General features: G+C 43.9%; 5 protein-coding genes across 7 annotated transcripts in view; 4 read left to right on the forward strand and 1 right to left on the reverse strand.

The window, feature by feature from the left end:
• Positions 1-19619: 19619 nt before the first annotated feature.
• Positions 19620-48457, forward strand: emilin1a (elastin microfibril interfacer 1a). The gene is made up of 12 exons (XM_026142315.2): positions 19620-19964; positions 36785-36901; positions 38735-38901; positions 39227-39326; positions 39553-39661; positions 39745-39915; positions 41993-43267; positions 43779-44193; positions 44440-44556; positions 45327-45344; positions 45444-45578; positions 45677-48457. Exons 1-12 carry the CDS (start codon positions 19852-19854, stop codon positions 45994-45996), a joined length of 3057 nt encoding a protein of 1018 aa, XP_025998100.1. The 5' UTR covers positions 19620-19851; the 3' UTR covers positions 45997-48457.
• A 141-nt stretch (positions 48458-48598) lies between these two features.
• Positions 48599-62627, forward strand: ankef1a (ankyrin repeat and EF-hand domain containing 1a). The gene is made up of 11 exons (XM_026142316.2): positions 48599-50352; positions 50638-50844; positions 51575-51736; positions 53591-53790; positions 53878-54027; positions 54219-54342; positions 56356-57172; positions 57409-57635; positions 57899-58038; positions 61046-61201; positions 61375-62627. Exons 2-11 carry the CDS (start codon positions 50655-50657, stop codon positions 61501-61503), a joined length of 2295 nt encoding a protein of 764 aa, XP_025998101.2. The 5' UTR covers positions 48599-50352; positions 50638-50654; the 3' UTR covers positions 61504-62627.
• Positions 62628-84760: 22133 nt separating this feature from the next.
• Positions 84761-117750, forward strand: snap25a (synaptosome associated protein 25a). The gene is made up of 8 exons (XM_026194318.2): positions 84761-84944; positions 99476-99619; positions 102269-102310; positions 105953-106001; positions 109452-109569; positions 113193-113312; positions 115655-115799; positions 116535-117750. Exons 2-8 carry the CDS (start codon positions 99548-99550, stop codon positions 116601-116603), a joined length of 615 nt encoding a protein of 204 aa, XP_026050103.1. The 5' UTR covers positions 84761-84944; positions 99476-99547; the 3' UTR covers positions 116604-117750.
• A 2799-nt stretch (positions 117751-120549) lies between these two features.
• LOC113037343 (high choriolytic enzyme 1-like) lies at positions 120550-121587 on the forward strand. The gene has a single exon (XM_026194320.2). It carries the CDS (start codon positions 120662-120664, stop codon positions 121457-121459), a length of 798 nt encoding a protein of 265 aa, XP_026050105.2. The 5' UTR covers positions 120550-120661; the 3' UTR covers positions 121460-121587.
• Positions 121588-143659: 22072 nt separating this feature from the next.
• cnstb (consortin, connexin sorting protein b) overlaps positions 143660-144179 on the reverse strand; it is a 19412-nt gene continuing 18892 nt past the window's right edge. For all 3 annotated transcript variants that reach the window (XM_026142592.2, XM_026142590.2, XM_026142593.2), the window contains exon 11: positions 143660-144179. This exon is cut by the window's right edge and continues 1699 nt beyond it. The gene's annotated coding sequence lies outside the window, so the exon portion shown is untranslated.

A 144179-nucleotide genomic window follows, 5' to 3' on the forward strand; every position in this document is an offset into this window, starting at 1 on the left:
GCTGCAGTCTACCGGTAGCGTCTCCTTTCAGGCCAGGATAGACGAATGTCACCGAGCAGTGTCTAAGTTTGTGGTCAAAGGCTTGCACCCATTTGCCACAGCAGATGCCCCCGATTTCACTTTGGTAAGTGAATGTGTTTAATTGTAGGCAGGGACATTACTGGATATTCTTGTGTAATTGCTACAGAATAATTTATGTTTTACTTTGTTATTGCTACAGAAGAATATTTATTTTATTATTTTACATTTACAATTTTTTTCCTGGGGACCCTGTGACACCCCATTGAAGAGCCGTAGGCTGGATCTCTTAAGATCTCACTGTTGGGTTTGTAAGGCCATGTTACTCCTAAATTTCTATCTTGTTCAAAGAGAAGATATAAAACAAAGTTCTAAGCTAATCGAACTTAGTGTTCTCCTTTTTAAAAAAAAAAGAATCGATAAGAGAATCGATAAGGAATCGAATCGTTAAACAGAATCGAAAATGGAATCGGAATCATTAAAATCTTATCAATACCCATCCCTAATGCTAACCAATTAAAATAAAGATGGATTTGTGAAAAAAGAGGTTAACAGGAGTCAGTGAGGTTTCTACATTATTATTCAAGTATTTTCCAGTATGTGATCCAGTCAGGTCATGATTCAGCTCATTTTCAAGTAGTGCCAAAGCCACAAGCATCACAAACAGTACAATACAACTTTATTTATACAGCACATTTAAAAACCAACGTTATACCAAAGTGCTTCGCAATAAAACAGCAGGTTAAAACATGAATAATATAAGACCATTAACAAAGTACTGAATATGCTAACAGGTCAATGGCACTAATTACACAAGAATGAAAGTATCAAATCAGACTTGCTAAGAACACACAGGTTTTAAGTAGAAGGAGATATACAGAAAGAGAAAATTAGAATTGAGTATAAAATACAGGTGTTAACTAACCGGGAAAGAAAGATTAAATAAGTGAGTTTTTAATCGTGATTTAAGTGATTGGATGGAGTCAGACACGCGAATAGCAATGGGAAGGTTGTTCCACAGGTTAGGTGCAACCAGTGCAAACGCACTGGTCACCTCTGGTCTTAAGCCGAGATCTAGGCTGTACCAAGAGTAATTGGTCAGATGATCTGAGGGCTCTCCCAGGGGTGTATGGTCTAAGAAGTTCGGCGAGATAGCTAGGTGCTGTATTATTTATAATTTTGAAGGTAAGCAGCAGTATTTTAAATTAGATGCTGTATTTGATGGGAAGCCAGTGCAAATCAGCAAGGACAGGGTTGATAGAGGTAAACCTTCAGGTACCAGTCAAAAGGCGTGCCCCGGCATTTTGGACAAGCTGTAATCTATGGAGAAGAGCAGCGTGGAGACCAAAGTAAAGGGAATTACAGTAATGTAATCTGGAGGTCACAAAGGCATGAATAAGCTTTTCAAGATCCTTATGTGGTACGTAATGCTTAGCCTTCAAAATAAGACGAAGTTGGTAGAAGCTATATTTGACTACAGAGGACACAAACAGGCACAAAGCTGACTTCTTAGCATTAAATGATGCAACATTTGTAAAAGCACAGTCAGACAACAGATCAGCACAACACGCTTTTTCATTAAGACCTCAGAAGTTTAACTCACAGGCAGATTTTTCCAGGTGATTAATCGATGTGGACTCATCACAACTGCTTGAGTGGGTCTGTGTGTGTCTAATATAACCACAGGTAGTGTGTCAAGACATAGATGCCAACCTTGTGTATCTGTGATGCCAGCAGTATCTGAATGACCTCACTGCCACATTTACACTGTTATTATGATTATTATGATAGCGTCCCTGTATTTCACTTCAGAGCTCATCAGGACAGGTACTGATCTAGAAAGTGTTGCAACCCAATGAGCAGGGCTGTTGTGATTGTAGCATATCCACTTTAACCTCTTAGTGATGTGTATGTAACAGTACCGTGTTAGGCAAAACAAACACATTTCATTCAGGTTTTATTTCGCAAGACTGAATCACATCTGGCACAAAGCTCCTTTTGTTAGACGCTGAAAAAAACAGACTATTGGAGATTCGAGTTTTTCACCTGACACCCACCGTAACTATCAAGTGACCACTGCCCCCCCAGACATTAATACAGCAGCTTTTCAAACTGTCACTGTGGCAGCTCGAAGGAATGATTATACTGCACTACAGGGAGTGTGCTCCAGCACTGGGTTTTTATTGGGCAGAGGCTTAGGAGGGCAGAGTGTGAAATGTGTGTATGAGTATTTGAAGTCTGTTACGGTGTCTGTCGGGTCTATTACTCAGGGAAGCTGTGCTTTGTGAGGTTACTGTTGGTGTGTGTGTGTGTTAAATTAACTTCTGTCTACTTCCATTTAGTCTCGGGGCCTAAATGTAATGGACAGCTTACAGTGTTGCTGCCGACCTCCACACTCAGCGTCCTCCGACTACTGATCTGAGCTCAGCAGGACTCTGCATGGACCCTGCTGAGGCTGAATCCTGACCATCCATGCACCCATCAATCCATCCATCTACCCATGCACCCATCAAGTCAAGTCAAGTCAACTTTATTTGTCAATTCTGCCACATGTACAGGACATACAGAGAATAGAAATTTCGTTACTCTCAAACCCTAGTGATTAAAAAATGCAAATAAAATAATTAAAAAGAAAAAATTTAAATAAATACAATACAATTTTACGTATAACAAAAAAAAAAAGCTATGCAATATACAATATACAATATTCAACCCATCCATCCATCGGTCCATGCATCCATCCATCCATGCATCCATCAACCCATGCACCCATCCACGCATCCATGCATGCATGCATGCATCCATCCACCGGAAGCTAATTTCTGCTGCTTGTATCTTAACTAGTGTCTCATTCTCTTGGTCACTACCCCCAGCTCATGGCCATGATGAGGGGTAGGAATAAGGATCAACCTGTAAACTGATTGCGTTGCATTCACATTTATGTAGATCTTTTAACCAGAATATACGTGCAGAGTGACCACATCACTGCAGACGTTGCAACAATCTCCCACTCTGTTCTACTCCTAACTGAGAATTTTCATCACTGTATTATTATTTGCACTTCAGTATAATATTAAGTCCACCAAAGGGATTGATTGACTGATTAACTGAAGCCATTCTGCTGCAACGGCTGGTCATGAGGTGTTAATTCCTTTTCCATGGGTGACTCTTCAGATCTCAAATTTCCTTAACCTCTTCCTGGTAATTTGTGATATATCTTTAGTTAAGAGTAGGAATCTTCTTATATGCATTTTGCCTACTTCGATTACCAAAGTGTAAAAACTTTAAAGAGAGAGAGGAAAATGAAAGAAACGTAATAGGAAAAGTTATTGGAAAGGTAACATCATGCAGTTTTTTATAGTCTTCCTATTTATCTAACATAAAGCCAACAATAACCCTAAACAGGACCTCCTGTGACCTGGTGGATGTTAAGTGGTTAATTATGTTTAAGTCTATTTGTGGTATCCCTGATTTGGCTGATACGGCTCTTATCTCTGTCTGAGCTGTTTTGGTATCACCTGAAACAACAGTCGTCGACAGCTGTGCTCCTCCACGGCTTCCTGGCTGTGATCATGATGTGACTCGGTGGAACTCACGTAGATAAATATTGAGCTGGAATCCACACGTCTGTGAGCAAACCCACAAAGACAACACAACGACGGGCCATCTGACAGCGGCAGCAGCAGCGACGGGTGTTTAACACGAGCCTTTTGTAATGAGCCCCTGCAGTGTCATAACGTCCCACTCTGGAGACCACGTATGATCAGAGACGCTGCACAGGAGTAGCACTGCCCACCGCTGTAACATCATCAGACTTTTTATGAAGACATAATGTAGACATAACACATACAGTGACAAAAACAAAGCTGGGTGAGGTGACTGGGTTGGCGTCTGCATGTACATGCAGCTTAAACACATCAGCTTCTGACACAAGCGGGTTATGATCCTGAGTTCATTTCAGTTTTATTTATATAGCATCAAGTCACAACAGCAGGCACCTCGAGACAGTAAGAACACAGTCAGAGTGCAGCAGGTGACCAAGAAGTGAAAAAGATCCACATAATATCTTAAAGCTCTTTAGTGCCTTCAGCTCACTGGGGTAGCTTTTTATCCTCTGGCTTCACATTTATCCTAGTTGGGAACTGTGAGGACTGATTCTGTTTTCAGTAGCTTTTGAAGAAGAAGTTGAGGGTCTAATCGCCAGTGTTTATAATGCCACCTGATTCCAGTAAAACTAGTGAAATAGACACTGGGCTATGATCTGATATAAGGATATTATGATATTTACTACTCTGGACTCCATGTAACAGTTTACTATCTAATAGAAAGTAGTCTATACGGGGGCACGTATTATGAACCCCAGAGTGAAAGGAATATTCCCTTCCGGTTGCATTCAAGGTTCTCCAAACATCCACAAGACCGAAATGATCAATAAACGATTTCAGAAACCTAGAAGCATTTGATGGCGCAATTCTCTGAGCTGACGACCTGTCCAGATAGGTATCTAAGACGAAATTAAAGTCTCCCCCAAGTATCAAGTTTGTAGTTGAAATATCCGGGATCAAGCTAAACCTTTTTCTAAAGAACTCCGGGTCATCCCTATTCGGGCCATAGACATTCAGCAATGTGATTGCTATAGACTGAATTTCTCCTACCACCATGATATATCTCCCCTCTTTATCTGCCACAGTAGATTTATGTATGAATGGCACATTTTTATGAATACTTATTGCTGTACCCCTTGCCTTTGCGGAAAACCTTGAGTGATAAACCTGCCCTATCCACTTAGCTGTAGTCCTGCAATGTGCATCATTTTTAAGATGTGTCTCCTGTAAGAAAATTACATCTGATCTCAATGATTTTAGGTATGCCAACACTTTACCACGCTTTATCGGTTGTTATGGCTTTGTCATTCTCAGCTTTCAAGCTGGCTATCTCCCCTCTTAATACTGCTGTGACTTCTGAGATCTTATTTTCAATTTTGTCACAAATTTCAGCCTTAACACCGGCCAGTTCGGAGCGGAGTGCCGCACTAGCCCCCAACACTGTATTGTCTGTGCTCGTGACGCTTCCGCTGGCGTCTTTACTGTGGCCGGAGGCTTCCCTCGGGCCTTCCCCGTCCAGCGTGTCCAACTTTGGCTAAACCTTTTTGGGCATTTTCAGCTGGCCTGCAGACACCCAGCCACTTCATCAGATAGTAGTTTAAGTTACCTTCAGTTACAGCGTATAATTACGGTCTATTTGGAGTTTTAAGATCAAAATTAAGCGGAGCTACTGCTGCGTCTTCCTCACTCACTCATCGCCAAACCGGAAGTCCACGTTAGAACCCGCTCAACCTGAACAGCCCCTCTGATGTACTCATTCCTAATCCTGTCCATCCTGGTAATTCCCACATCTTTAACTCTGCCACCTTGATTTTTTGCTTTTATAGAGGCATGCGGACATCTCGGCCTCCCATCTGTTTGTCAGTGCTGCCGACTACAGACCATTTTAGCAGGTCTCATTGCCATTGTCACTCGTTCTGCTCTCTTTCGGTGACATGTGTCCCTCCCTGTCCTTCACATGTTCTGTCTCACTCGAGCAAACAGTCACATCGAAGACAAATTAATCTTGTTTCACTAAAATCTGACGGATACGTAAGAGATGCAGAGATTCTTGTGAGGGGACAGACATATGGAAGTTTGAGAAGCAAAATAACACGAAAACCGAAACACTTTTAGCCACATGCATCAAAATGACATCACACAAGCCTACGGCGTTCTTACGTGCTAAGTGACAGATAAGAGAACAGCCATGAAAGTTTACACTCTTCTTCAGATATGTAAATTGTGACTATTCAATAAGTAACAACTAAAAGAAACTCGGGTGAGTTGAAGCGAGCAGCCATATACATCCCTAAATGGTCCGAGGCTGACTGTTATTCCAGCTCCAGCCCAAGTATCCAGAAAAAAGTGGAATGCCGTTCACTAAGCTGCTGCCAATTTAAAACCACTTTTAGTATCAACACTGGTGGCAGAAGTTAATATGCTATGGTGTAGGTTAAATTAATAATAATAATAATGGATGTCATTTATATAGCGCATTTCGGGGCCCTCAAAGCGCTGTACAATTCCACTATTCATTCACTCTCACATTCATACACTGGTGTCAATTCCTCTGTAAACAACCCTCCTGAACACAGTGACAAATTAATAGCAGGCCGTTAGCGACCTGGTGCTAGGCCGCGTGTCCAGTGTGCCGGGCCCGTTGGACAACAGTAACAGTGTTAATGCTAATGTAACTGATACCACACTCAGTGCACACGTCCCTGCTGCACAGACTGGGTTTAGTTATTTGATGACTTTTAATGGGAAATAATTTACAACAAGATGCTTTTAGAAAGCTTCGCACACTTGGACATATAGCATCATGTCCCATCTCCCACACATTCATGCTTTCGTACACCTACAGCCACACCGAAAGACCCCACAACCTCGGCAGACATGCATCAGCTGCCCCCCGTGAAAGGGAGATTCCCAAAGTGCAGCTCTAAATTAAAACAGAAGAAATAAAGCAATGGCAAAGGAATGCTTCGCCATAACAGCGGGTGCTGACTCACTGTGGATGTTTCCCACAATCCAGTGAAGCATGAAGATAACAGAGGTGCTTTAAAATGACTGACAAACTAGAGCATGAAGGCACGGAGGTGAAAGATTTACAGTGTTTTCAAACTGTTAGCTATAGGTTTTTAGACTTTCATTTTAACCCCATCGGAGAAATGTATCTGTAGTGCCTGGTATTTAATGCTTCGGAGGCAGTGATGTCATGGCGTGGCATGAGAACAGTCTTAACTCAAACCTCTCTGTCTGCCAGGTCTCAGAGATAAGCTGAACACAGATCAGTGAGCCCTGCCTTCCCACACCCACGGCCAAAGTTCTTGATGCTCATTAAAGGAAGAAGCTGCTATTTTTTCAGCTGAGGCCTTACAGACAAGTTTTCTGTGAAACCTGCTTCTAGTATTAAACATGATGCCAGTGTGCAAAGAGATTGCTAGCATCCTAGTAAATACTATTATTAACTGTTAAACAATTATACCATGCCCAACTATCCTGGTTAACTAAAGTCTATCTGAATGTCTTAGGATGGATTTCCTGTTATATTGGATAAAGTTCAATTCATGGATCTTCTTTGTTGTTGTTGTATGGCCACCAGGCAACGATACTTTTAGCTGCAAAAACAAGATCCTGTAGAGGTTTATACCAAAAACAGCCCTTTCCCCCTAACTGCAGTACACTCTCCTAATGAGTTTATGGTCTCAGTCAAAAAATTCAGTTTTGTGATTTGTGGTCATTCTAAGAGTCAGAGAGTACGGTTATCAGGGTGTGGTCATTGGCTAACAGTTTCACTGGGAATTAAAACCCAGGCAACAGGATGCTGCTGCAGTTTAAAGGCCACTGGTAAAATTAAAAGCAACAGTTTTGTGAATGTTAGGCTTTAAAATTGGGAAAAGTTCCTGAAAAAAAGTTTATACCAGAGGATTCAATGTAACTGAATCAAACAGGTGAAGTTCAGTCCAAGCCACGACAGCTGAAGGAAAGGCCAAGAAGAATAAAAGCCTCAGAGTTTAGCTTCACGTTCCACCTCACACTATTTCAGGCGTCGAGTGCACGACACGCCACAGAACAGAAAATTAAATCTTATAAAAGACCAAAACACTGATCAAGAGACACGGTGACAGCAAGAACTTCAAACTCCTCTGCTGTTCGGTCTGCCAGTGACTTCAAGTACTAAGTCAGATCCATCCACAAGCTTCACAGAGATCGTTTCAAATTCTTGTGAAGGTTAAATACGTACGTATGGACTAACACGTCTGTAAACCAAGCTAGCCGTTTGATCGGTTCCCTTTACAGCCACATGGAGGTTTAAAAGCAGACTGTGCCTTCAAACTGTACGAGTGGATAAATATCTGCCCCAACCCCTCAGACAGTATTTCTTTCTATGGTATGAACAACCTTTTTCTTCCAGTGCTACTGTGCAGTTCCACCTTTGCTTTTCTCAATAATTAAAAGTGGTCAGCTTTGAAACACTGCTCCTTCTGAATTCAATGCTAAAAACATTCATTCAGCAGACTCTGTTTTTCCTTTCCATGAAATATCTGCTCTACGTTTCTCTCCATCCCGTTGGCCGCTGCCTTTTCTATGCTGTCAGAGCTGTGGGCGTCAAGGACGGCGGACGTATGAATGTCTGGCTTTGTATGCCGACATGCGTGGGCTGGGATCACCTCTGGGCTTGCCGTTTAGGTGGAGAAGGAAAAAACACTGAGCTTGTCTTAGTATAGTGTATAAAAACCTATTTTTAGCACCAAATTCCAGACAACCTTTTATTGTTTTCAAACTGAAATGGGCTCTGTGTGCTCATCTGTATGGGCTGCGAATAAAGCGAGAAGTTGTTGCAACTGCGAGGTACACGCTGCAGCTGTCTGGCTAAAAGCTCTGCTTCAAGGTAAATTTTGCAGGAGTGGAGGTGTGGGGTGCTGGAAAAAGGTCTGCGAGGGCTAATAACCAATTTGCTCCCAACTGTCAGCGTAATATATTCACGTGGTTGTATCTGCTGCAGCCAAACAGGCCTCCTTTAAGTAAGGGGCACTCCCACGCGCCTCGCCAGATAAAACACGTCAGCGGGGACAAAGAGCACCTTTTAGAAAACAAAAACTCCAAGTAGTGGAAATCTAGAGTGAAACAGAGGCAGTGTGCTGTTTGCTTTGGATGGAGTTTCACTGTTAAACTCTGCGTCTGCCGCTGGAGGCGACGGGTGGTGTAGGTGGAGGTGCACAAACACAAGCAGGCGAACACAGAAAGAGCTAAACGTGTGTTTTTCTCCTCTCTCTGCCACAAAAGAGCGCTTTCTTCACTTAAGCCTTTAGCTTTTTTTAAGCTCTCATTAAAGGTCCAGCTGCTGCTGCCAGTCCGCCGTTCTCGAGGCAATCGCTGAGCGGTCGGGTTGGACCGAGTGCAGTCAAGCACACGTTTGGCCCCATAAGACCCCAAACTCTCACAGCTGGACTTTCCCTTGTACGGGCTTGAGTGTGGGCTGCTTCGGTGTCTAGTTTGGGTTAATGTGTGACGCCTCTGTAAGGTGATCGTCTCTGTGGAGGTGCGAGGCATGAATCTTGAATATTGCATGACATTATCTTGTTTACCTTCTCCTTTTTTATTTTCTTTGACTTGTCTTTTTTCAGCTACCGTAGCCATAATAACCATCAATACCCTGACGTATTCTTTTAATTACACCATGCGGATCACCGTTGTTGCTTCTGGAAACAAAACACATGACCTCCGTGGGGTTTTTTTCTTTTTTCCTGGGAAAGACCTACCTGACTCTGATTTAGGATGTAAATATTTTTAGGAGTTGGATATAGCGGAGGACTGCAGATGGTCTGAGAATGGAATAATAGCAGGAACGCTCACGTCTCTTCTGACCTTCTGATTTGGTCCCACAGGGGTCACTTCTGCTTCTCCTCCAGTTTAGGAGGAAGCACTTTTTCTTAACATGTTAAGACAAGAGGTCCTATAGTGTTTTTCTAATTCAAAGGTCCAAGCTTTCATTGCCAGTACAAAGCACAGTCTGTGGAGCACTGTGTAAATGTCAGAACAAGCTGTTATTGTACCAGAATCGAGCAGTTGGGAGCTGAGGCGAATGCTTTCCCCGGAGGAGCAGCCTCAGAGAGAAAGTTCAAATCGGGCTGCACCCAAACGGACGAGCAGATAATAAAGACTACTTAGTTTCCAACAGGAGTGAGGCTTAGGTGGTTTTCCCACGGGAGGGATGTTGCGCACCGCGGCAGGGATGTGTGCGATTCCTGCAAACACATGGTAGCCATTAGGCAGCAAGTGAGGCACACATAAATCGAGGAATTGTTTTTATTTACAGCTGCGCTCGAGTACGTTGACCCTGTGCGGGTGATTAACGCTGGACTCGGTTCAGGTGTAGGATCAAGGTTAGCTTTTGGCGGATGGACACTGAATTGATGGACTCTTCCTCTCTCGCTTCCTGTCTGTCTGCCCTTTCCTCCCCGCCTGGCCTCCCCTGCTCACACTGTGGGAAAGGCACGTTTTACAGCGCAGCCACCGAGCACAACAAAATGAAACAGCACTTGTTAAGATATTTTACTGAACATAAAAGTGGTGTCGGTGGAGTTTAGCTAGGCGGCGGTTTTTGGCTTCACTAGATTATGGGGATCTTTGCAGAATGCAGAGGGACATGCATGTGTTTATATGTGGGACTGAGCGTGAATACGTGTGGATGCACAGTAGCGTCTGTGGTGCGTAAACCCCTGCGGTTCCTAAATCATTCTACCTCACATCCCCATAAACATCCTGCTGCAACTCCCTCGACGATTTGATTATGAGCGCGACCTCTTCAAACAAAGCCCACACAGGAGGCCGGCTTCATCTTGTAGGGCACACTTAAAGAGCCCCCCGTCGTTCGCGTGCTGCGCCATCATTGGTCGCTTAGGTAGCGTACAAAGGATCGTAAAGTAAAACTCCCGTAGACGCGTAAAAGTCGAGAACACAAAAGTTCCTTTGTAGAATATGCCTGATTATTGCTTCTGTAGCGCTATGTGGCACTTTGGAGCAAAGTGATAGCTTAAAACCTGCCTCAGTTTTCCATCTCCTGCTTTCTTTTAAGCTGGGACAATAAGAGAGTGCGACGCACTGCCATCGAGGGAGGAAATAAATAAAACCAATGAACACAGAGTTCAGCTAACTGAACTTCTCTGACTGAGCCAATGGGAAGCATCCTCACCCTCGTGAAGGATAATACTATCCCATCTTCACAAGGCCTGTGTTAATGCAGACTTCTTAGACTAACATCCGTGATGATAACGGCCGGGGTAATGACTATAATGACAGAGAAATTGTTTCCCCCTGCGCCCCACCCGGCATCACTGGAACACCAGCTAAAAACACAGCAGAATAGATATCACAGCCAGCTCGGGCTGTTTATTTCCACACAGACATCACGTTTAAAAAAAACAAACGGAGGCGTGCCCGTGTTTCTGTACAAGCGATCAGGTTTTACATGTTTTTAAAGTCCAAACATGAATCTGCACTGCAGTAGAGTCCGTTATAAAGCTGCTGTAGTCAGTATTTGTATGTTAAGAAAACTGCGTGTAATGTGGAAGGCGTGGGCTGCAGTGACAAACTCACAGTAAACTCATACATATGCAATAATACTAAGTGCAATAATCCTTTCTGTCATCGTTGTATTTTTACTCAGTTGTATATAGTATTTGTATTTGTATTCTATTTTTATCTTATTGTATATTTATCTTATTTTATTCTATTCTGTACAGTTGTGTACTGTATTTATTCTTATTGTATTCTAATTTTTGCCTCATAACTTTTGCACTGTCCACTTCCTGCTGTGACAAAACAAATTTCCCACGTGTGGGACTAATAAAGGTTATCTTATCTTATCTTATCTTATCTTAAGCTGTCTCTGGAGATTAAACAGACTTATCAACAGTCTTTGGTATTCAGTGTTGTTGTTCTGGGCTGCAGCTTTGTTCACTCTCATCGGACTTTTCTCAGCCATCATTAAATAAAGTTGTGCTCATCAAATGCTATCTCAGTGCAGACCTTTATCCAGCCGGTCTGCTTATCTTCTATCTGAAGCAAGTAAGGAAATATACATCTGCTGCATCTGTTAGAAGATGACAGTGGTGGCTCGAGGTGCTTCATATTATAAGGTAAAGATGCAACCACATTAGAGAGAAACTGCCCCAATAATCAGACAAAAGCTTGCATGTCATTACTTATAAGGAGAGTAAAAATTGGCAGCCTGAGCCTAAGGCAGACCTTCCCAAAGTGTGTGTGTGTGTGTGTGGGGGGGGGGGGGGGGGGGCGCAGAGCTATTGTGGTTATTTATTGCAGTTTACTTGTATTTACTTAATTGTTTACTAAATGTTTGAGGTGTGAAATAAACCGCAACGGAGCAAAATATGGGCGTGTGTGGTTGGAGGGTGTGTTTGTGGGGGGCGCGAACATTTTTCTTGTAAAACAAGGGGGGCCAGCAAAAAAAGTTTGGGAACCACTGGCCTAAGGGAAGGTTGAGGGTCACCCAATTCAGACTTAACTATGAGCTTTATCAGGAAAGTATCTCCCAAATCCAAACTGAATTCTTACTCTTTACTGGGAATGGATGTTGTAATACCATTCCCAACTTGTTCAGCCAAACTACTTACTTTGACTGCACCCTGCTGTCCCTGGAGGTCGCCACAAATCTAATGCCGCCACAGCGGATGAATCTGCCTGTTTGATCTGGCACTTCTACACCGGATGCCCTTCCTGAGAAAACCCTCCCATTTTTTTCCGGGCTTGGGACTGGCACAACGAGGGCACTAGCTTTGGCCTCCTAAGGCTGTGTTTGTGTCTCCTCCTCAACTCAAGCCAATTAAATCTTAATGATGAAAAAGACTAAGACTACGGAGCCCCGCAAGGGACATGGGAGAAAAAAATTACGATGAACTTTTGCGAGATCTCGCAAAAGTCCGTCTTAATGTTTTTTCCTCCCATGTCCCTTGCGGGGCTCCGTATAAAACTAACGCTGACACTACGAAAAACTAAAATTAAACATTTTCAAACAGCTAAACTGAAACGAGCAAACTCACGAGAAATGATTAAAGATTAAACTACAACTCTGGGAGCAGCTGACCGTACGAGTAAATCAACTTGTGTAGAAAAGAAACATTAATTTGGAGCAGTCTGAAACCTTAGCAGTGCTTTGTATAACAATCTACCCCATAAACATCCAACATGGCTGAAAATAAGGAAAAAAGCTTTGATGGAGCAGAGTTGACATGATCGCGCTGTGTCCGGGTACTTGAGTTTCAGGCAATAGTACAAAGACATGCTCTTAGTGGGGTTAGCTGCTGATTCAATGGAGTGGCGCCCACACCCTCCCTGGGATAAGCCCCGCCCCCCTGAGTTGAATGGATGGGTTCCATTAAATGCTCGATTAGCCATCATAGCGAAACATCAGGTGGATGACAGCGATTGATTGCACGTCTTTTGAAAATCAGAACTTTTTGGGGGGGAAACGATGTTTGACTGAGATTTTTATTTCAAGCAGAATCCTTTCATGTATCTTTAAAATACCTTGAACGGGTTTTGTGTTGAGTCTTTTCTTTGAAAAGTAGCAAATGGCCAATAACTCCTGATTTTTGTGAATACTGGTAAGAGGGTTGGCAGGGTGTGCTTTATTTTATTGCTGTGTTAGCAGAAACTCAGCAGGATTAAAGAAATGAAACAACATTCATCATCCTTACGATGCTTTCATTCTTTGATCACGATCCTGAAATCCTGGGAGGATGTGAGCCATCGTTAACACGACAGCACTGAAATTTCAACATTATCGAGCTTTTGTTGCAGTAAGTGAGGGACGGCCACAACAAGCAGGAATGGATATTCACATGAACTTTATTTGGACTGTGAACACACCGCTGCCTGTTTTCCTCTAAATTGAGCTTTTGACATTGTGGCTCTGGGTGACAGCGTTCCTAATGATGGAAGCCGGGAGCTCCCGCTCGATCCAAACAGGCTCATGTTCATTTCTATCCTTCGTGTCTCTGCTCGAGGTGAACTTCAGAGATTGGAGACTTTTTGTTGGAGGTTAGATAAGTTTCGGAAACAGTGGCTCCTGCTGTTTGTGTAAAGTCTGGACAACATGAAGAACACTTTGTGTGTGAGTTTGCTTAGTACTACTGTATGTTTGCTGTACACACAAAGCAGTGTGACATATTAATCCAGTCTGTATTGTGAGTACAAACGGCCTGGGGGGGTATAAACCCTTCAAAGAAACAACCTCAGTCAGCGAGTCCAGAGTTTCATAGAAATGCACTCCAGAGCCGCCTCCCCCGAGGCTCCTTTTGGTGCAGCAGAGCATACCACACTAGAAGAGGCATTTAAAGGTTCCTCCAAAGTGCGAAATAACAACTGGGGGTCTCCCATAATAGTTAAGGCAAACAAAATCCTCTGACCTGCACAAATGTGAAATGCAGGCCAAGCCACCAAGAATGTCAACATGGCAGCTGCAAAGCATCAGAAACATGCACCGGTCAAAACCACACACACACAAAGTCTCGATAAAGACTTGAGGGAAGCGGTGGGAGTTGATAAAAACTGAAACGGGCACAATGGGAGCGACAGAAAAGCACCGAATGCACTTTTCTCTAAACACACACCAGCTTGTATACTAGCTGTTTATAGGAACAATGCCTTCATCCACACATATTGTGTGTTTCTACCACAGTGAGGCTTGTTGTTCGTTTTGTTGTGTATGGCCTAATCTTGCCTATTTATAATGGCAGTGATGCAGTGGTCCCCCCTCCCCACAGGAATGTTAATCTCCCCAAAGAGCTTTGGTCAAGAGTCCAACGGCCCATGCAGCGAACGCCGCACAGCTCCACAGTCTATCCAAGAACATCCCTGTGCAAACTTCTTCTGTAAGAAAGATGCAATTAATCTAAAACCACAGGAAAGGAAAAGATGCGTCGTCCAGTCACATTTTTCAAAGGCAGCCTCACAGTGCAACCACACAAACCAATGAAAGCGCCAGAGATTCCTGTGAAACGAAGCAAAATGTGAGGAAGGAAAGAAGAAGAGGCTCATCAGCAACTTTCAGCGTGTCAGCGCACAGAACGGCTGCCACAGCAGCAGATGGCGGAGAGCGTCCTGGCTCTAGGTCTATATGAACGATAGAAACAGTGTTAGGGTCAGAGAAAGGTCAAGCTTCGTGACCCCGGAGGGAAAAAAGTAGCATCAAGATGCTATCTCTATCAGTATGGCTCCACAATAACAGATATGGAAATATTCTCTTTGGATTGACATGTGTGGAGACGCTCGACGTTCTTACAGCCCCGTCCACTAGTTCCTGCTCAGTCAGCTCGGCTTGATTTGACTTGGTTTTTGGGTTTTCTGTTACATGTTTAGAAAAAGGAAAAGTACGAGTTGTCATCGAGCAGAAACGGGAGCTGGAAGCATGTAAATATAATAATAACCACTGCAGCCAAACAGAGAGCCTGACGAGCCCAGCTGTAAGTAAGCTGTTAAGACTCGACTGTACGGCGTGTTCGTGTTTTCCTCCGAAACAATAAGCAGCCTTTCAACGCCTCTCTCTGTCTCTGCTAGCAAAGTTGACCCAGACAACAAAGTAAAGCTAGTTTTCGGCTACGAGCCCGACACAAAGTCAGAGGTCCTTTACTACGGTTCAGAGCCACAGACCTGTTTTCTACACAAGATCGCTGCAAAAAGTGCAGCCTTACCTAATGTCCACCTACTGTTACTCATTTATATTAAGGTTTAAACATCTAGCTGGTGTTGGTGTGGAGAGTAACCTTCAGTAATAGTAATAAATCACACAGCAGTAGGACATTCATGTGGTTGTAAAAAGCATGGTACTATATTAAGTAATCCAAAGTACTCAGAATAGTTACTCTCATTGAGTAATGTAAGGTCAGCTAGTGCACATTTTGAAGATAGAAATGACTGAAGCTTTCAGGTAAATTAAGACCAATTAAGCCAAGTGGCTTAATAGTGGATTGCATTCATACAGCGCTTTACAATTCACACACTGGGCAGCTAAAGTCGTAGCCACAGCTGCCCTGACAGAAGCGAGGCTGACATATCGCGCCATCGGCCCCTCTGGCCATCACCAGTAGGCGGTAGGTAAAGTGTTTTGCCCAAGGACACAATGACCAGGACAGAGAGCCCGGGGATCGAACCGGCGACCTTACAGATGCACTTCCCAACCCCCTGAGCCACGGCTTAAACCTGGTTTCTTTTTTAAAGGCTACCAGGAGCAATCGCTGTGGTAATAAAAAAGACTTTGATTCCTACAATACTCAACCGTGACCTGTTACTTCATTTCCAGTTGTGAATTTTATTTATTTTCTCATTTGATGTTTCTGGAAATCTTTTTCTCTAAAAGTTTAAAGCTTTTCAGTGCATACCACACACACACACACACACACACACACACACACACACACACACACACACACACACACACACACACACACACACACACACACACACACACACACCTTCACCTAGACTAAATCAAAGATTTTTGGCCAGTCTACTTAACAAAATGTTATTATTTGATCGCTAACTCCATACAAATCAAGTCTCAGCCAGCTGTAGCTGCAGCCTCTGTGTTAGGCCTAACCTCTGTTAGAACTGGACCTCTTCACCATGTGTGTGCTGTTGGGGCCTTTCTACGTCAGCACACGTACGGGTGATGGAGCCTGGCTTGTTTTTGGAGTCATCGTCTAGTAGTCATTAGAGAAACCGCAGTTTTTGGCACTTCTGAGCCGACTTAACATTTCAGCCCCGGAGATTTCTCCTTTGTTAGCATATTCTTGTTAGCATTTAGCTCAGAGCACTAAAAGAGCACATATTCTGTATATTCTTAGATGTATAAGATAAAATAACCAGCACATTAATTATGGCGATGAAAATAAATGCAGTAAGAGGTTTCTGTGTTACTGTCTCGTTTAGTTTTCTCTGTGAAGGGTAGAGTCCACTCCACAGCAAACACTCCACAGTGAGCTTAAGTGTTAAAAATGTGCAGTAGATAAGCTGGCAACACCTGTCTCCAGTTGACTCGTGGACTTGTTGCACTTTTAAATTCCAACTGGTACTAATTTCATCATCTTAGTACTTGCAATTCGGAAATTGCTACCAATTAATCTTGGGAAAGTTTGGCTTCAGAAAAGGAGGCAAGTTAAGGGTTTTGTCTGAAAATAACAGGGCGTCACCACGTCCGTGTCTGCTGTCCAGAAAAATCCCTTTCTTTAAGATTCACTGTAAACAAAGGGAGGGATGTATTTTGCACGTTCCAACATGATGAACGTCTTTTTCACAGCGCTCCCCGTCATTTAGTTCGAGTTCAGATTCTTCTTATATCTGGCTTGTGTCACACACCACGTGGTTTGTGAGGCCGCTCATTCATTCTCACTCTTATCACCTCGACTGCAGGCTGGCCTGCATCTCACACCAGCAACAGGTCATTTGAAAGGTACAGTAGCAATGTTACAGCCTGCAGCAGCAGTTAATGAGCCATGAGCCTGTGGAATAAAGTACAGTGGCTCTACCATTGCTAAACACAGGCCACTACTTCCCAATCTGATAAATATGTTCCAGCGTTTCTTTGGAAGGAATTTAGTTTGGTATGGATCTGCGTAGGTCAGGGGTCACTGCGCTGGAAATCCAGTTCACAAAGCTAGAACTGGGCAATGGCCAATTTTACAAGCCCAGCAGATGCTTTGCTAACTGTCACTCTGACTTATGAGGATGCTGAGCTGCTTGGTAGAAAACATCAAAAAGGGCAAGCATGGCAGTCATGCATCAGCTTGTACCACACCTGGCTTCCTAACACTGTTGGGTGTATTTCAATGATATATCTGAGTCATGGCCTAGCAGAGTTTATCTTTAATTTGCCAACTATCCGTTTATCATCATGCATACAGCTGCAGGTACAGCTGCATGTTCCTGTTATGGTCTATGCTCCTCAGCATGCCTGGCTCTGCTCTCAGTGGGGAGTCGGCAACAGCGCAGCTGGGAGAGCTGATCTCATTTGTGGGTTGATGGGAGGGCTGCTGAGCTGGGCATTCTTCTGTGGCAGCAGTGGAGGAGATGCACAGCTTTCAGTGAGTGAAAGAAATAAACCAACAGACCAAGAGAACTCCAGGGAAAGAAAACAGCCTCCTACAACCAGTCTCACAAAAGTTGCTCATCAGGACACAGAAACTGTTCGAGGCTCTCTGAACATGAATAACCAAACGCGAAAAACAAACCCAGTGTCATGAACCGAAAGGTTTGCGAGGAAAGTGGAGCCAAAAACGCAGACAAACACGGGCGAGGAATGCTTTACAGCGATATTTATTTGGAACAGTGACCTAAAGTGACGAGGGAGGCCCAATAAGGCTAGTTGCAGGAATGGGGAAGAGGTCGGAGAGAATTTTCTGTAACAGAGGGAGAGGGAGCTATAGTCTGAAGAGAAAACTGGAGCTTGATAACTAGAAACTGGAGAATTGTTTGCCTTACTGTGCCAGTCCGGGTTAGTATCACTGAGGGGAGGGGAGAGAGGTCCGTGGAAAGTGTCTGGAGGGTCTCAAGCTCAAGCGTGGAGTTCGGAGGGCAGGCGGGTGAGCAGGCAGGGAGACAGAGACTGTCCAAGTAAGGTGAAGCCAGGGTTGGAACTCCACGGAATGAAGGGAAGACAGAAATTACTCCAAGAGATAAATCACACGAGGAAAACCACGAAGGGCAAACGTCATTTACCACCGAGAAGAGTAGAACAAACTGGCGAGGAGAAGCAGTCGAGTCAGCTTAAGTAGGTCTCCCGCTGATTGCTCGCAGAAGAGGCTCAGGTGAAGCACTGCAGTCTCCGCCCCAAAGGGATGGCTCAGCAGCCACAGAAGGAAAACCCCTCCGGGTACTCCCACGGACCATGACAGCCAGTGTGTCCTTTCCCCCCTCTTTCGTCTGAATCACAGAGTGTGGACAATTAGAGTTCAGCAAATGTTTCCAAATACATTTGAAAGCACGGTACAAATAAAAACGACTGTTTTTAAACCGACTTTGGACACCGTGTCACTCACAGGAGAGCTGCTGAGATCGCAGCCGTCTATATTTAACTGTTGGGCATGTTGGCCCACTTTGGATACGTATAATAGCAGGAAGAGAACTGAAGCAGGAAATGAAGAGCAGCGTAAATCATGGCATGAATAAAAGCTCTCTCTTGGCTCAGAGAGCACAAGAATATCCACAATGCTTCGACTACTTGCTGTCTGTGTGCGTTTGATTGGAGTCGCTCGATGTCATCTGCTTCTCAGACTGAAATCTGACATCAGCCTACGATATAAAATCCTTACTTTGAGTTAATCGATTTTCTATTCCAGGCTGGCTTAAAAGATGAGACTAAAAGTTTTACAGTTACAGCGTGTAAAACAAAGTAAAATAAGTAACTGGGACAATATCAGAAATAAATAAGCATGTTTCATGCCTCAGAGCCTTGACTTTAGCTCAGTGTGATTTATTTTAACGTGAGCACATATTAAAATAAATATACTTTGAAATGTGTCCAAACTGACACATTTTAAAGTATATTTTTGGGCGGTTTTAATAGTTCAGAGACAGGTTGTTGTTCTAACTCATCCATCTAGATAAGTTATGGCCATCTTTTCTATACAGTTTATCCACAGTTATATTTACACTGTGATTTTGGCGCAGGGCCTGAGAGCAGAGGAGTCTACTTCGTATTCTGACGATTTAGGTTATAACGTTTATTAAGTAAAGTTTAAAAATAACTTTACTCTGTGCGTGTGACTGTCTGTCTATGAAAAGCGTTTAATAAATCAACTTTACTACTTACTAAAAAGATAACAACACACTGAAAAGCGTCACGCACGTCGACATGAGTACACTTGGGAAGCAGAGTAGAAAGCGAAGTGCACTTCCAGTAAACTGAGTATCAAAGCGAAACAGACAAACGGGGGAGGGTAGGGGGCATGCAGGGAGGGAGGGAGCTGGCATGGGGCTCACTGAGCTCAGCAAACTTGCTTCTTGTTCCTTCGCTCTTCAGCGGAAGTCTGCCTCCAGCACGCTCGCAGTTTAGCGTCTGAAATGCACTTGACTGGACTCTGCGGGTCTTCATCATCCTGTGAAGTCATGGCTCTGCGTCTGCATTTACCGACTGTGCGTCACTGAACGGATCCAGCGGGCTTTTTTCTTGGAGAGACTTTGGACCTAAATGACTTTCATTTGTCTTTGACTTACATTGGACTTAATGATGGAGCATTTATTTTACCTGCTTACCTTCTTACTAGCCCGTGTGTGTTCGGGTCTGGGATACGCGGAGTCTACAGTTCCAGCGGGTCAGAGAGCGGCGAGCAGGCACAGGTAAGGTCCACCGCGCGCAGAGATCACCAACCTGTGACTCGTTCAGTTTAAAACGTTTGTTTACCTAAAAATAGTTTCAAATTAAACTCTTTGGTTAAAAAAGTTTGCTTTGTTATTTTTTCTTCTCCAAAGAAAGGTTCGAGACCTGTGAATTTCCCCACTGGTCCGTTCATGGATGAACTCATGGATGCAACAATCTATTAGTCAACAACTGTTTAAAGTTTGCTTGTATCTGTTTAAACCATTCAAGCATCAGATGAATGGGCCGTTTATAAGCAGCTCACACGTGGTCTGAATTCTCATTTTCACATGAAATGTGTTATTGGTGATAAAGTCTCTTACGCAGCAGAGAATCGGGAATAAAGCGTGAGTAAGTGAGTGAGTGGGTGGGTGGAGTGTGATGATTCAGGGGCCCCGGAGCTGGACAGAGCTTATAGGAATTACAGACATTTACTGTTCCAGATCCCCAAGTGAAAATTTTTCAGGAGGCCCTGAATCTCTCACAGGCTTCAAGTGTCAGAGGAGGATTTATCATTCTGCTTTGGAGCTTGTTAAGTTTCCAACAATGGCGGCAGCTAGTTAGTTTTAATGTTACTCTTATTATTCTTTCTGGGTCACAAAATACACGTTTAACATATTTTCAGGCGAGAATGTAGCTGTGTAAACCTCAAATATCTGCTCAGTTTATCAGGACACCGCATATTTTCAAAAGCGCTCCGACGTTTTCGGAGACGTCTGTTACCCGTCTGTTCTATCCTGTAAACATGCTTTGTAATTCTGTTAGTTTTTTTTTAACCTTTCATGTTGGCTTCATTTTTCAGAACTGCTGGTTCAGCTGGATTTGCACCATTCCCGTTTTGATCCTAAGACAGCTGCTTAGTAGTCACTGATGGCGTCCCAGCTCAGACCCGGCCAATGATATTGGTAGTGGGCGTATAATTTTTATTATCCTGTATCCACCCCGTAGGTTGTTATTAGCATGTAATTGATCGCCTCCTTCAGGGGCCCGTGTGTGGACGACCCCCTCAGACAATGCGAGTGACTTGTACGGCTGTAAATGGATGAATAAAGAACTGATCTGATGATGTAGGTAGTCGCACATGTGTGTGAATAAAAAGGTTCACTGCACTCACATGTGGTGTGGGTCTGCCTCGAGGCCTGCATGTGTTTGTAGTTAGTGTGTATGTGTCGGCAGGATAGGCCAAGCTTCTGGGAGCTGAGCTCCTGCGACAGAGGTTTCTATCAGGTTTCTGTGCTGCTGATGCTGTCTGTGACGAAAAGCAGCTGTTCACGTGTGCATTCAAGTTGAGCTGTAACCACAGACAGGAGGACACAAGATGGAGATGGAGAACGAGTTGATTGGTCGAGTGGAAGCAAGAGATAGGAAGCTAAAAGAAAAAAAATCAGACGGAGACAAGTAGGCATAAAACGTTCTCTGTCTCTGCAGGAGTAGAAAAAGTGGTATAAAAGGCTATCTGGAGTGAGACCAAGCAAGCGGGCATGGCAAAAGAGAGTGAAAGAGTGACAACAAGGCAGGGAGGGGAGACAAGACAAGAAAAAAGACAGACTGACAGGGGCAGAGGGGGGGCTTTGCTTCTTAAAAGGCTTCCTTTTGCTGCAACCAGCAGGCTATGAAGGAGTCACCATGGTTGGCCTGTGATGGACACACACATACGCACACACAAAGTGACGTATCAGGAAGAAGAATGTATTGGCCCATGACGGTGCAGTTTGCCCCTCTGACATCTGTTTGAACTCAAGTGATCTGTTTTGACAGATGTGTGAAGTATTCCAAAAGCGGCAAAGGCTTTGGTATGAACTGGAGACATCCAGCAGAGGTTTGATTGCGGGATCAGGAGGACCCAGAGCTTTCTGACACATCTCCTGCCAAAATCTCCAAGCTGCAGATATTGACTGAGGAAGAGCGGAGGAGATGTTGGAGATGGATGCAGGTGGACTGCAGACCTGTTTTGGCTCGTTGGTAGTTTGATGGACGAGGCATTATCACCACTGGAGGGTAGCAAGGAGCAGAACATGCTTACTGTCACCGTCTGTTAGTTATCACACTTAGGTTCCCTTATACATGGGTCACAAAGGGAGACAAATGCACTGTACACTTATTCAGACACTGGAGTAATCTGGAGCAAAATGAAATGAATGTGTAACTTTGTTGTACCTCCCTGTGCAGCAAATGGCTTTGGAATAAGTCGGTCGCCTCTCTCCGTACTCAAAAGTCTAAACTTTTTATTTTGGTGTCCTCAAACATGACACTGAGAACAAAAGTCTTGAATGCGGAGCCCTGATGGTTTTTGGTACTTACTCCTGTGGCTGAACTGAAACGTCAGTCGTAAACACCGAGATTTGCTGTCAGTCCTTCATAACTGAATGACAAAGGCTTCTTTGTTCTGGGCCTAAGGTTTAAGGATCCACTGAAAAATGAATCAAATGTGAAATTTCCAAAAGCTTCTTGACCAAAAGTTACCGGCAGAACCACAAGACTCTGTTTCACTTTCTAACCTTCTCATTGTGGTTTTCTGTTTAGAACGCTCTTCTTCTGTTTAAGGAATTATTAAGGAAACAGGAGCAGATTCGGATTGTTCAGCAATGTGGGAGCTGCTGTCCACAACTTAGCTTGTCTTAATTGCGTCTGAGCAAGCATCCGTTCATTAAGCATCGCAGAAGTTTAAAGGCAGCGTTCGGTGGTTCTAGTCCTCTTTATTTAACATCAATGCATGCAAAACCTAACTGACCACATCTGCATAAATCTACAGGGAACTAATCCTTAGATTCAACTAAGCATTAGCCCAAAATATCATGTTCACAACTGTTGTTCACCCACATGTGATCCAACACTTTGTGCTCTTCGTTTATAAATTATAAACACCTCATAAAGTGCTCCCTCAGCCGATCTTAATGCACGGTGAGACTAAACAATGAGGGGGTTGAATTTCTCACACACTCAAGTGCTTAAGTTTGGCTGTGTGGATGGTAATGCCTGCCAGCTGATACAGGCTGAATGATCTCAGCATTCGTGGTAGCTTTTTTTTCTTTTAGGACCACCGTGGAGTTCAAATTTGTGGTTTTGAGTGAAATGTCTCAACAACTTTTGGATGACTTGCGATGAAATTCCAAGCAGAAATTGATGTCGCTCTCAGGGTAAAAAGTAAACAGTGTTGTTAAAGAGATGTTTGCATATGAATGTGCAGAATCAGGGGGCATGGGTGCAGGAAGCTTTCACGTTTCTGTCGTAGTCCAAGAATTGTCGACCTGTAACATTTGAGTGAGTTTGTCTGTATGCGGGCAAACGGTCTGTGTGGCTGAAATCCAATCTCAAAATCACCAACTGTAGGCCTACTCAGATATTATTGCTTTGTATCACTTTATCAAAGCTGATAAGCATCCATAGTGTGAATGGACAATGATCTGTACACAGACTAAGAACCGGGCTGATGTGTTGGTTATCTTTATTTAAACCTGGTGGCTGACACCCACAACACAAGACAACACTGACTGTTGTCAGATACTGAACCCCAAATTGCTCTGAAGTGTTGTGAATGTGCATAAATCTCGGTGGTTACGTGAACGTAACATGTTGTTTGAATGCTCAAGTAGATTTTTAGGCCGTTTACCAATATGAAGCACTTTGGGGCAACCGTTGACAGTTTAAATTGAAGACTGTGTTAAATATCATCTCATGTAAGCAGCAGCTAAGAAGCTCCAATGAGCTTTCTAGTTTTAGCATGTTACTATGGTAACATCTGCTAATTTGCACTAAGCATGGCTATTACTTTAACTCTTGTTGCAACAGAATTGAAGAACATAATTATTTGATTTGTCTGACTGGCACAGAAGTGATTAGCATGTCCTCTATTTGTCTTTTTGGCACGTGTTTGATCAGCTCCAGCTCATCTCTGTCAGTGTAATATTTCCCTAACAATCACCCATCTATATGACACATCTACCCACAAAATTACTCAGAAGTGAGGGGCGTAAACTTCATTGTAAATTTAATAGGACTGCACAGTTAGAACATGTTTAACGCTGCACTATGCAGCCGGTGGATCAGGCTGTTTGTCTCCTATTGAACCAAAACTTGGAACGCGCTCAAATTCACTTTATCCGTATTTTCTGCTTCCTGTTAATTAGGTCAGTATAAAAAACATCTCCTTAAATATGCTAATGCCATGTGGGAACAGGGATGCTCTCCAGGCACAGCCTTTGTAACCTAATTACCATAGTTTCAGCGCGCATCACATATGAGGAAGCCGTCCTTTGTTTACATAAACCTACAGAAAGTTATAAAGACTGGGATTTCTTCCCATCACATCCCCCCACACAGCTCAACAGCTGAGACTATGAGCCTCGACTCGGGTCACGGATGCCATGACAGGACATTTGTACTACAAACAGCTTGGAGAGCTTTACCTTGCTATTCTGGGCAACTGTGATTTTAAGGCTTTGAGCACTTATGCTCTAAATGCGCACGCTTCCATAAATGGCTAAAATTCAAGTGGGTCACCAAAAATCCCCCGCAGACCTCCGAATGCTGATGTGTCTTAGCAATAATATTAAAGCAAATGGCAGAATCCTAGACATTCTCAGTATATCTTGGTGACCGTCAGGCTAAACAATCAGAGAGAAGTTTACATAGTCACGCACGTCCTGGTGTGCGTGCCAGTAAAACGTGTGCAGAGCCTGGAAATATGCGTGCGCCTGCCTTTTCTGTACGTTAGCCTCTCCAAATGGGATCGCTCAAGCATGAGTGAGTGCACTCGAGTCATCCGTGGCGATCCGTGTGCCTTTCACTGTGTGTACAAGGACTTCATAGGGACGCTCGACCTCCGGTTCACAGTTCAAATGCTAGCCTACCCCTTTCAACCCACTCATTCAGGTTGCTGTCGAGGCCTCTCCTTGAAGATAAGTGAAAGATTCCTCAACAATAGACGCCGCCAAAGGATTTCTTTGTTTAAGCATTAAACCTCAGCCCACTCCTTTCTTTCTTTCACTCCCTCTTCCGCCCACTCATTCGATGCGAATATTCTACTTTACCCGCACGTTCTCTGTGCAGGTCCCATGCAGTGATGCTGCTGAATATAATGAACCTGGAATGCGTGGGTAGAGATGTCAGATCACAACTTCCTGCTTGGCTGTGAAGTTTCTGTCTGCTGTTTTACAGGGAGCTGAAATTTATTGGGCATTAAAGCAAGGTTCAGGCAGGTGTAAGACTTTCACTCACGCTGAGTTATAGCTCTGTATATAAAGACAAGACGCATACGTTCAAAGATTCCCTGCTCTGTGTCTGCCAGAGAGCTAATGAAGGCATAGTTTGCATGTTTGTGACTGTGGGAGACTGACGACGTGGATGTGAGGATGTGAAGCCAGCATTCAAGGCCAATCGTTTGGTTACTTTCTTGCATTGCAAAGGCGCGGCTTTCCCGTTTCGTTGACTTAAAGCTGCTATAATCATTAACCTTCTGGTAACAATGACTCACATTACTGTTTACAAGAGAACACTTGTTCATAGCTACAAACTCTAAGCAATTTCCTGGTTCATCCTTAGAAATCAGCAACATCTTAAGGCGGCAAGGCAGCAGGTATGTCTTATCATGTTAAAGTAACTTTATACTCACCTTCACTTTACTCACCTTTACTCTACTTTTTAGCCCCTTTCAGTATTTTGTTTTGGTTTTGTGGTCTGTAGCTTTAGTGTTTTAAGTGAAATTGAATTCAGCTTTCCACAAAAGTCAAAGTTAATTTGTGATTTAACAGCTGGTAGCTTTGAACCCAGGCCCGACTTTACTGTGCCACCACATGAGTTATGAGCTAATCCCCGATAAATGGGTGTTTAAAAAAAGTTGCTAGAGAAAATCTTGGACATTTTTTTTAGTTTTTGAAATGAAGTAAAAAACCTGTCCCGCCTTTCTCATGCAGATGCTGATTTTCTGCAGTACGTCCGGCAGGTCGACAGGTGATGGAAATTACTGTAGATGCTGTGAGTTTCTCAATCCCAGAACATTTCCAGTGTGCCATCGCTAATCTCTTTATTACAACTGTCAATAAAAACTAATCGGCTCATCACATGACCTCCTGCCTCGAAAAAGAAAAAGCCAGACAATACTGTTTGTGCAATGAACACCTCCAAAGAGCTGCATTTGTACGTCCTCTTATCTGACAGAAGTCTCTGTTACTGCTGATGGTTCAAAGCTGTGAGAACAAAGTTACACTTGTAAATGTGACAGTGTCTGAGGGAAGGAGCGGCTCAGGAAATACTGATACAAATGTGTGGATTTAAAGGGTTTTTAGCGCTATGATAAAAAAAAGGTTACATAATGCAATTTAATAAATGGATGTGGATTTTTGAAATGCCTTCTCTGTGTGTCCATTTGGATTACTTCCACATGACCCCAGCCTCAGTCACACCTTCTTCTGTAATTACCTGAACCAGTTTGTCCACTTCCACTTGAACTCTTTCCACTTGCACTGGCACAAGGAAAGCGTCTACAGACTCAGCCTACATAGTGAGTTTCAACTACAGTTCAGCAGGTTTAACAATGTTTGGTTGCACAGCACAATAGATGTTTGAATATGGATTGAATATCATTGTACTTTAGCTTTACATTTCTGGCTCTATCTACTACTGTCAGACAAGCATCCTGAAAATACACAATGTAGCCATAAACATCCTGAAGCATGTGCAGGAACTGCTCTGCACATGTGCAGTATTATACTGTGGAGCTGATATAGTAAAGGAAATGTTGCTGAATGGCCCCTGATGGGAGGCAATAGTACAGACCCATACATGGAGACCTGTGCATTTCAAACACGAGCGCTTTAATTCTCAGTTGCCTGTAATAACTCAGATTTTTAGCTTTTTAGCTTTACAAACTTCTCCAAAGTCCAAATGTCTTAATGTCATTTACTCTTAGACATGTTTAGAGTTTCAGTCGGTGAGTTATCTAACGGGATGTGAGTATTCGGAAACAATCCAAGTTTTTTTAATGCTTTATTAGTTTATCGAAGCAAAGAAAGGAAAGCTTTCTCATCATTAAAATGCATTAACAGCAGTAAAGCGTAAATCATGTTTATTGTAAGCAAACTGTAGAAAAAGGATTCAATACTGGCAACAGCTGTGCACTTTAATTTGGGAGTACAGCAGCGTACTGGGATTCATGTGAATACAATCCAACTGGTACAATTTTGGCAAGTGACACACTTTTTTTGTAGCTCTGCCTCTGTATGCCATCACGCTGGATCAATCGGTCAGCTTCAGTAAGTGTAGACTAGGGCTGTGCGATATGACCATATCCCGATATCAGACATCTGTCTTCCCGATAACGATATAAATCACAAAAATGTAACATTTTCTGTAAATTCTGTGAATCTCGGGCAGCTCGACTTGAAGTGTTTCCAGCTGGGCGTCGTGTAGCTGGAGTCGAGTGTTTTAACCGATGCATGCAACGACACATTTTTAGACACAAGTTGTAACGGCCGCCGTTTCCTTTCAAGGTCTGAGTCTAAGGTTTATTTTTTAGCACCTGACGGCTCTTTTTTGTTTCTCATCCATAAACTCTGCATACTCTTTCACATGATTCAGTTTATTTTGAAAAGTCTCAACAGGATCTTAAGCTTTATTGTGAAAGGTTTACTTTAAGAAATTAATGTAGCCACTACAGTGACCATCAAACGATGAAACAATATTAATATAAACAGTTTATTTTACGACACCACGAAACCAACGATAGCGTGATGGGACACGATAAATGTTTTTATATCGTTATATCGAACAGCCCTCGTGTAGACCTTCAGCTCTGATTCAAGGACATTAACAAAACTAATGCATGAGCTGTTTATGACAGCGGGACTGTGACCAGCATTTTAGGTTTATTTACTGTTTTTGATTCCTCATGATTTATTAGAGTAATTGGTAAGTTCTAGTGTATTATTAGTATGTCTTAGTTTCATCCATGCTCCCTTGTTCATGTGTTGCTTCCTGTTTCTATCTTCCTCTCCTTGTGTATCGTTCTGTCTATTGTGCGTTTCATGTCTGCGTGTTCCATGTCCCGTCGTCAAGCCTGTGTTGTCACAGTCTACGTCTTTCCATGTTTCCTGTTTTGTCTGAAAGTCTTGTGTTTCCATGTTCGGTGTGTTTAGTTTTGCTTCCCCTGTGGCGTCGTGTTCACTTGTATCAGCTGTGTTTCCAGGTGTTTCCACTTCCCTTGTTACCCTTCTGTGCATGTGTCCTCTGTGTTCCTCTCTTCATTGTTGGGTCGTCTGTTTACTTCACATCGGGTCGCAGAGTCTTGCTTTCTACTCTTCGTGTTCGTGTTCTTGGCAGGTTTAGTTTACTTCATGTTCAAAGTTTTGCATGCTGCTGTTCAGTTTACATGTTATGTCTCATGTCTTAGTCGTCATAGTAAGTTTAGCTGCTCCCAGTTTAGTTTCTAGTTTAGTTTTGCCCCAGTTCGCCTCGCCTTTGTTTGGTGGTTTTTTACTATCAGCCAAATAAACGGCTTTTTGTTAAACCTTCATTTTCTCTCTCCTGTGTCTGCTTCTGCGTCCACTCCGCAAACACCCCGACTGTGACAGTTTATCAACTACAGCCATTTTTACACAAAGCCAGTTTTTTTCAGTAGCTCAAAAGTAACTGGACGACTGACCGACAAGCTCTTTTATGTCCAGGCGAAACCTGCTACTGTATTTTTCTAATGGTAAATGAAGCAGATCCTGGAGGTCTGGAGCTGATTCTGAGTGTTGAACTTGGTATGTTTTGGTGGTACTGTCCACTCAAGCTCTCAGTACGAGGTTGAAGGAGATGTCAGTGCAAGTGAACATGCCCATCATTAAATCCAAAATAATCCCATGAGTGTAATAGCAAAAACTTAAGGAGCGATCAAATCGACAATCTTTAGTTGGTTACGAAAAACAAGTTCATAGTTGTGAACCGCTGGTTACACCCAGGAACAGGAAGCACAGGCTGGCCTTCACGGAAAAGAGCCAACACAGTTTGGACAAAACACAACTTTTTGGAAAGACGAAACAAACGAAATGTAGCAGATAGAAGGAAGAGAAAAATATCGTTGGAGGAAATGTTCTACACTTCACTCACTGACTTTCAACCAAATATTAAAACCATTCCTTCTATTTAAAATTCTGTTAGTTTGTCCAATTACTTTCGACCATCTGAAAATGGGGCACTATGTATAAAAACATCTGCCAATGCTGAACAGTTAATGGAGCAATTTTGTTAAACGGCCTGAAATAACGCTGACAGTTGGCTCTTCAATCACATCCTGCTTGTATGATTTAAAGTCCCCCATCGTGCTGGTCAGAGGCAAAACTACAAAAACGTGTCACTGTCCAAACACCGGCACTGTGAAATCCAAAGCAAGTATTTTAGTATCCATACGTCACGGTCTTGACGGTGTGTCCACGGAGGAACACGTGTTCCTGCCGTGTTATGTTCTGAGCAGTGATTTTAATGATGATGTTCACAATAGTAATGTGTGTTTGTGAAGAATGAGCAGGTGACACTCAGGTTTGCGTCTACCTTTGTGCGTGTGCTAGTGCTTGTTTAGGAATGCACAGCTGAGTGTGCGTGCAATTGTGTTTCACACTTATGGGCAAAGATGCCAAGTCTAGTTAGTGCACTTTCATCTGAGTGATTTCTCTGCAGCCGTTTGGATTATTGGGACTTTATTGGATTACGGCTGAGAAAGCCTAACTTCATGCTGATTAGCCAGAGAGGAGAAAACGGGTTTGCTGAAACGTTTCAGATGTGTCATCTATGCAGCACAGAGCCTGAAAACTTCAACAAATCCAGCAAAGTCTGCTTTTGGGACAGACATGCACTCAATGAGCTTTGCGCTTAGACTTCGTCATCATCTGACAAATATAAAGACGGCTGTCATCCCATGATGGAAAGACTGGAAAATGAGCCCACAGTGAGGGCGGTGTGTACACTAAGTGTTTGAAAGCTGCCAGATCGAGGCAGTTCTGGATGTATATGGATACGAATGCGTGTTTGCACATCTGTGTCTGCTCAGAAGTGAAAAAATGATCGATGGTTACGTTTATTTATATGAGACGTTCTGTTCTCTGTCAGAGAAAATCGGGCGGGGTGTTGCCAGCTCTAAGCTTTATCTGCTGTCAGTGAGCGGCAGCGCTGTCCCACTGAATCCCTGTGACGAAAACAAGTCAGCTAAAGTGCGAGAACAGGAGGATGAGCGGTGACGATTAACCACGGCTGTGTGACTTGAAACGCTCTCTTTTTACTCTTGCTTTGATGAACATGTTCGATTCCCATTTCTCAGTCATTTTAAGTAGAAGAGAGCAAGACCAGCGGTAACCCAGCAAACCACCACGAAGCATAATGCAGTGCAACCGACCACCAGACCGAGTTTTACAAAGACATTAAACACAATGTAACTGAGGAAAATGTAATATATTAAAAACAGCAATGCACAGCTAGTGGAACAAATCACACGAGTGTCTGTGCTGCATCTGTGGAAGCATATAGAGGCAGCTCCAGTGCTGTTTGGACGCATGGGCGCTGGGTGATTTCAGCCAAATATCATTCAGCGGTGCCGACTCCAGGCTGAAAGCTAGAAACCACTTCACATCAGTGTGAGGCAACGTGATATGCTGTAAACGGACCAAATAAGCCACAAGTTTCTGCGCACGGCCTTTAACTGCCATCAATATTTCATGTGTTTTTCCCATAACCCCTCCACTCAAACTCCATGTCTTATTGGTGAAAAGAGAAACAACCATCACATGTATTATTAGCCTTTTACATGAAGGACCACGAACAGTGAAAACTCCTCTTTCAGTCTAAAGATGTTTAACTACACATTTAATCCTTGAGATGTGTCAATATGAGATAAAGAAGTAAAATCTCAACAGCACGTCTGAGTTTTTCTGCTTGCTGTGGTACCCTCTGTCTGAAACATGCTGTTAGATGTTAGATGCCTTACTGATCGATCTAACCCGCCACAGGATGACACAAAGATCGGAGGTCAGAGCAGCTGTTGGGTTATTTCAGGTTGAATCAACATCTGCACAGTTATTTTCTATGGGATCAACTCGATTGACACGCAGATACAAAAGCTTCACAGACAGACACTAAAGATCTAAATAATTAACAAATACTTTTTGTGTTCACTGAAACAAAATGTATTATCCTCATGAAATTTCTCACCCTTCAGCTGACATCAAGCATCGAGTCAGCAGGAAACTATGGTTATGATCCACAGAGCTCACTTTCATTAAGCCACTGCTCTACCAAAACAGTGCGCAGGAACACTATAAATAATAATTCAACATCATAGCACACATCAGAGGGAACGTTAGGACGCTCCCTTCAGCCAATCCGAAAAGATGTTAATGAGGGGGAATCACAGGCGGATTTAACAGATGTAACCACTGTTTTTGACCCACTCATACATGTCAGTGATAATCTGTCATCACATTAAGTAAACCGTGGCTGTAGAGTGAGTGGTTTACACATGCACCTAACAGAAGACAGAACAGACACAGGTCAGTTTGTGGCTGCGTGAGGAGGGAAGCTGTGAAAACAAAACTAACAACAGCCTAATCGGTCACGTAGAGCCATGAACGTCTATGAACATCTATTATTGTGGACAGAAAACATAAAGAAGTCCCATTTAAAAAAGAGAGTAACAAATCTTACAGGCTGTTTCCATTTTAAATGAAACTTTAATCCCTGTGTGCTTTAACTTTTCTACTCTCAACAGAAGTTGTTGAAAAGCCTTTTTGTAAGTGTACAGTGAAAAGTAACAGTAACTACTTTAAAGCTCGGGGCGCTGAGCGGGCGGCCACGTGCCGTACGGCTGAGAGCATCCATCCTTTACCGCATGTCTTCCCCTCGCTCTGCCCCCGCCCTCCTGTCCTTTCTTCACTGTTGGACTGACGTCATGAATTTAAACCAAAATGTTGTCTGAGGTGCTTCTTTAACCATCACCTGGACCTCTTTGCTTTCTGCAAGAGAAAATTATGCTCAACGGTTGTTTTTAACTGTTTTTATTGATTATAATTAAATGAAGTGGATGCTGCTCCACATCGAAAGGAGCCAGCTGAGGCCGCTCGGGCATCTGACAAGGATGCCCCCTGGGCGCCTCCTGGGTGAGGTGTTCCAGGCATGTCCCACCGGGAGGAGGCCCCGGGGCAGACCCAGGACACGCTGGAGAGATTATATCTCTCGGCTGGCCTGGGAACGCCTTGGTATTCCCCCGGATAAGCTGGAGGAGGTGGCTGGGGAGAGGGAGGTCTGGGCCTCTTTGCTTAGGCTGCTGCCCCCGGGACCCGGCCCCGGACAAAGCGGATGAAGATGGATGGATGGATGAAGTGGATGTCTCAGATTCGCGACCTTGGCATATGTTACGGAGCTGATGGGCTCAGCGTTCGTATGTAACGCACAGGCTTTGGCACCGCGATCAGGTTGATGGGGTATTTGCAAATGTCCTGACCCAGCAAAGTTTCCCGAAGCAGATACAGTTTTTTCTCCAGAACTTTGGGAAAACCTTTTGGGAAAAAGCTCCAACAATAAGTAAAGTTTTTGAAAATTGACATGTTTAAGGTGTGGATGTGGTTGATTCCATCCATCTGTAGCATATGTTATGTTTCAGATCAACAAACATTAACAGCAGTCTGACAACTAATTAGTTCACTTTCCCATGAAGAGAGGTAATAGGTCATGGGGGTCAGAACATGATAAACTCTTCTTGTCAATGAAACAAGCTCTGGAATGAGGAGGGGGACAGTTTACGGGGTGAGAACGAAGGCTACAGGAGGAGGAAAAAAGGAAAGGAGACGAGTAGCAGATAATAAACAGAGATGGACAGAGAGGCGCTCGGGTGCCAAAACCTGTGTGAGACTGAACAAGACGGTAACACAGAGAGAAAAGTGACAGACGTGAAGACTGACAGACAGACGGATGAAAGGACGAGACAGAAGAGGGACTGAAGCTGCTGACTGACTTCCCAGGATGAAGGAGCTCCTTGTGTTCTCCAAATTTTATCCATAAAACACTTCATAGTTCTGCGTAGATGACTCTGGGAGTGACACTAATTGGCCGTAATGACCACTGGAGAAATAGCCGCAGATGGGGATTGTGGGTAATATGAAAATGATGATAGAAAGTGACTGAAGGACGTCTGTGTCTCAAATCTATCTGCAGCCGTTATCAAGAGAGACATCAGAGGGTCAAGGGCGATAAGGCAGACGAGGACAAACGGAGTAGCCTGCAGACTGTGGGAGTGTGTGGGAGCGTCGTGCTATGAAAGCATGTTTATGGGGACGTTTTTTTGCTGTTTTAACAAATGTTTGACCGTCCACTTCATGGGAATTATTTTAGGATTAATATTTGAGTTGGCGTGAAAAGTATGGATTAAGTTAAAACCTGAACCTAGCATTAGAAAGCTGCTATAATGAGCATTATTTTATCAACATTGGATTTAATTTAGTGTGAAAAGTTCTTTTCAGTTAAGCAGCCAGTGTTATTTGAGCCACAGCGGGCAGCTGTTTCCACTGAAGTCACTGGCAAACAAAGTTAGCCACCAGCTCTTAGGAGCTGCAGTATTATTTTACTATTTTACTTATTTATTTACTTTTAACCTTTTATATTGTGTATATTGTCTATTTTGTTACTTAACTGTCTGTTTATTTTAATCTCTGTGTACAGCGCTTTGTGACGGCCTGTCTATGAAGAGCGCTTAATAAATAAACTTTACTTACTTACAGTCCCCTCAGGGCTCAGTGAAGGAGGGGAAGTACATGACGCGAGTGAATACTTCACCGGGAAACATAACTCTAGATGCATGCTGCTGTTGATCTGTGATTTTGCTCTTTGCAGCCACTTTATGCTTGGTGTTGTGGTTTTCCATGTGTGTACTGTAGGATCAATGAACATCGTGCTTCCTTGAACAGGTGGGAATCGGTGGTTCAGAGGGTTGATCAGAGGGCTACCCTGTCAGCAGTGACACGTGTGTGCACCATATATAGTACACCTTGTTAGTATTAGGTCAGATTGGTCTAAGGAGCTTGGAAAGAAAAGCGTCTGGACTTCTTTAAGTTGCTTGAAGATGTTTCACCTTCAGTTTGAACTTCTAAGGAGCTTTCCAAGCTCCTTATACTACGATGATGACTGAGAACCTTCACAGACATTAGGTCAGATTCCCTTTAGCGTTCAGAACTACTTTCATTCTCGATGCTATAGATTCAATCAAGTGCTGTAAAGATTCATTGAAGATTCATGTCTATATTGACATGACAGCATCACACAGTTGCTGAGATCCATGATGTGAATGTCTTCTTGCACCAAAGGTGACCCAGTAGGATTGGGATCCGGTGACTGTGGGATTTGAGTGCAGTGAACTCATGAAACCAGTTTGAGATGATTGTACCTCTGTTACATGGTCCATTTTCCTGCTGGAAGCAGCCATTAGGAGATGGGTAGGTGTGGTCATAATTGGATGGTTGTTTAAATGAGGCTTAGTTCGTAGTAAGCGGCCCAAAGTGGCATCAAACGCAGTTTTATCACCAGCAGCCTGACGCATTAATAGAAGGAAGGATGGATCCATGCTTTCATGGTTTTTACACCAAATTTGGACTCTGTTTGAATGTTGCAGCAGAAATGCAGACTCATCAGACCAGGCAATGGTTTTCAAATCTTCTTTTTAATGAGCCTGTGCCAGCTGTAGTCTGAGGATCCTGTTCTTAGCTGATAGCAGTGTTCCTTTCTATCAGCTTGAAGTAGTCTGGACACTCTCTCTGACATTAACATTTGATCACAGAAAAATCAGAAAAAGTGTTCATGTGCGATAATCCCAATCAAACCTGTCTGGTTTAGCAGTTTAGCAGTTTAGCAGGTCATGTTGACCATGTCTACGCACCTAAGTGCACTGAGTTGCTGTAGGCTCAAATACAGTGAAACAACCAGAGAGAACACCATGTGGACAGTGAGGTTACTATCATAAACTAACTTCAGCTTTTTGTGTGATTCTTGTGTGAAGTCCACTAAGTAACCCAGTATTAGCACAACCAGCTTGTAGCTTTGGAACATCAAAGTTAACAAAGACAGGAAATATAGTTATGTTTGGAAAAACTGGAAACTGATGTTGCTGATATTTGTTTGCTTAGACGAAGCGACCTGCATCCCCGGGTTAACATTATGTGCTTAACTAGGCTAAACGTTTTCTTACTCTTATATTTTGTTATATATTCTTCCTGTTAAAAGGGAGTTTTTCCTTCCCACTGTTGCCGAAGTGCTTGCTCATAGGGGGTCATATCCCACATAGCAGTCAGGTCTGGCCCGGATCTGGTGTCAAGCTGACACTGCTGGCTGGCTTCTGGCATAGTAAGTGGTATGTCATCCAGATACGAGCCAGGTGTAGATGGCACTGTCTATGTGATGGCATGCCATATCTGGGCCGATTATGGTTTGGGTTATGTGGCCCAGGCTCATAGAAAACAGGTCTGGCCCAGCATCAAGCTGGCACTTCTGAGTGACTGGTGTCATGGCAGAGTGTGTGTCAACCAGATGTGGGCCAGGTCTGGCAATGATGACACTGTTTATTTTCCTATTTTAGGTAGAAGACCCAAATGTCATGTTGCAATACTATACTGCTATGGTAGCTAATGTTTCAAACGCAGGTTTGACAGGTTTGTGAGTGTACACTTTATCCAAAACCCAGTGAGGTTTCACTCATGTTTGCCGCTGGGTGGCTGTAGCTCAGCAGGTAGAGCAGGTCACCTACTGATCGGAAGGTTAGTGGTTCGATCCCTGACTCCTCCAGGATGTCAAGAGTGTGAATGTGCATGAATGTAGTTAGGAAGCACTTAGCTTAGAGCGAGTGTGTGAATGCTGTATGGAGCACTTTGAGTAATCTGTGAGAGTAGAGAAGTGTTATATAAGAATCAGTCCATTCACTGTCTGAGCAGAGTTTCGTCATGTTACTTTTGCACTATTATGTTCCGGCACATGTAGTTATTACATGGGTCGATTAAGGTACACATTAGGCTGACATCTGTTCTGGGCCATCACAGGGCCAGCAGCGTGTCTGCTGCTGGCCCATGTGTGGGCCACCTTTGGCAAACCAAATCTGGGCCACCTTTGAGGTATGTGGGCCAGATCTGAAATGAATATTTCTTTTATTTTTATATTGTTATCTGTAAGGAAAAACGCAAACAGGCGCTTTCATACTTAAAGCACATTTACAGTGTATCTACCTTCATTGGTTTATGAAGGTATTGCTTCATTTTTTAAAACTGATGTAATGAACTGAAAACTGTTTGCAGAGAAAATCTAATTTACTTTTGCAGTTACTTTCCCTGGTTCACGACTTCTCAGATTTGTGGAAAGAGATCATGCATCTGACAGGCTTTTATAAATGTTATGCTGGGCATTTGTGAATAAATGTAACTCTGTGTTTACTGCAAAGAGATGCAGTATAAATACTGCAGTGAACTTGGTGTGTTGCAGTCATTGTTAAATTCATGTACTTATCATACATGATCTGACTTTTGCACCAATTTTCCTGGAGTGCAGCACAGAACAATAACTGCAAGTCTAAGGTCTGAGATATTAATCTACAAAAACTCCAAACAGTGGAGACTCACATTCAATGTGTGACCAGAGTTTTGATTGTCATTCCTTCCCTGTTTTCTGTGCCAGGGAACGTAGAGCAGAACTGGAGTGAGGGCGAGGTGCTATGTTTGTGTTAACGCCTGACTCGAAACTCTGAGCTAACCGATAGCCATCACACACTCATTCATCTGCCATTTCCTTTTCCCTGCTTCAATAGGAACTGGTGCGCTTATGTGGTGACGCGCACGGTTAGCTGCGTGATGGAGGATGGCGTGGAGACGTACATCAAGCCGGACTACCAGCGCTGTGCCTGGGGACAGTGTCCTCGAGTAGCGTGAGTATCTATGCCTCGTCTCCGTGTTTCCGGATTCTACCCCGAGTTTAGCCTTGCCGTCTTCAAAGCCGCAGGAGTCCTGCACCCTGTATCCATCATTTTGTTCTATTTCCTGTCTGTAGACTTCACTCAGCTCTCTCAATCTTTTGTCTCCCGGGCTTCAACCACGAGGTCAGGAGGGCGCCTGGTTGAAGCTGGGCTTCCACATGATTGCAGCTCCGTACTGGTCTCTGGGTAATCTCAGTGATAAAGTCTCTTTGGTGCAGACGGGTGAATATCTACTATTACAAGTAACGGAGCACATTTACTAGAGATAGGACTCGCTAAATGGGTTTTCCAGTCGTGGATGTAATACTTGGAGAAAACATTAATCGAGCATTGCTGATGTTTTCCCTCCTTTGAAGTTTTCACTGTGTTGTCTAACCCTGGCCTTGCCGCTTGATCCCGATGCCTGCCAGGGGCCTCAGTCTAAACCTGGGCTATGCTAAGAATGAAGCCAACAGGAGTTCCAGGCACCGCAGTCTCGTCTCCTACCCTGCAAAAACAATCTTCTCTTGCTCTCTGTTTCTTCCTTTTATGATTCTCTCACTTTCACTTGCTAACTCTGCCCAGCTCTTGCTCCCATTTCTTCGAGCCCTGTTTTGTTTTTCTTCTACGAGGACCTTTTTTCTCACGCTCACAGAAAAGGGAGCTGGAAGACGAAATCTTTTTTCTGTGTTACCTACAGTAAAGTCACGAAAGGAAAAAAACTTTTGCAGCCGCGGCTTGTTAACATGCCTGTGATGGTAAATCTTTATGGAGTGCTTTGGCCAATTTCTGGTCTATTTATTGCGTTAGGACTGCAAATAAGACCTCTTCAGAAGCAGAGCTGAGTGGCACATTAATGATACGACTCCAGCAAAGCTTTCCAAATAAAACATGCTTTTCTTTTTTTGCAAAGGAATGCTCTAAGAACGAGATTTTGTACTGGCTCAGTGCAGTTCCTTTGGAAAATGGGAATTTAAAGTCCCTGTAATCTCATTCATCATCAGTAGATGATTTGCTGTGATTTTCCTCACATATAATGACCTTTGCACATGAATATCAGTGTACAGCACAATGATGATGTCTCATGCAGGGTTTAGGGGCCGCTGCAGGTCTTTGACTTGGTTACATTGCAAATATTAAATCTTGCAGTGTCATCACCGGGAACAAGTTGGCTGCAGTTTTTGAAGGCAGAAACGTTTGGTGCTGTATTAGTGATCTGTGAGGCTGTACTCAGGCATGGCTGCACCTTGAAACCAAACACAGATGATAGCATGCTGACAGGCTAATACATGTATGCCTATAGATTTTTTTCTAAAATCTATCCTGACTTTTCTACACTCCATACAATGATACCAAAAAAAGAGTAATATAAAGCTAAATCTGGCCATAGAAAATGAAACAATTTTTGAGCCACCCCATATGGAAAAGATAAATATAAATCTTATAAAGTTTGTATCTGTCTTGTGTGAAACTTGTATGAAAAGAGAGTGAAAACAGATATAAGATCCTTAAAAATTATAAAAATGAAACTTGTATGTTTTGGATACTTCCTAAAAGAATATATGAAAGTACTGAGAAAGTGGCCACGTTCATGACTAAATCATATCAGCCTTATATGAGTCACTATATGAAGTAGGCCACATCTGATGCAAGTCTTTTATAAGTTTATTCTATTTCTCTTCCATATGGGACACTATAAAGACGACCAACACAAACTAAAAACAATCGAGATGAAAGGGTCACGGGGTCGGACGAGTGAAAACACCAATCTGGATGTCGTTTCACAAACTCCTTTTTCATCCTCAGCTATCGGACGTACAGGAGACCGAGATATAAAGTAGCTTACAAGATGGTGACAGAAATGGAGTGGAGGTGTTGCCATGGTTACTCCGGGGAGGACTGCCACAGTGGACCACAGGGGACACCTGAGACTGGTGTCGCGGACACAGGTGGTGGGCAGCGGGGAGGAGAAGGTGAAATTACAAACAAATCATAAAATATTCTTTATCTTCTGAGTTTTGATACCTCAAGAATGAAAGAAGACGTGTGGCCTCTGATAAAGTAAAGGACGACTGCTTCAAATGGTCATAACATTAAAAAAAGAAGCTCAGGCTGCCGTATTATGTGCGTCACACGTACTGAACCTCAGTGAGCTGTGTGTTTCTGCAAAATGGTCCAAATCTGGAAACATGAAAACAGTCAGTATAAGTAGCTGACTGAAAAACATGTCGAGACATTTAGCAAATAGATTTACAGCATTAAGCAGCACATTTCACACCTTCCTTTCCTTTTGTCCAGGAGACACAGAGAAGATCAGACAGCTGGAGAACACCATTCATGGCCTGACCAAAGACCTCAGCAACATGCAGACCACCATCAATGGCATAAACCAGAGGCTGTACGTCACTGTTGTTTTTAACACACGTGCACGCTTTATTTCATGGACTGAGTTGAGTGTTAGTGAAACGCTGTTTAGTGGAAATAAAGAAACTAAAGTGTTGTTAGGGTCACGCATGGACGGCACACTTTCAATTCCTGTTTATTGCACTGGAGATATACCTCAGCTTTGGAGTGGATGAAAACTTCTCACACGCGAGGGAATCAAAACTGTTTCTATCTCGTAGGCACGGGCTGACTGGGGCCATTGTCCCTGCAGATTCAGCTCAACCACACATGAAGGAAACCATCAACAGCATCCAGACAAAGCTGGATCATCTCTATAACAGAACACAGGTAACTGCGGCTGTCCAGAAGTCTGCTGTTTGTGCACGCAAGCATGGATGATGCTCATTTCTGTGACTGTTGTGGTCGTTTAGGCACATGATCAGACGCTGCTCACGATCAACAACCACCTGGTGAATGGAGGAGGTAATGAACTGGATGGAGCAGACCGAGGAGGAGGTGGAGGTGACCAGCTGAACATCCTAAAGGAAGAGATACTGACAGAGCTGGAGAGGAGGGTGTCTCTGTCCTGCTCTTCCTGTCAGGTAAAGTCCAATATGTCCTCATTCATTATGTCATAATTATATCAATATGGCAACAATCACCATTATTTCCCCACCACCAATAAGACATGAAGGCGTACTTGTGGTTCGTTTACTAGCAGTTCGATGTTCATGCCTTTGCCCCTGTGGGAAGCGATTTCTTCTGCCCAAAGCAGTAAAAGATAATGGCCCCATGCTGCAGCATAAACCGCTGCACAAACAAACAGTAAAAAAGGATTACTGAAGAAAAAGATGAGAAAAGTGCAGCGACAATAAGGAAACAGTTTACCAGCTGCATTACGTTTTTTTGTTGGGATTCAACATAAATCAGATAAAGTGAGTTTTCATTTGCCTCGTGTGCTGTCATGGCTCCCTGTGGGCGTCGACACATAAAGGGCCCCACACTTGCGCCCACCATAGCACAAAGCCACTCCTTTGTTTGTCCCAGGTGCTCCTGCATTGTCAGATCTTCACTCTGAGCACATATGACCTAAAATGCTGCATACAAAGCGTCGTAGCAGGGCGATTGTCTTAGTACACTGGGCAGCTTCTACAATGACACCTACACCTGTTGCGTAAACTAGAGGACGTTATATCGTCTTGCGTCTGTCGCCGTATGTACACTCTGCTCTTATTGGCACTCAGCGAATGTATTTACCTCAAAAATGAGAAAAGTTTAGCCTGAGCGCTTTACATCATCAGCAGGTTTTTTGCCCATGGTCTCCATGTCACTGTTAGTCACTTCCTGTGTGGAAGCTTCGGACACTTTTGGCTAGCTGTCAGCCCAACCACCCCGTGCTGACTGATACTTGATTTATATAGCACCTGTTTCAAAACAAGGCTATAAAGCCTTTCGCACAATAGAAAAATAGGTGGAATGACGAAGGTTTGTAAATATACTTTTTTATTCAGTATGACACGAAAAGAGTAAATGAGCCCATAAACCAAGCAGGAAAGTGTTTACAGAGGCACAAAGTCATTGACCCACAGGCCTACGTCAGTCTTTTTATAGCCACAGCTGTCGCCACCTGTTGGTCTTCAGATAGAATGCAGGTTTAAGGCACTAACGCATTAGCTTAGCCTCACTTTCTACTGTCTGTGTTTTTGCCAGCTGTGATCTCAGTCAGTAGGACAGGGGTGGGCAACTCCAGGCCTCGAGTGCCGGTGTCCTGCAGGCTTTGGATCTCACCCTGGGTTAACACACCTGAATCAAATGATTAGTTCATTACCAGACCTCTGGAGAACTTCAAGAAATGCTGAGGAGTCATTTAGCCCTTTAAATCAGCTGTGATGGGTCATGGACACATCTAAAACCTCCAGGACATCGGCCCTCGAGGCCTGGAGTTGCCTACCCCTGCAGTAGGATATGATTACACATCCACCTGCAGCTTAGCTGGATGTGCAAATCTGCTGATGGTGAGTTTGTTAGCAGATGACATCATTTAAGAAAAAAGCTAGTTACAGGATCCAGTCTGGGATTGGATGAAGTAAACAAACATGGTTGCTCAAGACAAAAATATTTATCTTTACTATAGCCTCAGATTGCACTGTATACATAATATATGTAAAAATTCTTTGCAATATTACACAACGAGTGATATTTACAGGGAAACAATATTGAATCAGAACGTCCTTCCTTTTAACGGAGCGCTGTAACCTTTGATAAGAAGATGAAAGAGGGGTTTGGTCGTGGAAACCCCACCTCCACCATCCCATACTTGATTTCCTGGCCTGTGTTAAGTAAACAGTGATCCATAAAACAATAAAAATAATAAAACATCAGCACAAACACTTTGTACCAGGGGCTTCGTGGGGTGACTCTCCAGGGCTACGCAGCTTTCCTGTTGGTGTGTAGATGGCTCAGTGCTTTTCTCCTATAGAGTGAAGTAATACAGATGGTATTAGTATAGAGATACAATCACTCCTGCTGAGAAGCAGAACAACAAAGCAAACCTACAGTTCAGGAAAATGTACCTTTGAAACCCTTAGAAATCACAAAAAAATCAAAGTTTCAAGGACGCTGAAAAAATATGAGCCTGACATCATGACGGTTATGTCTCGTATGTCTCGTTATCACCAGGTCGGCGTGGAGGACATGAGGCGCCAGCAGCAGCAGGACAGGGACCGGATCGCAGCCCTGGAAAAGAGGATCAGCTCCATAGACCAGCACTTGAGGCAAAGCTTGGAAATCTCTCGCAGCGAGACCGAGCGCTCACAGGCCTGCTGCAACACAGTCACCGAGCTGGGAAGGAGGCTGTCTGATGTCGAAGTCCGACTCACCTCCACTGCAAACAAGTGTGACGCTATTAAAGGGCGGCTGGATAAGGAGCTCGGGACGGGTGGAGGAAAGGGAAGAGTGACAGAGGACCGGTTGAACGGCAGGCTAAGAGAACTGGAAAAGAGGATGAATACCACAATGAGGAAGACGGAGCAGAGGTGTACTAACACCGGGAACAACATGAAAGAAACTGTGCAGAGAGACGTCACTCAGCTGCGAAACTCGGTCCTCGTTCAGCTCGATGACCACAGCTACAAGATCGGTAAAGTAGAGCTGGATGTGGCTGTTCTTGCAGACACGGTCAAGGACCACAGTCGACGTTTAAGCAAGCTGGAGAACATCACGACCTTCCTCGACAGACGGCTAACATCGACCACAGACATGTGCAGAGACACCTGCGGGCCGAACGCAAGAGACCGAACAAGTGATGAAACTGTGAAAACTTTAGAGTGGAGGGTTGTGGCCAACCAGGATGAGATCCAAAAGTTTAACACCAAGCTGAACAACCTGTCGGTGTCAGGAGACTCGCTGCTTGAGAGAGTGATTAACTTAACAACTGATGTGAAAAAGATAACAGCTGTGACCGGGAAGGATGGCGAGAACTTCAACAGGATCTTCACTGAAGTGGAAACTTTGGGCCGCGATTTTAAGGAGTGTTTGATATGCAGCACTGTAGAAAAGGACCTGCTCACATTTAAAAACTCCACCACGATCAGCCTCAACAGATGCCAGACGGCACTGACGGATCTGCGGAGAAAAGTCGACTCGGGAGAATCTGTCTGCTCTCAGGTTTGCTCCAACCTCCAGGAGGAGGTGGGACGACTCAGAGAGGACGTGGAGGAGTGCACGGTGCAGTGTAAAACCAACATAAATGATCTAAAGAAACGTCTGGAAGGTCACACTGTACATAGTGGAAAATTAGGAGGGGATCTGAAGTCTATCCAAGGAGAGCTGGCTGAGGTCATGGATACTTTTAGCTCCATTAATGACACTCTGAAGGGCCTGGGAAGGACTGTGCAGACACACGGGCACACGATAACAGATCTGACCCACATTAAGGACAATATCATCGTTGAGGTAAGAATATGTGATGCAGATAATAGCCTAGTTATGCACACATCTGTTTGACATGTGAACCTTTTAAAGCCACTAAAGGCTTTTTCTGCGTTGCATTGTGGAGTGGCTATAAAGTAAGCAATGAACCAAAACAAGGAGGCTATATCAGTGTGACTGTTGGTAGCTTGGATCAGCAGGCATAGCAGCGGAAACTGCCTGGAAAAACAGAAAGAGCAGTGTTGGGCGGGCTGCGCAGTTGTTCAGTTCAAATGCACTGCAAGTCAAGAAAACACCAGCAAACAGAAAATGATGCAAAAGCACACAAAAGAAAACAGAAGTTCAATAAAAAACAAGAGAAATTCATAAAAATTTCCAAATGCATCGTGGTTACCTTTGGAACTGTTTTCATAGAATATTTATACAGTTATGAAAATAGGATATTACAGATATTTGGGTTTTCTGACAGATGATGTGCTGACCGTAGGAGAATAAATTGTCTTTTCATAGTAGAACTTTCAACACTCTTTTCAAGGTGAACAACCTGCAAACGGTCGTGGCAGACCACGTCGCTGACTCAGACACTCGATTCAGCGATCTGGGCAGAGAGATCCAAATAATCAGGAGCAACCATGTGACTGAGATCGGGGAGTGCCGGAGGTCCAGTGACGGCCTAGATCGAAGGCTCTCCAACCTCGAAAAAGTGTCTGGGCGCTTCGACTCGGTTTCTGGAAAGCTGGAGGGCATCAAGGAGGGCTTGGACCGACACGTGTCTGGGCTGTGGACCTCTGTTAATGGACTCAATGTCACAGTTACTTCTCAAGGAAATGCTATTGAAAATATCCAGAACGTCCAGCTGCCTCACATCCACTCCAACATACACAGGCTGAACTCTTCAGTGGTCGACTTGGTCAGAGACTTCCACAGATTCAAAACACGGGACTTTAAGGGTGAGTCACAGAGGGCAGATGGCGTGGGATTTGAATGCTGGTCGAGAGATAGTTGCTCCCAACTGAAGGGAGGTACGTTTGGACTGAGGGAAAAATAGATGAAAGAAAGATTCCAGGCAGTTGTCATAAAATGATTTAAATGGTGCTCTCTGCCTAAAAGCTAAGTCCCACGAGTTCTCTTTAAGGATAGTGTTACTGGTACTGGAGTGTTTCCTGGCTGTCTCACCAAACATTGCACTCCTTCAGGTCCACCTGGTCCACCTGGGCTCCGAGGAGAGCAAGGGCCCCGGGGTCCGATGGGACCCGAAGGGAGGATAGGACCTCAGGGCAGAGATGGCGAACAGGGACCAATGGGACCCCCAGGTAAATACTGTAGGCCCAGTGTTGGAACCAGAGTAGTGATCATCTTAGGCCAAAAAGATGGAAGTTAAGCTTAATCAAGCTAGCTAAAGTTAGCTATGTTATTTAGGAATGTGCATTTGTACCGTTAGGATGTGACTCCTGGTAAAACCTTTCACCAAACAGAGGCTTCTTGAACAATCTGTTAACACCGCAGCAGCAAATCATTTTTATTTGGCTGATAATTGGCATTATTCTCAACTAGATGATCAAATTTAGGTAGTTTTCTCTGGGCTTATTTTTTATTTTTGTGTGTGTTTGTTTGTTTGTTTGTTTGTTTGTTTATATCTCTCTATGGACATACTGCAAATCGATTTCCCATTGGGGACAATAACGTTATCACCATTGAAATCTTAAATCATCACACCAACTAAAATGCAGTAGAATGTGATTTGCTCTAAATTTTCACTCAAAAAAACATAAACTATAGAACTATGAATTTCTAATGCGACCCAGCCATGGGACAAGGCACATGTGTGAGCCGTCTCCCACTGGGACACAAACTTCAGTACAGAAGAGTAAATTTAGGTCAGAGTAATGACGAATACCATAAATTGACTTCTGCTTCTTACTAGTTTGAATTTACTTTTTATATAAATAAACGTGTATTAACAGACGTATTTGGTGCATCTTTGATGTCTCTTCATTAACATGTTGCATATGTACAATATAAACATGAGGAATGGTATCGCTGGGTCTAACTCGCTGTTGTTGTCTTTCATCTTACTTTCCAGGTCTCAGAGGGGAACAGGGTATGTGGTGTTCTTATCAAACAGCAGATCAAAGTGCGACTAACTCTTTGATCTCGAATCCACGGTAACACCTGCTCTTTGTTTCTGCTCTATCATCAGGTCCTCCAGGCTCCGATGCCCACGTGCCACGCCTTTCCTTCTCTGCCGCCATGACCCGCCCGATGAGGAACACGGGAACCATAGTGTTCAATGAAGTCTTTGTCAATGAAAATAACGCCTACAATCCCAAAACAGGTGAGTTTCACTACAACGGACGTTTCAATAGTTTTAGGTTTTCTTTATTTCAACTTGGTGTCTGCAGTCAGTCATTATGACCTCGTCCTGTCCCTCAGGTTATTTCACAGCTCCTGTGCGTGGGAAGTACTTCTTCAGTGGCATCCTGACAGGCCACAAAAACATAAAGATCGAGGCAGTGCTGTCCAAGTCCAACACTGGTGTGGCCCGAGCAGACTCGGCCGGATATCAGCCTGAAGGCCTGGAGAAGCCCATGGCTGAGGCAAAGCACATCCCTGGAGCGTTAGCTGTCTTTAACATCATCCTACCCATGGAGGAAGGGGACACGGTCTGTATCGACCTTGTAACTGGGAAGCTGGCCTACTCCTCCGAACCTCTGACCATCTTCAGTGGGATGCTGCTCTACGAAACCATCTGATTGGATGTGTAAAAATCCTGAGCGTGAGAGCTTCTGATTTGTCCAAGAGACAGTGCCACTGAGAAATGCAGATTATTGGACTGGATCTATTCAGCAAGACAAAAGCTTATGTTTGACCTTCAGTGCCAGGAAGGATTTCAGAAGTCCTTTGTAACCACAGTCGTTTGTTCTGTGTTTCACAGCTTTAAGGAAAACTATTTTAGGCAAGAGCCATTGGTGTGTTTTTGTATCCTGAAGAAGCCACTGCACGGTTATCTAATAATGTCACATGTTTTCACTAATATTTTCATATATATCTACAACCAATCCCTCCCCCAAAATTAAATTAAAAAAAATTGGCACATTGTGTAAAATGGAAATAAAAACAGAACACAATGATTTGTGTCACAAATGTCATAAATCCACCTTTTTATTCACAATCGAATACACAAAACATGTTTGTGACTCTTATCACTATATCCCTCATCTTTAAAAAGCTGGGAGTTAAGGAGACCAGATGCTGGACTTTTGGGAGAGGGTTGTTGTCCCGTTGGTGTCTGTTAGAGGATCCAAGCTGCTCAACAGTCCTGGCTCTTCTCTGTTGCACTGTAATAGATGCATTATGCAGCTTAGCATTGTCTAAGGCCTTCCCTGAAAAGATGTCTGGGTGGGAACTCGTTCTGATCTCCCACCTGTATGTATTTCATAGGTACTGATGCGCCTCCACACCATCAGAGGCAGGACTTGAGAGCTGCTGACAAGCCGAATGGTGCCTCTTCCCTTTTCTTTAGAGGACACGGCGTCCGTGTTTTCCAAAAAGAATTTCAAATTTCAGTTCTTCCAACCACAGTTTTCCACTTTGCCTCAGTCTATTTTAAATGAGCTTTGGCCCAGAGAAGTTTCTGGATCATGTTCGTGTATAGAGCTTTATCCTGCCTTTGTGGATGTCACGGCGGACTGTAGTCACAGACAATGGACCTTACAATTAGATGCAAAATGTTCCTCCAGCTGTTTCTTTTTAGTAACGTTAACTTTTCCAAACTTTTTTGAGATTTGCTGATGCAAACCAAGTCAAGAGCTAATGTTTTTTTCTCAAAATAATTTCAGCTTAAACTTGTAAAAATATGGATCCATAACATTTCAAAATCATTGCATTCTGTTGTTATTTTCATTTTACATGCCATTCCAACATTTTTGGAACTGGTTCAGGTAGTTTTTTTTCTACTTTTAGCTCCGTATTATGTCACTGAGAATGGATATCCCTTATATGGGCACCTTAGTTGTGTAGCCAATAGGAAGAAAGTTGGCTCAAAGTGGGGCGGGGGAGCTGAAATTGCTTCTTTCAGACAGAGGATGAACTACGGGGCTACGCCAAGGACCAGTGTAAGATAAAAAAAAAAGGGTTATTTTTAACCAGGGATCCTTCAAAGCTACAAAGCTAAGCAGAGTTCAAGAATGAAAACATGGAGCTGGAAGGGAGCACCACCGGTGCCATTTAAAGAAAGGTTATCTTATAAAAAGATGATTAATGTGAGGGCTTTTTGTCCCTTATCCACCCACAGCATACCAAACGATCAGAGGTTATTACACACACTTCCTGAATTATTCCTTGGAGTTTCATTCTTACCACAAGTAAATTCCCAGAAATACAACGCAGAGTGCCAATTGTATTGGAAAAAATGCAGAGTGATGAAGTCCAAACCACTATCACTATTCTTTAGGAGGAAATGCGCAAATGAAGTCACTGATAGTTTGGTGGAGAAACCACAGGATTTTATAAATCATACAAAACAATAAGAGCATTATAGGACATTAGCTGTGCCCAGAAACACAAGAGGACGTGGAGGACTGCCAAGGGCAAGAACAGTTCTTCTAAAGGACGTTTGTGAGAGTTCAGATGGTGAAAGTTATGTCGCTGTTACTATCAGTCGATCTTACGCTGGAGTTTTTATGCAAAGCAAACAATAACAAATACAGAAGCTACACTTATCCTTATATCAAGTATACAAAGCCTATTTCTTTGATTGAACACACACATCCTGCCTTTGGTTGTCTGTTTTTCAACTGTGTATTTTGAAAGGTGTTGTACATATTTTTAAATGGCTTGCACACTTGTTTGCAGATTCATAATGCATTTTGTACATTATGGCTTAAGAGTGTATTTTCTCTTTTTTCGTATCATACACGTTTTCCTTTGCAAGGAGGACATGTTTGTCATCAACTCTAGTGTGGAAATATAAGTGTATGTGTCTAAGCATTGTGTAACCTTAACAGACTGTACATATTTTTATGATCTTTAAGAACTGCCACTTCACCTTGCATGGTACTGTATACGTTTTGTATGTTTTGCCACGTGTGCTACAAATACAGATACCCAGTGTTATACGGCTCATGTTATACGGCTCACGTCAACAGTATCGCTCTCATCTGGATTTGGTTTCTTTTATTAAATGAGCTGGTATGCATCAGGTTTTACACACTGCCCCGCCTGCTTTGGACTTCACTTATTTGATCTGGCACTTCTTTGGCCTTCACAAATACACACAGCTGGGCTGACTTTTGTTTCTGGCTCCTACTTCAAACCTCTATCATCTCCTCCCTCGACTTCAACAGGCTAATTTTAGCTTAAGACAAGACAAGGAGTCTGTTAAACTGTTTTTCTTTCATATGCTGCACTGCAGTGACCCCTAGTGTTCAGGATATTTACTCCAGCAGCTGTTAGGAAAAGCTTAACAGTCAAGATGCTCATTACTTATCAAAGAAAAGATATGTGCTCTTATTTGTGTTATGTTATAGCCTCATTCCAAAATGAAATTCTACACAAGTGAAAAACATTTTTGCTGGAAGTATATAAAATATATAATTACATATTACATGCCCATAATTACTCACAGACTTTGCTCGACATCGTGTTGAAGCACCTTTAGCAGCAATCACAGCCTAAAGTCTTTGAATATGATGCTACAAGCTAGCACTCTTGTTTTTGAGCAGTTTCTCTCATCCTTCTTTGGAGAACCACTCAAGCCCCACCAGGCTGCGTAGTCATTTTTGGCTCTCTGTTCAATCAGGTCCAAGTCTGGCCTCTGGCTGGACATTCACAGAGTGAAGCCACTCCTTTGTTATCTGGGATGTGCACTTGGGGTCATTGTCCTGTTTGAAGATAAACCTTCGCCCAAGTATAAGGTCCAGAGAGCTCTGGAGCAGCTTATCATCAAGGACTCTCTGCACATTGCTGTATTCATTTTTGATTCCTTTCCCCTTGATCCTGACTAGTCTTCCCGCTGCTGAAAAACATCCCCACAGCATGATGCTGCCACCACCGTGCTTCACTGTGAGGATGGTGGTGGCCGGTTTCCTCCAGACATGATGGAGGACATGAGTCAGGCCAAAGAGGTCAATTTTCGTTTCATCAGATCAGAGAACTTCAGACGTCCAATCATTTGCCTCTTACTGAGGAGTGGCTTTCATCTAGCCACACAGGCCTGATTGGTGGAGAAACTTCTGGTGGTGCAGAAATGGTTGTCCTTCTGGAAGGTTCTCCTCTCTCCACGGAGCAACGCTGGAGTTCTGTCAGGTTCTCTAAAACCTCTGACTAAGGCCCTTCTACCCTGATTGCTCAGATTGGCTTGATAGCCAGCTCTAGTCCTGCTGGTTCCAAACGTCTTCTATTTACAGATGTTGGAGGACACTGAGCTCAGTCAGACCTTCAAAACTGCAGACCTTTTTCTGTAACCTTCCCCAGATCAGTGCCTCCATACAATCTTGTCTCGGAGGTTTGGGATTGTCCAATTCCTTGGACTTCATGGCTTGGTTAGTGCTCTGACATGCACTGTCAACTTTGTGACCTGATTTATACAGGTGTGTGCTTTTCCAACAGAAAACATCTGACAGATGATCAGTGGAGACAGGATGAACATGATGCCAACCTTGAGTGTCATGGCAAAGGCTGTGAATACTCATGTACATGATCTGTTATTTTTAGTCAGTTTGCAAGAATTTCAAGCAAACGATTTTAACTTTGTCATTAACTTTTGACAATTTTGAAAAAATAAAATAATCCATTTGGGGAAATGGAAGCAAAGTGGTGACGCTTTCATTTACGACAATTTCAGTATTGCCGAGCTTATCGAGAGACCCTGAAAGCAGCATCAGACGCTGCCGAGGGCACGAGGTCCTGCCCGGGATTTTCGCGCGTTCCGTTGCCATGGAGCCGACTTTGTTTCCTTCTAACGGCCCGCACAGAAAAGTGAAAAGCCTGGGAGGAAAAGCAGGTACAGACGGGACCCTCTCGCTGACCAAGCCTGGGTTTGTGGACCACAGCAGCAAGTGTCTGTCAAACAAGGGGAGCCCGTGTAACCCGTGCGTGTCTGCGTGCAGGTGCGTGATGAGCTTGAGGGTTTATGCGTCTGTACTGACAGATTTTTAACAATACTCGTGACTTTATTTTTCATGTACTGTGGTGATGTTTGTCTTAAAGAGACCAGAAAAAGCACTGGGCCACTTTGTATGAAAGTCGCCATTCACATGGGTAACATGAACAACTAGCTTATTTAAACTGCAGTTTTTCAGAGGAAAAGAAAGCACCTAAAAATTGTAATTCAATTAAAACATGTTAGAACCAAATATTTGCGTGCATGTTAGAAAGCTCCTATTTCATACCAGCATTCAGTGAGTCCACAATGAGCAGCAGAGTGGCAGAGGGCCGCCTGCAGACCCTGCAGATCTACCGCCTGCTTCAGCTGGTCCATGAAGGGGATACGGCACAGATAGAGAAGATGGTGCAGCTCGGGGCGGAAGACCTCATCAGTCTCACAGAGCCGAAGGACGGCGTGGGGGTGCTCCACGTGGCAGTTTCAGCCAACAACCTAGGTAATGTATGCCTGTGGGTTGGCTGTGGCAGACTCATTCCTTTGCAACAATCACACACATTTGGTTGGACGAGTGCTATGTTTGTTCAGCTCAAATACTGTGGGTATTTACAGTACAGGTTATTTCATTGGAGATATCGGAATTTCAGGAGCGGGACCACGCCTCCAAACACGCTCCTTCCGGTTGTCATCTGTATAGGTTCCGCCAGTTCTGCAAACTGTTCATTGTCGTTTACGTGCCCCACCGTCCCTCCCTCCTTGTTCTCAATTCTTTAACTTCTTCATTTCTATTTAGTCCACGGGGATCTGCCAGGCCCGGGAGCCGTCCCCTTCGAGGCCTTCCCCAAACTGCAGCTCAATTCATGTCAAAGCATCACTTTTACCTACTAAAACGCTGTCAAACCTAAAATGAGGACGAGTGAATTTAGTCTTTGTGTCTTTGTTTGCATGCCGCATTACTTGCCAAAGAAAATATGTCCACAGAGATTTGTGGCAGCATGTAGAGTTCTCAAAAACGGCAGCGCAATGGAAAATGGATGTTATTAAGTTTGCTAAACATCTTAATCACTGCCTGCAGTAACACTGGGGAAAGAGGACATGGGGTATAAACATGTATTTCCAGTTACTTTTAAACATAATCTGCATCAAGCCCAGTTGGTCTGAGAATTTACCACAAGCCCAAATATGATCTGTCTCCGGATTGTTTCTGCTTTCTCTTTTTCTCCTCGCAGAGCTCGTCACCTTCCTCCTCTCCAAGGGAGCAGATCCTAACGTGCAGGACAAAAGGGGCCGCGCTCCGATTATGTTAGCTGCTGAGCTGGGCAACCATCCCATTGTGTCTCTTTTGGCCCACAGCGAAGCCAACCTGAGGCTCCTGGATGTAGAGGGCAAAAGTGAGTTCAAAACTAAAGGCATTACTATTTATAATCTCTGTGTAGGTTTAGCAACACTGCACTGACAGAACAGTTACGGGATTTCAAACACACTAAAGCTTCGTGGCATGAGTTTCTATGGCCGATGGTACAGGTGTAGGCGGCCCACTTTTGTTCATGTAGTGTGTATATGGTGGTAAACAGCAGGGTTTTCTTCAGATGTCTAGTTCAGAATTGCAGCTGTCACACAATTCAAATAAGTTTTCACAATAAGAACCCAGAGGCATTTCAAGGGCTCAGCCCAATGGCGATGCTCACTTTTAGAGGGACATTGATGCCTATCTTTGTCTCCCTTAGCTTTAACCACACAGTGGGTGATTTTCAACGACTTGGCAACTCGAGAGAAATTCAGTCACATCTGGCGACGTAAAGTGACTATGGGTGAAAAAACTATGGCAATGAGAAAGAAGTCTGAGTCTTTCTCAACTTCAGCTGGCACTGAGAGCACAGGATGCTGGTGGCTGACAGCTAACAGGGAAGTAAATACATTAGAAGTTACTTATGTGATGGGAGTCTGTCCGTTAACAGCCGACTGTTACCTACAAAGTAAGGTTTGGGAAGCTAATCGCTTCCTGTGCGGATGCAGGTTTATCCCACGATCGTTTTAAACAAAGAGACTCTAAAGCTGCAGCTTTTTGCTTTCTGATTAAATAAAGTTTTGAAACAAAAATATTTTGTAGCATTTAACAGCTGCAGAATGATCAAGGCTGATATTATCACAGGAACACGTGAGAGTTGAATTTCAGAGCTTTTTTGTTTGCAATATGTCATATTTGTTTAAAAGTTCCTGCACAAATGAAGCTCATTCATTGTGTGCCAAGTGTATCAGATGGTTTGCTTTAAATGTATGTATTCTCATTTGAGTCTCAGTTTCCCAAATGGGGGCGTTTCCATCTCAAGTTAGGTCAGCTGGATCGCTTGCGGCGTCTTTCCGCTCATGAACATGCAGAGTTTGTCTCTTTAGATATTGATGAGGAGGTGGTATCCCAGACAACTCCAATCAGAGCGCACAAAGGTCTTCTGAAGGAGCTCGTTGAAGTAATCGTGATAATGACCCCATTACAGTGTGTCTGTGGTAGCGATTACTCTAACTGGCTCTCCTTTGAGAGGTAGATCAAGGCTGAGTGATTGAATGCTTCCTGACGTGTGCATAATTTACATACTGTATGATGTATGTACACATGTGTGAAGAGCCATATGAGGTTTTGTTTGTGTGTCATGCCACATGGACACGTCTAATTACAGATCAAGTCCTAATGATCGTCTCCTGTGAAACACGCTGAGCAACTTGATACGACCCAGCTCTCCCTGGGGTTTTGTTCAGCCTGGCCTCAGTGCTCACAGCAGGCTGAGCTTCAGTAGTCACACACACCTGTTTGTGTTATCCGTCGTGTCAGGAATATGGAGTAATGTGGGAATAATCAGAGTGGGGAAAGTAAAACACAGCATCCTGCCCTCCCTCCTTTTACAGCAGTTTGATCCACCAGCAGTTAGCAGCTGTGCTCGGTGCTGGAAGCGTGGAAGCTCTCTGTCAGAGCAAAGTTTCCCGAAAGTTTCCTCGCTTTTAATTTTGCAGTAGAAATGAAGATGGCTTGATTTGACTTGGCAGAGTTAGCTCGCTGATAGCTGCGAAGGACTGCAAACACTGGATTAGACGGAGGGTCCACATTAATATTTGAAACAGCATTTAGGTCTTAAGTGCTTAGCTATCAAAGTAGTCTGATTACACTGATGTACAGCTTTATTGTTGACGCTTACTTGCTTCTTCTGTCTCATGAGCTTTTCCTAAACTTTTGCACCCACGCTGTGACTCAGATGTGCTGTTCTACTGCATCTACCCCACCAAACGCCACTGCCGCTGCCTGCAGGTGTTGCTTAAGTGCGGAGCCGATGCCAACAGCGTGTCAGTGCAGGGGATGCATGTCTTTCAGCTGATGTGTGAAAAGGCCCAGGAGTGCACCCCCCTGTGCCTCATTATGCTGAATGCCGGGGCAGACCCCAATGCAGCACACCAGGTAAACAACAGGGACTGTGAGACCTGCGTTTTGAAGACAGTCTGTTGGAGCTGAAGCCTTTCCTCTCCTCTCTTCCCCTCTGCTCAGAAAACTGGAGTCACAGCGTTGATGGAGGCAGGCAAAGCAGGGTCCCTGCCGCTTGTTAGAGCTATAATCAGGATGGGCGGAGACCCCAACGCCTCTGACAGGAAGCGGCTCACAGCCGTCCACTATGCTGCCATGGGGGGCTTTTTTGAGGTGTAGTAGCTGCTCATATATAATAGCTGACATCTTTTGAAATGGCAATAACATGCAAAGTTAAGCTGTATCTATTAGGTCTTATTCTACTTTGTCCTGGAAGCTGAATTAAAATGACAGCGACCCACTGTTAGTGTAAGCAGCACCTCGGATTTAGGCTCGTCTAACGTGTTGCTCTGGGCTGTGTTCAGGTGCTTCAGGTGCTGTCTGCATACTCAGCAGACATGAGTGCGATGAGCCTTAAGGACTGCACAGCCTTACACTACGCTGCTGCCTCGGGCAATGCAAACTGCTGCAAGTTCCTGGCACAGAGAGGTAGTGTACTCTTTAAAGTCTTCTTCTGTGATGAGGCCTGTCACTCCTGCTGATGCCTTAATAGGAGCCCGACTGTGCAGATATTTAAAGCTCATATCAACATTACGTTCAGTAATTTCAGTCTGATGTCACTTGTAGGCTAACGCTGAAACGCAGGAGGAGAGCACAGCAGCTATTACTCAAAATGTACATGAGGAGAAAGCTGGTCACAGAGCATTGCAATCGGCTCCGAGTCTTAAATGTGTGTGTTGGTGTTTGACAAACAGGGAAACAAACTGAATACTTAAGTAAAAAGGGCTCATCGTAATACTTACTGTTGAACGAGGTAAATAAAAACCACCATGACGTGTGCTCTGCTCGAGCGTCTCGGTCATTCCTCAGACCTCTGATGCCTGGAATCTGCTGGACTCGCTGTTCTAGCCACTGGGACCACTTTGGACTTGACCTTTCACATCTCCAGCTGTTCTTTCCGCCCATCGGACTTCTTCCCAATATTACAGTAAGCTAGGATTGTCGCGTCTGCAGCCTTGTGCTCTTTCGTCAGCAGCTGTCTGTCTGCGCCGCCATGACTCTGTGGAGTCCTTTAGGCCGAGCTCTTCTAACCTCTGGTAGGATTTATTGATGTCAGCCACCTCCTCTGTCTAGCCCATGCAGGGGCTTTGTCCTCCTGTTTCTCCTCCTCCTGTTAGCTCCTCAGCTACCTAAGGCACTGTTGTAGCAGCTCATCTTGTGGGTGGGGGTGGGGGCCATGTATTCATGGTTGCTTCTGGCTTGTCGCTCTGATCCCCTCCCTCTCTCTCGTAGAGCCCAAAGGTGCTGGACTGCGTTCCCAGGGTCCCACCTAAGCATCTATGACACTTATGTGGCCGTGATGATGGCCGTACGTCTGTACTGGCTCACATCTTATTGCTGTCTTCTCAGCACCTGCCTCACCTTCTGTAGGCGTCGCCTCTGTGAGTGCGTGTTCATGAGGCTGTCACATTATTGTTGATCACGGTGTTTTTGAGGTATTGCTACGTAAGTATTGTATACCCAAACTGTGTAATGATTCATGTGCATGGCCTGTGAGAGGAATGCTGACGGTTACACTGAATATTTTCAAGTTTAAAAGGGGAACAGGACTCTATTTGGAATATGGGAGTTTCAGTTCGTTCCAAAAACTGCTCTACGGTACCTTTTTACGGTACGATGATTTCAATATGTTACCCTCCGTTTGTAGTAGTGTTCGTATACATGGAAACGTAAAGGAGCACGCTCCACGTTACTGCCAAAATGTTGAAATGTCATTTCATTTACACGCGTGTGGAAGAGTCGAGCACATTTCTGATTCTGTTCTGGTTTCTTTGATACACGAGCACGTCTCGTTTGATCACACACGGGGGTTTCCCAGCTGCTATAAATATGGATCAAACTGTCGTTTTATGATCAAACGCACAGTCGTTTCAGAGATTAACATAATAACACAGTCCCCCTGCTTTTTTCATGTTCACACGTGGAAGTATTGTCCATAATTACCAGCTTGTGCACGCCTGCTGCTCACCACACCTGTCATTGTGTGTTGGTTTTAGCGCGTTGTCAGCTTCCTGTGTGATCAGAGGTCTTTTTGGACTGTTTGCTGCCCAGCTGGGGACAAATCTGTCCCATCACTCATGTTTCTTAAGCTGATTTGGAGACATTTCTGTCCTTCAACGCGCATATTAAACCCTCTCTTGTATTGGAAACATCCCACGTTCATGCATTTGTGACTTCTAGGCTGGACTTGTGTAATTCGCTGTTATCAGGATGTCAGACAGTACATTTGTCCCATGTTGACGTCTCCTCACTGCTTGGACTGGGTTCTGGGTAAACTCCAGAACTGAATTTCGAATTCTTCTCCTCAGTATTTTTATAACAGATTGGAGGATCAGTGTTCTCCCCTCTGTGTCTGCATATCTCTGGTATGATACTATAGCTGCAACCACAGTCCTGAGGACATTCTGCCGTGTGTTTATATAACCTCTGCTCTGTGGTCAGGTTGTAACCCTAAACTGAAGAACCGGGAAGGTTTGCTGCCGCATCAGATTGCCAAAGATTGCGGTCACAACGCAGTAGCCAAGGAGCTCCGGAAGGCGGAGAGGAAGCAGGGAAAAGGCAGCGATCCCAGCGGCACCGGGCAGATGTCAGAGCTCTGGGCACTGACTCTCCACGACTGGTCTCAAGAGTATGAAGCCGAACTGTGGAAAGCCTTTGGCGACAAATCAGACACAGTTACTGCAGAGAGGTTTATTTCTGTATTAGAGGAGCTACAAGCTCCAGTTGAACCAGACCGGATCCAAGCAGTCATCTCAGCCCATGGAGGAGACGTCAACATCAGTGACTTCATCAGAGGAGTCAAGTACATCAAGAAACCGTTCCGCCTCTCCTCGTATATGCCTAAGAAGAAAAAGGGGGGAAAGGGAAAAAAAGGGGGCAAGAAGAAGAAGAAGGGTCCGTTTGTTCTCCCCATGCCCGTTTGCACCCTCCCACCGGAGCTGAAGCCCCGACGAGCAGACGGAGGCCCACCCAGCTTCATGATCAGCTCCTATTTTAACTGCTCGGACGTCCTCCGATTCAACCCGGCTCACCCGCCAGTGCATCCGGTGATGAACGACTCAGGATGGTACATACACAAGCCACCGCCGGTCTACGTCAACGTGAACTCCTGCGTGAGAACCAATGATCTGGAGTCTCTGGACCAGGCCTTCAGTGAAGGGGTGCCGGTGGACGTTCAGGATGAGTTTTACAAGACGCCGCTGATGGTCGCGTGCTCCACTGGCAGCTATGAGACGGCTCAGTACCTCCTCAGCAAGGGGTGAGAAAGTTCATGTTCTGATTTCAGTGCCGTTTGTTTTTTCTGTGGCTTTACAATAAAAGCCAAATTAATATTTTCAATATTTTTTACCCGTTTCTTTAGCTTTGTATCACAAAGCACGCACACAGAAGCAAACTGACTTTTTCTGGTGTTTTCTGGTGGCTGCTGATCCGAGCCAAAGAATGGGCCTAAATACTAATACACGCCTTAAACCCTGACATCACTGTCTGTGACAGGGCTGATGTGAACGTGTGTGACCAGTTCTTCTGGACCCCCCTCCACCATGCGGCGTACGCCGGGCAGCGGGAACTCATTGAACTTCTGGTGAATGCTGGAGCTAACGTCGATGCCCCGGCCCTGGGCGGAGCCACGCCCCTCATGAGGGCCATTGAGACGTCTCGAGTGTCCTGTGTGGATTTCCTCATCGAGGCGGGTGCCAGTGTGCTTGCAGAGAACAAGAGAGGTGTGACGTAGTTCAAAGCCTTTGTACCTTTTTCTTATAATGCCACAATGGAAACACGTGATTTTGTATAATTACTCTTTAACTCTAACTCTCCATCAGCATTTACTCTACAGGTCTCCTTTGTGGCGATGTATAACGTACCAGCATTCATATCCTGTCTTTATAGGCCCATTGACTACAACCCTACATCGTAGCACTTTCACATCTATGGCCACTTTAGAATCACCATGTCTCGTTTAACTGCCGATTTTACTTCTGTACAGAGCAAAGCTGCCTTGATGTTGCCAGAGATTTTGCAAACCCTGTGATAATCGACTTGGTCAAACAAAAGATGGATTCTCTGCCTAAACCAAAGGACAAAGCAAAAGGAAAGGAGGCCGAAGCTAAAAAGCCTAAAGCCAAGGTACACAAATAATCTACGACTTAAAGGAGACCTTTGAAACACATTAAAATCGTTTGCCTTCAGACTTTCCCTGTTATCTTTGTTTCTCTAAACTGTATCTAATGTTCACTCTGTACTATAGGAATATAGCAAGTCTTGGTTCTGATATAGTGCTTTTCTCCTCTGTTTGAGCGTTCACAGCATTTTCACCACACAAGTGCGTTTTCCTGGGCCTCAGTGCTCTTTCACACTCCCACGCTGATGTATGCAGCAGGGGCAGCTCTGGGATCAGCGTCTGGGCCACAGAGACAGCCCGCTCTGTCTCCTGATCCCCATCATGACCTCTAAATCATGTAAAAGGACACACGCTGGTGTTGCTCTCTTCTCCCTCGTAGCAGCAGGGAAACCCGAGCCTGCAAAGGGAGCCGATTACTTAAAGCTGGGCACTCGTACGCAAATGACACCACATGTGTTTGGTTACAGCTACACCGAGCTGGTGTTTAGCTTTGTATTCCCTGTAACCAGGTCACAGTCGGTTCAGATGTATTGATGTTGTCATTAAGACCCTGAAAGCAGCAGGTGTTTGTGACACGTTCATAAATAATCAGGAGTATTTATAATTCAATGAAAATATCTGTCACACAGCGAGCCGACGAATCACGGAGCGTTTTTCTCTGAGCTCGGTCGGAGGCGGTATGAGCTGCTTTCACTGTTTTCTACAATAAAGGGTAATAATCCTCATCAGGCCCACTGGAATTCACAAACTCTCTGTAAATCATGCACCTTCAGCACTGTGAGTGATTCAGAAGAAGCCCTGTGGTCGTCCTACCCTCTAACCACAGCCGTGGGAACATGTGGGGGCTTCTGTGGGAAGTACACCACTCTCAGTACCCGACTGCATGTTGCTCTTGTTTGTCTTTAAAAATGAGTTACATGTGAACAAAAAAATTAATGTTTGTCAATGAAAGAATAATTACACTAAGAAATATAGGACGCACACACACACACACACACACACACACACACACACACACACACACACACACACACACACACACACACACACACACACACACAGAGCAGCTAGGGGATGGGAAAGGCAGTTTGATGCCAGCAGAGCCAATGATTACCTGATAACAAGCTCACACAAACAGCACAGAGCTCTGCAGCGTCTGTGGTGAACGCCAGAACATCCTGATGAGAACATCAACACCCGTGTGATCGGTGATTAAGTTAATAATGGGCCTTTGTGCAGAACGATTGGTGTAGCAGCAAATTCTTCCCATGACCGCGCCTCACATGTAGACGGGGTTTTACAAAAACAGCAGCCGTCAATGTCCAGCTTAGCCACAGTCCTGGCCAATCAGATGATAGCCTTTTTTGACATGCAGTTGGCAAAGCTCAAGTTTCACATCCTGCAGCCTGCAGACAGTTTTCCTGCGTATGCTTTGACAATGCCAGTGATAAACATTCATTATTGCGATGACACACTGACACAGCGGTGGCGGCAGATAGGCTGAACACCTGACGATGATGGCCGACAAAAAGAAACACTCGAATCGATGCAAATTGCTTAAAGCAGGCCTAGATGATCTCCAGCTGCAGCTTCACAGGACCTTCAGTTCAGTCTAACTTGGTACCATCCAGAGGCAGGATCACATCAGCAGCAGGTAGCAGTGATGCAAACATCTGGCAGGAAGTCATATCTCGTAAAGTTCACAGTTCTGTGGATAATTATTTGCCCCTTTCCTGATTTCTTATTTGTCACAATAACATGTTTTCAGATCATCAAACAAATGTTAATATTAGACGACGATAACCTGAGTAAATATTCATTCAACTAAATGATCCTACGTGGAGCTGTGTGGAAAAGTCATTGCCTCCTAAAGCTACTAAGTGTCAACCGTGACAACAACTGCAGTCAGTGATAACGAGCAGTGGATCCTTCACTGTGGATCCTTCACTGTGGAGCAACAGTCGTCTTTGTTTTAATTCAGCCACAGTGGAGGGTTCTTGAACATGAATTACCAACATGCTGGTGTGTGTCAGATCGTTGTCCTGCTGCAGAAGCCAAGCGCACTTAAGCTGCAGCGCACGAACTGATGGCCAGATATGTTTCTTCAGGATTTTCTGGTGGAGCTGAATTCAGCAGGTTTGACAGTCGTTTGATGTTCTTTTCATGGAAAGCCGTGCTAGTTTTATGCCGGCATAACAGGACTCAGACGAGAGCTTTACCTCGTCGGTCCACAGCGTATTATCCCAACAGCTTCATCACAGTGTTTTTTGGTAGATATGAGCCTTTCTGTTCTCTTTGGTCAGCAGTGGTTTTCTCCTCGAACTCTCATTTTTGCCCCGTCTCCTTCTTACTGTTGAATCATGAACTCTGACCTTAACACACACAAGTGAGGCCTGCGGTTCTTTGTTGCTCGGGGTTCTTTTGTGACCTCCTGGATGAGTCGTTGATGTGTTTTTGGAGTCATTCTGGTACGCCGCCCACTCCTGGGAAGGTTCTCCATTTGTGTACAGTGGTTCTCATCGTGGTTCGCTGGAGTCCCAAAGCCTTACAAGTGGCTTTGTAACCTTCTCAAGACGGATGTCAGGGACTTTGTTTCTCATCTGAAACATCCGAGCCATGTAAGTGTGACATATATGCAAAACTAAGAAATCAGGAACAGGGCAAATACTTTTTGTAGCACATTTATATACACAATAAGTTTTGTTACTGATGCTCCTCAGATTCCTTCACCAGGTTTTCTCAGTCCAAAGTAAACATTAGCTGTCCGGTGCTTTAACAGAGTACTTCTGTTTCCTCGGTGCAACAGCTAAATCTTTGGATTACTCTTTATCCTGCCTCTGCACCGTTACTGAAAACCATTGAGCTTTAATCCTCAAACATAACGTTTATTGTTAGCGACCTAATCTTGTGCATTTGGACATCTCTAGCTGCCTTTAACCAGCCTGAATCTGACACTTTGTATTGAACACAGCGAGGCTGCAGAAGCTTTGAAAGTCTTGGTATTCACTACAGGTTGCTGCTGCAAAAGTCGCTGTGCAAGCAGAGACGTCGTCTGCAGCAGCAGAGAAGACTCCACCCCAGAAGGATTCAAATAGCGTCGTCCTGCAGAACACCAGCATCACGACTGGGAAAACCAAACTCGTGGACATCACCTTTGTGCCAAAGACGGTGAGCCTCTCCACCGTTTACAAGAAGACGGCTTAATGTGTCTTCTGCTGCCGGCTAGTTGCAGCAGTCACAACGTGCACAAACCAACCCTGCATTAAGCCCGTTAGTGCACACATGTTCCTGAAGAAGTGACTGTGTAATTCCACTTCTCACTCTGACTGTTTTTGTCTCAGGTTTGGGGGAAGCCGCCCACCACCAGCCAGCTGATGTCAAAGACAAAGGTGGACTTTGACAACCTCGTGATGCCTTTCAGCCGCGACCTCCAGGGCACGATGCTGGAGCTAACAAACAGCGCAGAGTAACAGGCAGCGAGGTTAGACAGAGGCTGACATCTTGGACTGAAACTGGCCACTTATCATAATTGTGGATGTTTCATCTTTTCCACATGGCTTCTTTCTTCTGCCTTGTTGGACATCGTGCTTTGAATAACGTTTCCTTCCATCGCATCAGGTTCCTGCTGCTTTCATTACGGCTCTGTGCCCGTGACAGACGTGGTCACAGGTTTGATGTTTCCAGGTTGTGCGTCTCTAATCATCGATGTTATAACTCAGGATTACCTTAAGAATATTTTTTTCTTTTTTAAGGAGGCACAAGCATCCACGTGGACTCAACGATGAACCGATTGGACATAATCGATTCACTTTTATTGTTTCCTTTTGGGAAAATTTGTCATTTATCACAGCCAGGTGATTAAACGCAGACAGCACTGCACAGCAACATGTGGCAAAGAACAAAGGGCTTGTGGCCCTGATAAACTACATTGCAACTCAGGAAGCACTGCAGCAACATGGTGTATGGATAACATTATATCCACAGGGTCAAAGGTCATAATGTTGTTTGGCAGCATGACTCAGAAGGATGAACTGTGAGCCGATCTGCTGTAGTGTTGTTGAACACGTTTTACAAACTGCAGCTGTTTTTCGGTGATACGCATCATCTTTCACTGCTTTTTCTGCTGTCATGGCAACAACTTTGCATTTCATGAGAATGAACTTTATGGGCCAAATGTGTGATTGCTTATTTTAAAAAACTGTTTGTTTATTTCATGAAACAACGTTTATTTAGCTTTTTCTTATTTCTGCTCATATTTCTGCTGCTATAATGGCTCAATGTGGTCATCTCTGACACGCAGAGTGACCGGAACGATGGGTTGTCAAACCTGAGGTCTGGGGGCCAGAATCAGCCTGGCAAAATCCCCTACTCGGCCCACTGGATGTTTTAGGACTTTTAACTGTATTTTCATTAAACCTACAGCTGTCCTACTAATAAAGACTCCCCCCACAGCTATTCATAACACAATAATGAAGATAAACAATTAAAAAACAGAAAAGTTCCTGTTTTCTCACTATCGACTACAAAAAACATCTTCTTTTTATACAATGTATCCACAGAAAAATGAATAAAATGAGACATTTTCTGTATAAAATATTCCACTCAATGGCAATGAGCCCCTGGAACCTTTTCTCTAATTTATTTCTTGCAGTTTCAGAGTTGTGCTGGAAGATTTCTTTCATTTATTACAGCAGCATTTTTGATCATGTAGAAAAGCTAAGGAGTATTGTTGCAGTTGCACTTTATTTTTCTTATTCTGAGACATCTCGGGGGTTGGATGTGCAACTAAATGAGGTTACAGTTACAGATAATGGGGTATTGATGTTTTTACATGAATTTGTCTTTGCTGGTTTAAGAGGGGGACAAATATGTGGTTTCAGACAGTGGATGAACTGAGAGGGTGCAGCAAAGATAAAGAAGAACTTATTTTGAGTTGTGAATCATGCAAAGCTACTCTAGTGGTCTGCAAGAATAGAAAGATACAGAGCTGGAAATTAGCACAGTTCGTGAGTGAAATAAAAGTGTGCAGATGCTGCAGATGGTTCAGATCCTGCCAGCTCTGCAGTAACTGTGCCTGCAGTGAGAGAAAACAGATCAAACCACACGCTTAAGACGTCACACAAAGAAAGAAGTCATCATCGCAGCCTGTCAGGGCTCTCACGTCGCCTTCGTGTCGGGGTGATTTGGTCCTTCAGCCCTGTGCAGTTCCATCTTTGTACCAGCACATGGTGCTGTTTGCCAGGTTTTCCAAAGCAGCGTCTGGTTGTTTATTAGAACAGAAAACTTGGAGCAAGCTCTTGTGTTTCGAGCACAGAAAGGCATCAAAATGGTAGCCGTTCATCTTTGCCCAGATTACCTTAACGATACTGTGTCTGAGCCCTGTTTGGATAAGGCTTGTGTTTTGGATGTTTGCATGAATGCAGCTACAGGAAACAGACATTTCTTCTGCTTTAAATGTCGCATTGAGGCACACTCCCATCATCATCGCCACCTTCACCTGATAAAATTAGATTGCAGCGTCCTCGAGGTCCATGGGGACGGAGTTATATAATCAAATATATCAGCAGAGAGGGGGGGTTCGAGGTTCTCAATACGGGCCCGGGTTTGTTTAAATATACATAAGCACAACGCCATCGATGACAGTGGAGAGAAAGAGGGGGATGGATGGAAGCAGTGAGACAGGCAGAAAAAGGCGCGCATGTATGTAACGATGCTCAGAGAGACGAATGGAGACGGTGAGCAGGGGAATGGAGAACATATCACTGAAAGCCCAGCAGTGCCATTCATAAAGAGACCCGAGAGATGAGGGAAGGTGAGGAGTGACGGCGAGGAAAGGGAAGGCAGAGGCACACGGGGGGGGGGGGGGGGGGGAGAGCAGCGGAGGGTGATTCAGAGGATGGGGAGGGAGCACGACGGAGGAATGGGAGTGGGCGGGAGGAGAGGATGAGGGCTTTTCTAGCACAATCAGTGGCACACAGGTTAGAGGGAGTAAACAAGGCTGTGATGCAGCACGTCTGTTAGGGCGTCGGCTTGCAGCATGTTTGCAGAACCACTCGGAGACACATGCGAGCGGCTTTGAGTTAATGTGTCATTAGCGCAGTCAGGAACAAGCTCTCCTATTTGAACTGTCTGTGTGAGCGTACCATGAAAGCGTGCCAGCTGAACATGCCTGAGAGTCGCAGCCTGTTTGGAGCCTCCCTCCTCCCCTCTGCTGAGTATCAGTCTGAGCTGCAGGCAGCAGCACTGCAGTCTCTCAGCTCGGGCCCTGCTCCGCTTACTCAGCACTTCAACCCTTCACTTCCCCAAACAGCCTCTGGGGACAAACACAAAAACACACACTATATTATATTATTGCTGTTTGTCACATTAGAGCATTATTGATGTGTCATCATTTGCAATAATCGTGCCTTCATAGAGACACAAATGTGCTCACATATGCATCCAGCATCCAGTAATGACATACATGCATAACCATGCACAGACTCATTGTGCACATGCACGACGTGCAGTTGTGTCTGTCTGCCTGTAGTCTCCAGAAGCATCTACACGGAGATCCACATAGACACATAGGTGTTAGCTTAAAAGCTTTGATGATGAACAACATTTTGGGTTAAAAAATCTGTTTTTCTCCGATTTCAGGGTGAGATGGATCCAGTGCTCGTGACTTTTCTCACCAATAGTGTAAATATGGTAGCCACGCTCCCGTCGACAGCACTGTGCAGATCTGTATCCATTATTGATGCGGGAGTCGTGTTTCACGCTGAATGTGACACAACAGGAGAACGTACAGTAAGCTCTGCCAGCAGCTTTTGTCTTTGTTTAGCACCTGTGCAGGTTTACTGTGTGTGTGTGTGTTGCAGTGATTCATCATTCATTAGTGCAGCGTTGGCAGTGCCATAGATCTCTTTATCTTTCTCAGCTTTAGATTCCAATTTGTTCCAGGCCTGGAACTTTTATTATGAGAGTATTGATCTGAATTTCATAGTGAGACCAGTAAGGCTGGGTGGTAAACAGAGGATGGGGTCTTGGCTCACATAAGCAGAACAATTCCTGGGAAAGACACCAAAAGCTGGTATAATAAATATCTCTCAGGATGCATTGCAGCTGCAACCATTTCACTGACTGTACTTTGATTTAAGAAAAACAAAAAAAAAACAGTATTTAATGGTATTTTAAGAAAAAGAGAATAACAGGAGGCCAAAGGAGCAATATTTGATATTACCAGGTCACTATAATCAAACATGGGATTTTAAAACACTGACTCTCTACTTTAAGATCCTATTATACAGAAACATATTGTTTCTGTAAGGAACACGCTGGCATTGGGCTTTAATCAGCTCAAACTACAGGAACAAATTTCCTCTGCCCTGAAAACAACTCATCAGCATTGCTGGCAGAGATCATGAAGACCAGAGCGGTCCCATTAGACTTTAACTCTGCTGGCTGTCAGTCTTCAGTATGGTTTTACAGCACACTGAAAATATACCAAAGTCCAAATAAGCGCCTCCACGAAGAAGCAGGACTGGCACATAATAAGTGTAAAGCTGAATACATATCATAATAGTTTAGTGTACTTAAGAAGACATGATATTATTAATTTGACTTGGGAATGAAGATTTATGAAACTGCATTAAAAATTATATTATCTAATGTAGGAGAAAAAGGAATGCGACACTGCTAAAAGTATTACATATATGATTGGGTCTGGGTGTAAAGAAGGGTGAGTATTCTACTTAAAGAGGACCTACTGTGCTCATTTTCACCTCTATGTTTTTATTCAATAACTTTTAATGAGGTTTTCCATGATTCACTGTACAAAACAATCCTCCCCCATCTTTTTCTGTGGAATGGTACAGCCCCTTATTACAGATGTTTCCTGAAACAGTCCTATTAGCTGTTCCTTTAAGCCAGCTTTCTACTGATTGGCTGCCTGTTATAAACAAGCAGGTGGGCGGGGCTGCTGCGTTCACAAACAGAGCAACTGCTGTCCTAACAGGTAATGCAGTACTGCACATTTTGGTATTTATTAGTTAATAAGTCAGTACAGGCGCAGTGTTGCTGATACCAACATATACACACCGATACCAGTATGTGAGACGTGGACTGTGCTTCCCTGCAAACAGCACGTTGGATCAACCTCAGGTCTTTAAATGTGCTGTAGGTTTTAAATAAAGTAGACAGTCAACACAAATACGCTCTGACATTTTTCATACAGCAGGTTTAACGTATATTTTTTAATTTCCAAGAAGATAATTTCATACAATTCAAGAGGTCACATAATGATATCAGAGACTAGAAACAAAGTATCAGCTGGTATCAATCTGATACCCATACCAGCATTATTGATATTTGGATCAATCCACTGACCTCTAATGTCAGCTTTCCCTGACGTCACCTGGAGCCACGAGTAGAAACGTGTTAACAACAGGAGAGCTTAGAGCCCACAGGTTCCTGCGTTTCTCCTGGATACATGAGACCAAATCTGATTAACACGAGTTCAGTTTCATGACTTGACCATGTCAGTGTTGTGCTTTTGTTTTCAGTGGGACATTTTGGATTTACAGGACTGATAAGAGCACTTTGATGTCCTGTGTCCGAGCCTTTGTGTGCGCTTGGATCTTACTGCAGTGTCAGCTGTACTCCCCAAACTGACCTTTGAAAATACAACGAGGAGAGATGGTCACACACACACACACACACACACACACACACACACACAGTTACACACACACACACACACACACACACAGTTACACACACACACACACACACACACACACACACACGGAGTTATACACACACACACACACACACACACACACACAGTTACACACACACACACACAGTTACACACACACACACACACGGAGTTATACACACACACACACACAGTTACACACACACACATACAGTTACACACACACACACACACGGAGTTACACACACACACACACACACACACACACACACACACAGTTACACACACACACACACAGTTACACACACACACACACACGGAGTTATACACACACACACACACAGTTACACACACACACATACACGGAGTTACACACACACACACACACAGTTACACACACACACACACACACACACACAGTTACACACACACACACACAGTTACACACACACACACACACGGAGTTACACACACACACACACACACACACACACACACACAGTTACACACACACACACACAGTTACACACACACACACACACGGAGTTATACACACACACACACACAGTTACACACACACACATACACGGAGTTATACACACACACACACACAGTTACACACACACACATACACGGAGTTATACACACACACACACACAGTTACACACACACACATACACGGAGTTATACACAGACACACACACAGTTACACACACACACATACACGGAGTTATACACACACACACACACAGTTACACACACACACATACACGGAGTTATACACACACACACACACAGTTACACACACACACATACACGGAGTTATACACACACACACACACAGTTACACACACACACATACACGGAGTTATACACAGACACACACACAGTTACACACACACACATACACGGAGTTATACACACACACACAGACAGACACACACACACACATACACGGAGTTATACACACACACACACAGTTACACACACACAGTTACACACACACACACACAGTTACACACACACAGTTACACACACACACACACAGTTACACACACACACACACACACACATACACGGAGTTATACACACACACACACACAGTTACACACACACAGTTACACACAGACACACACACACACACACAGTTACACACACACACACATACACAGGGCCTGCTCAGTGGCCAAGAGAGAGACATTTTAATCAAACTTCAAAAAAACAGCCATAAAATATAATATAATAATAATATAAAATCTAAATGTTATATAAGGAATTGTTAGCAGGGCTTCCTGATAAGCCTGTAAATAATACAGATTAATGTTATGTAAAAAAAAGCCACTCATGCGTCAAGACTGTGACTGAACTGTTTTAGTTTTGCTGCCATGCAAACACTCGTTTTATTATCTAATTAGGAGTCTGAAGAGTTCTTGTCATTATGTTTCCCATTAGCTTTATTTCCCCTAAAGCCCCACACATCACACACTTACCGCTGCCACTGCACTCTCACTCTGAATGGTAAGGATACAGCCGTGGCTGTGGAGCACAGGATGCAGAGAGGAAACAATGAACCGAATGCCAAGCATGCCTGTGTTTCTACAGTGTTCCTGGTTTTATCATGTACGAGAGAAATGTGCTTCAGGGTAGAAGAGAAGGAGAAGGTGAAGGCTTGTTGTTAGGCAGCCGGTAGGTGATAAAGAGGAGGAGCGTGAGAGGACTGAAGAAGATCTGCATGGAAGTTATGGCAGGCAAGGAAAATCACTCAGACACAGTGGAAGGTGAGGATAAGTTTAGCGGTGAGTAAAAGTGGGAAAAGGGTGTCTTTCAAAAAGAAGGTGGCCTTTAATGAAACTGCAGGTATCATCGTGGGTGTCAGTACAATAGGCTGTATTTGGGTGTGTCGATTCAAATATGAGGACGCAGCGATCGAAGACAAAAGAGAGGTGTTTTCCCCAAACCGTGTAGCCACTGCAGAGCCCAAAGCTGAGCGATTTCTTTTCTGCAAGAGTTTTGCTATGCTGCTGCTGCGCTACTGAATCGATGAGGAGAAAGAGGAGGAGGAGGGTCAGCCTGGTATAGGGTTGTTTTACTGCAGTGGAGGCTCTCTCTCTGACTTCACATTGATAGGCCCCATATCTTTCTCTCTCTCCCGTCATTCTAACTGGAGTCTCATCTGTCTGTCTTTGCTTGACTCGCTGTCTCTCCCTGTCCTTCTGCCCGGTTTTCCCCCAGGCAGGACCTTGCTCTCTGATACCTGGCGCCCCACTGTCCACAACTATTCTGGCAGCCTTGGGTGAAGTTGTCTCAGATTCTTGCAGTGTGCAGACATCCAGCATCCTGCCAAGATCCTACACTTTTCCTTATTAGCTGCATCAGCGTCTGCCCTGTACTAACTTGGCACATTTGCACAAAACTTATTCTTCTAGAGTTTGTTTGGAAGGGAGTTTGTAGGGGGCAGTGGTAGGGATACACTGATGGATGGGTTTTTCACCTTATCAAAAACACTGTCGGGATGATCTACGATGAATAATTCAGTTCAATTCTATTTATACAAATCACAGCAACAGTCGCCTCACAGTGCTTTATATTGTAAGGTCGACCCTGCAATAATACATACAGAGAAAACCCAACAATCACATGACCCCCTATGAGCAGCACTTTGGCGACAGTGGGAAGGAAAAACTCCCTTTTAACAGGAAGAAACCTCCAGCAGAACCAGGCTCAGGGAGGGGCGGGGCCATCTGCTGTGATTCATTTGTTTCTTGTTGAGAGCGTTTTGAGAGAAAGTGTCTGTTTGCATCCAGCTGCCTGTTATATTGAGACACTGGCTGAGATCGTTACAGAGTAAGGTGTGCATAGAGAGGAGGTCGGGGAGGACAGGCGGGTTAGTACAGTGTCAGACGTGGAGACGCAGGAGACCCTTTTTTCTTCCTCTTTCAATCATGTTTTTCAAAGTATGACCACAATCATGACCAAACTGTTTACACAAATATTATGCTATTATAAAATGTAACACAAGATTACAGTTTCACTCACCAAAACCAAAGTGACACAGCAAATCATTTAGTTAGACAAGTCGAGTAAAACTGGTGTTAAAGGCACTGAAAGTGTGGGGACCTTTAGTGAAGTGAGTGCAGATTTGTCATAGCAGACAGCTGTCAGCTACACCACATTGTTTCTGCACTAACTTTAATCTATTTCATGGATTGGTGACTATCTGATAGACAGTATGTAAGACTGGGCAGGGCTCTGTCTGGTTTAATGATGTGCAGTACAGGAGCTCCACTGTGCTGTCTCCATTCCTGCTCACCATGTACACCCCAGGACACGCAGAGAAACACTCTGACCATTCTGCAGTGGTTGGATGTCTGGAAACGCGGTGTCTGCCAGAGAGTAATTATTACTGTATTATTGTTGTTATTTAACATTTGCTGTAATAAACGAATTCCCCGTATATGGTATAAATAAAGTAGTTATCGTTTCTTCTCCAGGATGATATAAACATTCCCTCCCTGTCCAGCTGTCATGAAGTGGGAACGATCAGTAGAGGCTGTAAATGTTTTTTGTATCTGGCTGGAAGAAGGTGTATTAATACTGTAAAGTTGGGCATTTTAAAATTGGGAGTCTGTGGGACTGAATCAGCTTTGGAGATACTGCAGGTTCATTAAAGTTACCACTTATGTCAAAGAAACACATTAAACACAAACTTTGTCATTTGCACCCTTCTCTGTGTAGAGTAAATTAGATAAATGAGCAAACGTTAGAGTTGCTGCTTCTTTTCCCAGAGCCAGGCTAGCTGTTAGCTGTTAGCTGTTAGCTATTAGCTGTTAGCTGTGTCATAAAGTGGGAAGGCTCCATCGGTGCCCTGTTGGTTCGTGCAGTAGGGTTTAAGTATCAGCTCTGTATTAGGGGAGAGAAATTCCTGTAGGTACTATTTTCACAACAGGGTTCGATGATGAGTAATGCCGATGCTTTCAGTGTGCGGCGCTCTGTTCCTCATCGCTGATTCATAAAGAGCGACATCTGTTTGAACCGCAAACAGCCGCTGATCAAAGCTCAGCTAATTCTGATTAAGAGCATCACACAGGAACTCGATGCTGCTGTTTTCTCTACAGTGCTTGTATTCTGAAATGTGTACAGTATTTTATGTTTTTGTCTCTGTTGAGGTGATCCCAGCGGTGTGTGTGTGTGTCTGTGCACTGCACTGTGCAAAAAAAGGAATTCATTTAGTTAATGCACTTAAGGTTTTTAGTGTGTGTTTCTCTTCCAGTGAGTTGTTGGGAGCGAGAGCGTCAGAGACAGCAAAATCTGACAAGAGAGAGCAAGAGGGAAGCTGATGGAAGGGAGCAGGAAACCAGACCAAACATGGGCACAGGTGACGCACAGAGGATACCCAGTTTCCATAGCAACAGGCAGGTGCAAGACATTGGGAGCTAGTTTTCGATCTGCTGAGGTGAAACATTTGCATGCACTTTGCAGTGTGATTAGAACGACGCTCACACGAGTGCGATGGCAGAGCTTCGTGCATTTTCGGTCATAGATGTGAGAAAAGCACACGTGTGAAAATGGTCTCCGTCACAGAGAAGACGCGATTGGCCAACCAGCACCGTGACTTTGCTGACCCTGTTCTGGGAAATGCCTGACGCATTGGCGAGGGAAGGGGAGGGGGGTGAAAGGGGAGTCGACAGGAAAGGGGAGAGGAGGAGAAGGATGAGGCAGGAGAGTGAGATTAGAGAGGAGGGGGTGCTGGGGGAGAGAGTGTTGATCTGTACCCTGGAGCTGCAATACATGATGAAGAGGAGGGAAGAGAGACAGAGAGGGGGATCGCTGGGCTAGGGTGAGGACAGGGAAGGAGAAGAAAGCAATTTCAAAGAATGAACAAGAGAGGGGAGAGATTAGAGCAGGACGTGAGGAAAACTTTAGAAAAGGCAGATGCATGCAGGGTGTGCTGCAGAAATGCTGTTCATGCTGTAAAGAGCCACAGCTCCTTACAGCATGAACACTTCTGAGCGCTTGTTTGCCTGAATGATGGTAAATGGTAAATGGTAAATGGCCTGTATTTATATAGTGCTTTTCTAGTCCCTAAGGACCCCAAAGCGCTTTACATATCCAGTCATCCACCCATTCACACACACATTCACACACTGGTCTGCTGTGTTGCAGTGGAGGCTATACCAAAGTGGCTGTACCACAACAGGACTTTACACTGTGATGTCGTTGCTGTGTATCCTGGTGCTGTGCATCAGCCTGATGTCACCCATGTAGAGGAGGTGGCTGACGGTTGCTCCGTTCTGTAGTTCTCACTGAGGGGTTCAGGCCTATGCAGAACAGCAGTGGGCAGAGCATCTTGGTAGATCCCACACTTGATGGTGACTTGTGAGCTTTAAGTTGGCCTTTAGTGTTGTCCACCACATCCCCACTGAGTTCCCGATGAAGGCTCTTAGGCTCCTGTTTTAGGCATGCCAGGATCCAGGTGTGGGGCATTGAGTCATAGGCCTTCACAGTGAGGCTGGTTTTGCAGTCTCGGGCAATTGCTCTGTCTATAAGTAGGTGTAGTTTCGCCCCTCTGGTATTCCTGCCCATCCGTTTCTGTGCCCTGCTCATGTGTCTGTTCATCTTAGCTGCTATGATGCCTCCTTCCACATGATACTGAGGCAGGTTATTAGCTGGTATTTTGATGGGACCGGTCCTTTCTGGGGATTATTGAGGATCAGGACACTCGGGGTGTGTCTTATCTACTAGCAGCTGATTCATTTGTGCTGCCAGACTCATAGACTGCAATCAGCTTCTTCAGCCAGTAGGTGTGAATCATGTCAGGCCGGGTGCTGTCCAACTCTGACCCTTTCTTGGATGTCTGCCGCTGTGATACTTGCTGCATCCTGTTCAGAGACGTTGCTGTGGTCTGCTCTTAGATCCAGTAGCCACTGAGCATTGCTGTTATGGGTGCGTCCTTCTCCCATGTGCTCTTCCAGTCTTGGTGGTGCTGTTCTCATATTGTTCCCCTGCCACTGAGAGTACACCTTGGATGGTTCAGTGGAGAGCAGGTGGTTTCTTCTCCTACTTTCAATCTCTCTGGTTTATCTCTTCAAGATAAGACTGTGAGTCTTTGCTCGGCAGTTTCCAAGGTGTGGGGATTTTGCTGTACTTGGCATCCCTTTCTTTATCACACCTTTCCACTTCCCTCTGCAACGACATGAGGGCCTTTAGTCTCCTTTTCCATGGAGGGTACTGCTCCAGATATTTGAGATTCTAGTTGGACTCTGAATGTAAGTACTTATCGTGAATTTTGGTTTAATGTAAATTTTACTCATCACTGTTAATCATCACCCCCCCCCCCCTCCCTCCCCGTGGAGCTCTATGCCAACCAACGCCCCTCAATCAACAATTTAGCCGAAGTAGAAGTTGACACGAAAAAGTTCAATTCATATTTAACTTTCAGGAAAACATTTTCTTAAATATTAGAATTGTGTTAGCAATATAGCATGTCCATGTGTTAGCATGTCCATGTGTTAGTATGTCCATGTGTTAGTATGTCCATGTGTTAGCATGTCCATGTGTTAGCATGTCCATGTGTTAGTATGTCCATGTGTTAGCATGTCCATGTGTTAGCATGTCCATGTGTTAGCATGTCCATGTGTTAGCATGTCCATGTGTTAGCATGTCCATGTGTTAGCATGTCCATGTGTTAGTATGTCCATGTGTTAGCATGTCCATGTGTTAGCATGTCCCGAACAGTGTGAACTGTCCAAAAACTAAAATTGTTTCTGTGCAAAACAGCGAGAATATCATAGTAATGCACCAAATAGTTGCAGGGATATTTAAAATGGACTGACCATCTGGAAAGCTCAGCAGCTACCGCGGACAAACAGGAGGTTGCATCAAATAAAACAGAGCATTACCAAAGAAAACCTGCGCAATATGTACGTGCAGCCTATTCTGCCATTCTTGTCATTTTTCACTTGTCACTTTTCAGCACAGCTTTAGTTTTATTAATGAACACTGAAGCATCACAAAAAATCATTCTGGTCTATTTGAAATTCCTGCGATGGGCATTTATCTGCATTTGTCTTTAAAAGCAAACAGAAACGTCTTGATCTCCATATCCTGACGAAGCTGATTGCATTTCTCTGCTCACTGGCCCTAGTCATGCATCGGGGCAGTGTCAGCTGTTCAAACATTACCACACATTTATATGCAGTTTCATGTATACACATATGCACATATGGGAGAGAATTCTGAGTTTATTCGACAGTAATGTGCCACTTCCTGTGAGCTAGCCAGGAGGGACTTTAGATTCTGGGCCAGTGCACCCTCATCACTTCTGCTCCTTTTCTGCTCTCAGTTCTGTTGTAACGTTACATCGCGTTGTATTACGTTACATTTCCTTACCTTGTGTTGCTTTATGTAACAGCGCTTGTGCATTTGTTATTGTGTTAGTTTGGGACGATATCTTCCATAACCTGCTCTGTCCAGTTGTTCCGCCTCGGTCTGTCTCTGCTCGGTTGGAGTGAAGTGTTTAAGGACAACGCTTCTATGTCGTTTCCTTGTTTGAGTCACAAATACCACATACCACTCACAGGATGTAAGCCTGTTCTACATGCTTCATCCCACACTAGCAAAAAACAGAAGACAAAAAAGAAGGGGGTGGAGTGGGGAGGTGGGGGTTGCAAATAGATCCAAAGAGGAGATGAAAACAGGAAAATGTGGGGAGAGCTGGAGCAAACAGAAGAGAGAAAATACCAAAGCTAAGGATAGAAAAGGAAAAAGAATAAGGCCGGGGAGGCGTAGCTGTGCGGGTCGATTCACAACCATTCTCCCTCTAACGGTCCTCCTCACCATCGGATGCAAGACCTCCAGTCTCACACTCATCAATGTCACCACTCATTCCTGATTCATCAATACCTCAATTATCAGATTGAATATCACTCTCCCCAGTGGGCTGGCTGAGACTGAGAGCTATTCTTCATGCACGTCCCCGTTGATGTATATTTGCTTTAGCTCCAGTTTAACCTCCTAGGACCTGCGTCCACATATGTGGACGTCACATTTTGGGTTATTTAGACCAAAATACTCAATTTTGCTTAACAAGGGCCTGATATCCACTCACGAGGACATTATGCTGCTACTGTTCTATCAACATTTTAAACTAATATCCTCATAAGTGGCTCTCATTTTTCTTAGAAACAAAAATTAGGTAAAAAAAAATAAATCTGGTAATTCTTTGTTTTTACATTCATCAGGTCCCAATCAGCCCAAATATCAAAGAGAAATTAAAAATGCTGCTGTGGAAGAGTTCAGGCCGTTAAAGGCTAAGCAACATAACAGGCCTGCACGCAAACCGTCAGAGTCAACACACAGAGCTGCTACAAAAGATGAGACTCAGTCATGTTTATACGATATTAGCAGCACTCCACTGAGACACGAGTTCTTCTTAGAATAATGCTGAAACTTACTACACGATGACTTGGTATCTAAATCACTCCTCATGGTGACACAACAGCACACGTGCTAATGCCTACAGTTGTGGTCAGATGTTTCAAATACACTCATCATGGCATGAATGTCGTGGTAATTTGGGGCTTTTAATGTTTTCTTTGAACGTTACCGTTTCCAGGGTGGAATGGTTGTACAATGATTGCATTTTTCTCTAATGACATTTAAAAACAGAAACTAGGTGCCACAGAGAAGAAGCCCTCGCTCCAAAGTCAGCACCTTCAAGCTCAAGTGACATCTGGAGCTCCCCACATGGACAAGCCAGATGCCTTGTGGAGAAAAGTTTCATAGTCAGATGAGACAAGAATGGAGCTATTTGTCCACAGCGACAAGACGTATGTTTGGAGGAGTAAAACTGAGGCTTTCAAACTCTGTATCAGCTGTGGAGCACGGAGGAGGCTGCATCCTGCTCTGGCACTTTGCTCCCAGAGCTACTGGCAGGTTGTAAAAAATAGATGGAATAATGAAGGAGGAGGACAACCTTGATATTCTTAAATGTCACCTCAAATGACCAGATAGAGGGTTGCATTCAGACAAAGTTTGATGTTGCACCAGGATAGTGATCCCAGATGGAAAGGATACAGCAGGCTAGCAGTCCTGAGCTTTGTGATGGACTGAGCAGCGAAGGAAACTTAGGCACAGGTTAAAGTCCAAAAAAAGGATTTTTTATTTAACCCCAAAATCATAATTGGTTAAATCCTGCAAAAAGAATCAACATCTTGGGCCCATAAAAGAGGTCAGAATAACAGAACTCTACTCAAAGTTGACAACAACACTGATAACGCAAACAAACTGACCTAACTTAACAAGACAAAGGGAAACTTAAATAGTGGCTGATCAGCCCACAAAAAGGGGTAAAACACACAAAACCTAACTGAAACTAACATAATGAAGTCCAAATCCCCCCCATGGTCCCGAGTTATGGAATGAGCCAATTTGCAGCTTTCCATCAAGGCTTGCTCCGCCCCTTTTCCACCTCTTGGCTCCTCAATCAAGCGACTGGAGCAGCTGCAACTAAGGTAACTCAGAAGACAAAGATTAAATCATACATAACAGTGTAAACTAAAATGTGCGCACTTATTTTAGAATGCAGTGTTATGTAAAAGCCTCTGCACTAATATGGTGATATTACCACTGTGTGGCTGTAAGTGCAGCCATCACACCTCAATCCCTCTGAAATCTGTGCACTAGATCCAAGATTCAAAGTGTTTATGTGTCACAAGAGAAAAGGCATTTCTTTGTGCAATGAAATTCTTTCTTTACTGTCCACCCACAGATGCCGAATAATATATACAATAGAAATAGAGCATATAAATACAAATAGTACAAATAAATAGCTGAAGTCAGAAAAGGAGACAAAATATGGAGATTTGAAAAAGATGTGCGCAAAAGAGCTATAGCTCAATATGTAAGACGACCAGGCGTGCAAAATGGGTCAGCTGTTCAAGAGTCTGGTGGCAGTGGGGAAAAGGAGTTAGTGAGTCTGGATGTTCTGGACACTTCTAAACCTTCGTCTCAAGGGCAGAAGTGGCTAGGCTAGGCTAGGCTAGGTCCCTATTCAAATGAAATGTAAAAATCCTGCTGAGAAGAGCAGTCAAACATCCAACCTGAATTATGCCAGGAGCTTACTGATGGCTACCAGAGGTGTGTGGTCAAGGTGCAACTACAAGGTCAGCTTTGAAAATCAGTAAAAATTTCATATTACCTACAATTTTTTACAGATCGTCTTCAAACTTAACAACAATATACTCGGCCTTAGGGAGCATAAGTACTCAGATTCACTAAGCATTTGACTTTCATAGTTAGCACCTGGAAAAAAAAATCATATAGTAGCATAGAAACACAACGATGCCAATAACAGGCTGACATCATCAGATTGTGATAAAAACATCATAAAACATGAAGGTTTTAGTGTAACCATTAGCCTTTGGTAAGAGTTACAGTCTCTGAATGCTCTTGTTTCCCATCAAATCACAGAAAATATTTTTAAAAGCCTTTAAAAAATCAAAAAATATCCTGTGTTGTTACTTGCTTTGGTTAACATGCTGCTATATCCAGCACCAACAGTCATGATATGAGTAAAACAGAGGCTTTCTCTTAAACAACCCTCTACAGTACATGTGTTTGTTTCTTGGCCTCTCTGTGTTTTTCTCACCTCCCCTCGTGGCCGGTGGCTTCCCTTTGTTGGAGGTCTCATCCTGTTAAAAGGGAGTTCTTCCTTCCCGGGGTCACCAAGTGCTGCTCGTAGTGGATAATGTGATTGTTGGGATTTTCTCTGTGATGCTACAGTCCAACCAGGGTAACAGAGATCACAGCACAATCAAAATTATTACAACCGTGTGTGATAGAATTGCAGACTTGTTACCTTTGAAATGGTCTCTTCAAAGACAGGGATCTGTGACGACTTGCAGTCAGATGCACCAAAAATCACCTAGTCTGGTAATTCTATATATATTACACTTACATATTGAATTAAAATGTTAAATGATAAATATAACCATAGGAGTCTGAGGAACGGAGCAACTGAAGGAAATCTTGGCAGTTTTGCATTAAGGTGAAAAAGGCCAGTCGCTTGAAGAGATGCAGCAGAGAGATATAAGTAGGAGAATCAACCAGCTGTCCTCCACTGAACCATCCGAGGTGTACTCTCGGTGGCAGGGGAACAATACGAGACCAGCACCACCAATGGGAGAAGGACGCACCCCACAACAGCAATGCTGAGTGTCTACTGGATCAAAGAGCAGACCACAGCAACCTGCTCTTAGATCCATGTCCAAGAAAGGGTCTCCAGCACGAGGAGTTGGCCAGCACCCGGCCCTGACATGCTTCACGCCTACTGGCTGGTTTTGCTGTTCACATAGATTGTTGATATTGTTCGTCAGTTTTCACACCCTGAAGCTGAAGATGGCCTTACAAGTACTGACAGTAGCCACCCACTGTTCAATAGTCGAATCAAATTGTTATGTGTTCACTGACTGTTATATGAAGTGTGTGTCCTTGTCTGGAAATAGCCTTGTAGGTGTTTTCATTTCTAATTTCAAAACAATGCAGACTTTCTTCTAATGATCATCGACTGCACTGTTAAGTTTAACTAATAGAGTCTTTCATTCCTTGACTTAATAAACTGATTCTTCAGCTACTCCTACGACATTTGTCCAGATAAACTTTTTGCTTTTTTGTTGTTTTTACTGTGCAGAATATAAACGCAGCACAAGATGCACTGAAGGAAATAAGCATTAACACGACAATATAAAAACACTGGAGTCCCGTTGATGTTGTGAATGCGTTATCCTGTAGCAACACATTTAAACATTTTAAAGACCATTTTGTGTACTAAGACTGTTAAATAAAGTAACGAGTAAATGAGGATGTTTTATGAATTGCAAACAGAAAATATCCTTTGAACTGTAAAAACTGTAAATAAGAGCTGGGCAGATGTAAATGCTTCATGTGGTTGAATGCTCAGGAACACAGGCAGCTGTAATCAGATGCAACATTAAAATAAAAACGCATCGTCGTGACGAGCTCTGAACAGACGGATGAAAAGCGGTCTAATTGTGTGCGATGGCTAAGTACGATGACTAAGGGCTGATATTTGAGGGAAATGAAGGGGGGGGGGGCAGAGTTTAGTGCTGAGTCACAGCACGGCTGCTGCTGCCGCTGCAGCGCCCTCCCCCACACTGAACTACTCAGCCTGGCTGACTAGCTTCATCTCTCATGCTTCATCCTGCCCTCTCTGTCTTCACAAACACACGGACACAGAGACACGTATATAACATAATACAGAGATGCAGCCTCTCCATCCATCACTCCATCGCTGCCTCGCCTCATCTCTAATCTCATTCTTCTGCCTCAGTTGATTTTGTCACTTGCAGCTCTTTCGCATCTCTTTCTATGTTTTTAGGCCGTAACTATTGTGGGTTTGGTTTTTTTGCTTCGTCACTCTTTCACAGCTCACCCCCATCCTCTCTCCTCCGCCTTCAGTTCCTCCAGCCTCCCACCTTCCTTGTGAAGTTTGTGTGAGCTTGTCTGCTACAGGGCTGATAATGCTGCAGCTAATCTTCCCTCCACTTGCTGTATTTTGCTCTTTGACTGTGAGACAAAGCACAGTTACAGCAAAAGCTCCATCGCCCGAGTTCCCCACACACACATGCACACGCATGCACACGTACATGCACACACACACACACACACACATGCACACGTACATGCACACGTACATGCACACACACACACACATGCACACGTACATGCATATGTGCATGCACGCACACGTACATGCACACACACACACACAAACATACATGCACACGTACACACACACACACATGCACACGTACATGCACACGTACATGCACACGATGGATCAGTAAAGACTTCATTCTCTCACTGAGAGCTTTTAATTCATGTCTTTATCATGATAACATCAGAACTTAAGGCGTGTCTTTATATTCAGATGCTGAACAGAAGAGACCAGCTCGCCCTCAAATCCACAAGGAAAGACTTTAGACCTTGCAGCCACAGTTTGCTCTGTGGTGAAGAAACTGAAGCAGTGCCAGGGGGAAGTTTCTGGAAATAGGCTGGCAGTGCATGTTTCAGACAACTGATAAATCTGTCAGATAAAAAAACAAATAAATAAAAATGTAATTCTCATAACATGTGAAACTGGATTAACCTGAATCTACCGATGATAATAATACTGTCGTCCAAATCTCTATGACAACAAAATCGTCAATGATTTTTCTGAATCACTGGACGACAAATTCAGCTGTTTTCAGAATCAGAATCAGAATCAGAATCAGAATCAGAATCAGAATACTTTATTGATCCCTGGGGGAAATTATTTTTTGTTACAGTGCTCCATTTTAAACCAACATTAAGACAAGACAGACAATACGCTAACTAAGAATAGTACAATATATACATATATATACATACATACATACATACATACATAAGTCACTTATAAATAAATAGTTGGAAAAGAAACATGTGTAGTTGTAGCAGCAAACAGTGTGTTAAGTGGATGCGTTGTACAGGGAGCCACAGGCAGGAATGATTTCCTGTGTCGTTCAGTGGTGCATCATGGGTAATCTCAGTCTCTCACTGAACGAGCTCCTGTGACTGACCAACATGTCATGGAGTGGGTGGGAGGTGTTATCCAACATTGTCTTTATCTTGGACAGCATCCGCCTCTCCGACACCACCTTGAGGGAGTCCAGCTCCATCCCCACAACATTGCTGGCCTTACGGATCAGTTTATTAAGTCTGTTGGCATCTGCGACCCTTTCTACATTCATGCTGTAATAATGACGTACTGCTGTAAAAAACATTGTTAGTATCATAGTCCCAGTCTACCCAGTGTCTGAAGTTTATATTCCTGACTCCTTTTTCTTACCTTCTGGTCATATTTTTGATGGTATTGTTCTTTGTGTATTTTGCTGTTTAGTCATGTTCTCAGTTCTTGGTTGTTTACAGTTTAGTTCAGCTGTTGTCTTACTTACTCACCACGTTTCACTTCCTGCTTTATTTTAAGGATTTGTGCCTCGTGTTCAGTTTACTTCCCCTCCTCACATTTTCCCAGATTGTTTGCGCCCATGTGTTTCACACAGCTGTGTCCAATCCCATTTTCCCTCAGTGTGTATTTAAGTCTTTTGTTGGTTGTCAGTGCGTTGTGATCCCGCGCTGCTCTCTGGTTTTCTTTGGTTTTGTGCTTTTGTGTTTTTCCCAGATTCTTGGATGTAGTTTCCTCTTTGGACTTTATTTTCCCAGCACACATACTCATTAAAGGCACACTTTAAGTTTTCATTTGGATCGAGTCTATTTAATCGTGGAGGCAAAAAAACACAAACAAGAAAACAACCAGCAGAAGCAGAATGAGACTTAGCGTTTGTTGCAGCTTCACTGAAACCTTTCGATTTTGAGAATGTAACCATCTGCAGGTTTAAATGAGAAGTTAGATGTGCCCGAGGTTGGATTACCCACATGTAATTCCCCCAGGACACCAGACTCCCGGGGGCCTGTGAGTTTCAGGTTCACTGCATGTTTTTTGGTACTTGTAGCTGCAGATTTGGTGGAGAAAGCCCTGCATTGTTATCTAATGCTGTGGGTCTGTCATTGTGAAACAGTAACAATCTGAACCTTTTTAAATTCAGGGGTTTTTGTGCTTGCTGAGTTCACGTTACTCAGTCTAGTCATTCAATCTAATTACTACCACTGGACTAATGGGCAAAAACCTCTGGAGCTTGTAGAAGCAGGAGCTAAACAGCTTTGTATTGATCCAGATGTGCTTATAGACACGCTATAGATGGATTGTTTATCCTGGTTTTTCTTTTCTGTTGTCAACAACCATGTGAAAACTGTTTTAAAAACAGTTATGAATTATTGTTTCATAAGGTGTTTTTTAATTTATCATTTAAAAGAAGCCTTTCTCAGATGACACTGGGCCAGGTGCACCCTGGACTGGTGACCAGTCTGTCGCAGGGCTGACACAGAGAGATTAACAACCATGCATGCTCACTCCTGCAGACCTACAGCCAATTTAAAAACACTTATTAATCTAGCACACTTAACATTCAGCTGCCAAGCTAAATACCAGCCTCGGCTGCACTTCTGTTTAGAGCCAATGGCTAATGCTAGTGTGAAAATAAGATGGCAAACCTTAAATATTATGGCTGCCAAATATTAGAGGGTAACTGTTTGGAGCAAAGTTGCTTGGAGTCGTCCAACGCAGCATCTCTGCTATGCGTCGGTCAAATAAATGAATTGTTCCTCCTTTTCTGTCTCATCTTGCGTAACAGTAAACATATTGCAACTCAAAACTCAGATTTATTCCTACGAATATTCAGAAAGTAAAGACAGTCAGTCCATAAAACATTTCCTAACTGGGACTCCTATTATTGAAATAATGCTGACAATAAGTGGTGTGTGAGATTGTTGACCTTAGTTTGCTCGAAGGTGTGTCCTGTACTGCCAAACAAGTTCAGTATACTCGGGCTGTCTCTCCCCTCATGCAGCTTCAGCTCCATCAGCAGTCTCACAAAGTGTTTCCACTAAGTAGTTATCAGCTTGATAGATCCACCCAGGGTTTCCCAGTCTAACTATGCGCGTTCCCATCAATGAGAGGCCGTTCGCCATATATGACCAATCACAAACATGACTGCTTGCAGCATTGTAGCATTTCATTTTTCATAGAAAAATAATCCACAGTATAGAAACACTATTAAAGCTACATGGAAAAACAGATGCCTTTAAATTGTTTTAGACCAGCAGTAAAGAGGAAAAAGGAATAAAGTTTGCTTTGCTGGCAGTCTGCTCATGAGGGATGTCTCGCTATAATATCTGAGCACACAGGTCGACAGGATCCTCCAGGAGTGGTGACGCTGTTGTCCAGAGAGTTGATTGGACAGCTAGTGGTGTTTTTGTGTTGCAGCATAAGTTAGGCAATAAAAGTGAACCAGCTTTGTGACCGAGTCAAACCTGAGCTTACCTCTTTAGGTCCTGAACCCTGCTCTGTAGTGCCGGCCTCACAGCCTCTGATGCTTCTGTTCAAACTCTAAATCCTTCATTTCCATCAGAGCCTAATTTTGTTTGCCGTGCTCCTGTGATGTTGCTTCAGAGCAAAATGAATGAACGTGAAACCTGTAGATTCATCCTCTTCACCCTCCACACTCAAACACACATCTGCAGCCACGTAACAGCCCTCAACACACACACACTCCTGATTCCCGTCCTCTCTCCTCTGGCTCTTCTCTCCAAATGGATTTTTCGTACAGAGTTATCATTATCATTCATTTAGGAGACAGGTTCGCTTCAGAGTAATTGAAGACACATTTGTTACAGTGCAGAGCAGAGGCAGCGGCTGGAGGGGAGGGGGGCATTCCCACGCCGCTGAGTCCACAGACGAGCTGAGGAAACATCAGTCGCTGTCTTTGTGCACGTTTCCCTCTCGTCACGTGATTGTCGTTCAGTATTTTTTCATTTGGAGCGGAGATGACGTCAGTGTCATGAAAGGCGACCTGTCAAAATGCAATGGCCTGCATGTATGAACTCTGAGGGGGATGTTTAAACTGTAAGGGACAAAAAAGTTTAACATATAACGACGTATAACAGAGTGAAACACTGCATTCTGTGGGATTTTTGGCACCTGTTCTCCTTTAGTATCATTATGTTGACTCTACATGTAAACAGAGACGACGTCGTTTTTTGTTTTTTATTTGTTTGCGTGTTTCCATGAAAGAGAATCAGAGAGTGACGCGTCTGGTTCTGTCTGATATCAGGCAAACAAACAAGGTGCTAAACTTGGAGGGTTGGATGACCCACAGGTGTACGTGCCGCTCACTCAACAGAAACAGACACATATGCAAGGACACGTAATTATAGTTTGTTGTGAAGCTTCTGCTCATGGAAGACTCTTTACTTCACACTATGTTGCTTATATTTGAGTGTTTCTCTGCTTTCCTTTTCTGCGATGCTAGTCACACAGCTGGTTTCCTGTGAGCTTTAGGACTGGGGTACAGTTGCCTCCAGTCTGCCCACTATCTAACTCTGTGCTTACTTGACAAACCAAGAAATCGCCAACTGCTACCATGGTTACAGCTACCAGAGGATTATTGTGCAATTAATAAGTTACTATTGGGGCGACCGTGGCTCAGGGGGTTGGGACGCGTATCTGTAACCGGAAGGTCGCCGGTTCGATCCCTGGGCTCTCTGTCCTGGTCGTTGTGTCCTTGGGCAAGACACTTCACCTACTTGCCTACTGGTGTTGGCCAGAGGGGCCGATGGCGCGATATGGCAGCCTCGCTTCTGTCAGTCTGCCCCAGGGCAGCTGTGGCTACAGCTGTAGCTGCCTCCACCAGTGTGTGAACGTGAGAGTGAATGAATAGTGGTGTTGTAAAGCGCTATATAAATCCAATCCATTATTACTAGGCCTCATGTTCCTCTCCATCCATGTTAGCAAACGTTCTTCGGTGTAGGACCTTCGACATCATGCCTGTTTTGTGTGTAGCAATTTGATGAATACCTTATGATATTGCAGTAGCGTGTGCACCACGTCGGTGCAATATGATGAGGTTTGTTTTGACACCGAACATTTTGGCTTTGGCAGCTGGTCGCTTTGTCCACTCTGGTGACCACAGATCGTGATTACTCATACTCGTGGGATTTAAAATGATAGTGTAGAGCCCCACTCACGTCCCACTGACACCGAGTGAACGCTGTCAGTGTAACAAACCGACACCTCTGAGGCTACAAATGCTCTAAGGAACTTGTCGGGTGTTAACTGACGATGCAGGATCATCTTGCATGAAGAGAAAGGCCTGTAGGGATGTATGAACAGCTGATGTGTTGAATCTATTTGGCTTCCATGTGCTGGGCTCTATGAATCACACAGCAGCAGCATATGAAACCATCTAAACAGATGATAAGCTGCTGTCCGCGCAGCTGCCCGTTATAACAAAGACTTTTTGAAGTCTCTCTCTCTCTCTCTCTCTCTCGATGACAGTTATCTATTAAAAGCTGCTGCTGACGTCAAAAGTGTCCGCCATCTTTGAGGAGAGCTGCACCGCTTTCCCCCCCATTGAAGAACAAGTGAGGAGGAACCAGCCGACGCGCAGTGCCTTTGCTGCAGTCACATACAGAGAGAGGCTGGTATCGGTTAGCTGTTGATACACGCAGACATTTCCTCCCATACTGACGGCGGGACACCGACAACAGGCGCAGGTAAGACTGGAGACGCTTTTCCGCGAGATTTGAAGCCATTCGTGTACCTCGGGACGGCTTAGATTGTGCGAATCGAGGCGGAAGATGTTTAGTGTTGAGTGAAACCGTGGATGTCGGGTGTGTTTCAGCATAAATGATGCTGGGATACAGATGATTTGTGTGCGTGTGTGTGCTTTTGAGTGTTGGGGCAGTGTTGTGGACGATCTGCAGCACTGTTAGGGCGAGGAAAGCAAAGGACGTGGTTTGGTTGGGGGGGCGGGTGATGCGTGACCTCCTGGGTGATCAATCTCAAACGCGCAGTGGAAAGCTGACAGGATGGGATGCGGCGCGCTATAATGCGCATATTCAGTGTGGGCGTTTTCAGCGCTTCAGCACCTCGGACAGAGCCAGAGACAGAACGCACCGAGGAGGTGAAATCAGCGTCTCAGCGTCGTTTTCTTTTGTTCAAGCATTTATTGCTCTGTAAAAAGAGGGCCGGGGGGGGGGACCCTGTTTTCCTTGCAAAGCCTCAAAACAGGTGTAGACTGAAGCGTGAATCAACGTGTCGCATTCACGCCACCTAGAAAGGAAATTAAACCAAACAAAACACGGCAGAGTCGCGGGACGTGGCGTGGTTTGTGGGGATGTCATGTAATAGTGAACTGCGCCATGGTGAAGTCGGTGGAAGGAGGGTAGCCCATATAAACAGTAGTGCGGGGCGGGGGGCGTCGAGTTCTGTGAATGCGACGCTCCCTTCTTCCTTCTTTTACGCAGTACCTTCGCATAACATGCCCAATCCACGCCACGCGTCTACGTGACCGTGGCAGAGAGGGAAAAGGTGTGTGGATAGGTGGCTGAGGGGTGCGGGGAGAAAAAGGAGGACAGTGCCGGGGATGTCGGCGGTGAAGCCCGCACTATGACACCCTCCTCTCCCTCTCCTCCTGCGTCCCATCCAGCGTCTGTGGCCACGCACGAAACTGTCAATGATCCCCGCACGCGCTGTCTTGTCAATCAGGCAAGCCACATTGGCTCGCGCGCTAAATCGATACCTGAGCTCGACACAACGTGTAACAGTTGAAGTGTTTCTGATCCACGACAGTAGGAGACACACATGAACCACGACACAGCTGCCAGGTCGGAGCCTTTGACTGCTTTTCCCAAACCTGCAGGAGCGGCGAGCCCAGCAGAGTCCGCCCAGGTTATCTGTCAGTGTGTGCGTGCTGTGATTTACCACACTCACCATGTTAACTTGAGTCTGCGTGTTTGAAGGCTTTGGTAACAAACAGTAGCTAAGCTAGTTTTTCTGCCCATCAGTCACAGCACCGCGTCTGCTCGTAGAGGTGCAGAGAGGCGCTTGTTGCTTCTCCTGAGCTTTGATGATTAGACACTGAAGTGGTTTGGATTTCTGGCGCACCTGAAATTACATTACACTCCCACATGGTGCGTAAGTGCCTGGCTGTGTTACTGACACATGCTCAGTTGAATGTTTGGCACGTCACTGGAAATCTGCAGTGTGAGTTTTCCATGAAGCAAAGGCTGTGCTCAGATGGCGTTGTTTAAAACCAAAATCATGTCTAAAAGCAGAGCCTGCAGGCCGATGGCATCAAAGGACGGCCTACAGTTCGTAAAGCCCCTCAGGATACCCTGGTTGCTGCTTTTCCACAGCACGTTATGCGGTTGGACTGCAGAGAGGGAGCGAGGCAGACTTGGGGAGGGGGTGGGAGGGGGTGCCAGGCCTATACTGCACACACTGTGAAAGGGCTGCTTTCTGGATAAATGGTGACTTGCAGCACCATCAGCACGCACTGATTGTTTCTTAGAAACACCCCGGCCATTGTTCATTTCACAGGAGCACTTTCACGCCTGCCATCTGTGAAATGAAGCTAAAGCCTCTCTGATTGATGCTGAGCCGGCCGGCGCAGTGCGTGTTTTGGTGCAGGTACAGCTCTTATTATTTGCTTTTTTCTCCCCTCTCCAGAGTTTCTAAGTTCGGCCTTCAGCCTGATGCTGAAATAATCAAATGCAGTCACACAAACCCTCTCATGCGAGTCCAAAATGAAACTAGATGCTCATATTTGGGGCGATATTTCTATATCTGCTGGAAAGACAGAATGAAATTTTGAAATTGAATTTATAAGCCTTATCATGTCTGTGACACAGGGTTTCCTTCACACCTTGAATATTAAACTCAGCCAGGTGCAGCATCACAGAAACAGCTGAGCTCCTGAATCCAAGCTGAAGCTAGAGATCAGTCTGGGAAGGATGGAGGCAGAGATGTACATGCATCCCTCTAAACTGCTCAGCGGTCGTGTCTCGCTGTCACAGAGCAGTTCAAGTTTTGGCTGCAGAATAAACAAAATCATCTTTATCGATTCAGCAGAGCTGTTGCATGAGCAGCTTTGGTGGTCCAATGTGCCGTTCTCACTGTGGGATTAGTCACACCAGCTTTAGGTTCATAGTCCAGAGGAGGACAAGATGTGGCTTCTGAGGTGAAAGGCTGTTAGCTTCTCTGATGTGTCATAGGAGGCATTATTAGCCTGTGAAATGGCTTCAGCGTCATCAGACGACCTTATATTTTATTTTTTACATGTTGTGCATTTCTCATGTTACAGTGGTAGATTTAAATGGAGCAAAGGACGAACAGAAACACAGAGATATCCAGATGATTAAATCATTCTGACTGAGGGAAGAAGAAGAAACCTTTTCTATCTGGAAAGTAAAAAGTAATAAATACGTTTATTGCTCTAATGTTAAGAGTTAGATGAGTAGATGTCATTAAAATTAAATTGAGCCTTATTGGCTAAGTTTAGCAGCTTTCAGCAAGTTTAGCATAACTAACCTCAAAGCTTTCAAATAGTTTTAAACAGCCAGCAAATCCACTTGATATTTGATATTTTGTATCCTGTTCATTGAATCTGGTTTTCTAAAACGCTGTTATGGTTCTAAAGTTGTTTTAGCTGTTGTACACAGACAGCTGTTTACAGCTGTTTACCGTTTAAGTTAAACTCACAGGCTTGACATGTAATGGTCCCTAACCAGTCATTAAGTGTCCTTTGCTTTTGTCTGAAATCCTCTCAGGTCACTACAACATGTGAAATCCACCCATTTTTCCTTCCTTTAGCTAGCGTGCTGCCAGGATCAGCCTCTGAGGCCAGGCAGACAGAGTGGAAGTGCTGTTATTTATACTTTGGCAAACAGCCCCGAGGCTTTTTATTGAGAGTTTGCACTCGTTCACTGTGACTCGTGGTCACATATAATATTTTTCGTTCTCGTTTTTTGCTGTACTGAAGATTAAATTGTGACCCAGCTTTGAATTTCGTGTGAGAGAGAATCAATGTTGTCATCTATCACGAAGAAATCAAAGAGTCTTACGGAGTCAAACTCAGACGGGAAGAAAAACAGCAGCTTTAGAAGGAAACAAACGCTCATTTGTTTGCAAATGATCAGAGTGGAGATATTAAAGTGGCAGCAGCTTTCTGGTGTCCGGCCAGCCCCCACGTGACAACCTGTCACCTGCTCTGTATGTAAACAACAACACAGAAACAAGATGGCCCCTCCGGCGGCGACGAGACTGTGCTGCATAGAAGGCTTGATCCTTCTCAGCTAAGCGTGTCGTACGCAGTTTTTGATCATATGTTCTGATGTTCACGTCGCACTCATCGGTTTATTTTGTACAGTAGATTTGTCCAATTACATTAGGTTGCTTAACTAAATGGTTATTTATAGAGATAGGCTGCACCGCACTCGTCAAGTCTCCTTTCAGCGCTCACACAGCGCGACTTCTCTAAATTTAGTTTTATTCATCTTACCTCAGCTGTAGCTCGTCACAGCAAACATGACAGCTAGAGAAAGTTAATATTATCTCCCAAGTGATGCTTTTGTTTTTGAAGCTTTCCTGGCACAAAAAGCCACGTTCGGCTTTCCACCGCGCCCGTCGTCACTCTGCCATCTGTCCTCTCGGCTGCTCTCGCAGGGTTAGAAACCTTTGATTAATGAAGGGAATTTAGAGAGAGAAAATGAAAGTAATAAGAAAGAGAGGGAGTGGGGGAAGGTGGAGGGAGAGGGTGCGTAAACGGGGAACGATTGTCAGGCCGAATCATTTCAAACACACACACGCTGTGAGAAAATAGCATAAACATACAGAAAGATGCTGAAAATGAAGCAAAGTCTGCACAGTTTGGAGGCTAATTCCAAATTCTAGCTGTAAACCAGAACCAGCCTTTCACAATGTTCACCAGGGAAGACACGTGTCCGATTTCACTGTGGAGAGCAGATATTTTGGAGTGGAAACATTTCCGTGTGTGGGTATGAAGGAGATGGTGCCAGTGGTTTTAGTATTTTGTATCTTCAAGCGTATCATTTTCACCCGACCATTAGCCGGGCCTTTCAGTGTCGCTGTGCTGTAAACCATCCATAAGCTCCTAAAGCTTTTATGTCTTTCAGAATAAAAGCACGTGTAGAGATCTTTCCTCTGCGTCGGTGAAGCATAAAGCCGGTAGATGGATCTGCTCGGGTCAGCGTGAACACGCCCTACACGCTGCACATTGCACAGCATTGTGTGTGCTCAGGTGAGCGCACAAGTGTGCAAACATGACCCGGTGTGGCGCGTGGAGACGGTGTTCACGGGAGGATCGGTGGGGTGGTATTGAGTGGGGGGGTTAGTTGTGTAATAAATGAGGCTGCAGTGCAGCTGATGAGGGTTGTTGGTGCAGATTAGCATCTGCAGGGCTTTTACAGAAACATTAAGCAGCCTGGTCTGTATCAAAGTCGTATTTGAATGCATTTATAGCGTGTACACGCACTGCCACTGCATCATCGCTGCATGCAGTCACTGGGTGAGGGGCCATCTATGCTGCCCTGCATCTGGTCCTGATTTAGCTTCTTACTAGCTTTTCTTTCACCACACAGACGTTCAGACTGCTGTGCATGTTGTACCAGGACACACAGGAGCTTCTTAGTCTGAACAGCGTCACTTCCTGGTTCTAACAAAAACATTGTGTGTTTTACAGTAAATGATATTTTTCTGTTGTGCTAATTAAAATAACCCCATTATGTGCTGTGATAGCGCTCATCTGCAGTGCATGAAAAGGCTCATAAATGCATTGTGAGCAAACACAGTATCAGTGTTATTGATCTTTCTGGGCCTGTCAGCAGGTCAGAAATGCAGCTTCTACTGCAGGCAAACAAACACGACAGTGTGCGACTGACTGCAGCTTTCTGACGCTCCGACACAAAGAAATACAAAAGTCCAGCTTCTCCAGTTTATCCACATGAAACAAAATATCATTATTTTTAAATCTGTCATAAAAAGGGAATTCTTTCTATGTCCACATGCTTTGGACAGATAAGGAAGCGAGCTGTTGTTTGCTATGTTTATGATCTTATTCCCAGTTGAATACGTCACGCCGGATGGTTTCGCAGACTGGAATTCAGAGTTTCAGGATGGAGACTGTGTCAGCGACATTCCCAGTGCCAAACAACTGTGACTGAAGCAGCAATGAAAGGCCTCCATACTGATGATGGTGTAACAGTCTGACGGTGTGCGTGCTGCAGCGTCGCTAACACAGCAGACATCCTGCCGCCGCCCTCTGCTGTCTGGGATTCCTTCAAACATGGTGTAAAAAGAACTTCTGCTGTGGTTTTTTCCAGAGCCTTCACATCCCACCGCCCTGATGTTTATTGCGTCGTAAAACAGGAGAGGTTGTGCTTCTAATTCAAAACAGGACTGTTGCTCCTCCTCTGGAACCACCTAATCTGATGCTTCCTTGTTTTCCTCCTTCCAGCTTTACTGCCAACATCACCCCACGAGCATCCATCCCTGTCATGTTTTGCTTGTCAGATGTCAAATCTCCACAGCCCTCCAAGCAGCCAGAACCTCATCTGCAGCAACCACATGGCAGTTAATGTGGCGGCGTGTGCCCCGTGTGGTGGCGTGTGCCCCGTGTGGCGGCGTGTGCCCCGTGTGGCGGCGTGTGCCCCGTGTGGCGGCGTGTGCCCCGTGTGGCGGCGCACAATGAACCCAAAAAGCCACCCTGAGAGGCTGGCTGTGAGCACAAAGACACTCCCGAGCGTTCATTCGCTGCTTTTCACTCATTTTCAGTCTTGTCCATGTTTTGATACTTGAGTTACTTACATGTAGTAACTAATCAATGAATCATTGATACATTTTATAAAAAGCTCAAAGGATGCACCGTTGTTGTGTCCGCACTTAGCAGACAACTGTAAATGATCTCTTTCAGCAAAAATGCAAAAACATTATTTGTTCCTGTTTCTTTACTTGAATCAATCAAAAATGTCAACGACGGCACAGTTTGACAGGCAGAACGAAGCATGTCTGCTGCCCTAACCCAACAAGGCTGGATGATCCCACTGATGCTGTACAGTGTGTCCTTAAAGAACTGAGGGAATCTGAGCAAGTGGAGGGTAAAAGGCCCTAAAAACTCTCTGCATAAGTCATGTCCTCAAGAAACAGGAACAACCATCTACAGCCAGAAAAGGACCAGATATTGAGGCACCGTGCAGCACCGCGGGGAAAGAGGCTGATGGGCAACAGCTGCATCATCATCATGTGACTTTACAGCAAGGCAATAATCCCAAACACACTGCAAATGCAGTAAAAGCATTTGTGTACAGGAAACATACAATGGAAAGCTGTCAGTCACAGACTGAGCTCAAGGTTACAGAAGCAGTTTGAGCCTGAAGAGAAAGAATGAAGAATAAACGTGTTCCCACCAAATATCGACTTTCAAGCTCATTAAACTGGTTTTATATTCTGAGTCTGCACTTATGTTTGCACGTCTCCATGAGTCAGTGCATCTATTGCACATTTTTATAACAAAATACAAAGAAGTGAAGAGTGGCTGCAGACGTTTGCACAGTACTGTATATGTGTGGTGTGCTTTTCATTCGCGTCTCTTCTTTATGTCCACTCTTCCACAGCAGCTTAGAGTAAACGGCGTCTGCAGTGCTGGCATGTTGCTCTGTCCACCAATAAGCAGAGAGATCTGGACACTCGGCTCGTCTTTACCTTCAGTCTCTCTGATAGCAAATGAAGCTGCAACATCAGCTTCAAGCCACAGTCAGCTGGACGATCACATGTTCACTTCCTGGTAAAGGAGCATCTGCAGCTTTTTTTACATGAGATTTTACGAGCAGCTGTTTGATTGGAGTAGAAAGCGTGGGACTTTAGCCACTGACGTTTCCAGGAAGCCGTTTATGAAATCTGCAGCTCCGCTCAGCAGGAACGCTGCTGCGTTTAACGGGACCTGTAACGAATCAACGTGTTTTATCACAGCGGTGCGCAGCTTAGTAAAAGGACACGACGTGTTATATACTGTTATATAATCTGCCCTGGAGAACACTGTGATTATGTTGGGTTGCTTGTAGTTCTGCATATAGAGAAGGCAGCACTCCGGGTCGTCACCCGAGGTTAAAGCTGTCACAGTCACCACGTCTCTCTTTGGTCTCTTTGTGTACCATGTTGTATTTGGAGCTTCACCTATTCTGGGATGATTCCAGTGCTTGAAGCTACAGTCTGGCTGATGGCTGTCGGCAACTCTTTGCTCTGTTTATTTTAGGATTGTTGTTATCCCTCCCCCACCCCCGACCACCTGAGCCAAGGTGTGTAACTGGGTGTGGGTCCCAATCAGCCAGAGTTTCGGGTGTGTTCATTGTGAAACCTGGCCCCACCTTATCATGTGATTTCCTGAGGTCAGATGGCCCAGGATGTGAGTGGGCGTTAAGGCGTCTGGGAAGGATCTCAAAACTGGATTATAGATGGCAGAGAGTTGGTGTCGTAAGCCCCGCCTCTGTTCAAAGATGGTCGCTCACAGTGGACATAGATGCTTCTTTCACTCCTCTTTCAAACCATCTGTCCTCTCTGTCCAAAATGTGAACATTGGCATCCTCGAAAGAGTGACCTTTGACCTTTAGATGCAGATGGACTGCTGAGTCTTGTCCTGTGGAGGTGGCTCTTCTGTGTTGTGCCATGCGCTTGTGAAGTGGCTGTTTGGTCTCTCCGATGTAGAGGTCTGAGCATTCCTCGCTGCACTGTACAGCAAACACCACATTGTTAAGTTTGTGTTTTGGAGTTTTGTCTTTGTGATGAACCAGCTTGTGTCTGAGCGTGTTGCTGGGTCTGAAATGCACCGGGATGCTTGTAGAAAACTCCTGAGTTTCTCTGATACGCCGGCTACATAGGGGATGATGCGTCTGTCTTCCTGATCCTCCCTCGCTGGTGTCTGATCTTCTTTTCTGTGCCTCTTTGCTGACTTTATAAAAGCCTCATTAGGATAACCGCATGTTTTAAGAGCTTCCTTTGTGAGATGGAAAGAAAATTGATCCTATTTTTAAATCACCAGCATCAGACCTGGTCTCAAAAGGCCTGATATGAAGAGGGAAACACAAAGACTGTCAGCGTCCTGTCAGTGCGGTAAAGGTGGACATTTGCTGCTGTTTCCTTTCCTAAATCTCACTTTGTGCTCTTTGTCACTTTTACAGTAACACAGGAGCTTGTCTGATGCTGTCCTGTACTGGCACATGTGGGCTGCGCGGTTGCAGTGGGAGTGGGTGAATCAGTGACAGGATCTTGGACCTCTCAGGTCAATGATTCAAAGCATTATCTTTGGAGCCGCTGGGATGTTGCTTCACCACTTAAAGCTCCAGCTCTGCTGACACTTGGTCTCTTTGAGTGATGTTGCTTCAGTTATTATCCATCCCTGCGCTCGTCTTATCGTGTCAGCAAGATGCTAATGTGGAGCGTTTTCCTTTTGAGCTCCAAAATGGCTGCAGAAATATTTAGATATCCGTTTGCAAGTAGCATTTCATCTGCAGCCAAGCTGTGTTTCTAAAAGAAACGGCCGCTTGATGCGATTTATCTTTGTGCTGATATCAGTGCAAGCTTTTCAAACGAGGGAAAACATCGGTCCGAGTGAAGGGCTGCAGTAACTTTCACAGCTAACGTGTTTCACATCACCAGATTTCTTTCTAAAAGGCCACATCAACTCTCAGCTGCTCCTCTGCCAACCGCGCCACGGCGGCTCGTTTCCAACAACCATGGATGACGTTTAAATCCAATAATTGAAGCATGAGCGTCGCATGAATCTGCAGATTAATCTGCATTTGCACAGGAAAGCAGAAAACGAGGCGTTACGCTGAACTGTAACATCGAGTGAGGCCTGGTTATTTAATGCCAGTTCATGTTTCCAACCCACGAAAGATTCCTCGTTCGGTAACGATAAGAAGTTTAACAACAGAGGGACAGAGACGACACGTTTGAAACTGATAAGCAAACAAAATGGCAGCTGCACGCGCACACACACACACACACAGACACACACACACACACACAGACACAGACACACACACACACACACACACACAGACACACACACACACACACACACACACAGACACACACACACAGACACACACACACACAGACACACACACACAGACACACACACACAGACACACAGACACACACACACAGACACACACACACACACACACACACACACAGACACACACACACACACACACACAGACACACACACACACAGACACACACACACACACACAGACACACACACACAGACACACACACACACAGACACACACACGCACACACAGACACACACACACACACACACACACAGACACACACACACACACACAGACACACACACACAGACACACACACACACAGACACACACACGCACACACAGACACACACACACACACACACACACAGACACACACACACACACACACACACACACAGACACACACACACACACACAGACACACACAGATCTGTTGTCTTTCTTGTCCTGAGCACAGAGCTCGGTCTCCTCAGGCCGTGGACGTGAAGCGTTACGTCACATGTCTACTGATTCGGTCGCCGACAACACGCCGTCTTTTCATAAAACACTTGATGGGTTGAACACATGTTCAAGCGTTTTATGTTTTTCTGACGTGATGTAAAAGAAGACGGTGGAGGATAAATACGTCAAAGCACAGCCAGAGCTGGGGGAGGGGGGGCAGCTGGTAATCATCGTGTGATTGGACGATGAAATATGCCATTCCATCGGGGAACGGAAATAAGGGCGTCCTCGTACCTTTGCCTATTGTTGCCATGGCGGCTCCATCCTAGTGTTGCTCCACGTGTGCACATGGAAATACGGATGTTCCATTAAACATTCATGGAAGTTGTGCCGTGTGGCAGGAAGTGGATAAATCCAGGTATTACTGTTCCACTGATCAGTGTGGTGCGCTCGGCCTACTGCCAGTGACGGCCACGCATCAGTCAGTCGCGCCATCACAGCAGCTTTTCTAGCGCCAGAACTCAACCCCGTCATCAGCACGTATGTATGGGTTTGTGTTTATCATGCTACAGCCTGCTCGTATGATTGTAATAACTCAAAGCGAACGTTTTCCCCTTTGAGCTCTCCATTTCCTGTTTCTTATCACCTTCTTCAGGTCAAAGGTCATACTGCTTACCATTTCGTGCCATAAATGTCAGCATCCTTGTAATATGTGATGACAAGGCAACAGAAACTCTTGGCCAAAGGTCACGTGGCTGTATGCAGGGACACAGCAGACGGAGACAGATGTGGCAGCTGATGGTTGTCGACTCAGTCCCTGCATTTGTTTGTGAATGAAACAAGGTTTTTACGGCGATGTTGGTGTGCATGGGGAAGTATGGGCTTTGATTACATTCATCATGTCTTCAATATGTGCTGCATATGTTTGCAAAGACCGTGTGTGCTGTAACAATCCTGGGACAGTCTAACAGGAGGATCATATCGTATTATATCAGAGGACAGGTCTGCATTCCTCTGTTACTCCTGCAGCACGCTGCGTAAGGATGCTTCACTGCAAAACAATATTATTTCATGCACTAACTGGGACACATGGTCCATGCACACTAGAAGACCTGCTGTAGACACGTCCCTGATTTATCAGCTCAGAAATTTACCGTCCTCACTAAACTCCTGACAGGCAGTGTGCGAGTAATTAAGTATTTCTCAGATGGGCTGGACAACATTTAATCAGATGGGACTCACCAGACAAACGTGTGTCCTCTGAGAGGAAACATTTCACGGCTCCTGGTTAAAGGTCATCACGGGTCACCGGTTTATGGGACCCATCTGAAGCCATTCAGTAAATGTACAAATACACATTATAGCACCACATCCAGTAGATCCAGCCAGACAAACAGATGTTTGTAAGTTAGCTCTAAATAAATATGCTTCATGTGCAGAATAATTCAGTTCAATCTTATTTATATACAAAATCATAACAACGGTGACCTTAAGGTGCTTTATATTGTAATGTCGACCCTACAATAACACACACAGAGAAAACCCCATCAGTCACATGACCCCCTATGAGCAGCACTTGGCGACAGTGGGAAGGAAAAACTCCTTTTTAACAGGAAGAAACCTGTGGTTGAACCAGGCTCAGGGAGGGGCGGGGCCATCTGCTGGCTTGGCGTGAGGGGAGGATCCCTGTTAATCAGTGCAAATACACATCAATAAAATATTACCACAATGTCACTGGCTGAAACAACTGCATCACACACTTGTTGTGTGGTCTGAACTGTAACTGCAGACCTTATTGTTTGTTCAGCATTAAAAATTCTGCAAGAGCCACAAACACCACAAAGACGAGAGGTCGAGTCCAGGTACGAGTGGAGGTGAGGTCTCACAGCGAGAGCAGACATGCTCGGCTGCGGCTCCTGTGCACGTTCACTGACCAGCATAAATGCAAAAAGGCTGCGCAGGTGGAAATAACCGGACTGTAAATACCAGAGAAGCTGTGCAGTGTAAAAAAGAGCTTATAGGTGTCAGGAACAGGTAGCAGGAGCTTCCTGGGCAGTAGATGCATTTACTGGATAATAGAATAAGTACATCAACATGTCGTCCTCCATTAAGTTTCTGCATCAAGCCTGCGTTCACTCAGTTACTGACTTTAATTCAGCTGCGATGAACCTGCCCACAGAATAACTGATTCCATATAAACAATTGTTAATGCGCAACATGAGCTCCGTCGGTGTTTCCCATCGCTCCCTGAGAAGATGGGAGCAAAGACGCCGCACGTGAGGCGCGTGATTGAGACGTAAAGTAAAAGGTCAGCGCGGCCTGCTCAAACTTCATTGCCTGACTTTAGTTATGTAGCGAGGCAGCCAGGCGATGGCGGCCTTTCTTCCCCCGACAAGTGCTTTTGAATCTGACTCGATTCAGACACGAAGCCCTGCGCTGACTGCTTTATGTAACCCAACACGGCCGTCGCTGACATGCAGGAGAGCGAGAAGAAAGGAAAAAGCACATCGGACACGTGTGTTGGCATTCAGCTGTGGTGCTTATGACACGTATATGATCTCTATCTGCCGCCCAGCGAGGCTTTAATGATTCAGAGCGTGGCATGCTGGGTAATATTGTCTTGGCAGTGAAAAAAAAGTGTCTTCATATCTCACATCCACGCTGCAAGACCAGCAGATGTTGTTGTGAATGCCTCTGGACGCACGAGTGGGAGAGGCAGACGATGAGGGTACGGCGAGACCTCCGAGCAGACCGTTCGCTCCGTCACCAGGATGAAACGTCCAGGTGGGCGAACGCGTCAGTCTGAGGCACCGACCTTCACTGCTGACTCCATTCGCCGTCACCTGAACGTGTCTGGATCTGAGCTCTGCGGCCGTGCTGAATATTTTATCAGTTAAATTGATCCTGTTATGATGCTTGCATTAAGCTGGTAGATGTTGTTGTTTATATGGACAGTGCCCTGAACAACGCTCTATATGTAAGACAAAGACCCCATAATAAAACAGCGGGAAGGGAAAACTCGCCTCCCACGGCCTCCCTGAGCCTGAGTGGGTGGATGGAAACGTCATCTATGGCACAACCATCAGTGACATCATGTGAGTGGCGAATGTGTAATATTTACTCTTCTTTTAGGTCGTTTGGCCAAATCAAAATAACGTGTCTGACTGGTTAACTGCTGAATGCTTTACTGTGTTTTCCTGGGCAGAGGACACACTCGGGTTTATTGTTGAGATGACTACCTGCTGATGCAGGAAACAGAAAACAGTCAGAGGAAACAACTCAGTGAACCCGAGGTCCATAAAACCAGCACGATGAGCTGGTTCCTCGCTCATCCTCAGCGGGTCCGGCCCTTCTGTCAGGTTTCATTCAGCCGATGTTAGTGCACTGAGGCTTTCTTCACACGTGGTCTTGTCTGTCCCTCAGGATGTGCGTGGATTCATTCTTCGTGACTTTGCCTTTGGGTCATAAAGGCCGACACCACAGTCGAGTTTCTGCTGAGCCAGAGTTACATGTAACTGCCTCGACTGGTCCTGTAGACATGTCCGCTGATAATCTCTCTCATGCTCATCTTTCATGCAAGCTTCTGGTAATTTTGCATCTGGATGCGTCCAGCTGTTTAGCCAGTGATACTAGCCTGTGGTGACCCGCAGAGGATTGCAGCTACAGGGGCACGCGCTGTTTATTTCTCAGGCTGATCCTCTGAAAGTCCAGGAAGCCGGGATTCCTCTGCCCGTTCACTCCCCAACAAACAGACGATACTGCTGCATCCTCACAGTCCTCAGTTACACCGCCTGCAACAGCAAACAGAGGCCTGTGGAGGCAGCAGCTCCCACCTCCGGGTTTTTCTCTTGTTTACCTGACTTTCATGAACGTGCTCTCGTTACACTCAGGCCATTTGCTGCGTGCCATGCGCCTCTTGTTGCCTCTCTGGAACGCTCTTCACTTTTATTTGTGTGACTGCCGTTTTCTGGCGTAACAGTGAGGTGGGAGGTATTTGTCGCCTCCTTTGAGGCCCATCGTGATGCCCGTCGATGTGCATACTTGAGATTGAAAAATAAAGAGGACGTTTGCATGAACTAGTATTGAATTCAGTTCTTAGAAGCTCGATCTGATGCTGCAGTCGTGTTTCTCTGACGTCAGCCCGTTCCAGCTCATTAATTACTTTTCATATTTTGTTATATGTGTGTGTTCATGTATGTGGACTACACTACACACTACACAAACGCACACGGGGCATTCTTGCAGGCTGCGAGCGAGCAGCAGGTGTGTTTGTCATGAATCTGAAGGTAACATCACGTGTCCTCGTTTTCAGTTTGGCTCAGTAGTGCAGCTGAGATAGAGGCAAAAACATCACCAACACGGCAGGGACGATGTTAAGCTCAGAAAGTTGAGAATAATGATTTTAAAGCACGTCGAAAGATCGAGAAGGGAAAATATTCGCGGGGAGCTGTCAGCTGGTTTCATCTTGTTGTGCTCTTCTTTACATAAATAAAGACGTTTTCATCATAAACGGACGCAGAGAAAGGTCTGAGGTCAGGGGGAAAGGGATCACGCCACAGTGATGCTGTGAGTTTGAATCCTGCACAAGCTCACGAGTACGTTAGTTGACTCTGCAGTGGTCGCACACCAAATTATCCACGTTCTCCATCGTCCCGAGTCCGTTGATGCGACAGTCGACTGAGCCGTGTGCTGCACGCTGAATGCTTTGTGTTTTGCCTCTCTTCCAGCCTTCCCCGGACTCCCACTAGGATCTTCTCTTCCCTGTCGGAGACCTTCTCCACCCCCGACATCCAGCAGACATGGCAGATGATGCGGACATGCGCAATGAGCTGTCAGACATGCAGCAACGCGCTGACCAGCTGGCTGATGAGGTGAGAACACCGGACTTGCTGCATCACAGGCGTTTGCCTCGTGATGGCAGGTGCACGCTTACTGACTCGCTGAGGAGTCGCGTGGTGGTTGGAGACGCCGAGCACCTTTGTTTTATCACAACTTCAAACATACTGAAACTATGCAGCACAGTAAGAGGGTGCACTAATGAGCACATTATAGAGTGTGTGTGAATGTGTGTGTGTGTGTGTGTGTGTGCGTGTGTGTGTGTGTGTGCGTGTGTGTGTGTGTGCGTGTGTGCGTGTGTGTGTGTGTGTGCGTGTGTGTGTGTGTGTGCGTGTGTGCGTGTGTGTGTGTGTGTGTGTGTGAGTGAATGTGTGTGTGTGTGTGTGTGTGTGTGTGTGTGTGTGTGTGTGTGTGTGCGTGTGTGTGTGTGTGTGCGTGTGTGTGTGTGTGTGTGTGTGAATGTGTGTGTGTGTGTGTGTGTGCGTGTGTGTGTGTGTGTGCGTGTGTGTGTGTGTGTGCGTGTGTGCGTGTGTGTGTGTGTGTGTGTGTGAGTGAATGTGTGTGTGTGTGTGTGTGTGTGTGTGTGTGTGTGTGTGTGTGTGTGTGTGTGTGTGTGTGTGTGTGTGTGTGCGTGTTTCGCAGTTAGAGAGAGGGCAAGAGAGTGAGAAAGTCTCCATCATGGCCCACAGCTGATCAGCCCTCCAGCTTCACATATGACTCACTGTGGCACAGCTGAGCAGAATATTAAATACAAACACACACACAGACACACACACACACAGACACACACACACGCAGGAACGCAGGGCAAACACAAAATGGCGGCGCTGGAATAACAGTTTTGTGGCTTCTGTGAGCTTCAGCCTCCACAGCGATTCCAACAGATGGAAGCAAACGAGCGAGCTGATGCAGACGGATCAGAGACAGAATACAAAAAGGCAGAATCAGAAGAAGGAAAAAGAACGTGAGCCACGTGAAAAATGGCTGCTCGGTGTCAGATTTGTTTGTCTAACCGACACCCCCCACCCCTCAACCCCTACCGGCGCAGACGATGCGCTTGCAGCGAGCGCAGCGAGGCGGAGCTGCTGCCCCTGTGCAGCCTCACGCTCCTTAGAGAATGGGAGCCCCTGTTACACATCAGCCAGGAGCTAATAACAGACGTCACACAGCGATGAGGATTCTGCCTGCTGCTAATAACAAAGCTGAGTTATTTTGATCAATCAATGCTAACTTAGTAAAACAGACACAAATGCCCATCACGTGCTATAAGTGCTGCATTTCAGGACCTTCCAGGTCTTATCTTACATGTTCCCACAGCTCTGCAAGCTGTCGTGCCCCCCCCTCCCTCCCACTTCTGTTTAGCACCTGGGGATCTGTCGGCCCGAGAGCTGCCACCAGTGCCCTTCGAGGCCTTCCCTAAACCACAGCTCAATTCATGATTAAGCCATTTATCTACTAAGAAACACTGGCTAACTTAAAATGAGGGCCCAGCGAGTGAAATGATTATATGAAAGACAGAATGCTGTCTGACGCTGCCCCTCATTTCTTGATATTTTATTTCCAAGGAGTTTAAAAACTATCTGCAGCAGATGAACCTTAGAAACAGGAAATAATCCAGGAAAGACGCGACAGAGGACCTGAGAGATGCTTTTGGGTCTTCTGGTGATTTATCCACTGTTTCCCACAGAAATCGTCTCAGCTGAGGGGCGGCTGTTCTGCCACATCACACAAGAACTGGACTGAAAATCTGTGGCAGCAGCTACGATGGAGTGATGACATTTTAGCTCAAATTATCGTCAGTGTGTATAAGGTCAGGAAAAGGTACAACACTAAAACGTAGAGGCTCCGTGTCTTTTTGGGGCTGTAGTGTTGCAGGTCTGTAAAGTGTCCGATTAACATCAGCTTCGTTTTTCACTTAATTTTTAGCCTGGAAATCCGAAGCACACTGCCGAAGCAGTGAAAGCAAACATTAAAACAAGTGTGGGCTCATCTTCACTGTAGCCGGGTCCCAATTTCCCAGACAAATATAAAGAAACGAGAGGGGCGGCTCTAGACTTTTGTGCCGTACTCTAAACTTAGAATAAGTCACCATTTCCATGTGTTACAGTCAGAGCTATGCAGTCCTGCGTGCACACAGTCCATCTCTGCGAGTTCATGTTGAGTTCACGTCGATAATCGTTCAGGGATTGATCCTGTTTGCGGCTGCTGATTGTTCTGATCGGCTCCATTTAGTTTCACACACACTCGCTTATGTTCAGTCGAACGAATGCGCACAACCACATTGAGTTGTTGTGTAAATAAGATTTAACAGGAACACAACAGTCAACAGAACCTGTTGTGTCCACCTGCAGCATGGCTGTGAGAGGGTGCAGAGCAGAGCAGTTACCACGACAGCAGATATGACAAAGCCTGGAAAAGCATGGAAGGTGGTGGTGGGTTGCAAAGAGGCTTGCAGATGTGCAGCAGCTGTGGGCAGACTTTTTAGACTTTTGCATTAATGGAAAATCAAAGGCTGATGGCAGTGAGAGCAGCTGACCTGCCAGTCCTGCAGGTAAGCTTGGCTTCATGGCCGGTCTGGTGCGATGCTCAGGTTATTGGCCATCACATGAAAAACTGCACATAACATGAAAACCAAAACTTTCCAAGCTTCTTGAATCTGAATTGTTTCTTTTATTTGTCCGCAGTCACTGGAGAGCACTCGCCGTATGCTGCAGCTGGTCGAAGAGGTAAGAAAAGTCCTCTAAATGTTGGTGTATGAGTTTGATTTATAGCCAACAATAATGTTTAAAAATGTGTGTCAACAACAAACGAAAATAAATGATACTGAATCGCGTCTCGCGGTGTTACGTGTGCAGGACGAGCTGCTGTTTTGCAGCACAGATCATTTCCTGTGCCGACACTCGGATATAAGCAGGGCAGAGGAGACTTCAGGGTTAGTCGTGTGAATATTACAACGATGTCGTTTTGCTCCTGTGTTGCAATGTTGTTACTGTTACTAAAACCTTCATTTTCAGTAATCTGGGAAGGGAGGAGTGTATGCAAAGTGCAAACACACAAGCTCATAGGATAAACGTCCTTTTCTAATAACTGCGCCTCTGTCAGAGATCCTTTACATTTTACAAACTTAAAGGTTTTAACCTGACGACACCAGCGGCACCAGGATTACATGCAAGCATGTCACTGTACCAACACTGAAACTCTCAGAGGAGCAGAGATGAATCAGTAGTAGAAGAGCGAGGACAGTAGGAAGCTCATTGTTGTGTGAGGATCTCTAAAGCTGTTAGAATAGCTCAGATTTATGGAGCGAGACTCAGATACCTGAAAGTCCAAACTCAGCGTTCAGCTGTCATACACTCAGCAAGTGTTCACGTTCATCAGCGCTGCCAGGAAGGACACAATCAGACTTTACATGAGAGGGAAACATGGCGCTCTAGCAGATCTATTCTGAACCGTTAGTGGTCGGTTTGCCCCCAAACAGCCAGTCAAAAGACAGAAGTAAGTCTACTGTTTGTGCCTTGGATTGGTGTTTGTTCAGTCATCTGTGGGACAGGCTCTGACCTGGTCAGCGCTCTCTCGTCAGATTGTGCTGGTGATCAGCAGAAGCGTTACCAAGACGGCCTCCAAATGGCAGGAAACTGTGGATAAAAGCGAGACTGTCAGTTAGGCTTGGTGGCATTTTCTGTAACGTTACGTGATGTATACGTAGTTAATTTTAGCTGTATCCACAGAAACAGTCGTCATATGAAAATACTGAACATGTTTGTTTGTTTGTTTGTTTTAAAGCTTTAAGAAGAGGAAGTGGAAACAATTCCTTCTTAGTCATTTAGACACGACACGATTGCTGTGCACAGAAAAATGCAGCACGTTTTTAATAAATCCAGTAAACTGTCCAACACAAAGCCACACGTACATGTCAGCACGTCCCTGTCACGTTCATGCTTTGCCCAACGGTTGTGGAGCGTGTGCCCAGCTTTGGCGGACCATGAGGCAACTGAGTAATGGCGTGAATAGCACATAACGTGAAGATCAGTGACATCAGGGATGATAATACTGCAATGTAATGAGACTGCAACAAGCAGACGCAGATGGAAGAAAGGAGGGCGGGTGAGGCATGGAGAGACAAGGAGTGAGAGCATCTGGGGGGGTGAGTGGCTAACAAGCTACCCGCTGCAGCTCTCAAGGTCATATTGATCATCAGTCGACATTTCTCACCATCAGCTCCACCCTACAAATGTACTGCAGGCAGGGAGGGACCGAAGGAGGGCTGAACAGAGCGACGGCTTCTTTATGCACGTGATCAGAGAGATGGAGGATGGGGAGGATGCAGCACAAACAGCTGACATAGATAACATTCAGCGGCTCTCGTGATGTCACTCGCGACTCTGTGTTTATCGGTTTTCCCCACAAACTGAATGTCCAGGACGACAGTAAGAAGATCTGTTCAGTCTGAAAAATACAAAATTAGTTGTTTCTAACAATGAGGCTGACTTTCACTCGATTCCGGAGCTTTAGCGGCGTGCTCTTAGCGGCGTGCTCTTAGCGGCGTGCTCTTAGCAGCGTGCTCTTAGCGTAGCGTGCTCGTTGCTGTGAGGCCATTTGAAAAAGCCGGGATTATTAGATAGGGAACATTTCATGTCATCACAGGTACAAAAGCAAACATAAACTGTAAACCTGGGACAATGATCTGTCATCAACAGTCCGTCAGTGGAGGTGTAGGATAATACTCTCCTGCACCGCCAGGTTAGATGGAGAAAGCTGCACCATCCTCAGGCCTGTCTGGGATTATGGTTGATTATTGTTGGGTTTCCCCAGGGACACATTTCAGATACTTTGGGATTTCTCATGCAGAGGCTCCTTATTGCTCCCCTCTCGCCTCCCAAGCATCCGTGTGGCTCTCTTCCCAAACTGCTGAGGAGGAGGGGTGGCTGTTTGTCATGGCGAGCACGTGTGGTACACAGCGACACACCGTGATCGTATTTATGCCGATCAGGCTGAGCCAGCTGCCAAATCTTAGTGCTGCATTTTAAAGAAGCACACAGTTGTATGTTAGCTAACGCTGCTGCATCTTCTCAGACTCCTTTGCCAGCCCCGCCATCAGTGACGAGAAGCATTACTGTGAATGCTATTGCAGGCTCAGCTGCTCCAGTCAGGAGCAGAAAACTCGCATTGTACCACGATTTTAAGAAGAACGCTCGTCCGCTGTCGATGCTAGCATCATTAATCTCCTTCAGTTTGATTCCACGTTTAACAGACAGATGTCTTTGCATCTTCGGATCAATATCATCAGCACAGAGGTAATAGGAAGGAAAATATTCAATTTGTTTGTTCAGGAAAACAAGAAGATGAAGCAATGATCCCGATGATCAAGCTCAATGTGCATTTGTTCTGTTGCTTTACAGAAAGCACAGCAGCAGATGTGTTATTCTCTCTCTGCTGTTTAAATTAAAGCCTTAGGCCAGCAGTTACTAATACACTGTGCCAGCACCAGCTGGTTTTTTGAAACAAAAGGTAGAAAGAGAGCGCAGTGACAAAATTGCATGTAACAGGTGATGACTCAGAGATTTTAGCCACTCACCCTTTCTCAAGATGCAAAAATACAGAGAATATTTAAATCAAGTGTGCGATTAACACTTCCAACACACAATTTAAAGCTAATCGCACCGATATAAAAAACAGCAGGTCTGTGATTTTTTTTGAGTTGCTGATATGAGTAAATTATACCCTTAGACTTCTAAATCACATTCATTTGTGCTCAAGCTGTTATTGCCCCGACTAGCTGAAGACTGGGCAGGTGTGTCAGGTGTCATAAATAAGGTCCTTAAACTATCTGTGAAGGAACTGTCCCAAAGCATGCATGTATGGTGCTTAATGCATGTAAAGTTAAATGAGGAATGGTTCATACTTTCATATAATACAGATTTGTAACCTTTATTTAATGAGGAGTTCACTCTTGTGGTGACCAGGTAAAGGTGACGTCTCTTAAAAAATGGTTGTAAGGCTAAAAAGTCACATAAAAAATATAAAAGAAAAGCACAAAACACAGCTGGATGAAGGTGGTAGATGTTTTAGTTTAGATTTGCAGGGAATTAATTGCAAAAATGTACCTTTAAAAGTGTGTGTGTGTGTCGCTCTCCTGCTGTAATAAAAACGTAATTTGGCGAAGGCGAGCAGAGCGCTCGTGTTAGCTGCAGGTGTAATTGTGCTCTGCCAGCGTGTTTAACCATGTTAGGAGAATTTAACTTCAAAGGATGCAAAGAAAGGAGCAGCGCAGAGTTTCTCAGCTTCACTGCTTCCTGAGCTCCTGCAGCCGCTCACCACTGTTTTCCTGTGATTGTCTTCCTTTTCCACCTCCTGTCTCCGGGGAATAGAGCAAAGATGCCGGCATCAGGACTTTGGTTATGCTGGACGAGCAGGGAGGTAAGTGTGCATGAGGGGCGATGGCGCAGGGTCACAACATATAGATGCGACCAGAATCGGCACAGTGATAATATGATTGCATTCAAATACAAGCAGCGCTACACTCCAGTCCTCACCTCGTAGACTTAGAATTAAACGACGCGTTTCATTTGCAGTTGCTTGGTTTTACTTGAGTATTTCCAAACTAATTCGTTTTGTCCTTAAAGGAATCGGTTTTGAGTTGTTTGATTTGTTGCATGTTTTCTTTGGTGAAGGTTCAACATGGTTTCCTTCTTTCTTTCAGCTTCTTTTAACATTTGTTTTCTTTGGCTAACATTTTTCTTTTTACTTTGCCTAACTGCTTTCACTTTGCCAGCAGCGTTTTATGGTTTTTCTGAGCTGAGGACGACGGTTAAAGGAATTGTCACGAGTGCCAAAACCATAACAGATCCTGTCAGGAAGATTTAACGGCAGCAACCGCAGGAATGAAACCTTACAGCTCAACAACTCATTGTCAGGAACCGGCCGACGGCCTTGTCCCTGTGGGTGCTGCCGGCAGTGTAACCTCCGGGCTGGTCTCAGATCTGTTTACAAGAAATAAATACATTTAAAAAACACCCATATGACCTATTATACTGCTTTATATCACAATAAAGGCAAACAGGTCTGAGGACAGCTAACCTGGCCGTTCCAGCCCACTAACAGTCCAAACGATCGATTTAGCTGGTAATGACAAAATATTCAAGCCCTTGTCTATCAGGCCACCTACAGATTTGTACAATCCCTGATTAGATGCAATAAATGAGAACGTCGGCTCACAGTAACCTTAAAAGATATCATTTCTAATGTGAAGTGAATGATATTTGGACTCTTGAGCGCCCTCAGTTTTCTGTTTCTGGGAAAGCTCGTAAACCAGAGCAGCCCAGTAAGAGGCCTGACTGCACCAGCATCACTCGGGGAGAGGAAAGCTCTCCCTCCTCCAACTCTCCATTTAGCCTTGCTGCCCCGAGAACTGCAGGATCGTTTGCAACAGCTGACTGGACGCAGGAGCCCGAGCTGACCTATGACCCCAGATTTGCACCTCTGCAGCACTTGGTGCTGAAGTCAACATTCATAGGCTGATGTGCTTTACCTCTGATGCAAATCATTTCAATTTGAACTTGAAGCCATCGCTGATCTTTATTTTGTATCATTCTTCAATGATCACCACACACTCAGTGACCCACTTCTCTATAATACCACTAACACAATGTGACGTCCTTTATGACCATCAATGACTGTAAACCAGGGATTTTACAAATTTGGGGAAAAGAATCTGTAAAGTCGTTTCTCAGTCCACTCCATATTTAACCGTGCCTCACCCTTCACTCACCCAGCAGCCGTCCACCACACCAGCACGACGACGGCCCCGATGCTCACTGACCAGACAGACCTGAGTCCTTTCAGTTACACTGAATCATTTTAAAGCCACACACACAGTTTTCAGTTGACCCTCGTAACGGCAGCAAAAGGTGTGCTGTTCATGCTCACAGCTTCATCTACAGCTCATAAGGGCCACATGCTGCAGCTGTCACTAACATGCAAATAATCCAGTAGCTGAAAAATGTTTAAATTCTCTCAAGTTTTACACGTTAAATCAGAGAAAGGAAAACTGGGCAGCTTCCCGGCAGCTTACAACCAAAGGAAGAGAAAATCCATTCAGCACTGAAAAGGTCTTCAGCTGTAACGACCATCCGCACGTTTTCCTACGGAAATATTTCAGTAGAATTTTACAGCCTGTGACTGTCACCAAATAAATGTGATTTCAATGTATTTTATTTGAAATGACAATTTAGTTACAATTACCTATAATACTCAAAGAATAAGGAGGCAATACATCAGATTTCTGCAGAAAACAAAGAAATAATAACACTAAGTAAATTTAAGTATGGAGAAAGTCGTTTTGCGTTGCTCATAATTTAAGGTTTTTATAGGAAAGGAGACAAAAACGATTCTGTAAAGTTAAATTCTGCATAAGTCATTTTAGGTTCTGTGTGATGTCCTGATAATTTGGGTGGAAACATTTTCTTTGTAAAGTAGTTGTCAGTCAGTTTGGGATGTGGATTTTTTATGGAGCGGTTCCACCTTAACTTACTACGTTAAAGCAAAGGAAACATGTTTTTTCTCTTCACTAATTTTCTAAGTTGTGTTTGTGATTTTGAAAAAGAAAGTTAGACTTGGCTTCATCGTTATCAGGTCACATAGGCCTCCAGATTTTGGTTGTATTTACCTTTTTGTAGTTTGGTAACGGTGAACAGTCCTGAGCACACGTCTGATGGAAAAATAAAAAGACAGACGAATAACAGAACAAACATCATGCACATCAACAGAAAAGGCTAAAAAGATGAATCTACTCCATAATACAGCCAAAGTATTGCTCCCACAGAGTTACCCTGAGATGCACAAAGTCACTTTACAATATTTACAACTTTTATAAATATATCATAAAAATATTTAAATAAATATCATTACATTTAATTTCAAATAATAAACATTGAAAATCTGTTTAGTTACATCCTTGGTCGTGGGCTGTATTATAGCGTTACCAGGATGTCTCCCACTAAGCCTTCATGGCCGTCTGCAACTGGTACTGGAAGTGATGGGAGCAGCTGGAAACTAAGAAAATGCCGCCTCTAAAGCTGACTGACAACCGTTTCTCCTGCTGCGGGGTATAAACTGGTACTAAAACCTGGGTTTTGTGTGGGAGGACCCGGAGCAGCTCTTTATCCTGAGCTGACAGTCTGCTCGATCGGATTTGAGATTGATCTATTGATTTGAAAAAAAGGAAACGCCGATTTCCCCCAGAAATCTTTGTTTCCCTTTAACATCTTTGCTGAAACATTTACACTTTCAATCAAATGAACCAAGAAAACAAAGAGAGAAGATTTACTTTCATTATTGGATTGTTGGGGACTCTCATGGACCATTTTCTGGTCCCCCAAAAATCTGTCAGTGCACATAATTGTATTTTAGCCACCAAAGCGATGCACTGTACACTCAGATACACACCAGAGTACAAACGCTTCACTTGCTGCTCATCATGACTCATATTTCTGTCAATCAGTCAATGAAATTCATTCCACTACTGTCATCCCTTTGTCCTGACCAGAGCAACTCGATCGTGTCGAAGATGGCATGAACCATATCAACCAAGACATGAAGGAAGCCGAGAAAAATTTAAAAGATTTAGGGAAATGCTGTGGGCTTTTCATATGTCCATGTAACAAGTAGGTACTGATAATGTGCCCCAAAGGTTCTTTACATATGTGGTGGCGTCCAGTTTTTCCTTTTTCTTCTTTTTAAGTTTTTGTTTGACTTTCTTTCGTCATAGTGTCTGAAGTTGTTGTCTTCTCTCCTTTGTCCTCTCTTTCTTTCTCTCCTCTTCTCCTTCTGCTTCGTTCTGTGGGGGATAAATGACTTGTGTTTAATCAGAGCAACTGGAGCGCATCGAGGAGGGAATGGACCAAATCAATAAGGACATGAAGGATGCAGAAAAGAATTTGAACGATCTAGGGAAATTCTGTGGTCTTTGCTCCTGTCCATGTAACAAGTAGGTGCTGCTTGCCTGCCTGCCTGCCTGCCATTTAAAATTAAGTATCTAAGAAATAAAACCGAGGTAGAAGTGACATCACAATGGCCATCAGCCAATAGTCTGCTCTACTCCAGCTCCTAATAAACACTGAGCCTGGCCCACAATGTGGAATGATTAACTTCAAAATCGTCCCTGTTCAGTCGGCCCACTTAAGGTTAAACATTTCCAGTCACAATATGACAATTTTTAAAAAAAACCCAAACATCTAAAACAATAACGTGATTTCCCGTAACAGTACGTGACACTCGTTAGGCCCAGTCATGTTGGTCAGTTAGTACTTTTTATCTTCTTTTATTTAAATATTTGCTGATTCAGTAGCAACTCCCACATGGTTTACTGAAGGGATTTGCTAACAGTCAGCTGAGACTGAAGGAGTCCCCTGGATGAGTGATGAAAACGTCCAACGACCTTCTTTGGGCATAGCAAACATAGTGTCCCAGAATTTATAGCTCCCCAACTGGGAGCATCTCATAGTCCAACGGTCTGAACCATCACTGAACAATTGACCTCAAAAAGCTGCTAAAGTTCTTCCAAAGTTAAAATTGATTCACCACCCAGATTTTTACATACCTTGTACGGTCAAATGAGGCTGATACAAACCTACCGGTGAGACCCAAATTCCATAAAGCCGAGCTTTAAACGTCCAGTCAACTCTCCCCCACCCAGCCAAGGCCATGCTTCATCAATAAGTGCCTCTCTTCTACCAAGTGCCATATTCTCTAAGCTTCCACTTCTCCAAACAGCTCTGTGATGGGAGTCGTCTACATGCAGGTGTAGCCGCTGTAGAAGTCCCACCTGTAGCAGTCGTATCGATTCCTCCTGAAGAGGGTTTTTTCTCATTTTTGATGCATGGTGGTGGGAAGCTGTTGACCTTCCCAATTATAAAACGTACTTAGATTTAAAGAGCAGGGCTGGGGCTCCAGAAGCATCTTGGCACTTAGATCATCCTAATGTATTGACTCCAGATGGAAATGTAGCGATCTTGGTCCCAAAATGCCTTTGGCCAGCCTGGTCCAGGACTGGTTGACACTTCTCCTCATCTGCATGATCTCTACCACCACCACACTGCTCTGACATCCAGTAGATCCTCACCTGTTTGCAGGCAATGAGACCTTTCTGTTTCCCGTTGAACACCCCCTCCCCCACTGCCTTCTATGAGCCACCGAGCACCAATGACATGGAAAGACTGGCGAGCATGACCCTGTGAATGCTCATGCATGCGTGATGATGTAACTCATAAAGCAATGCTACACATGATGATGCTACGATCATGATGTTGATGTTTACACTGAAAATGATACTGATGGTGATCCTGATGAACAGCAATCGTTTTGTGCCAAACTCACATCGGCGCGTGTTCAGAGTTCATTTGTGAGCAGAGCTGTCGTTTCGTAACTTTACGGGTTGGACCAAATTTAAAGACATACAAAGAAAATAAAGTTAACTGAAGTCCCTGCTTGGCAAACGATGGAAAAGAACAAAGAGAAGATAAAAGAGGAATGCTGCACAACAAAACTGTCAGATGCTCAAAGTATGGCAGCGAACACGCTGAAAATAGGAAAGAAATGACAGAATGACACATTCAGAGCAAAGGAGAAAAACAGGAGTGATCTGTGGTGTAGCTTGCAGCTAGAAACTGGGCTAGGACACATGCGCACTGAGATATTTTTAGGAACGTAGTCAGGGTCGATGTATAAAATGGGTGCATCATGCCACAGCACTGTGTGCAGGACCCTTGTTTCTGCTGCAGTTTGTCTGCAGCGCCACCTCTCCTGCAGAGCGCTGTGCTAATTTAGCCTTTATTCCACTCTGGCTGCTAAACACTGATGTTTGCTAAGCTCCCTTTCCTGCAGGGAACTCGCTCACATGTAGGTCAGCCATATCAGATAGTGGCAGCCTGCTGGGACATTGACTCAACCTGCCTGCACAAATAGCAGGATGCTAAAAGAGATACATGTTTTTCAGCACTGCTGCTCACTGTACCTCCTAATCCCTTCAGCGTGTCTCTCAGAATTAGCAGACCCCAGATTTCCCTCTTAAAGGCTTCATATTGTGGCCGTCTGAATGCCACTCAGGAGCTGGTGGTGGATTGCTCGACTTGCAGGTCGCTCAATGAATGAATGAGGCAGAATGACTTTAGTCTTCCCGCGGGTCCTGCAATACTCATACCATCTAATCAGATCATCTCTGCTCAATCAGAGCAGATCTGATTAGAAATGTGCAGTATATCCTTTCTGAGACAGCAGGAAAGTAAATTGCAAATTAAAGTTTTACAGAAGGAGATGAGATTAAAAAAAACGCAGCAGAAAGAAAGAAGAAAACAGATGGAAATATAAAGGACGTAGACAAGGGTAGCGTATGTGTTAATCATATTGGTGTGTGTCAGCAGGGACAGGGCGCTCAGCGAAGCCTTGCCTCAGTCCATTTCTATTAATAAGAGCAGTGTAGGAGGCGGCTGAGCCATTGCCATCCCGATACAGCTAGAATACATCCACACAGCACTCCAAGGTTATAAAAGCTCAGCAACTGTGATACAAGCAAAGAAGTGTCAGGATGCTACTGAATGGGCAGGAAAATGTTGACATATGTACACAGACAGCATCGACAGAGCTCTAACTAAAGAGACAACTGTTACCTTCCACTCCATCTAGCTGCTGTGTGGAGCCAAAACAGATGCTGAATGTGACAGAGTGAGCTTTGATAGGCCGAGCAGCCGAGCTGCGATTGTGTTAGCACAGCTGTACAGACGCAAGCAGATGTGACTTTCGTTGAGAGATAAGCTGAGTCACAACCATTACCCCACTCCCCCGCCTCACCACCTCAACATGACCAGGATTCTGTGACATATAAAGACAGACAGGTGTGGGGGTTGGGGTGGGTGATGCCGATGGTTCAGGAACAGGTAAACGAGGCGCTCTTCTCTGCTGACTCCCTCCAGTTTCTTGTTTTGTTTTGTTCTCCTTCTTCTTGTTTCGCAGTTTGTTCTCCGCATTGATCGTCGTCCCTCCCAACAATGTGACAGTCCTGTACACTCTGTGTTGTGTGTCTGCCACAAGCTCTGTCTCTTCTCTGTTTTCTGTCACACTGTGGGAGTGGGATGTGCTTTACTGTTGCAATAACACAGAAGTATGACGGTTTAGGACAGAGAGAAGGAATCAGGCTACAACACAGTTCAAATTGCAGCTATGTTAAGACACGAAATGGCACAGCGTACAGGGCTTGCCTGATTCTGAACAGTATGTTATATACCTGCAATATAACATCGCACACATAAGTACTGTGTTACAACAGAATGAGCCTGTACCTACCAAACCCAGTCTACCAGCCAGTCCATGCCTGCTATGCTTTGCTCGACTTTAGTCTAGTCCCACCATATATTTATGTGCTGGTTGCATGAAACCGATTAACACTGTGTGTCAGCTACATGCTAATATATTTACATATGTGCTGCTGCAGTACCTCAAATCCAAGGCTCTCTTTGTTAGGTTTGACTAATTGGAAGCCTGCCTGGTTGAGGTAAATGGCGAGTCGCTTTTTTCAAACTGTTGAGTAACTTCCTCTTCGTCACTTCCGGTGGCCAGGATGAAGAGCGGAGCCAGCAAGGCCTGGGGGAATAACCAGGACGGGGTGGTGGCCAGCCAGCCCGCCCGCGTGGTGGACGAACGCGAACAGATGGCCATCAGCGGAGGCTTCATCCGCAGGTAGGAGGAACGCTTGGATGTGTGCGATTTTACGGGGCACATTCATCTTGTCTGGAATATTTCGAGGCAAGATGAGGGTAAACGTGCACATGGCATCGTTTTTGGCCTCACCGGCAGCCCGACTAGTCTAGCAAAGCAGACCAGCCTTTATGTAGCACTGAGATGTCCGTCCGCTCTCACCAGCCACTTTGTTAGATGCGCTGTTCTCTTACTTTTCCTAAAAGAACTGCTTTAATCCTTCATGGCATAGAACTGACAACATGCTGGAAACATTCCTGGGTGACTTTGATATGGATCCATACTGCTGCTACAGACCCATGATCCGCATTTCCCGCGCTCTGTTAGATCAACACGTTCTCACTCCCAAAGCGTAACATTTTACGCTAGGTGACAAATCGTCAACATATTACGTTTTCGGCTACCCAACACGTTCCTACATGACGACATCGGAAAACTGAGGACATATGAGAACTTAAATCACTTTGGGAAAACACTATTTCACGTCATTGCAGTGCTGGTTAAGGTTAGGTTTAGGGCTGCAATACAGGGCAGGAACGTCTATTACCGCGAGATCGTAATTCCACTGGATTTAATCCATAACCCGGCGCGTACCATAAGAACGCGGAAGGTCACCATTCGCGTTCCTCAGGAACGCCGTGGGACGTGACAAAACGTCGGGATGTTGCGCCTCGGGAGTGAGAACAGGCTCGTTAGATTGAGATGTGGTGCCTGTGGAGATCATTTGAATACAATGAACTGTAATGATTGGAGCTTTGTGACGTGGTATACTAAGGGATACACATGATCAGCAATAATACTCGACAATGCTGCAACATTTCGTCAATAATCAAGTGTACAAAAGAAAATCCCATCACTAGATCACCACCAGCCTGAACTATGAATCCATGCTTTCATGGTGTTTGTGCCAGATCCATCCAGATGTCACAGCAGAAAGTTTGAAATATCCTGGTATTTTTCATAATTTCCTAAACTTTCTTCAGCTCACTGGCAGTAACCACATACACGGATAATCAATTATTCCACTTTTTACGTAGAGTCGGCCTTAGTCAGTATTTAAATGTACCCACAAAGGTACTCACAGGCAGTGTTGGGCAAGTTACTTTGAAAAAGTAATTAAATATAGTTACTAGTTACTTCTTCAAAAAAGTAACTGAGTTAGTAACTGAGTTACCAGATTCTAAAAGTAACTGATTACTTGAAAAGTAACTATTGCGTTGCTTTAAAAAAACGTTTAATCCTCTGGGGTCCAGGGTACAATCGGCCATTTTTAACTCCTTCTGATGTTCCCTCCACATTTTACCTTTAACTGTTTATCTGCCTTGTTTGGTCTCATTCTTTTCAGCACAACCTCACGTGTCTGAATTTACAGTCATGTTTTCATTTTGACAGACTGCATTAACACAATTGATTTAAAATCAGACACAAAACATAAAATCAGAGTAGAAAAAGTGATATTTTTACCTTAAACAACCACACATTTCAAACTATTTACAGAAGCGGGAGCGCGCAGCTGCTTAAAGCTGTAGCGCCCGGATTACTTACAGCTACTTCCTGCACCTGAAGGTGCGGTGAGCTGAACACAGCTTCAACCGTCTGTTTGCTGAAAAATAGTAACGCGACTGCACCTCATTTTCTTGTTAGTAACAGTAACGGCGTTGTAACGATAGAAACAGTAATTAGTTAGATTACTCGTTACTGAAAACAGTAACGCCGTTAGTAACGCGTTATTCCCATCACTGCTAACAGGTACTGAAATCAGCTCTACTTTTAGTACTTTAGTGATACTTAATGTAACAACGAAAGAGCAAATGAAGGCGTTTCTACTTGAATACCATCGACTAATAGAAAAAGCACGAGTCCACAGATCAGCATCTACTGAAGGTCGAGCTACATTAGCTACATGAACAGCTGTAAATAGACTGAAAGTCAGATAAAGACGAGGAGCAGCAGAAAAAAAACATTCATTATCTGGTTCTTGTCTTCTTGTCTTCATATGTAATCAGATTACCTGATGGAGAACTATAATCCAAATCTATATTCTTGAGAACAACACAGGCTTTAGACTTTAATGTGGATATTAGATTATATCATATTTCACATTCAGTTTTTTTAATCTGTGTCTATATATTTGAAAGACTGGGAATTGTATATCTGGATATTTAACACTGTGACATTGTGATATTAATAAAGAAACACAGTGAACAGGATCCTGCGTTCAGTCTCTGCTCTTTGGAGGTTCAGAGGTGAAATATGGACAACAGCAGTGGCAATGTGTGCTGTACTAGTTACTGCAGAGATAAATGTGACCTTTTGTATGGTAGGGTAACAGACGATGCCCGGGAAAACGAGATGGATGAGAACCTGGAGCAGGTGGGTGGCATCATTGGCAACCTGCGCCACATGGCTCTGGACATGGGCAACGAGATCGACACCCAGAACCGCCAGATCGACAGGATCATGGAGAAGGTACACGCACAGCTTTTCAGCTTTTTCTTCAAGCGCACCGGGTTCATGTAATCGCCGAGTTGAGTCATCTTGCTTATTTAGTGAGTTGCCTCCTTGCAAATATAACATATAACCAGTGTGGACACGAAGGAAAAGCTTGGAAAGCTTGGTTTGTATACGACACCAGCTCAGGTTCACAAAGCTCAGCCAGGTTGGGTCTTTTATAGGCTGCAAGGTTTTCTCCATGGATATTCCAACATTCACTTACATCCCTGTTTCCTGGTTTGGTTTAACTGAAACAGTAAGAACATCGAGTGGCCACGTTGTGAGGATGTGCAAGAGTGCTGTGAACATGCCCGTAAATTTGCAGTTGATGAAATGCTGGTGATTGGTTAGAAAGTTTTAAAATAATGTCCAACCTTAAGACTTAAATAACTTAATGCCTTTGACGCAGAACTGTGCAACTCTTAAGTCTAAGACATAAAGGAATGACAGTCATTAAAATCAGGTCAGAGATAAAATGTAGAAACAGCAAAGAAAAGTTGTCTTACCTTTTATTTTCTTAAGCATTTCTATATTTAATGGTCTCTTTGTATAATAGAGTCTTTTTAAAAAGCTCCATCTCTAAATTCAAAGCTCTACCACACCAAAAGTACAATGAAATCTATCTAACCGGGTACTAAAGATAAAACACCAAAATACAGATCTGTGGAATCAATCAACAAAGCCCTCTCATTACTTCTTCCTCTCTCACAGGCCGACTCCAACAAGACCAGGATCGATGAGGCCAACCAGCGCGCCACAAAGATGCTGGGCAGTGGCTAAACGCCCGGAGTCCGGAGCGTGAACGTCCCGGCGTCCCGCGGCACGCATCGATAGGCGCTGACATGCTTTCATCATGGTATTGACCTTCTAGGTTTGCACACATGCACATATCACCTCCCCGCCCATTGTAAATGTTGTTCTGTGTCGTCTGTCGAGCTTTTTCAAAATGATTGTCCTCGTAAAAAGATGATTTCTTATACTCCGTATATCATTCTTTCCAAAGGTTGTATATAGTGCTGACTTGATGGATCTCTAGCTCACCTGTGAAGTTTTTATTCTCTATGTCAAATATATATATATATATATATATATATATATATATATATATATATCTCACATATCATATATATATACATATATATACACACACGAGTACACTTCTCTGGATGACAAGTATATAATAGGAATGCTGTACAAGCTGTTTGTTTTTTCTTCCTTTTCGGTATCTCAGTATCGTCTTAGTAAAACTGTGTCATTACATATAGGCTACTGTCATGCTCCTTATTTTGGTGTTGTCACAAAAACAGCAGGAGAAGATCGATGGCAAACACGAGTCACTAAGCGGCGGTACAGTTGGGCGGGACGGCAAAGAGCACTTACAATCAAAAGGCAGTCCTTGGTCCATTTTCCTTCATCGCAATCATACTGAGTTACTGTTTAGACAATGTGCAACTAGACTCTCTGTAGCTGTATTAGACATTGCATTCCAAGTGATGTGAATTGTGCGTTCTCTGCATGACAAATGGTAGATTTTAGTCTTATAAATAAAACCTGTCTGAAAAAATATATATAAAAAATGATAACATGGCAGTAGCAAATTGACAAAACGCATGCTCGGTATTAGGACACAGTTTATCGTTCCATACTCCTGCAAGTTTGCAATAGTGCCACTCTTTCTGTCTCGATATATTTACCGACTGTGACCATCTCGTTGTACAATAATGCAAAAGGGATCAAAAAAGTGAGATGAAGTTGAAACAACTGAGGACTTTGGGTTGTATTGCAAAAAAATGACCTGTTTTCTAAATGATTATGCAGTTCAGTGATGAAGATGTTGATTATATGATGAAAGCTGAGGACTGGTTGTGTACTGTATCATAGGTTTTGGATGCTCTGAAAAAAATAAACGTTTGCAATGTAAAGCAAAGACGCATATTTCTGAGAGACCTTACTTTTATAAGAAAACCGTATATGTAAGTTTATTCTCCCCGTGTGGTTTGTTATTGGTAAGAATAATGACAATATTAAATAACAATTACAACTATACTCTGAAACAAAAAAATACATACAAATGGGTTTTTTTGTTGCTTCTGTACTTTAGAGCTATGCACACCAAATCGCCAAAATGTCAAGTAGTTAGAGTAAGGTGATGAATTACCTAAACCTGAATGACACAATAGGTTAAACTGTGAGATTGATGTCCTCAACGCATGTAATACTAAAGACTCCCTCTCTGTATCCTGTCAGTGTGTGAAGTGGTGGACATTTTGTAGCTAGCTGAATTGATTAAAAGTAATAAACCCTAGTTGCATCCGTGTCTGTCTTTATTGCTTAGAGACTCCAATCTCAATCTCTAACGTCCAGGGTGGCATTTACCCAAACTACCGCTCACTTTTTAGATTACACCTTATGTGGCAGACAGTCCACCCGATGGCCCTGTTTTCTCTAAACAAGAAGCCAGCAGTCCAGGGATACACTGACAGTCAACAAGATAAAGCATTTGATATTCATCTTTGTGGTGTTTAGCTTTGGCGCAAGTTTAATATATGAGAGGAACCAGACTGAAAGGCAAGAAGTGATTCCTAAAGAGCCAAAACATTCAGAAATGTCAGCTGAGGAAAACACGGTAAATACAGAAGTTTCAGTCGAATAACCACAACTGCTAAAACGTTTCTCCCTTTTTAACGACCTAAATTTAACTTTAAAAGGTTTTATTGTTTCATAATAAAAAAAAAATTACAAATCCCTTCTGCTATCCTTTTTTCCTTTCACAAACTTCTCCTCAGGAAAAACACAATTGTCACATTAAAAAAGAAAGATTCACACTTTTTTCACATCAACTGTTTCAGTGTTTGTCATTTTCTGATATGTTGCCAAAATTTCCATATAAGCAAGTTACATGCTAAATATTAGCTAAACTTCCATGTGCAGCGTTAGCTTACCTCAGTGCAAAAACAACAAGCTTAGCTGTGTTTTTTGTTGAATCTACAGAAAAAAGAAAGAATACCAATCACAAAATTGTTTTGTATGGGATCAAGTACTGTTTTACAGTTGCTATGATGGGCTAGCTAGCTACTAGCTGTAGCTTTATGTTTAGTGAACAGACCAAGCAGAAAACTCTGGGGGCTAAAAATGAAAGTGGCACAAACTGCAGGTCTTCCACCCGAGTCCAAACTGTTCCCCACTGTCCCCATTTCAAAATGCCAATCTTTACCTCAGAAATTAACATATTTAACCCAAGTGTTTCTACCTTGATTCAAAAATATAAGGAGGGATTTTTTTTTGCTAACTCACTCATTTAAGTCTTATTATAGCTCAAACGGAGCATTTCTCAAATATGGGTACAAAAACATTTATGACAGCGATATCCTGAGGTTTCAAAGTGGCAGCCAGTCAAGGATGATAAGCAATCCTCAGCCATGCTTTATACAGCCTAAAGTGTATGTTTATAAAAAAAATTCTTCTCAGAAAAGCATTTCTTTTCTTTTCTTTATTAATTTTTCCAATATTACAAATACATTGTCAAGTTTGCTGTTAGCCAAGTTTAGATTACCCATGTTGGTTTACTGGTGATGGTTTTAATGGGATTAGCTAACTTCTCAGTAAATGCTAACCGAATGCTAGGGGAACATAACTGGTCAAATTATGTGCATCAAGCTTCTCATTTGAGCCAGATGTGCTATATGGACGAAAGAGTTAATGAATTAAACTGTGGTACTGTAGTAGGACATATATTGTCCATATAATGTACCGGAAGAATGTCATGATTTGGACTAAATGTGGCCTGATGGTGGTGTCGTGGAAAGTTTGTAATGTACATCAATGACTGCAACGTCAGAAGACGCTTTCTCTTTGGGACACACATAAATGTGAGCACCTGATTCCTAATGAAGACAAATCGTGGAGGGAAGAACAGAAAGACTCAACGACTGAAGAAAAAAAAGGTAAACCTGAGCTTCTCTGAAAACAAGAGAAAAATGTTTAAATTATTACAATAATGATGCATTTCAGCCAAGTTTAACAGAAAAAAACTAAACCTTTGTAATGAACCAAATCCACAATTACTTACTAAAATAAATAGATGAGAACTGGACTAATCTTCCTCGAGTGAAGTTATCATCAAGTTTCTTTAGTGAGTTGTACTTTCAGCCATTTGATTGTTGGTCTGACCAACATAACATTTTGTTGTATTTCAGTTTCACACTTTGTCTGTAGTGTGATTCTAATGCGTACATGTTCCATAAAGTCATTTTTATAGAACATATATTACATATACATATATATATGACAATGTCAATAAACTCTCCATTTTCAAAACTATTTCTTTCTGGGAATTGTTTCAAGGTTCAGGCTTTACAGGGATGATTTATGGTATGAACAGCAAATTCAAACTATTTTAACTGTGTCAATGAGAAGAAAAACACAGCAGCCAGATGAAGAAAAGAGAAAAGATTACTTTTAGATATGCATTTTCTGACTGTCCAAAATAAAAGTGAAAATAAAGGTGGTTGCAAATGGAGAATTTGAGGACTTTTTAGTTGTAGAAGTTTCGAATGTGTAGTTAAACAAGTCCCACCCAGTAAAGTAACTGTGTTGATCCGTCCACAGCCCTGACATAACACAGCATGTTGAAAGAGTAGGTTTGTCTGTGCAGTCCTCCCTTCTCAGGTTTATTCAGGCCCAGCGATGTGGACCCCAGCCCATAATCCTCCTGCAGACACACCTGTAGAGGAGAGTATAAAGACCTGCGACTCAACTGTGTCAGACACGAAGCTCCGAGGAGTCTCTCCACAGCAGCTCTGCAAAGAAGCTCCACAGCTACCAGACCCACTCTGAAGATGAGTCCCTCTGTCAGCCTGCTGCTCCTGCTCCTGCTCGGCCTCTCTCAGGCTCATCCTCTCATGGAGGAAAGAGGAGGAGGAGAGGGCCAGGTGGAGGAAGACCACACCGTCGATATCACCACCAGGATTCTGACTGCAAACAATGGCAGCAACGAGATCCTGCTGGAAGGAGACATCCTGCTTCCAAAAAGCAGAAATGCCATTAAATGCCAGAGTTACCAGAGCTGCCTGTGGCAGAAAGACAACAACGGCCTGGTGACGGTTCCCTTCACCATCAGCAGTGAGTACAGCAGCGGGGAAAGGCAGCTGATCAGAAATGCCTTGCAGTCCTTCCACAGCCAGACCTGTGTCCGCTTTGTCGACCGTAAGAACCAGAACGACTACATCAGCATCGAGAGCCAGAACGGATGCTTCTCTCCTCTGGGCAGACAGGGAGGGAAGCAGGTCCTGTCTCTCAACAGGCAGGGCTGCGTCTACTTTGGCGTCGTCCAGCACGAGGTCAACCACGCTCTGGGCTTCCAGCACGAGCAGACCAGGAGCGACCGCGACTACTACGTCAGGATCAACTGGGAGAACATCGACCCACAGATGGCCTACAACTTCGACAAGCAGGACACCAACAACCTCAACACTCCCTACGACTACTCCTCCATAATGCACTATGAAAGAACAGCCTTCTCCATCAATGGCAGGGAAACCATCTCCCCCATCCCCAACCGCAACGTCCAGATTGGCCAGAGGCAGGGCATGTCCTACTGGGACATCAGGAGGATCAACCTGCTGTACGGCTGCTGAAAACACACGTTAGCTTGTCTGATTAGAAGTTTTCATTTGTTCCCAAAGGTTCTTTCATCAATGCTTTTTCAGTGTGTTAATATTCTCTTTAAAAAAGTCAAACACAAAAATAAAGTGCATTAAAATGGTGTTTTGAACATGTGTGGCTTCATCTGGTTAGCAACATTTATGTTCCTTTGGTCTGGATCAGATGCTCCTGATGGTTTTACACGGTGTTTGTTCAAACTTTCATTGATTTCAACGAGCACCGTGACAGAACCTCCACCATGTTTCACAGATGGCTGTAGCACTCACTGCTGTACCTCAGTCCTGACTTCCTCCATATATACTGATGATTTGAAGCAAAATCTAATTCTAATTCAGGTGTAAGAATTTGTTCCTGTTTCTTAGGGAAATTAACTCTAATATCCAGTTTTCCCATATTATTATTTTTTTTCTAAGGAAATTGATGTAGTTTTACTTGAATAATTCATAGATTATTTCTAAGTGGCTTAACAAACAAAAAACGATTCCTTCAGACCCCTGAAGGTGTGCTGTGGTGTCTGGTACCAAGAGTTTAGTGAAAGATTGTCTTGTCCTGTAAGTTGCAAGGTGGGGCCTCCATGGATTGGACTTGTTTTTCCAGCACTGGAGAATTTGGAAGACAACTCAACACCTCAAGCTCATTGTTGTGCTCCTCAAACCCTTCCTGAACCCTTTTTGCTTTGCTGAAAGAGGCCACATCCATAAGGCAATATTGTTTCCATGAAAGGGTGTACATGGTCTGCAATGCTTAGGTAGGTGGTACGTGTCATAGTAACATCCACATCAGTGGCAGGACCCCAGGCTTCCCAGCAGAACATTGACCAAAGCATCACACTGCCTGATTTGGAGATCCTCTGACCAGGTCATCTAGCTATCACAATTCAGCTCTTGTCAAACTCCCTCAAATCCTGAAGCTTGCCAATTATTACAAGGTTCAAGGTTCAAGGTTCTTGATTTGTCACATGCATAGTTATACAAGTATAACACACAGTGAAATGTAACCTGACACGCCCCTCGACATGTGCAAAAATGGGGGGGTAGAGGAAGAACATTATATATATAGTATATACGTGTTCCTGCTTCTAACTTGTCAACTTTGAGGACAAAATGTTCACTTCCCCCCTGATATATCCCACCAACTAACAGGCATCATGTCACCAACTGTCAGCAGTCATGATGTTAAGCCTGATCAGTGAAGGGTCAATCTGTAGGCTTCTAAAAGAAGACGGGACTTAAAGCCTCGGTTTTTTCACAAGTGCTTTGCATTTGTGAACTGAAATGTAACTAATTATATCCTTTCCCTCCACATGAATAAATGAGGGGAAAACACCAAGAAATGAAGAATGAAAAATGGTGTTTATTACGATACTTTGAAAGAGATTATCAAAATAAATTCCTTTAATTTTAGATCAAAGTACACAGCTTTTTACAGAGGAGGGCCAGGCCTGAGAGTACTCCGAAGCATTAGTGCTGCAGCGTTGCTCCAGAGGAGGATCGCTCTCCCCCTCTGTGGCTCAGGTTCATCCATTATTGAGCAGGATAGAAACATCCTTGACAAAGACCAGAGGATGTTACGGGAACACGGCGGACTGTTTGGGTTTTGGAGCCACTGTAACAACACACTCTGCCTCATCATATAAACTTGCTCTCGATTCATTCGTTTTCTGATTCATGATGATAAATGTAACGTTAAAAAAATGCATTGTATGCAGCAGTCAGTCAGTAGATTTTTGGCTATCGAGAGAAGGATACTGTGCTTATGAATAAACAATAAACAAATAAAATAGTGTGTAAATACATATTCCAACAAACTAATGCATTCTCATAAACTTATTATTGATTAACAGGAGCAGGTTTGTGGAAGCTGCCATGTGCCCCCACTATATTTTAATATAGTGCCCAGGAGGGAGACCTCCCTTCCCACTCCTGGCATCTAATGTATGTGGCTAGACACCAGTGGAGGAGAAGAGAACCTGTAGGTATGTATGTGCTCCAGAGGGCCATAAAATTCATACCTGCACCTCCCGACTTAAGATGTGAAGGATTGTACCTATGTTTTATCAAGGGCTCCCCCTCATGAAAGAAATGAATGTGTGAAGAACAGAGACAACACCACTGACAATAAAATGTCATCCTCATCTCATAAACATGCTCATTTATTACCAGTATTGCCACAACCTGCAATGCTGCTTGACTAATCTACGATAACTGTCAGTAGATTAGACACACAGTCCATCCATCGCTAGACAGCTGACAACAAGCTGGCTAAACAACAGCAACAGCTGATTATAGGCTAATGTTAGTTAGGTGCAAGTGTCCTAAAAATCTCGCTTTACCTCTGATAGACAGTTTGATTACACATTATATGAGTTTATTCACTAAACAGTCCAACAAAGTTGCATCGATTTCAAAGGCAGTTTCACTAACAGAGGCTAACAGCAGCTAACAGAGGCTAATAGCGGCTAATAGCGACTAACAGCGGCAAACAGCGGCTAACAGCAGCACTTACCAACATCATCTCAGTACAGACGTCACTGTACACAGGAGTGAACATCTCTGACTCCCTGACCTGTATCGGAGCCCTTTCACAAACTTTTACAGCCTCTTCCAAGGTAAATCAAGGTGGACGCTTCTCACTCATTATTAGCATTTGAGTTAAAAATGGACCTACCTTCGACTGGATCCGCCCCAGGAGAAAAACTCAGGATCAGATCCAGTCCAAGCAGTAGTAGAAATACACCCGTTGTAGTGGTTTTCATGGCTCTCTCTTGACAAACTAAAGCATCTTTGTCCTACAGCAGCCGCTGTCTTCCAGCTATTCCCTACTCTCACAAGAACTACAGTCAGAAAAACTGTTTCACAAAATTATTATCAGTTGGTTTTGAGTCGAGGTGTTAATTTTTGAGTTCAGGCACTTCAACCTGTACATTTCAACCTGTACACTGACAAAGTGTCCTAAGCAAGTACTGCAATCTGCACCTATGAACGGCATCCTCTTCATGTATAGATAAGAACACATTGTTGTCTATGAATGTTTTCTGTCCTGAAGTTGAGTTTTGGTCATTAAAACTTGTGTCTGCACTGAGACTTGTGCACATACTGTATCTGGCTGCAGGCAATCCCCCGAGCACAAGCAGCATGCCTCGTTTTCCACACGTCCACTCCTTCACAGCCTTATTTGTCACACTACCCCTACCTCGCTCGCTCTCCAGTCTACTCAACTCCACCCCCTCCGTGCCCTAAGACACCCCCCTCCCCCACCCCCTTTATTTTAATATATTCTCCACTAGCCTCTCTTTGATCACTACTCTTATCCTGCTGCCGAGCTGTGTGAAGACAGCTGCCCCATCTCTCTGCCAGTCACTGACACAGACTAGGATTTGGTTTTGTCAGAGTCAGCAACTACACCCTGCAGGAATAACAGTGTCCTGTAACACACAGACACGCTCACACACACACGCTCACACACACACGCTCACACACACACGCTCACACACAGACAAGCACACACACACACACATGGTTACATTCCTATCCGGTTGTTCAGTCTGACGTCACTAGCCGTGTCTGGGTCTAAACTCCGCTGCAGGTCCATATATCAAACGATCACTGTGGCATTACTGAGAGTTGAAAAACTGTCTAAAGTCTTTCATCTTTAATAAAATGATCAGCGTTCTGCTCTACCAGGTGTAACAATTGAGTTTAACATCCAGGCATCCATGAAAACGGAATTTATGACATTTAATGAAGTTAGAAGTTAGCAGGGAGTTAGCTCGCTAGCTTCTATCTAAATACAATATAGCATGTCCTGACTGCGGGGTTTTGGAAACAAATTAAAACGTACAGCTCTGTTATCACTTCCAGCATAAATGAAGACAGAAAACTAAACAGCAGTGACGTTTGTAGGGTTACTGAAGTTGGGCTAGCTGCTATATAATGATGTGCTACGTGACCGCTAGCGACACAGCTATGTTAGCATAATATAAACAAGCTAACTTTTTTTCCACTCGATAAAAGTTAACGTGAGTGTTCTCGGTGGTCAGGAACAAATGTAATCGCATGGCAGGATGCTGTAAAAGGACCAAACTTCAGCCAGGAGAACAACTGAGATAATCCATCCACAATACGAGGTTAGTCATTCATATACTGCAGTATGGGCTGGGCTGTAGTTACATCCTAAGGTTTTAAAAACTGAGCTTAAATAAATGATTAGCGGTAATAAAAGCCGAGGGAGGTCAACAGTGATCACTGACTGTTTTAGGAGCTTTTTGAGATTAAATAGAAGAAAATACAAAACATTAAACATGTTAACAACACAAAAGCCATATTAAACGCAGACTACTTTAGACCCGGAAGTAGGATTTGTCACGTCATCACTTAACAATCGGATTATACATGTCATAGAAACATGTAAAAGATTATCCATTTAAAAGCCTTTGAAGTCTTCGAAAAACAAAACTCTGGCATGTGTAGAATTCCTGTTTTTGTCTCTTCAGAGTTAACTTATTCACATACACAGATACCAGGATTAGAGACTGTATATTATAGCATACTGAAAAATCGTTGTTTCATAATATCATGGTAACATCATGGTATCAAATTTGGCATCAAATATCAATTTCATTTTATTTATATATCACCAAATCACAATAACAGTCACCTCTGGGTGCTTTGTACTGTCAGTTAAGGACCCTACAGTATTAGGCCCTAAAAATCAGATGATTACCAAAGAGCAAACAGTTGGTGGTAGGTGGGAAGAAAGAACTTTTCCATCCACCCATTCCTTGGATCATCCCTTTGAGGGTCGCAGGGGGCAGCTGGAGCCTATCCCAGCTGTCTTAGGGCGAGAGGCAGGGTTGGCCCTGGACAGGTCGCCACTCTGTCACAGGGCTAACACACAGACAGAGGCTACGTCTACACCAAATTTGAAAACAGTGTTTTCATCTAAAAACGCTCCGCATCCATACTATAGTTTCCAATAGTTTCCGAACACTTGTTCATCCACGCTGAAACGTTCCTGTCCTGCACATGCGTGAAACATAAGACGATTCGATCTGCCCTTATTTCTGTCTGCTGTTTATTTACTTTCCAGCTCTTTGAAACGTGGCGACAAAATGTCGAGGAAAAGTTTTTTAAGTGGACTAACAATGAGGTTGTTGCTGCGAGTAACACAAAAGTACAAAGTTGCAAAAGCGAGTGAGAATTAAAGAATTTGAAGAAAAGCTTTTTGGAGCACGTACAGACTGATATTAATCTTTAACAAAATTGAGAACAAACAAAACAGCTGCTGTATAATGCCCTCCGCTATCTTAGTTTAATTGGTCACATGACTGCATCATATGACTCAAATGTGTCATTGTTTCCGAAAGCCTGCGGTTACGCTGTCCACACTGTGACACGAAAACTGCATTTTCAAATGTATCCGCTTTGGAGAGCGTTTTCAAAAAGCTCAGTTTTCCTTGACCAAAATCTGCGTCTCAGTGTGGACAGGAGGCCAAAACGCAGAGGAAAATGGCCAGAGACCATTCTCACTCACATCCACACCTATGGGCAGTTTATAGTTTCCACTTAACCAATCCCCACTCTGGAGAACTTTTCAATATTTTAAGTTAAAACAGAAGTGCAGAGTGCTAGGACCAATTCTGTGTACACTATACATGCTTCCCTTAGGCAGCATCATTAGAAGACATAGCATACATTTACACTGCTATGCAGATGACACCCAGCTCTATCTGTCCATGAAGCCAGATAACACACACCAATGAGTTAAACTGCAGGAATGTCTTAAAGACATAAAGACCTGGATGGCCGCTAACTTTCTGCTTCTTAATTCAGATCAAACTGAGGTTATTGTACTCGGCTCTGAAAAGCTTAGAAATATGATGTCCTGTGACCTTCAGTGTGCATATTAAAAATATGTAGGACTGCTTTCTTGCATTTGTGCAATTCCTGTCTCAAAATTATTCTGAAAACTAGTTCATGCATTTGTTATTTCTAGTGCAGACTTGTCCCCAAAACTCCCCAATTTATCCAAGATTCTGTATTGACTGGGACTAGAAAGCGAGCATATACTCGCTTCTTTTCATTGTCTCCCTGTTGAAACCAGAGTTGAATTTCAAATCCTTCGTCTTACTTGTGAGGTCTTGAATGATCAGAATCACTCTTATCTTAAAAACCTCATATTACCACATCGTCCCAATAAAGCACTTCAATCTCAGGCTGCAGGCTTGTTGTTCTGAGGATATTTAAACCTAGAATGGGAGGCAGAGCCTTCAGCCACTCTTCTGTGGAACCTGCTCCCAGTATGGAGTTTGGAGACCTAGACTCTAAACTTTTAAGATTAGGCTTCAAACTTTCCTCTTTGCTAAAGCATATAGTTAGGGCTGGACCAGGTGACCCTCAATCCTCTCTTAGTCATGCTGCAATATGTGTAGGCTGCTGGGGGATTCCCATGATGCACTGGGTGTTTCTCCTTCTCACACCTCTTTTCACTCACTATGTGTTTATACGCTACCCTGTGTTTAATCATGAGATATAATTAATCTCTGGCTCTCTTCCACAGTGTGTCTTTTGTCCTGTCTTCCTTCCATCACCCCAAATGGTTGCAGCAGAGGGCCGCCCCTCCCTGAACCTTGTTCTGAGGGTTACTTCCCATTAAAAAGCAGTTTTTCTTTCCCACGGTCACCAAGTGGTTAATCATAGGGGTTCTTCTGATTGTCAGGGTTTTTTAAACAAAGTAGTACAACTACTTTTAGTAAATGATTGAATATTCCTTAAAGGTTGGAATCATAACAAAGAGGCAACGAGTTTCTCTGCATTTTTCCAACATTGTTTTAATTAAGTTATCTGTATTTCTCTATCATTCCACTTCAACATTATTTTTAAAATAAGACACAGATGACCTTTTAAATAAAAATAAAATGCTCTTTATTGTGTGGCAGTAGTACAAAGATTGTTTTTCATGCGCTTTGCTGCTTCTATTTTTATTAACATTATTACCAGTCCATATATGTAAAGGAGAATAAATGAATATTACAGCCATGACTGTGCAAAACAGAATCTGGGAGTTGAAGCAGATAGGGAGCGAAGTGAGGGACATGACACGAATATCCGTGCAGCTACAATGGCGGAGCAGAGACGTGCAGAGGCAGTCCAAAGGGGTGGGGCTGCTCGCTGCTACGCAGAGGGAAAACACTGCAATCTCTCCCTCTTGCTCACCTTCTTATAACACCCCATCCATCCCTCCTGTTTCTCATCACACTGCACGCTGGAGCTATTTAACGTGGAAACCTCCGCCTGATGTGTTCTGTCAGTGGACAGTTTCCACTGCACACACAGGCTTAAAAGCAGCTTTCTGTTTGCATGTGCGAGCACAGCTAGAGCTGATTTAATGGGGAGATGCTGACAGCTGAGGGGAGGGAGGAACAGGCCAGAGGGAGGACTCGCAATTAGCTGAAGGAGTAAAATAAAAAAGGTAGGAGCACACTTTAGACTCAACATCTTATTTTAGATCAAAGATATCTTCTACCTCACATAAGCCTCCTTGTGACTGTGACTCATTTTAGTAGCACACCCACAGTCTTTAAATGGAGGCCGAACACTGTCTCTGTATCCTCAAAGGCATGAAATGACCTCTACTGTCACGTTGGGCTGTGTCAGTGTAAATATTTGTCGCGGATGAGACAAGGGAAACAGTGACACCTGCTGGTGCAGAAGGGTTTGGTTTAAGTGGCTTAGTGCAAGTCATCCACACCACCCAACCAAATACACAGACTAGTAAATGGAAGCAACAGGTGGCTCAGCTCATAATGAAAAGAAAAGTGTAATAACATCAGTCTGATAAGCTTGTTCCTGTTTTGTGTGTGCTTGAGTCACAGTAAGCTCTTACAGTTTAAAAAGGAGCCAGCACAGGCTATACCAGGAACTTCATCAAGGTGACACTTTAGGCTTTACTTCACAAAGCAGAAGAGCATATGAAGCAACGCTGCTGTAAATCAAGCTCATGCACTAGCATTACAATGCAGACACAAGAGGTCCTTGTTGGTAAAGGTACAGCTGGGCTCAGTGGGTGGGGGCCTGTGTGGATCGTGTTTCCTGGAGTGTCCATTAGCCCACCCAACAAAAAGTCAGAGGTTCCCTGACATCAGAAAAACGTCAAAGGTGAAAAGCCTTCAATATGGATACTGAATTGGTCACAGAGAGTTACAAAGACTCACACAAACCACTCACACTCTGACTGACAGCTGGGCAACTTTATCTGATTACCAGCAGATTCAAACCATTCCTGCAATGATGAGGCGGTGCTAAGAAACAAGTTTAGACTGTCCGCAGGACTGGACCACACCTCCTAACCTTTGAATCCAGCTGTGTTCAGTCTCATTACCGCAGGTTGTATAAAATCATGCACCTACTGCAAACTGGAAGCATTTCAGCCACAAAGCAGCAGCAGGCCACGGTGCATAAAAGGCCAGCTGACATCTGCTGTGCCCAAACATCCTCTAAAATCACAAATGACAAATAAAACTGTGTGTCGAGGCTTTATGGAATGGGCTTCAGTAATGTACACCTGGAGGTCATACCACTCTCCGGTAAAGCAGTCTTGGTTGCACTGACTGCCAAATTTAAGACTGTTTTAGCCTTGACATGATGGCATCAGCCACACATGGGTAAAACCAGTGCATTCACTCATTTCATTAGTTTGGTTTACAGTTATTTCACTAATAGAATTCATTAATGTTTTCACTGATAACACTGATATTATGAAGCACACATATTAGTATTGTGTGGGGTTTTTGTTATATGAATTATGTTTCTCTTTCTCTGGTTTGGGGCGTGGCTGCTTCCTGTCTGGACTCAATCATGTGCATGTCAGAAACGGGGGTGTTTTAGGTTTACTTATGTCATTTTGTGCTTAGTATTGGTGTTTGTTTGTTTTTTTGTGTCCACTTTCTGGAAATCACCTTTTGTAATTATATTTATTTGACATCTTTTATGGGTCTGCTAATTACATTTTGATTACATGTTGAACTCTGTCCTTTTGAACTTTATTTGGGGGTTAAAATAATTTTTTTTTTTTTTAAAGCCCATTATGAAGACATTTCTTCCTGTGTCTTCTCTGCTTTAGCTGCTTGGTCCCTCACACATGTTTTAAATCACTAATGAGCAGAAAATGTAACTTATGGTGGTTGGAATCAGGTTAAGCTTGAAAACTGTCATGACAAAGAGACTACCTTTCTCTAGCAGCTGCTCCCTGACACAAGGAGCTGTTGCAGCAAGTGGAAGCACAGAAACCACAAATGGGACTTGATGAGTCACCTCATTGATTAATATCCTCATTTTCCAAAGAAATTTTAAGTCTCAATCAAAATCTCATATCTTCTTCAGTCCAACATGATGTTAATTTTATCCGGTTGTTCAGTCTGACGTCACTAGCTGTGTCTGGGTCTAAACTCCGCTGCAGGTCCATATATCAAACGATCACTATGGCATTACTGAGAGTTGAAAAACTGTCTAAAGTCTTTCATCTTTAATAAAATGATCAGCGTTCTGCTCTACCAGGTGTAACAATTGAGTTTAACATCCAGGCATCCATGAAAACGGAATTTATGACATTTAACGGAGTTAGAAGTTAGCAGGGAGTTAGCTCGCTAGCTTCTATCTAAATACAATATAGCATGTCCTGACTGCGGGGTTTTGGAAACAAATTAAAACGTACAGCTCTGTTATCACTTCCAACATAAATAAAGACAGAAAACTAAACAGCAGTAACGTTTGTAGGGTTACTGAAGTTGGGCTAGCTGGTTTATAATGATGTGCTACGTGACCGCTAGCGACACAGCTATGTTAGCATAATATAAACAAGCTAACTTTTTTTCCACTCGATAAAAGTTAACGTGAGTGTTCTCGGTGGTCAGGAACAAATGTAATCGCATGGCAGGATGCTGTAAAAGGACCAAACTTCAGCCAGGAGAACAACTGAGATAATCCATCCACAATACGAGGTTAGTCATTCATATACTGCTGCATGGGCTGGGCTGTAGTTACATCCTAAGGTTTTAAAAACTGAGCTTAAATAAATGATTAGCGGTAATAAAAGCCGAGGGAGGTCAACAGTGATCACTGACTGTTTTAGGAGCTTTTTGAGATTAAATAGAAGAAAATACAAAACATTAAACATGTTAACAACACAAAAGCCATATTAAACGCAGACTACTTTAGGCCTGGAAGTAGGATTCGTCACGTCATCACTGAACAACCGGATAAAATCACTTTTTCTTCTAAAAACCAAGATGGTGAGGGCCAAAAAGTTCAGCCTAAGGCTTCACAACAGTTCCACCAACCACTGGGAGATGTCCATAGACTGTAGAGATAACATGAATGTAGTGACTATAATTTCACCTACTCATTTTGGACTCTTTGTTAACCTCAAAAGTTGTTTGAAGCCAGGAAGTACCTATTCTTGGACAAGGGGGTGGAGTGCAAAATCAGCTAGTAGTTAGCTAACAACTACAAACTACCTGCAACTACTGCTACATGATCCGCCTCAAAGAAGGAATCATTAAGAAGGAATTGATGCAACAGCACACAGAGTTGACATATAACAGTCTCAATGACAGCTGCACATTTATCAGTCAACGAGAGTCGATTGTGGCGATATGGAAGCGCAGGGACGATCAATAAGGACGGGAAGATGGTCAACTCCAGCATTAGAAAGGCTGTCGACTGCTTTGTGATTAACATCCATGCTTGAGATTTTTCCACAACTGAATTTTTATACCCAACGGAGTTCATTTCACCAAGAGAAGAAAGGAACTTGTCACGGTTTGCCGGGGCAAGCCGTGTGGAATATGAAATAGGACCCAAAATGCAGCAGCTCTGGTGCAGATGAGTGTTTATTTACAGGGGTGTGAGTACAAACAGCGGTGGCGACAAAACATGAAACCGGAAACCTAAACTGGGTAAACTAATAAGACAAACCAGAATGAGGATGCAGGGAGGTCCGGAGAAATACATACAGGGAGAGCGAGGGGAAACAACACAGACGAACCAGCGATTACCAAGACAGAAAATACAACTTAAATACACTCAGAGAACACAGGGAGATTACACACAGGTGGGAGACACAGCTGGGAGTGATTAACATGACGAGACCAGGGAGGCAAACTGAAAACACTCACATAAGACGCAGACCTTCACAATAAAACAGGAACACACGGGGGGGGGAACAGGGTAAACACCAATTAGAGAACAGAACCAAAATCGCGAAGAGAAAACACAAAACGCTGGGTCAAAAGGACCCAGGATCATGACAGAACTGTTTCTGACAAACATCCACTCCACCATCAAGAAAATTCTTCGGTCGCCTGTGCAAATCAAATATTAAATCAAATATTAAAGTAAGTTATATTAAATATTAAATATATTAAATATTAAAGTAAGCCATACAGAGGACACCACATTAACAGCTCTTCACTCAACCCTCACACACCTGGACATTAGTAACTCCTATGTGAGAATGCTGTTTGTGGACCACAGACCCCACAGACTGGTTAAAAAACTAAGCAACCCATGACTCAGCAGCTCACAGTGCAGCTGGATACTGGACTTCCTGAGCAACAGACCCCAGAACATCAGAATGGGAGAGCACACCTCCTCCACCCTCATTCTGAATTAGGTGTCCCACAGGGGTGTGTCCTCAGTCCCCTCTTATACTCACTTTTCACCCATGACTGTTCTCCAATCCACACCAGTAACACCATTATATAATTTGCTGACGACCCCACCGTCATAGGACTGATCGACAACAGCGATGATTCAGCTACAGAGAGGAGGTTCAGCATCTGAAGCGATGGTGCGACGACAACAACCTGCATCTGAACACAGCCAAGACCAAGGAGATGGTAATCGACTCCAGAAGAACAAACTAGGACTGGGCGATATATCGAGTTTTTAAATATATCGATATATTTTTATATTCAGGACGGGACGGACACGGCAGCTATCAAAGAGGAGCTGGTCGGTAAAAAGAAAGCATTTGGAGATTACTATTTTAGTGCTGCAATATTACCGTATTGTGTATAAGGACCACAAATGGCACCTGTAAGAGACACGGTTACGAAGAGGACTTCAAACTCCAGGCTGTCAGTCACGCAGTAGAAGTTGGGAACAGAGCAGCTGTGAAGTCTTTGTTGTTACGCTCAGCGTCTGTTAGTTTACATTTTAACTGCACAATTGTGAGCTTTTTGTTATGCACAAAAACAACATTGTTTTATTTTATTTATGGAGCATTATTATTTAATGAATGCGGATAATTTATTTCTGAGAAATTGTTTCATGTACATCTACGCTGTATGTTAATAAAAGTGCCTGTGTGAGATCTGGGACACAGCTTTGACTAAGAACTCTTTTTTTGTTCTTACTTTATGGCTTTAAAAAATGTCGAGATATATTTATCGTATATCGCCATCCAGCTAAAGAATATCGAGATATGACTTTTGGGTCATATCGCCCAGTCCTAGAACAAAGTGATCTGAGCACTCTACCCTCTACATTGATGGAGGAGGTAGAAATGGTAGAAAGCTTTAAGTTCCCCGGAGTCCACATCTCGGCCGGCCTTACCTGGTCCACAAACATTTCCCACCAGGCAGGAAAAGCACAACAAAGGCTGTACTTCCTCAGGGAACTACGTCAGGCCCAAATACCCCAGAGACTGCTAGTAAACTTCTACCTCTCCACCATCGAGAGCCTTCTGACCTACTGCCGCACACTCTGGTTCAACTGCTGCACCGCGGAGGACAAGAGGTGGTGAGGGCAGCAGAGCGGGCAATCGGCACCTCACTAACCCCCCTCAGAGACATTTATACTGGCAGACTTCAGCAGAAAGCCAGCATCATCATCAAGGGCCCCTCGCACCCTGGACACTCACCTCCCTCTGGTAAACGCTGCAGGGCCATCACGTCGAAGACAAACAGACTCAACAGAAGTGTTTACCCGCAGGCTGTCAAACATGCCCTACCTCCACCCTGATTGGAGGATAACTGCACTGCCAACACCCATGGACATTACATTTTAAGTATAAAGTTTAACTGTTTTTCTATGTATACTTTAATGCAACCAACATCCCTAACTCTTTAAACTGTATTTATTATATAAGCTTATTTATTATAGTTGCAACAGCACCCCCCCCCACTCCATGTGCCCTATCATGTGTTTGCAGGATGTCAGAGCTGCCTCCCAGAGCTGCTGTTTGGATGTGAACTGCCTCCCACCCTCATATTTTTTTGCTTGAGGATCCTCCAAAGGTTCTCAGTAGGATTGAGGTCAGGGAAAAATGTGGACCACACCATGAGTTTCTCTCCTTTTATGCCGATAGCAGCCAATGATGCAGAGGTATTGTAGCATGAGATGGTGCATTGTCTTGCATGAAGATGGTTTTGTTGCGGAAGGCACAGTTCTTCTCTTTCTACCATGGAAGAAAGTGGTCAGTCAGAAACTCCACATACTTTGCAGAGGTCATTTTCACACCTTCAGGGACCCTAAAGGGGCCGACCAGCTCTCTCCCCGTGATTCCGGCCCAAAACATGACTATACCACCTCCTTGCTGACGACGCAGCCTTGTTGGGACATGGTGGCCGTCCACCAACCATCCACCACTGCATCCATCTGGACCATCCAGGGTTGCACTGCACTCATCAGTGAACTGGACTGTTAGAAAATTTCTGGATTTAACAGGAAGCCAATGAAGGGAAGCCAAAACAGGAGAAATATGCTCTCTCTTTCTAGTCCCTGTCAGCACTCTTGCTGCAGCATTTTGGATTAGCTGAAGGCTTTTCAGTGAGTTTTTAGGACTTCCTGATAATAATGAATTACAGTCGTCCAGCCTGGAAGTAATAAATGCATGAACTAGTTTTTCAGCATCACTCTGAGACAGGATATTTCTAACTTTAGAGATGTTGCACACATGGAAGAAAGCAGTCTTACATATTTGTTTAATATGTGCGTTGAAGGACATGTCCTGGTCAAAAATGACTCCAAGGTTCCTCACAGCGTTACTGGAGGCCAAGGTAATGCCATCCAGAGTAAGAATCTGCTTAGATACCATATTTCTAAGATTTTCAGGGCCGAGTACAATAACCTCAGTTTGATCTGAATTAAGAAGCAGAAAGTTAGCGGCCATCCAGGTCTTTATGTCTTTAAGACATTCCTGCAGTTTAACTCATTGGTGTGTGTTATCTGGCTTCATGCACAGATAGAGCTGGGTGTCATCTGCATAGCAGTGTAAATGTATGCTATGTCTTCTAATGATGCTGCCTAAGGGAAGCATGTATAATGTAAACAGAATTGGTCCTAGCACTGAACCCTGTGGAACTCCATAATTAACCTCAGTGTGTGAAGAGGACTCTCCATTTACATGCACAAACTGGAGTCTATTAGATAGATATGATACAAACCACTGCAGCACAGTACCTGTAATACCTACAGCATGTTCTAATCGCTCTAATAGGATATTATGGTTGACAGTATCGAACGCTGCACTGAGGTCTAGCAGGACGAGCACAGAGATGAGTCCACTGTCAGAGGCCATAAGAAGATCATTTGTAACCTTCACTAAAGCTGTTTCTGTGCTGTGCTGAGCTCTGAAACCTGACTGAAACTCTTCAAATAAGCCTCTGCAGATGATCTGTTAGCTGTTTGACAACTGCTCTTTCAAGGATGTTTGATATGAAAGGAAGGTTGGAGATTGGCCTATAATTAGCTAAGACTGCTGGGTCTAGAGATGCTTTTTGAGTAAAGGTTTAACTACAGCCAGCTTGAAGGCCTGTGGTACATAGCCGATTATTAGAGATAGGTTGATCATATTTAAGATCGAAGCATTAATTAATGGCAGGACTTCTTTGAGCAGTTTTGTAGGAATGGGGTCTAAAAGACACGTTGATGGTTTGGAGGAAGTAATTATTGAAGTTAACTCAGAAAGATCAATTAGAGAAAAAGAGTCTAACTTAACATCAATGGTACTAAGAGTAGCTGTAGATAATATTACATCTGTGGGATGATTACTGGTAATTTTTTCTCTAATGATAAAAATTTTATTTGTGAAGAAGTTCATGAAGTCATTACTAGTTAACGTTAAAGGGATTGTTGGCTCAACAGAGCTCTGACTTTTTGTCAGCCTGGCTACAGAGCTGAAGAGAAACCTGGGTTTGTTCTTATTTTCTTCAATCAGTGATGAATAGTAAGATGTTCTGGCTTTGCAGAGGGCTTTCTTATAAAGCAGCAAACTATTTCTCCAGGCTAAATGATGATCCTCTAAATTTGTGACACGCCATTTCCTCTCCAGATTACGAGTCATCTGCTTTAGGGTACGTGTTTGAGAATTATACCACGGAGTCAGGTACTTCTGATTAGAGACCTTAGTTTTCACTGGAGCTACAGTATCCAGAGTCGTACGTAGTGAGGAGGTGAAATTATTAACAAGATAATCGACCTCTGTTGGAGCAGCGTTCAGATAGCTGCTCTGCTCTGTGTTGGTACAGGGCATTGGAGATGATAACAGTGGGTGGATTATATTCTTAAACTTAGTTACAGCGCTTTCAGAAAGACATCTACTTTGATAAACGTCTACTCTCCACCGCTGTGTAATCAATTATTGTAAATGTAAATGTTATCAGGAAATGATCAGACAGGAGAGGGTTTTCAGGAAACACTGTTAAATGTTCAGTTTCTATGCCATATGTTAAAACAAGATCTAGAGTGTGATTAAAGTGGTGGGTGGGTTCTTTTACATTTTGAGAGAAACCAATTGAGTCTAATAACAGATTAAATGCCATGTTGAGGCTGTCACTTTTAGCATCTACATGTTAAAATCACCCACAATAATTATTTTATAAATCAGATAAAAAGTCTGAGAAATCTATCTCTATGGAGATGGGGTTTTGGGGGGTAGCAGGAGGAGAGAAGCTGCAGAGAGGCGTGTAAGACTGTTGCTGGTTCCAACTCTGGATAGTCATATTTTGGGGGGTTTAATAAATTTGTCCATATTTCTAGAAATGAGAGCTGCTCCATCCAAAGTGGGATGGATGCCGTCTCTCCTAACAATACTAGGGTGACCAACCGTCCTCTTTTCCCCGGACATGTCCACTTTTTAAAGTGGACATGTCCGGGGGGCGTCCGGGGGGACTTTCGAGATTGATGAAAATGTCCAGGTTTTCCTATAGTCCGACAGAGGACCCATGTGTTTGAAGTCATCCCCGAACTGGCTATAAGTTAGGTAGTGAGTACACAGAGAGTGTGCTTCGGATGAAGCACGTGAAGATTATACTATGAGAAAAGAAGTTATCTTACAGTTTTTAATTAAATTGCTAAGCAGATAAGCTACTCAGAAACACCACTGTGTTTGAGCAGGAACAGGAAGTGATACTCTACACAGAGAGAGCGAACACCAAGTGACAGCGCCACCAAGAGTCACCAGCAGCTTCAAATATGTGTTTGCTGCTTTGTTATGGTCTTTTAGCAGCTGCTCCTTTGCGCCTTTATCTGCACGAACCTGTGTGTGCTGTGACTCAGCTACAAATCTCTTAACATTATGGTGATCACACTTAAGTTTTCATGAAATATCTAAGGTTTTCATTACATGTCCAAGACATTCAACTATTTCACGCTTCTCAGCAGCAGAGATCATTTTTCCTTCCTATATTGCTTGAAAATGGTGGTTTTAACTTTAATTAAGGGCTCACCTGGCAAACAAATGATCACAGGTGTCCGAGATTGATTTCAGTGATACAAAGAGTCCTGAGACACAATTCCATCCATGGATGTAATTGAAAAACAACTTATTTAATCTTTATGACACTTAAACACAATTTGCATATTAATTTGGAGCACTGTGTAGAAAGTTACGTTGAAACCAAGCACACCATTGTTTTTCTTGTGACATTACCAAGAAGTTTGATGTGTCACATGGCCCTCTTCCTAATGACAAAACAAAAGTTGCCGACTTCTACATGGCCACTATGGTCACCACCCATCTTGAGGAGTTTGCCCCCTCACATATACTAATGTGCCACAAACAGGACTTTAATATCACCAACCATTCCCATGTTATTACGGTGGATCCATACAAACGGCCCACCCTGTATATAACACAAACAGCATCGCTCTTCAGCTACACACACACACACCCGTCACATTCATCCATGTTTTTAATTTAGCATTACCATCTTACCTCTCTAAGCATTAGCTGCATCAAATCATCTCCCACCAAAGGACCAGAGATTACGTGCTGTGGACAGCAAATGCCACAGCAGACACTGGGAGGCTGGTTTAGGTTCCACAAGGAAGAGTTTCCTGCCCAGGATGAGGATGACCATGAACCACAATGTAAGCTCTTACAGAGGAGCTTGAGTACTGAGAAGAAGCTGCTGAGCTCGCCATAAGCACTGTCCTAGATCTGTGGAGGAAACAGGATTGGAGTACGGAAGCAAAGAGGTATGTAGATGATAAGAAAGGAAACTTAAGGGTCGCTGTGGGGGGAAAGATGAGCAGATGCAGATAACTGGTGCAAGTGATAGGGAAGTTACATATGAAGGGAAAGTGGTACACTGAGCAAGACATGAAGAGAGATAGGACATGAAAGAAAGGCGATTTAAGGAAGGAGAGGCAGGTGGGAGAGGAGAGAGGAAAAGTAGGAAGGCATTTCTGAAGAAATACAAAATCATATTAGGGGAGGAAAAGAAGGAAGAGAGACAGAACTGGAGGAAGAAGGAGAGATGAGGTGTCAAAGGGAGTAATGAGCAGTGGGAAGTGATGAAGCCCTACAGATGACTCATCATATTCCACTCAGAGTAGATGGAGGTCTAAACAACATAATGAGATAGTTTCATTAAGGCCTGTGTCTCTGGCTGTGATCGAAACAGCGACAGCTGCTGAAAAGGCTGACCTAGTTACAGCAGGTACAGCACGGGGGGGCTTCTGCTACAGCCTGCAGAGATGCCGCGTACTCAAACAGGCTCCTGCACCAGTTTGCAAACTACGGATGAAAAAGCCCGTCACATCGTACTTTTGCACCAACTGTCATTTTTCTAAGTGTGACCTGCTGAAACAGATTTTTTTGAGCTTTAACTCAAGTGTGTGTGTGTGGGGGGGGGGCTTTTCTGAAATGTAGCATTGTAATTTTCTTCAATGACAGCCAGTTGTTGGACACTCACCTTTACCTGGCATACCAAACATACGCAGGTGCAACAGACTGATTACATCGTTTTCCAGGCTGTTTATAACTTCCATTTCTCTTTTCAGTTTTTCTTTAACTGCTTTGACCCTTCGCTCATACCGAGGCTCTGAGCTCTGGCTAGCTGTAGCTTTAGCCGCTTGGCCTTTGTGAGCATCCATAAATCGTCCTTGTTCAGCTGGGTGAAGGCTCAGTGTCGTATTGATGATGGTAGGGTGAGGCCCTGGTTGACTCTTCTGTGCTAACAGTTCAGCTTTTTGTGTGCACATGCTGAGCATGCACAGACCAGCTCGTTATGAAGCATACATGCAGGCTTGAGGATGCTAAAAATAGTCCATGGCCAGTTTTTTTTTTTTTTTTTTGGGAGGGGGGGGGGGGTATCTAAGCCAAAAAAGACTTGGAGTGAATTTGGAGAAATAGCATTCAAATTTGCAGCTCCTTCCTCCTTCATCACTTCCAATAAAACCTGAAGGATCAGCTCTCACTGGCTGTATTTGAGGCCATAAAAAGGACTTGAACGCTGTTATTTTAGGCTGCAAAAGCTCGTGTTTTATGGCCTGAGTTGAGACAATGATTTTGATGGATATTTTAGTTTTAATTGGCACTGAAGTTCACTTTTTAAATCTTTATCTCTTCTACACTGTTATGCTTATTTTTATGTATTTTTGCTGTGTGTGTTACTGCAGCCAACCACCAAATGGAGTAAACAAATCAAATCAGCATTTCCACCTGCCCTTCGTGTCGTTAGGAGGCCTCAAAGATACATTTGAGATGTGGATGATTCCTAAAAATCATCCTACAGTGCGTGTGTGCACTCAGTCTACAGAAAGAAATCCTCTAAAAACACGTCTGAGCTTTTACAGTCTGAGGGTTGATCAGTACAATAGGTTGTGTATATATTTCGTGTACAGGGTTTCCTCCCAGAGAGGACGAACTCAGCTGTCAACTCGCTGACTAAAAACCTTCAGGATAACATTTAATTAAATTAGGACAAATTAATTAGGAATTTGGGTTCAACTGGGAATTAAGAACTGAACCAGGATTCAAATTAAGCTTTATCATTTTTCTATTTTAAAAGTAGAACATCAGTGATCGAGCAGCTCATCCAGCCCAGGTTTTTGTATGTGCAGAGAATCAAATTTGAGTCCTTTATGGCTGCACCCGTTCAGCCAGCCAATTCAGCTTTTTTCCTGAAAATCTGTCCCAGAACACTTCCTGTCGATTCATCAGGAATCCTCTCACCCTTCAAAACTGTGTTAAACTCACTCCTCTCTCACCTGTACCTCCACGGGTACATCCTCTGTCCCGACCACCATTCTCCTTTTCCACTTCAGAGCTGCCAGCTCCATCCACCCACTCTCGTTTTTAATCTCATTTAAATTGTGAATGATCTGTGGCAAACGGGAAACATGGTACCAGAAATTCCAGGGACAAAGACTTGTTTTGTGGCAAAGTTAGCAAACTTTTTAAACTTTTATTTTTTAGGATTATTTCAGTTATAAATAAAAGGAACAATTCAAATATAAACAATGCCTTAACAGTGAAATGTTAAAACAACCAGAGTCATCAAAGAGCTGGTTTGTATTCACCTCTGCTTGCCTCCTCAGCACAGCGGTATTCAAGCTCAGCTGATCCACTGATCGTGTCCTAAATCTGTCTCTGCTTCACTGCAAGGCGGCAAAATCTCATTGCACTGAATGTAATTCAGACTATCTTGAAAGGAGATGTGTGTGTTTCTAAAGCTGAACTCACCAAACATTCACTCCAGGACATCAATAGACATTTTCACCACACGTTCACTATATAACATTTATATAGGCGACTGCGTTTGCTCCATCAGCACCACACCTTCATCGTAATTAGAAAAGTACTCAGGTTTCACTTCACACTGCTGTGATGTGGGCCAAGTGTGGAAAAGGAGGCATTTCAGTGGGAAATCCCTGTGTGCAGTGTATTTGCTTTACCAAGGCCCAGCTCCACCTTCAATAAAAACACTGCTACTCAGACTTAATAGTTTAAGTCAGACAGTAATGGTCCACCTAGAGCTTCACCTCTTTTTGGCTCCTGCTACATGCAGCGGCTTGTGGCCAAACGTCTTCCTCTGCTGGCGCAGTCATCGCTGCCCATGAAGACGTGCACAGCTGACGACCCTGAACAATTAATTATGTCACAGCGCAGGAAACCAATGTCCTCAATAAAGGCTTCATTAGAATACGCATCTTATTCTTCTGGCTTTCTGCTATTCTACTAACCCAGCTTTGCTCACTTTTAGAAACTTTAGCTGCAGCCATGTTCGGGTGATGGCGTATCAGCATATATCAGCATATCTAGTTTTAGGAAAATTAAAAGTGAGTAATATTAGTTTTACTACCAAACTCCAAACTATTGGCTTGATAACCAACTTTCCTAACATGCTTTTTTAACTGGCTATCAGGATACTGGTTATGAGGAAGGGCAGCAGGGCACGTGTCTCCATCCAGCCCCTCTGGGCTTTTCAGAAATGACCTCTGTGTCACATGGATATGGACTTTTGTGCTACTGTGTTTGCTGCAAGTGCTTGTTTATGAATTCATTTCTGCTGTGGATTCAAATGTAAGACTTTAGGTCATAAGTGAATTTCAGCTGTGATCCAGTGTTTACAGTACTTTCCTCTAACCTCCACCAAACATTATTAGTCACAATATCACGCTCTAATTATAAATTTAAGACTGCTTACATGACGCCGACACCATGACTTCACTGAGTTCAGAGAGTGTGTTTGTCACGTAACTTCCAGGAAGCTCCTCGCTCCTGTCAGAGTTCCTGAACTCCCACCAAACCACACGCTCGGATGTTTGCTGCCTTTTGTTTTCTACTTCACTGCTGCAGTAATGCTGAGGCCAGTTCATCATAGACTGTGTGTTTCTATGCAGATATGCTTTTACTGCACTGGCCGTGTGTTTGGGACGATTGTCATGCTGAAAAGTCATCACCCATCAAATATCCCAGATGTTATTATATGGTGGATATGTACTAAGTATTTATACTATATATGAATATATATATATACTTTTCTGTTATGATGCTTCTTTAAAGTTTGACAAGATCTCCGACCCCGCTGGTGGAAACAGCCCCAAACCACGACAGAGCCTTCACTCTGTCGGCTGTAGACGCACACTGGTGACCTCTGACCTCCTCCATACATACTGATGATTATTTCAACTAACTGCCAATTTCCCATTTACCTGTTGGCACAGATTTTCAGTCTCATGTAACTGGCATACCTCAAAAACCAAAAACTGTAATAAAAGCAGCAAAGTGCATGAAAAACAATCTTTGTAGTACTGCCACGTCCACAAAAGAACATTTCATTTAAAAGACCATCTGTGTCGTCGTTGGTATTTGTTAACCTTCAAATTTTGATGCCTGTTATTTTCACTAGTTCACTACCAAACACCTCAGCACAGTATTTGGCATTAATCTGTAATCATGTCAACAAGGAACGATCATCTACAAACTAACCATCGATTCTCATCTGCTTGTCCTTTTCAGGGACAGCTATCCCAGGGCAAGAGGCGGGGTACACACAGTCATAACTATGGGAAATTTAGCGTTTCCAGTTAAGCTAACTCCACTATCTGCATGTCTTTGGACTGTGGGAGGAAGCCAGAGTACCCGGGGAGAACACGCAAACTCCACACAGAAAGACCGCGGCCTGATGGTGGAATTGAACTCAGGACCTTCCTGCTGTGAGGCAACAGTGCTAACCACAGCTGGCTCAGACTGCGTTGCTAACAGAATAATTTACAGCCTATATCAGCCCTGATAGCATATTCATCTTGTAGTACTGCAGTAGTTTGTGTGTGAAGGAGCTATCAGCTGATGATTCTGTGGTTTACAGGGACATCTAGTGGCCAAGTATGGAAATTACACAAAGGGAAACGATCAAAGATCTATAGAAACATCCACGTAAATCACAACTGACCACAAATCTTTATTTTTTGTTTGTTTGTTGTAACCATAAAAAGAAAACAATGGTTGCTGTTTGTTATTTAATCGTTTTTGTGTTCCCTTGGGGACACAAATAAACAGACACATAGAAACATAAAGGCGGATTGCTTAATGCAGCAGTATCCACACTGACAACACAGGCAGCGTTTGTCACTTTGTAACATCTGACGTTGGAAAGGAAAGAGAAGATAAAAATGTTCATATAAAGGAAATGAAAAAGGAGCATGCTCTCATGTTCCAGTCACATACACAGTCTACAGGTGTGTGTGTTTCTGTTGCTTGAACCAGCCAAAAAACACAACTGCTGCTCCATAAATGCCTGTTTTTAACTCGATCTGGTCCCAGATGCAGACACCGTCCTTTTCTCTCTTTCAGTAGAATTCAGTTTGTAATCACAAATCGTGACTTAGAACAGAGGTTCACACACATAACCATGAGAACATCGAGCACCTAAAGCATGGACACAGGAAGTGCCTGAGATTG

Source organism: Astatotilapia calliptera, chromosome 15, assembly GCF_964374335.1.
Source record: "Astatotilapia calliptera chromosome 15, fAstCal68.1, whole genome shotgun sequence".
Taxonomy (NCBI): Eukaryota; Metazoa; Chordata; class Actinopteri; order Cichliformes; family Cichlidae; genus Astatotilapia; species Astatotilapia calliptera.

Coding starts and splice junctions, on each gene's coding strand:
- snap25a (XM_026194318.2), top strand. CDS start 99,548: ATGGCAGATGATGCGGACATGCGCAATGAGCTGTCAGACATGCAGCAA. Junction 99,620..102,268: donor CTGACCAGCTGGCTGATGAG/GTGAGAACACCG, acceptor ATTTGTCCGCAG/TCACTGGAGAGCACTCGCCG. Junction 106,002..109,451: donor TATGCTGGACGAGCAGGGAG/GTAAGTGTGCAT, acceptor GTGTTTAATCAG/AGCAACTGGAGCGCATCGAG.
- LOC113037343 (XM_026194320.2), top strand. CDS start 120,662: ATGAGTCCCTCTGTCAGCCTGCTGCTCCTGCTCCTGCTCGGCCTCTCT.
- ankef1a (XM_026142316.2), top strand. CDS start 50,655: ATGAGCAGCAGAGTGGCAGAGGGCCGCCTGCAGACCCTGCAGATCTAC. Junction 51,737..53,590: donor CCTGGATGTAGAGGGCAAAA/GTGAGTTCAAAA, acceptor GCTGTGACTCAG/ATGTGCTGTTCTACTGCATC. Junction 53,791..53,877: donor ACCCCAATGCAGCACACCAG/GTAAACAACAGG, acceptor CCCTCTGCTCAG/AAAACTGGAGTCACAGCGTT.
- emilin1a (XM_026142315.2), top strand. CDS start 19,852: ATGATGGAGCATTTATTTTACCTGCTTACCTTCTTACTAGCCCGTGTG. Junction 38,902..39,226: donor TGGGCAGCGGGGAGGAGAAG/GTGAAATTACAA, acceptor CCTTTTGTCCAG/GAGACACAGAGAAGATCAGA. Junction 44,194..44,439: donor CAAAACACGGGACTTTAAGG/GTGAGTCACAGA, acceptor GCACTCCTTCAG/GTCCACCTGGTCCACCTGGG.